Source organism: Mytilus trossulus, chromosome 11, assembly GCF_036588685.1.
Source record: "Mytilus trossulus isolate FHL-02 chromosome 11, PNRI_Mtr1.1.1.hap1, whole genome shotgun sequence".
NCBI lineage: Eukaryota > Metazoa > Mollusca > Bivalvia > Mytilida > Mytilidae > Mytilus > Mytilus trossulus.
This window is the reverse complement of record NC_086383.1, coordinates 37,541,139-37,685,317: the sequence shown is the minus strand read 5'-3', so window position 1 is coordinate 37,685,317 and position 144,179 is coordinate 37,541,139. Positions and strand designations below refer to the sequence as shown.

The following is a 144,179-nucleotide window of genomic DNA, read 5'->3' as shown; positions in this document are numbered from 1 at the left end:
TTCTTGTGTAGTATTTGGAGTTTAGTATGGCGTTCATTCTGTGCTCCCTCTGCATCTACATCAATCCCTACCACAACGTCCACGTGTTCTAGTAGATTTTGGTGGCATGACTTTTTTGTTTCTGAGAAATCTCCGTTTGAATAAGAAATAGAACTATATTGATATGAAACACGATATTGAAGGTATTGCTGAGAACGTAGTAAAATCGCGGTATGAACGGACATGTATTATAATCGTGGTAAGAACGTGCTATCGAATAACTCGTGGTATGGTCGTAGTGAGAACGTGAACAGCGTAGAAAGATCTTTATAAGAGTGGTGAGGTCTTAGAAAAAAGCGCGGTGAGTACGTGATTTAATCGGAGCGAGATCGTCGTAGAACCGTTATTAGGGCTTTCATTTTAGATCGCTATGAATGTGGTACGATCGTGGTCTAGTTGGATTAGGGCTTTATTGAGATAAATATGTAAATCGGCGCAAAAAAGGGTTTGAATTACATTTTCCAAAAAAAAAATATATTTACAAAACTTCAAAAGATTATTTATTTACACGAAAACATTTTTCAGTACATACATCAATTTGTCTCTCTGATATACCGCAAGCTGTTCTTTTTTTTACACGTGCTCGCATATATGTTTCATGTTATAATTTGTTTCGTTAAACATATTATTGAAAAATAAAACTTTAACATTTTGATATTTTAGATGCTGTTCTTGCAATATTATCATTTAACATACGCTCTATTTATAAAGTATGCGCTAATCCTATCATTACATCATTTACTTTAATCATGATAGCATAATGTACTTGATAGTGTAGTAGTTGAAATGTATACGGAGAGTTGGATTTAAATTCTATAGTGAGGTTTTGGTGCGAAGTTTTTGAGTAGGTTTATATTTTGGAGTATATAGTATACACGTATTATTCCAGCACTTTTACAATGTTATGACGATGATTGTTTTGTCAATTTTGTACACGTATTCATTAGATTCTTGAAAAATATTATATAAAAAAATATAATGTTCACAGATGATCCAACATAATTACTTAGTATATTTTTTTTTAAATAAAGAATATGCCCCTCTCATGAGTTCACCTTGGAGGAAGGGACATTTAAACTATTGCCACCATGTGCTGTTCGTCATCTTAAGTCGGCAAAATTATTGGTCATGTGTTCCCCTCTGATACCACGTGATTAAATGATGCATGCTTTAAAAATTATCAATACTACGCCAGACGCGCATTTTGTCTACATAAGACTCATCAGTGACGCTCAGATCAAAATTTTTATAAAGCCAAACACGAATACAGTTGTAGGGCGTTGAGGACCGAAACTTTCCCCCAAAATGTGCCAAAATCTGCTTAGGTAATCTTAGTCTGGGATAAGAATATTTGTTTTAGTGGTTCATTTTTTAAACCAAATGAGGCAGTTAGTTTTCTCGTTTTAATTGTTTTGCATTTGTCTTTTTGGGGCCTTTATTAGATGACTATGCGGATGTAGGTTTGCTCACTGTTGAAGGCCGTAAGAAGGCCTAAAGGTGTTTATCTCAGTGTCATTAGTTCTTTTCCGGAGAGTTGTCTCATTGACAAGCATATCACATCTTCTGTTTTATAAGCGTTTCATTTGTTATTCCTGCGTGTATGCGATTATTCTAAAATATGTATATATATGTTATTAATTCTAGGGTATCGTAGCGATACAACTCTCTTGTCATCCTAATATCGACTAACTAATATGAGTTAATGCATATTCAAAATTAATTGAGGTAAGAAACCGAGTGTTGTGGTTTGTGGAGTGCAAACATATCTTATATGTATAGTATTTGTATTTATTTTTAGACCAGTTCGTACTTGTGAATAATAGCATTATGAAATGAAAACTTTGTTTAGACTTTCTTCCATATTTCACAATATTCATCGATTCTTGGCAATAGACCACTTTCGAGTTCATCCGTCACCGAAAAAAAACGTCAATTAGATGCGCCTTTGTGACGTCTTTTTGAAGAAAAAACAGGTTGAAATAAAAACAATTTGTTGCTTGCTTAACCGCCACTGCCAAGTTGTGAATATATAATGCTCATTGTTCTTTGCTTAGCCTCTAGTGGTAAATATTTCATTTAGAAACTTGACAAAAAGCTACGATTAAAACAAGAGGTACATGTAATAGCGATTTTACAGTAACTGTCTTACTCCGACCTTAGTTCGACTTCGAGTCTTATTAGAAGACAGCTGAATTAACTGGGCGATCTCAAAACAATAAAAATAGTGTAATTATTTTGTTTTCATAGCACTAGTAGCACGATGTCAGTCTGAAACGGTCATGTTGGTCTGATCACATCTTGATTGACTGGATTTACCGCTAGAGGAAATCGTCGAGACTTTGTAGACCGTTAAGACTCCGTTACGATCGATAGTCTCATCAGGTAAATCAGTCCGTTAAGGCATGTCAAGATTATCAAGACTGAATCTCCTAGCAAACTGTTAAGATCCGTTACGACAGTGTCAGACCAAATCAGACCATGGATACAAAATTACGTTAAGATTTTGTCAGACCGTGTTCAGTCGTGTTCAGATTTTATTAATTTGGACAGAAAACGGCTAAAACTTTCCTAGTGTTTATCAGGGGTTGTTCCCCTTTTAAGAATAAAATTAAACTTAAAAAGAAGACGGTTTATGTTTACTGAAAGTCTACCATGTTTTAATTAAATAAAGAAAATAAGCAATTCTAATTCATACCTCTTCCTATTTAATTATTTAAAATTTTCTATATTAAAAAAAAACATAAGTGGTTCAAAGTCATACTGCTGCGCAAACCGTGGTGAATTGAGTTTAAAATCAACAGATTGCCGAAATTATATTTAATAATTATTCATTGAATATAAACATCAAACACTTTATATTTAATGGTTTACAAGTGATTGTAAATACATATTTATGCAATTACAGACTGGTGCCGTGGGGAATAATGTGTCAACTTGACGTTACAGATAATTTGTACACCCTTAAAAATTACTGATGTCGGGATTACATGTAACACTTGCAAATGTAATCTAAATTTGTTTAATTTATTAAATTGTTGATGTTACTTTTCTTTGATATTGTAGATAATATGCATTACCATTTAACTTTTCATGTTTTCTATACAAATTTCATTTAAGTAATTGTAAACTTAAGACAGGGAAACACTATAACAGTACTGTGTATGTCTTTTGTCGTTTTCTGTTTATTGTCATAACATTGTCTGTTCATTTTTGCCAGACTTGTGCGTTTGATTTCCATATTTTTTGTATTGTGTCTATAATCCAAAAGCCATTTATAACTTTTTTACATACCAGATGTAGCAGCGTTCGTTAAAAAATAAAGATTTGATATTATTGCAAAAATCTGTGAATTATTGAAAACATGACGTTCCGAAATTACAAGTCGCTATATTAAATGCTTGTAAATCTTCGTTACATGTGGTGCGCTCTTATTTAAATACCTTTCTGTTAAATAAAACAACTTGTGTTAAAACAGTTATTGGAATCCAGCTGAAAAAAAGGGAAAACGAATAGTGACTATCTTACTTATTTACGAATCTTACGAATACACAAATAAATCTCTAACCATCAACGCTTGCAATTTGTTTTTACTGACAGGTGTCTGCTGGCATTCGATTGGATATCAGTTGTATGAAGGCGTAACAATTCATCACATTTATCCAATCAGCTGTCTTGTGTGTGATATCATAAGGTCCACATAGTTTAGTTTTTTATACATGTAATGGTAGCGATAAAAAATATTCGTGCAGAATATACAAATACTATGAAACAAACAATATCCTGTCCAAAAATGACTTACCTGACACCATATTATACCAAATAACTATTTAAAAACTAAGACAGCATACATATAAAATATTATCATTCATAACAATTACTATTTAAAAGTGAAATATTTTACTATTGGTCCCAGCAATTAAAAAAAAAGATATCATAAAAAGACGTTGTTGCGATGGTGTGACAGGGACTTTACGGTGCTTCTAAAAACAACCTAGGCCGCCGTGGTGCACTTAGCTCTCGAAACTGCTCTAAGACCATGATGGAACACTATAGCGAACTTTCTATACTGATGAAATGTCCATGTGTGGAAAAGAGATCTTACTACACACTGTGCGGACATGTAGACTTAATCACTAGCTGTGATATATAGTAAAAGATTTAGCAGGATTGCAAGGATACAAATATAACGAATTTAATAATGCTAAAAATTAAAAGGAAAGTGTACGGAATTCGCTAAAAAAACGTATTTTAGAATCAGGAAATAATTGAAATCGAATTTAGATTAGATTTGTGATCGTTGGAATTTATTAAGACTGTTTAAAATATCTATCTCTTTATAATTACCTTGTTTAGATCGAAATTAATGAGGTTCATAATATCATATATATATATATATATATATAAGTATGTGGTACAGTTCACACCTATTAATGTAATTATTAGTATTGAATTGGTCTATACTCATGCAAATAACCCTTTAAATTATGTATTCTTATAAACCGATTTTAAAGTAATCAAACGGAACACATACTACAGGAGATGTGGGATATATTCAATTTGACAGCAACCAAACGACAAAAAACATAGATGAATCAAGAGCGCATGTTTAGTCTTCAACAAGAAACAGGTGTCTATGCAAAAGGTCACGATCTGAATCATCATAAGTTTGTATAAAATTTGTAAAAATTATTAATAAAAACAATTATTAAAAGAGTCTTAACAACTTAATATTCAATATTTACACAAGTTCGAATGATCTAAATAATCTACATTGTTTTTATCGTTAAAGACACGTTTGTAAAGCTCATTTTCTGTTCTCTTATTTTTTTTTACGGTCTCTCCTTTTTTCATTTATAACCCACACAAGTTGCTCAACCTTTCATTCTGACAGCGTGACCAAGGTAACACACTAATATAAGTCAATGTACACACAGTGTTTTCACAAACCGGTAATTTCTTCGCCCAGGGATATGAATTTGACATTAAAGTCCCTCAACAGCTTTACAATACCCGGCCGTGTCATTTCCGTATATTGTAGATGAAACGGATAATATCAACAATGAATTTCGTACACCAGACATACCAATACAGGGGATTTTTACCTTTTTGGAGGACTCCAATAAGGTGGTGCATTGCATGTGCGATAATTTTGAACAAAAATCCAATCTTTTATTTGGGGTACGTCTGAACACCGCTTATTAGGTCCGAGACCACAATTGTCTTCCCTTGATTAGTCCCTAGTGTTAACAATGGGTTACTTGCCATTATTTTTTATATCCCTTCCAAATTTATTTTTCCATGTTTAATGCCTCAAATGTAAGTAGGGGGGTAAAATTACACTGTAAAAAAAAATTGTGTCCAGAATTTTTCAGAAAAGTAGTGATTTGGTCCAGCTGAAAAAGGTTAAAAACTAGCACTTCCGAAGCTGTCAAAAGATTTCAAGACACCCTAAACACAAAATTGTCCATATTTTGAGTTAGAGGCGATGAAGTTTTCTATAATTTTGATATAGTTTGTCCCACAAGCACATCGTAGTACAATACACTATAAAAATTTCATTGAGAAAGCGCAGGTGGGATTTTTTTAATTTTCATTTGTGTTCTTAAAGAAATGCACTACGAATTAATTGTGTTATCGGACCGACCTCCTTAGTGCACTCAGAACATACAATGTGCACTCAGGATCCTTCAAATTCATCCTATTTGCACACGGGATGGGTGAATATATTCATTACACGCTGCTTATTTCAGAGTTTAATAGATTATTTTTTATGCCCCACCTACGATAGTAGAGGGGCATTATGTTTTCTGGTTTGTGCCTCCGTTCCCTCATTCGTCCGTCTTTGCGTCCGTTCGTCCCGCTTCATGTTAAAGTTTTTGGTCGAGGTAGTTTTTGATGAAGTTGAAGTCCAATCAATTTGAAACTTAGTACACATGTTCCCCATGATATGATCTTTCTAATTTTAATGCCAAATTATAGTCTTGACCCCAATTATATGGTCCACTGAACATAGAAAATGATAGTGCAAAGTTCAGGTTAAAGTTTTTGGTCAAGGTAGTTTTTGATGAAGTTAAAGTTACATCAACTTGAAACTTAGTACACATGTTCCCTATGACATGATTTTTCTAATTTTAATTCCAAATTAAAGTTCTGACCCCAATTTTCACAGTCCACTGAACACAGAAAATGATAGGGCGAGTTGGGCATCCGTGTACTATGAACACATTCCTGTTTTATATAAGATGACCGATAGTGCTGTCTCAATTCAGAGTTTGAACTTTGAAAAACATGATTAAGTACTGTAAATTCAGAAATTATTGCGAGGTTTTTATTATTGCGAATAATGCGACTGAGTTGTAAACGCAATAATTAAAATTCGCACTTTGTAATATTTTATCTGAATTAAGCATGACTTTTCTAAAAATCGTAAAAATTAAAATCGCATTAAGGTGTAAAATGACAAAATCGCAATAATAAATGCACGCAATAATTTCTGAATTTACAGTATGTATATAGTAATAGTATAGAACGTGAAAGCTATTCTTTTGATATAAAATTTGCAGCAAATATCCAGTATAAAATGTCTGTCTATCTATAGCTACATCCACTGCGTTACATGTCATGATATAATGATATTCGTCAACTCTCAATCATTGTTTTACAGCTTTTTTTTTACCTTGTGAGATTAACGATTAAGCGTGTTGCCGCATGATTCGAAGTGATCAGACTACCGCTAGGCCATTTCAACTCAAAATATGTAAAATATCGTCGCATCGGTAAAACTTTGAATCTTTCTTGATAAACTATAAGAATTTAAGGCTGCCCTGCTTTAAAATTACTGTTAACTTGTTATCATTTCAATGAATATCAAGTAATATTCGTCGATGGACGGTTTTTGAATTATGCACTGTATTGTGATTTTTTTTCACCATTGAATTTATAGAACCTTTTGTTAAGATTCATTGTCCTATGTATCAAATTAAAATAGCTTTCTATTACCAGTTCTTTGGCGTTGCAACACCACTGCATGGTCATCCAATGAAAAAATGAAAGTCTTAATTTTTCTTCAACAATAAATTTGATAAATTTCTTTCGAAAGTCATTATACTTTTCACATACTAAAATAAAATGATATTCATCTCCAAATACTTGTTTATCACACATATTAGAAAATCTCGGATATCTCTCAATATTAAAAAATCGACAAGTTTCTCTATTCAAACGGTGAGCAGATGTATGTGGTATTTACAAATAAATTATTCTATAAATATAATTTTAATACAGCATGTAACGGTTTATCGTACTTTTAAAGCGTAGTCATTCGTATCAATAAATTGTTTAATATCAAAATTGAAGTGCATGAGTATTGTTAACGTCTGGGATGAGTGTGAGAAATCTCTGTTGATGGGAATAAACAAAATTTAGCTGAATTTGTATTATTCAATTTAATGAAAAGGCAAACTAGTGTGTGTTTAAAATGATATTGTTGAAATGGATTTATAACATGAACAATGTGTTTAACCGATTTTACGTTGACTTGGACTGCGAATTTGAAAATAATATCTTTGTGAAATCACATTCTACAAGATGACATATTTTGTAAGTACTTTGACCTTTTATTCTAATAATTATAGTATCTTTGAAATGCATTGTATAGCTGACTATGCGGTATGGGCTTTGCTCATTGTTGACGACCGTACGGTGACATATAGTTGTAAATGTCTGTGTTATTTTGGTCTCTTGTGGACAGTTGTCTCATTCGCAATCATACAACATCTTCTCTTTTATATTTATATAGCTATTACTTACAACTGTCGTGTGTACATGTTCCAGGGTCGTGCCGCTTCCATATATTTTCTATTCTTTGAAAACCATTATTGTTTTAGACATTAGCTGCATCTTTATTATATATAGTACATAGCCTAAACTAGTATAGTCTTTTCTTTGTTACCTCACATAAGTTTAACTTGTGTGGAAGCATTCATTTGCTTTTTAATTTTTTTGGGAATGCAAAAGCGTATCTTCTTTTAAATGACGTTTCTGAGTCTATTTAATACACCTGAGATCGTTCACAATCGTCAAAAGGATAGTTTTATCTGCAGCAGTTTAATTTTAATTTTTGAATTCCTTCTTCAAATCAAGTTTGAGAACTATAAACATTCAGTCTATATGCCTGATATGTTTGACTGATATGCATTTTAAAATAAAAAAAAATGTGTTCCAATAATTGCAACATGTGTATATAAATACCCGTCATGTCCTTTTGTCCTTCAGGTTTATTTGATCCTGAAAACAAGGCATTCACCATTATATAGTTCCTGTACTATGCAGTAATAACACATAATTATCAAGCATAAAAAAATAAGCACAAGCCATATTGAATGCAAGCTTGCAAAGATATGACAAAATATTATACAATTCAAACAAAGCCAACATCCTTATGTACACATCAATAAACTAATCAATAAACGAAAGATAAGTACCATATGCATAAACACATTTTTGATAGATATATGTGTTTCATTTAGTAGAAATTTAAGTGTCTGTTAATGCTCTGTGCCTTTCTTATAGCGGAATGTGGTGTAATAGCTGAACATAAGAGCGAATTATTACAACTGTGTCGTACAAACATTTGTATAAAACGTAACTGATCAAACATCTCTACACTATGAATATATTAAACTGTGTTATGACAGAAGATAACTACAATTTTAGGACAATGGATTGTGGGTGCTAAATATAATATACATTAAAAAGCTGTTTTATTCATTCAATCTTTAATGTCTGAACAAAATGGATGTTCATTCCAGTTTAATATACATCACAAAAGATCTGTGAAGATTCATACTTTTGTTCGATTTAAGGCGCCACAGAAAACTAGACGGATGTGTGTAACAGTAGGATAATTGATGGATTCAATACCAACTGCAACTGACCTGCTCTGTATGTTTTATTAAGACTCGTCAGAGACACTCAGATTAAAACATGAAAAAGTTTAATAAAGTAGAGATTAAAATGTATATGTCGTTTTAATTACCAGTGTTTCCCTTATCTCCAGTATTTCCTTTCAATCCTGAAATAAAAAAAAACATAAGTTAAGTACGATTTTTTTCAAACTGCATTCGATTGAAACTCAAATCGAACGTTAAATTTCATTATTATGTTCATTCGTGTTCGTTTTTATTTATGTCAACGTTCCTGCTGGAGATCAATACAATTTTGAAGCATGTTTAACATGTTTAATCTGATTTACAATTCATGTAAAGTACATTGGTAGTACATGTACATCTTCGCACTTTACTCAGTAGAATATAATTACGAAATATTTTATTATACAACTAGTTGTGATTATTTCTTAAATATAGTAACGCAGCTATATTTTGTGCAATGTCTATTTCATCATGAAACACTTTTCTCTACATCAGGGGTTTATTCATGGATGAATATTAGTTTGGCATGTGTGTTACGATTGAAGAAGCTATCACTAAATTAATTAAAGTTAAAGTATAAATTCAATAGTAACTCAATGAAACAAAAATGTTAACTTTTTGTATTCCGCACAAAACTGTGGAATTGCTCGGTACAACCTGCCTCTTCCCCAGTTTCTTAGCCTCATACAAAAAGTTTATATTTTTTTCTGTAAAGCTCATAAAATTGTATATTTATCATGCATTTAATTGAACGAATCTGCGGTTTTTTTTCAATGCAAATAAGCTCAAGTGAAAGACACGTATACATACCGGTCATGCCCTTCGGTCCTGTTGATCCTTTTGGCTTTGAAAGAGAGAAAACATATCGTACCATAGTTTACGTACACGCATAAAGTTCAAACTCTTTCCAAAGAACAGCTGTGTTTTGATGAAAACGACGGTCATCTTTAAGTCTAAAAGACTTCCATTGGGTTGTAATCTTGCCCCTAAACACTGTTGATATTATTTACCATTGGTTTGTGGTGCTTTTAAGAAACGTATGTGTGGTTGGCGTCATGGATATTATAGTAAACGTATTATTTAGAAGAGGTTGTACATATACGGAGTATACAGTGTAACCTGACTTATCCGACACCTGAGTATTCAAACATTCTGTTTTAATCGACACAGTTTCACGGTCCCAAAATATGCATGTCCGGTCACCCTGCTTCATCCGACCTTGTTTTATGGTCAACTACTGTGTTGGATTACACAGTGTACACTGTACTGCTACAACATAATACTTTAATGTTTACAATTAAGTTTAAATGTTATATATACTGTGTGCTAAATACCTGCGTCTCCTCTGTCTCCCTTCTCTCCTTTTTGACCTACAATTTTAAAGATATAATAGCAAAAAACGTCTATTTGATAAATTCATTAGAAAATTAGTTTGACTTAAACCACAATATACTTATTCAATTATTTTCATATTTTGTGGTCTTATTGATCCTCAATTAACAGTAAAGTATACACATTATGATTGCAGGTGGAAAAAAAATATCGTCTAGACAAAAAAATGTAGCAAAAAAATATCAAAACTTAGGCTTTTAAAATGTGAAAACCCATACCAAAGCACAAACTATCAAAAGCAGGACGAAATTAAAACACATCAAAATGATAAAATAATTTAAACCAATCAAATGAAAAAAACATTTGATAAACTCATGTACAATGAAACCATGAAAAGTAATTTATTTATACAGCAATACTGCACAGTTAACTTAATTCTCGAAAAACCACAACAATGATTTAGTAAAGGTTTGGATAAACGTAAAGCATAACAAGGGAAGGACAATATGTATTGTGTTGTGTTCATACATGAACGTTGGCATATACTGTAAACCAACGTATTTTCGCGGATACTTTATTTCGCGTTTTACCATTTCTTGACCAATTCGCGGCTATTTTATTTCGCGATTATCTGATTTCCTTGATGAAGTTTATTAAGAAAAGATGAAAGATTGACATATTCGCGACGATTTATATACGCGTTATTTTTCTACTCGCGAAAGTCGCAAAAATAAATCGCTCGCGAAAATACGTTGGTTTACAGTATTGTATATTAGGTCTTATACATTGCCAATGAAAACGTGGTATGATTTACAATGACACATCTCGTGCCAATAGACCAAATGACACAAACATTAATCAATATAGGCCATCTTACGGCCTTTAATAATGAACAAAATCGTACCACATAGTCAGTTGTAAAAAGCTCCGAATCGCCGCAATTTATGTATAACAAGTCAAACTAGAAATTTAACGGCATATTTATGTACTAAAATGTTACGAGAAACAAATAAGTTACACTTAAACAAACGACAGACCTTGGACAGCACATACATACATGATGTGGCGGGGTTATTTATGTTAGCGGGATCCCAATCCCCCTTAACCTGGTACAGTCGTTTAACAGTTACCCAGTTATTCGTTACTGCTATTTTTGATTATGATCGGAATGCTCCAAACTCTCTTTGACATAGTAAATGACTTTAGACGATAATTTATCACAGGAGTAATAAACATCACGTTTAGGCTAATAAAAAAACAGGATGAATTGTTGAAACAAAGCTGCACCATATTATCAATAAAGAAAGACGTTCAGAACAGAGTTCACGACGATGATTGTGTTTCTTTATAAGATCCATTAAAACAAAAGTATTTCTCCTATGCAATGACATATATACAAACATGTATATCTATATATACTGTAAAAGTGTCAACATCTGCTTAAGGTTGTAGAATGATTTGCATAGTAGTGATTTTATCTTACAAGGTTCTTAATTGAAATGTAAAAGAGACGTACTATCATAATTGGTTGATCATCTTACAGACTGATTGAGGAATGTGTATCGCTTCTGAATAGTAGTCTAAAAAAATAATACACATATCATTTTTTTTACCTTGCTTCAGATGCAACTTGATTGCATTGCGTGTCTGACTACATTTATATGCGTAGTTATAACTTACCATAGATATCACGCTAACAACATTGTGTATTCTACGTTTGTTCTAGATGTGTGCCGCTCGATTAAAAAACAAAAAAAAGACAAATAAAGTAAGAATCCGGGATCGTTGGTAAATTCAACAATAAACTATTATTCATAATAGCTTTAAAGTTACATAATAAAGTGTAGATGTTGCATGCAATTTTACTTACCCATTTCTTCTTTCGATCCTAACAATTAATAAATATTGTATTGAGTATTAATTGTTTTGAAACGTATCAATGTAATGCGTTCGATGGAAACTCGAAATAAAGGATGACATTGACGTTACGTTTTCGAAACTTAACTATTCCTGATCAAGTAAAACCAATAGCAAGTTGATTAGATATCATTTTCTTTTAAAGTCACATCATTGTCGATAGATCCTCATTCAGCATAATACAATATGCATCATAATTGCAAATGGAACAATTTTTAATCAGAAACCAAATAACCAACAGGTCAAGATTCATTGATCATTATTGATGATCAAACGGCTTTCTGAGTTCACGTATATCAATTATCAGGCAGTATGGACAACAGAATATAGAAGTAAATTAATTCATACGACAACACTAACATTATAATTTGCATGTACCATTCAATAAAAAAGCAACATAAATATAAAAAATATATACAGTTATACATGACAACTACATAATGAAAGGTTTCTGATTTGAGATAAACACATTAATTCGATGAGATATAGCTACAATAGATTTTGAAAGTCAAATTAATTATTTCATTGAAATTTGAACATAATACTAAACTTTACGAAAACGTACTGCATTTGAGACATTAACGTTATACTGGTACAATGCAAAGGTAAATAAGTTTAAGGGTGGTATGTTTTTTTACTTAGTATACCCTTTCTCCTTTTTCTCCTTTTGGTCTTGAAATCATATTGATATAAAATTATTACGAATTGTTTCTAGGAATTGCAATTTAAAAATAGCATTGACAAACAAATAGGGACAAACACTTACCTAGTGACGACATTAACGGACATTTTTTTTTAATATCCTGAAGTTAGATAATTCCCCTTTACATATATTACATTATGCATACCATTGTTTTGGTGACACAATGATAGCGGAGAAGGAAAGGGATTCAATCATTTCAGTAGATATCTAATGTCTGCTGGCAAGATCGAGAAACAATGTATAACTTCACAAACCAACCCGAATACTTAAAATTAAGTGGGCAATACATGCGTTAACCTAATGACATGTGGTGATCAGACAAACCGATTTATGAATAAAAAATGCTCTCTTAAGATGTTTATACTATGAATTATAAGCTACTGAGAGAGACACATCGGCGACGTATAACATAATGAGACATTACACGGACAACAAAGTATGTCCTGTTTACTTCGTTTATAAAAAGATGGCACAATTGCACAATGTTGAAAAGGTTTGATGCGAAAACATGGGAGTTCCTGGTACAAATTTTGGGACTTAATAAAATCAGCCAATGCAATATCATGGAAAATTAAGATATTATGTGGTCATCTGGTGTCTTTTGACCCTCACATTAAAAGATGTTCAGGTATACTGTATTTCAGAACGAATGTACAGTGTTTGACTAAACGAATATGGTCAAATGTCGTTATTTACATAATTCTCAGATTGCTAATATCATACAAGAAAATGTATTTTACCGGTTGTTTATTTTTTTTGAAAAATCCCTTTCCACTTTGTGGGTGCGAGTGATGCCTTTTAACGGCATTAGCCTACTTTTTTTTCGAAATCTACAAGGGTGTCTTTAACGTGCAAGAGATATGGCTCTCTCGTAACACGGGTCAGCCATTTATCGCCCCGTTCCGACGGACTATCATCGTTTCCCGTTTCCTCAAGACCATACTCACAAATAGTGTCAAGGGAGAGCCGAACATTGAGTTCCTGAAATTGTCATCCCGAACCGGAATCGAACCAGGTACCTTTGTGTTAGTAGTTCGATGCACTAACCACTAAGCATCGGCTCTCGTATATACTTTAAATGCAGGGTTTGTTGATCATAATGTTGAGATGTTTCAAAGATTAATTGCTGACAGTCTAGCGACAAACAATTAAGATAGCAGGTGTTTGCTTAAACATTGCAATGAATTTAAAGCCTACTGTGTTTGCCGGTTTCGCAGAATTTTTTTGACAAACGAGATAGTTTAGCTTCTTAATTATGATTTTGTTTGTTCTATGTGTCACTAGTCAAGGAAATTGAGTATATATCTTCCAGTTGATGCGTTTGCCATGGCTCTTATTTCCTGTCATAAATTAAGGGTTGCTGATTCCATGCAGCATACTTTGTATAACGTGTGTAAACATAAACAATTTTAGGCTTATAGGGTTTGAATGCACCATAAAGTGGTCGAAGGCAAAGCAAGTGAATGTTTATAAAATCTGTATTTGTTTTCTTGTAACTAAGCACTTTTATAGCGAAACACATTCGTTTAACACAGGAACACTGTTATTTAATTAACTAGATCGTTCATCGTATTTGTCAATTTGTAATTATTGAAATGTTTGTTCAATAAGTTATCAAAAATCTGAATCTGAATTTAAGCGTACAATTCTTATCAATTTCGATATTCATACAGAAACATAAAGAGAACTGTCTGAAAATAAAGCAACGTACCTGGTTCCAGGACCTCTACTGTGGAAGATACACAAACAAACATAACCAGTAAACAGCAGTTAATCACTATATACTGCATTCGTGTAACTTAATGCGTCAATCTGTCTGAATTGTTGACAATATTTATTTATATATTCAAATAAGGCTTTTATACATATATAAGTGTACATTTTGAACGCAAGTTGACATCTTTTTTTATGAAGTTCAAAGGAAGAAGTAAAAAAAAGTAAATAACTCATCCGTCAACCTTTTGACCTCATGACAACTTTAAGAAATCAAGAAAAAAAAAACACCGAAAAAGACAACATATTTGAAGTAAGTTAAAGGTTATGAAAACATGAATTGTTTCACTGACAGATACTTTTCGAAACCCGTAAAAGTCAATCAATTTAGGAAGGCATCGATGCTAGATAATCCTTGTGTGTTTATGTATTTATATATGATCATGATGACCGTGCAACAGGTTCATAAATTAATTTACGGGAAAACTCAGAAATAGACTGTACGAACGAGTCATCTAATAAATCATGAAACATTCCTTGAATGACAAAATTAACAAAGATCAGTTTACTTTAATGATATCTAGAGAAAACAATCGTCGACAACACAGCATATTCAACGTGTGGAATATTTTACAAGTAACCCGTTTTAGAAACACAGAATAGGAAAGAACATCACGATCTATGGTGTTTTTTACGAAATATAACAAACGGAATCAATTCTAAAATATGAATATATCGAAATGTATTTTGTCATTATCCGTCTACTGATTATCTACTTCTATATAATATTGTGTGTATTCAACTGTATTGCACGACAACATAGCTAAACATACATTTTACGTCATTCTATGTCACTTTACTATGAAGACAAATTTAGCAAATACATAATGTGTGGATAAAAAGTAAAATCACAAAAATACTAAACTCGAAGGAAAATTCAAAACGAAAATTCCATAATCAAATTTCAAAATCCAAAGCAAAAACACATCAAACAAATGGATAACAACTGTCATATTCCTGACTTGGTACACGTGTACAGGTACTAGAGTCGTTGACGTGATGAAACTGTAACTAGGTCAAATGTAAAGTTTAATAATAACAAAAACGTATAAAGTTGAAGATCTAAAGTCTGTTTTAGAAATCTGAAAATAATTTAAACTAAAAAACTATTAGAGCATTACACATTACCTGCAAAGTGGAAAGGGATTAAAATAAGTTGCAAAACTTGTTTCCCAATCCACTATAAATAAATATGTTTAAACTAATAATACATTATAAAAGTTGTAGATACATACAAAGGTAGTTTAATTCTCGTTATTTAACTTAAACAGGGACAACCATGTTAAGGATGTTTGCTCCTCTACTTTTTAAGTTTTCTCCAGATTTTCGGAATCCTCTGGTTTTATCCATGTATTGCCATAAATAACATTTGCGCACTAACCCCTACCTTTTTTTTATATTTCATTACATAAGGTGCAAACAGCCATATGTCAAAATCTTATAAAATCCTTCTTTCGTAGTTTTTGAACAAAAAAGGTGCCAATGTTAAATGTATGAAAAATCTAGAGTGAATTATTTCCGGCCAAATTTTCTATGACTTATAGCCCGAAAACAAGCACACGGATCCTCCGTTTGTTTCTGCTTTCAGTATTTCTTTATTTGTATACTATCTATTCATAACAGTCTTTTTATTGTGCCTGATATTCATTTAATGAATTCATAATCTTTCAATCAGTTTAAATGAAGTCTGGAGCTGGCATATCAGTTTACTGCGAGTAGTCTGTTGTTATTTATGTATAATTGTCATTTTGTTTATTTTCTTTGGTTACATCTTCTGACATCAGACTCGGACTTAACTTGAATTGAATTTTAAATGTACGTATTGTTATGCGTTTACTTTTCTACATTGACTAGAGGTATAGGGGGAGGGTTGAGATCTCATAAACATGTTTAAACCCGCCGCATTTTTGCGCCTGTCCCAAGTCAGGAGCCTCTGGTCTTTGTTAGTCTTGTATTATTTTAATTTTAGTTTCTTGTGTACAATTTTGAAATTAGTATGGCGTTCATTATCACTGAACTATTATGTATGTGTTTAGGGGCCAGCTGAAGGACGCCTCCGGGTGCGGGAATTTCTCGTTACATTGAAGACCTGTTGGTGACCTTCCGCTGTTGTTGTTTTCTATGGTCGGGTTGTTGTCTCTTTGATACATTCCCCATTTCCATTGTAAATGTTATTTTTAAAAGCTGGTTAATTTTAAACAGAGTAGCGAAAATCGTTAACCCACATCAACTGAGAAGATTTTGTTTTGAGCGATATCGGATAAGACGACATGATTACCGTCTCAGATAGAAACATGTATCTAAAAATGTTTTAACATGATGTAGAGATAAAATCACAAATGTAAACTTTTCAATAATGTAGCACAATAATACGCATTACAAATAAAAAAATAAATATACAAATAAATAGTATACTTTATATGGAGGTACATTGGTTTGAGAAATTAAAACATTGTTACTGATACACTGTTCATATCACATAATATTTATGGTACCAATTTAACCAGACTGAAAAGAAATCCGTTGTGTGTTTGCAATACAAAAAAAACAATCTGAAAACAAAAACAAAATTTTTTTTTATACAAGGGCATGTAATATCTAATTCATTTATTTATTCATTCATCCTGTTGTTGAAAGTACATAGATCTTGAATGTTATCAAATATATAGATTGTTTACTTTTAAAATACACAACCTGTTAACAGGTGAGATCCTTATAATACACACTATGACTGATTACTGATATGGAAACTTATAGCAGACGTTCAATATACACAATAACTAGTTTACAATATAAATATATTTATCTTATTTCAGATTTCACATGTAGCATAACACAATTAATTATATTTAAATTGTTGAAGTATAACTTGTGAATCAAAAATAAAAACTATTTATCGTTCTTGATTTAAATTTAGAATAATATGCCATGTGATTCAATTACCTGTCATACCTGTGCTATTGGTCGAGTTCAAAATGGCTCAAGCTGCGTCTAAAACATGCGAAGTTTGCATGAGTGCCCCTGGATCTTACTATTGCATAGACTGTGAGGAATATTATTGTGAAAGTTGTAAGTTGTTACATAATAGGCAAAAGTTATCGAGAAATCATCAGTTTCAAAAAGCTTCCGACCTGATACCGGAAGGTAAATCTAAATGTAGTGAGCACAAAGAAGAATTAACGTTGTTGTGTAATACATGCAATGTACCGGTATGTACCAGTTGTGTAACAGGAAATCACAATGGACATAAGTTTTCGAAATTTGTTGATGCAATCGCTCAATTACAAGGGGATAATGAAACCAAAATTCGTGCCAAGACAAGTGAGACAAATCAAAATATAAAAAAAATTGAGGATAGCTTGAAGTCGTTCGATAATGCCGTTGATTCTGTTATACAAGCCATCACCGATGAAAGCAATAAGATTAAAAGCTTGGTTGATAAATCCGTAGCTCAGATGATTGTTTTGGTGAAAACAAAATCCAAGAAAGAGAGAGACAAGCTGATGAATAAGTTGTCTGATGCTAAATCCGTACTTGCTGCTGGACAGACCTTAGACAGAAGGAGACAGGAACTAGATAAGACCCGACAGGATGGGAGTTTGGTACAACAGATTAATAATCTGAAAAAAGAGATCTACAAACTACACATAAACTCTCTTCCCGAGTTTCCCATTATATCTTTCCAACAGAAATCGGTAACGGAAGATGACATAAAACAACTTATAGGTACCTATACTATCAGGTAAATATACATACATTAGTTGTCTGCTGCAATAATATAGTTTTCTACAGTAACCATTCCAAACCGCAAAATAATAATTAAAACAATATAAACAAACATCTAATAGCTAATATAAAGTGTGGAATAGTTAATTGACAAATAAACATTTTAGTCAGCATATGTCAAGTTTAAATGTTGAGGCAGACCTGATTTTGTTCCAAAGATCTTCAATCCAGAAATAATAGAAAAATATATACGATTTAACAATTGGCAGCCAATGAGTGGGTACTGTATTATGATTAAAGCACAGCTAACTGTAACGACATAACTTCTTGAACAAAAATATATGACCGGACAGAGCGATACATTATTTCTTATTTTCTTTATTAATTGAAACGTGAGTTGTCTTAAATGGATAACACCATAAACGACTAGTAGAAGAATGCATATGCTTTATCATTGCAAATCCTTTGATGTCGTCGCTTGTACAAGCTTTAGTTGAAAAGGTTGAATGAGAAAGAAGTTTAACATAAAAATGAAGACACACATTACCGTCATAGAAGTCACTGTAGTATTATTCATATTTCACAAGTCTTGTATTGATTACATTGTTTGCATTAAAACATGACAAAACAAATGTTTGAACGTTTGTAATTGTATATAGTATTTGTTCTGTTGTATTGAGGGATAACTACTCATCAGGTTCATTTGGTAGATTCAATTTTAGATCAAAATTAATGAAATGTACACTACTAGTTTAAATTCGGTTTTCAGTTTAATCAGAAGAAACAACCACAAAGTTAGATGATACAACTAATTTTTATTTCATCCAAATTATCTTAATTTTCGTAACATGTTTTAGAAATGTATATGTGACGTCACTTTGGTCGTTGCATTGGCTATAGCTTACAGGACTGATATTTTGTAATGTATTCGTTTTTTTATTCTATAGCTAATCACCACTTCAGTTTAATCGTGTATATATATTATATAGTCATTTTATAGAATTATATTATATTTGATACGCTTCCATCAGTTTTAGTTTGAAACCCGGATTTGGGTTACAATCATTATCGATTAATGAATTTTGAACAGCGGTATACTACTGTAGCAATTATTGACATGAGAATGAAAATCTTTTTTGAATTAACACAAATCTTTGACATTGAAAACACAGTTACGTGAAACTTGTCTGTTGAAGCATCAAATACAAAGATAAATATACTTTCCAAGGTACTCGTTAACATTGAACAATATCACAAAAAATGTATAACAAAACTGTTATATTTTCTATAGTAAGGGTTCATCAAAAGAAGAAAAACAGAAACAAGAACATGGAGACATATACAGATGTTCTTATTGTGGGTAAGTTCTAACAGACAATCAACTCGTCCTTTCGATTCTAGTCTATACATACAAAATAATAGAATACATTATTTATTCAATCCACAATTTTCTACACAAAAAAAGGTATGTGCCAAGTCAGAAATATGACAGATGCTTTATATCTATTTGATGTGTTCAAAGTTTTCATTGATAAGGGAAATTCTGTTGTGAATTTTCCTTTGAGTTCGGTATTTTTGTTTAAGTGACCAATAATTAAATTGAATAGGATCCTCAACACAATAGACGATAAGATATCGTATGAGCTATAACTGTAGTAATTTCATTCTTGATATCGTCACAACATAGTTTATCCATCTCCTTGAATATAATACGTTATTTCAGTGACTATTTGCAAAACAAAGTAGAAAAATAACTTATTATCGCAGTTGTTTCCGTTCAATTTCTAGCACTGGTTTGCTACGTCTGTTGGTTAATTGTAAATTAACAATCGAGTGCACCATCAGCTGCAACAGTCGGTTCATGTATATTGACATACAGTCAATTTCTTATTTTGTTGTTCGGAAATTCAGACATTTATCTACATGGCTGAATGCCCGCAAAACAACCCCAACCCTGAAATATATGAAACTATAAAATAACTTCACAGTAGACATTAGATGCAATTTGGTTTAAATAAATTTCGAACATATATCTCATCAATCAATTAAGAGGGTTTCAGTCTTTTTGGGTTAAAGTTAAAAATTGGAAAGAAAATAAATGCGCGTTGTCAATGGACAATATATGAAATGTTGTTATATTGTGTGGTGTTGCAATCACTCTTATAGTATTAGTAATCATGTTTTTTTTTCATTTGCCAAAAAAAAAAAAAAATTGAATCACATAATACATATAGTTTGAAGACAGAAGTAAATCAAGGACATTTTAAGATAAGACATAGAGTAGCATGCATATTTCAAAATCTGTTTTTTTTTTTAAATGCATTATGTCATTTTAATGTCAGTCTTTGTCAACTAATTGGATCTATTTTTGTTCAAGGCGAGAAGAAACTATATCTTCCTTTAAAATGTAAGTGTTTACTTTATATTTCTATAATCATATACGGATAGAAAAGTTGAAAAAATATAAGAAGATGTGGTATGAATGGCAATGAAACAACTCTTCATAAAAGCCGTTATAATTTAAAAAAAAGACATGAAACACATGCCTCACTTAAACATGTGCATTTTTATATTTACAGAGTTCAATGTTGCAGTAATATATATGTTGTGACATTCAGTTTGTTGTGTACATGCATCTATTACTGTACCTGATTCACATGATTACTGTTATGTTTTCAGTTTTTATAGAAATTAAAATGCACATTAAGTTTACCGGTGATAAAATTTCCATAATACATTTCGATTATCCAAATCTAGAAAATAAAACTTGATCCGTAATACGCATTTGCACATGATAAGACTTCATTTAATATGTGTTTGCATCGGGATTTGACTTTCATCTAGTCATGTTAGCTTTTTTTTGCCCTACGTGTAAACAGTTGTTCCTTTTTTCATTATTTATCCCTCGCCTGGACTTCTTATCAAAACTGTGTAAAACTATTACACACTCTTACTCACATGATGTACATTACACATTTTTGAATTATGCAGTCCTTTATTATAATTAAGGTTTTTCCTTTTTCAAAAGGGAAATACCTTATGTATTTCTTCTGTTTATTATTATTAAGGTCTTTCCTTTTTCAAAAAAGGGAAAGACCTTACTATATTTCTCCTGTTTATTATCAAGGTCTTTTTAAAAAACTTTGACGAAGTTATCAGCCTTAACCGTAAGACGTGTCGCTTTCATGTTCACACTTTGTGTCGGTGTCATAAATACCTATCTGGAACTCAACCTGTGAGCCGAAATATTTTGTCGGTTCGGAGTAATCCCTCCGAAACCCAAAAACCTTGTTATATTTCCAACACATTAACCGTAAAAGGTAAAAAAGACGAAGGGTGAATTTTGTTCGGGGCCAGACCCTGGTTCTTCGTTACATTCGGATCGAAAAGATTCAACGACTCATTGTTAGGGTTATGTCCCTATTAAAATTAACTACCAAAATTGAGAACCCGTAAGTCGTAGACACCTATGATCTTCACCATGCATCATCAATTCATGTGACTTTAAAAAAACATATTGTATGTTGACCTTGAACTTTGACATAACACCTTGTTATCAGAACAATTCAGCAACTTTAATACTTTCAGAAGTGTTGAATAGTGATAATGATTGGGTCATTGATGTGCAACTTTTTTTACATTTTAATCGAAGATATTTGACCTTTCTGTAAGGGGCATAACTCTTGTTTTAGCTTTCTGAAAAGGCAAAATCAGCTTTTACCATATGACCAAAGGTCCTAACCTAACGTGGGGTCTTCAGCAAGGACATTTGGGACTGAAGACCTTGAGACAGGTCAAAAGGTCATGTCCCAATTAGCAAATTATGTGTTTTTGATCTAATTTACAGGATTTCAGTGTGTTTTAAAGCTTTTTAAGGTTGACCTTGGCCTTTGACCTTACAACTTTTGTAGGCGATATCTCAAAAACGATTGTACTTGCAGAAATAGTAAATAGTGAAAAACATTAAGGTGGATGAGGCACAACTCTGTTTTACATTTGACCGACGAGTTTGACCTTTTTGTAAGGGGCATAACACCTGTCTTAGGTTTCTGAAAGGACAATACTAGCTTTTACGCTTTAACTATATAACCAAATGTCAAAGGATCTTTTGCAATGACATTGTAGAGCAGTGACCTTTACGAAGGTCACAAGTTCAAAGATCAAGGTCATCAAATTATGTGGTTTTGACACTATTTAAAGAGTTGTATGTGTGTTTGAATTCAAACAAACGAATCAAAAATCAACCAACCAACCAAGCAATCAGTGTATGAATGTTTCCGTCTCCTGTGTTTAATATGGGGTTCGAGATCTCTTTTTTTTCTTTTTCGCTTGTATTAGGAGACCCTATCCAACGTGTTTAAACAACCAACCAACCAACCAATAAATCAATCAATCAATCAATTAGTTCATGGATGTTTCCGTCTCATGTGTTTAATATGTAGTCCGGGAACTCTTTTATTTCTTTTTCGCTTGTTTCAAGATACCCTATTCAATGTGTTTAACCAATCAATCAATCAATCAATCAATCAATCAATCAATCAATAAAAAAATCAATCAATCAATCAATATATATATCAATCAATCAATGTATGTTTCCGTTACATGTTTTTAACACGGTGTCCAAGTTCTCATTTGTTTGTTTTTTTTCGCTTTTTTTAAATGACCCTATCCAACGTATATAACCAACCAATCGACCAACCAACCAATCAATCAATCAATCAGTTCATGTTTCCGTCTCATGTGTTTAATCTGGCGTCAAAGATATCATTTGTTTCGAGAGACTTGGGGCTTTTTATAGTTTACTATGCGGTATAAGCTTTAATTGCTCATTGTTGAAGGCCGTACAGTGACCTTTAGTTGTTAATGTTTGTGTCATTTTGGTCTTTTGTGGATAGTTGTATCATTGGCAATCATACCACATCTTCTTTTTTATATGTTTCTGTTTTCTGTGTTTAATACGGGGTCCAAGGTCTCATTTGTTTGTTTTGCCTGTTTTAATTTGACCCTATCTAACGTGTTAAATAGACCAACCAACCAACCAACCAACCAACCAACCAACCAATCAATCAATCAATCAAGCAATCAATCAATTAATAAAACAATCAAGCAATCAATAAATTAATCAATCAATATATGCATGTTTCCGTTTCATGTATTTAATAGGGGTTCCAAGGTCTCATTTTTTTTTCCTGTTTCACGGGACCCTTTCCTACGTGTTTAATTGATCAACCAACCAACCAATCGATAAATCAATCAATCAAGCAGCAAACCAATTAATTTATTAAGCAACCAATCAATCATTGTATGCATGCTTCCGTTGTGTGTGTGCAATACGGGGTCCAAGTTCTCATTTTTTTTTTGGCTTGTTTCAAAAGACATTATCTCAATTGTTTAAGTTATAAACGAACCAATTATAACACCTAAATTACACATGCACCGTCTGTTTCCGGGATCCCCATAACGATAACTGCTCTGAATAATTTAAATACTTTTTGTCAATCTAAAATGCATCGATGATGTTTAAAAACTTATGTCATTTTTTTTTCAGGCGGTAAGTAGCAAGATCAAGTTTAATAGAGAGAAGTATTAATTACTTGAATTTCAATGCATTATCTGGATTAACGGTAACAGATACAAATAATTTCCCGATCAAGATTACAATCCTCAAATTAACTCACCAGATGGTACTCAGTATCAAATTGAAGTAAATATGGGCATCATTTTGAACACGTGTTCGTCAGACATACATAAAAGTAAAAAAAAAACTATGATGTCTTCAGTCTATGGTTGAATTATTATTTCTCTACACGACAGACATGTTGATTTTACAGCAATCAAATAACGCAAATGATTATTTATACCACACCAACATTACTCTTCCAAAAGAAAAACTAATTTTGATTAATTGTCCTATAACAATTATTAGTTTTTTTCGCAATATATTACATACAATGTAGCAATACATTAAATCATGAAATTCGTAAATAATGGTTGTAAACTTAATATATTATATATTTTTTTTAGTCCGTAAGTAGCAAGTTCAAGTTTAATTTAGAGACGTATTTGTTACTTAAACTGCAATGCAAATTCAGACATTATGTATGCAGCTAACTAATGAAATAATTTTCCATCAAAGATAAAACTCCTGTTTATTCACTTATACATGTTATACATGTTATATATCGGCCGTTGGACAAGAGAAAAACGAACTGAAAATCGACACTATATTGAAGCATAACACATGTCTTTGTTAAGCATACATCATATTCATAATGTTAAAGTTTATAATTGAATATTGCTGTTCGCTCCTCGAAACATATATTGCTGTTCTAGTCGACAAGGCATCACCACTAACTAAATTAAAAAAAACATCATACATTTATTCTTATTGTATATAGACATGATAGAACTAGTTGGAAATTTATTAAAAACATTTTGAAATCATATTTACGCACTAACACTACTTATTCAATATAAGTTTCAATTCTGAAAAAAAATGTTGTATGCAGCTTTTATGTCGAAAACTAAACATGTTTTCAATTCATGACTAAGCAATACATTACATGATGAAAATCATACAAAGATGCTACACAAATAATGTTATAATCGGTTTTTTTTAACAGTCCGTAAGTAGCAACTTTAAGTTTGCTTTAGAGAAGTATTTATTACGTAAAATGCAATAAAATACCTGAAATTATGGTTAAATAAAGAAATTGTTTACCTTTTGATATTATAATTCTACATATTTACTGATCAAACATTAAACACGAGCAAAAACGAACTAAAAGTTAACACAGTATTTGAAACATAGGTCAAGCATACATAAAATCAAAAACTATACTGTTCAAAGTCTATAATTGAATCTGTTTTTGGTTTTTTTACACGACACAGATGTTGCTGTCTAAACCGCCAAGGCAACATGCATGATTGATTCCCTTTGTTCACAAAGTATTGGCATACAATTTATTTAAGACATTTTTAAGTGCCTATGTGAAATTTTAAAATTGTTGGTTTGTACATGGAACGACAAATAAATGTGACGTAGAAAAATTTCTGACGTTAGACACGCAAATCAATGATTGTGTTTGTAGAAATATGTTTTTATGTTCTGTTAAATTGTTCCTTTTAAAATTGCTACACGATTATGACCGTTGTTGCAATATTTTGACTATTTTATTTATTGTGTATGTTTAGTTAACGCATCATTGTACATATAACGCAATTTGATGAGACTGTCATTAAAGTGAGAGTGTTAGCGCTATAGAACCATGTTTTATCCACCATTTTCTATATTTGAAAGTGCCTGTACCAAGTCAGGAATATGATAGTTCTTGCCCATTCGTTTTTTATGCGTTTTGTATTTTGATTTCGCTATATCAATATGGGCTTTCCGAATTGATTTTCCTCTAAGTTCAATATGTTTGTGATTTTACTTTTGAATGGTGCACATAACATATGTTTTGCTATTGTTGACATAACAATACATTAAATGTTGACGTTTGTCAGTATTGTCAAACCACTAATTTTATAATTCCTTTTTTTTCAGTTTGTAAGTAGCAAGTACAACGTTGATTAAGAGAAGTATTTATTACTTAAACTGCAACACCATTAGAATTTCCCCTTTAAAGGATAGAGTCCTACTTATTAACTCATCTCCCGTTTTGACAACCATCAATCGAACTAAAAGATTGACACCATATCTTTTAACACAATAGCATTAATAGATCCACGGAAGATTTAATTCTGATAAAAAGTTCTAGGAAGCTTTAAAAAGAACATTGAATACCTGTTTCTTTTTTTTTTCAATTCATGATATGGATATCCACAACATTATAAAATTCATTAGAGAAATATGTGTTACCTTCAAAGATTACTATCCTACTTAAAAAATCATCGGCCATTGACCAAGAGAAAAATAAATTGAAAAATGACGACAAGTTTAAACCATAGTGCATGTCTTTCTCCAATATGAATAAGAACAGTATTTTCAATGTCTCAAGTATACGGTTAAAAATGGTATTTCACTACACGACATGTATGTTGCTGTTTCAGTAGTTAAACTAAGTGATTCTTTCATCAAAACATCATGTTTGTTTTATTTTACATAGAAATAAGTTGAAACGTATTACATATAATTCCGAATCTTTATCACACATCAACAAAACTTTGCAATATAAAAATCAATTAACTAATCGGTTATATATGGTTTGGTTTATTCTTATTGTTGACACAGAAATACATTACATGATGAAGTTTATTAATATTGTCAACATAGTAATGTTATAAGATTTCAATAAAAAAAACTCAGAAAATTCAATTTTGATAGTCTGCTCTATATGGCGTGAATGTTGCAAATAACATATTTTTGCAATAGCTGACATAGAAATAGATTGAATGATGATGTTCATTAGTATGGTCAAACCATTAATGTTATAATGTATTTTTTCAGTTAATAAGTAGCAAGTACAAATTTGATTTAGAAAATTTATGAAATTACACTCAAATAGAAAGACATTAGCGAGATTATAATATAAACATACTACTTTTTGTCAAGCATGCATGGGATCACAAATTATAATATCTTAAGTCTATGGTTGAGCATCATAATGTTTTACATACTGGGAAGAAAATTTAAAATAGAAATCTAGGAACCACACAAATACTAATACATATAAATTGATAATGAAATAGAAAATACGCTTCTTGCAAACAACTCCATCAACTGTATTACTTACAAAATATACAATATTCTTAAGTTCAACATTGTTTATTCCAGACCAGATGTCCTCTCAAAAAGTAAAATCACCAATCGAAATACATCCTGTCCCGCAATCAGGAAAGCAAATATTATTCTGACTTGGATCTAAGATGAAATATGTATTTTCCTCTAAACATAAACAAATTTTTTTGCAAAATATAAAACGCACTTTTTTCATTGCATTTAGACATATCATAACACGACGAAAATGTACGAATTCCACTTTTTCACCTACATCGCTAGGTTCATATAAGATTGATAAAACTTGTTGTGGAATTATCACCATCAACGCCAAAAGAAACTTCCTATGATTTCACTTATTCCAAACAAAATCTGTGTGTCCTATCCCTTAGAAAAAAACACTTTTGAGATTTTATCTAACTTTTAGATAACAACAGACCAAACATGGGCTTATCTCCCAATTTAAAGAGTATATTTGCAAGTAATTCTTGTTCATTTTTAACTAATTTCTTTTGATTTGTAGCGGCTATGACTGCATCAGGTGCAGAGGGTAAGTGCTCAAAATATTTAGATTAAATAGTTTGTATTATCATTTTTTAAGATGTAATCGTTCGTTTGTGAAAAGCTATTAAATACATAGTAAACCATTTTTAAAAACTAATATTCTTACAAGATTCCTCAATAAAACGATATCAAGTACTGTATATAGAAGATAACTTCAATTTGTAATTCATTATCACACTGAGAATCAGATGTTTGAAACATACATTACCATGACTTTTCCAATAGAATTGCGGGATTACGTTTCCGTAGTAATAGGCATCTTTTGACAAGTAATTCATTCCCGTCGTTGAATTAAAAAAGTATTACATGTGATTCCTTATAACCAAACGTACATGTATGATAAGAATTACAGAACGCTGGTCTAACATTTTTTCAACTGAAAATATACACTAAATCTAACAGCTCTGCTTTACTATTTTTTTTATAAATACAATAGAGAAAAACTATCCTAGAGCTGATGCAAAGGAGAGAGCACACATAAATAATCATATGCATTCATAACAAGAAACACAACTATGTGCAGATTCATATTCAGTTATTGATACTTTCGGTCCTACGTCATTTGTAACACTTGTATGTTGCCATATAATATATGCTGGCGGTATGGGCTTTGCTCATTGTTGAAGGCCGTACGGTGACCTATAGTTGTTAATGTTTGTTTCAATTTGGTCTTTTGTGGATAGTTGTTTCATTAGCAATCATACCTTATCTTCTTTTTTTATATGAAACAGCGTTTGACACCTTGCACTATATGTATTGGATATGCACTGATTCATGACAGACCGGAGACATAATTAATCATATTAGTTGTAATTGGCTTAAAACTAGTGTTTTGAAAGGCTTACTGCATTTAATTATAATATGTTTTTTGCGATACCGTTAAAACTTATGACCATAAATTTGTGTTGTTGTATCAAAAAGCATTATGATTGGTATTCATAATTTCAATTTTTAGAATAAAGATATTACTTCGGTTAGGACTTTAATCTTAAATTATACGGCATTTGCTGATGAAAATACCTTACTGTGGCTGAACAAAAAAAGATGTTCAATCATGATTTTCGGTATCTTTCAAATAGCCAACGAATAACTTTTAGTATTTAAAATTATCTAAATTATGGGAAGAAAAAGTAACGTTACTTTTGTTTTCTTTTGTCGAAATATCGAAAATCAAAACGAAATACAAGTTTGTAGAGTGTCTTTTTTTTCTAATTGAACAGAGTATTGGATTTGCTTATTCGTCTGGTATAACGCAAATAATATTGGTTAAATATAATGATATGAGCACGGAATGAACTACTCTTTAGTGTACTGGCATTTTGATGTTTATCGAGTTATATTTCTTCTCGAAAGTGTATGTACCTGTTCTCCACAAAGCGGGCAAACAGTTTCCGTTTGTCTTGTTAAATAATTTTTCACATTTCACAATGATTTCCAGAAGTATTTTCTGATAGTTTATAAACAGGATGTAATGCAACGAATATGTCTAAACTATCCCCAACCCCCACATTCTGCACATACTTATGTGGTATGCATTTATGTTAAATAAGAAAACAATTTAGATTTGTACAACGTAATTCTATTTTATAGAACAAGCATATTTATGTATTACAGAGAGATGTGGTTTTCCAAAAGAGTCTAATGAAATCAAGGCAGCAGTACACTACACTACATTTCTCCAATATAATTAACACGTTTTCAAAGATTTTTTTGACAAGTGATTACTTGATGGAAAAATTCTCATTCAAATGACAGTAAAGTGTAAATTTATAATTGTATGCAAAATATAATAGCTTATTTGTATTCGTTTAGTTTGTTGATTACATTTGATTTTGTCAATCTATTCAATATAACTTGGAATTGATATTGCTGTTATATTGTTTTGTTTGCGTCTTTGCATGTAATGCTATATATAAACACAGTTTCCTAATAACTCGTATGTTTATATTTTGATTAAGAGTTTGATTTGTTTCATTATTTATTATAAACAATTGACAAGTGAAATCGACGTTTCGTGCTTAAAAGTACCAGGAGTTGTCCTCCATATATAAAATGAACGTGCATACAACATATATATTTATCTTTCTTTGTTTCATTCGCTATTTGAACATAAACATTGAACAGTTATATGATTACGTATTAGTTCAATAAAAAAATGTTCGTGGTATGTTGATGGTCTGATAATTTATAAAACCCCTTAAATGCAGCTTTAATGCAGAACAGCTGAATGCTTGAATGCTAGGAAGATTCGACTCTGCAGGGTTTTTGTATTAATATTGAAGTTGTGATTTTGGTCAGGGTTATTTATATCAAACTTTGCTGTTTTAGGATATTATTAAACTTTGTTATAACCTAGCATTCATTTTGGGGAATTAGCGATTAGTGTTATTGTTATTTTAAAATAACATTTTGCATCTGCAGCGGCATCAATTCTGTCTTCCAGACTTAATAATATATCAAAAAATGTTCTTAGTTGACTTTGTTATAATACAGTTACTGTAGATTGGAGTGCGGATGACATCACTTTGTCTAGTTTACATTTTGTTCTCATGCTGTGTGTGCTGTTACACTGATGTAACAGTACGATGCTAGGTTAGGATTAAGCGCTCACATATATGTTAAATTCCACAACGGACACTTTCTGTATGCACTTGTCCCACGTCAGGAGTATGAACTTCAATTTGTGTCGATGTATCACGTGTAACACATTTGTTATATTTGTAGCTTGTTAATTTACAAATGCATGAAATAATGCAGTTATTTTTTCGTTTGATTTTTTTTTTCAATTTTAATATGGTGGCCCTTTGTAGATTACTATACGATATGTTGAAGGCTGTACAGTTTCTTATATATAATTTCTTACATCCTTTGCATTAAACATGTTAAACTCTGGTTGATAATTGGTTCATTGGCAGTCACACCGCGAAAGCGGGATCTTAGATTTAAATGAAAACTCTTATAAAATATGCAGTGTTTAACTAGAAATCTTGCTAGGATTAAAGGAAAGCTATAAGGAAAGTAATTTTCACATTTCCTGATCGGTGTGAGCAAAATGTTTCTCATCACTAGTGGACAATCTGTTCCCTGAAAATGATTGGTCGAAATGTACTTGTGACGTTTTCTGGGCTTCCTCTGCATTTTACTGTTGTGGCGTCATTAGAAAGGCGATCATGTCTGATGACGACACATCAACAATACACAACTTTCTTCAAACTCTTAGAAAGGAAGGATACAACTCATTAGAAAAACAGATTCCACCACTATAATTCGTGTATTACAATATTTCTCCAGTCTCAGCAGTTTAATTTTAATTCTTTAGAAGGCTCTGCAAGGCTCGTGCTTTAAATATTGAAGTTTGATTGAGTTGAAAATATCGTAATACACTTGTTGTAGTTGTGGAATCTATATATATTAACTATCTCTTTCCAGGAATGAGAAAGGCAGACGCAGCTACACAACTTTCGGGAAATTCCAATATAGAAAGCAAACAAACTGACGAAGGTATTTCAACAGCGTAATGTCACTGTTCGATGCCACTGCTAGAGACATTTCGTTCACGAGTGTATCAACAGTCCAGTAGGTGTTGACATGACTAACTATTATGTGGTCAATTTTATAAATTTCTTATTACAAAACTTTGAATTTTTCGAAAAACTAGGGATTTGTTTATCCAAGCAGAAATTACATGTGCCTAAGATGTATTTGGCACATGTGTGTGGAATTTTGAATATTTTTTGCTCATCAACTTTGTACTTGTTTGGCTTTATAACTATTTTGATCTGAGCGTCACTGATGAGTCTTATGTAGACGAAACACCTGTTTGACGTATCAACTTATAATCCTGGTACCTTTGATGAGTAATAATTATCAACGCTAGGAATAAATAAAAAACTGCGGAAGTCAGAACGGGCGAAAATAAACGTAACACATACATGTTTCAAACTCATAATGTCAGTGTTATTAGTTAAAACACATGATGATTTTGTTTAATAACTCAAGCATCCATGTCCCCAGGTGCAAAATAAAGGTAAATATTCGAATGTTTAAAAAAACAAAATGACAGTCTGCGTTATGTCATGATTATCATATGCTATTTGAATACACAGGGAGTATTTAGACGAATGGAATAAGATCAGCATGCCAAAGAACCAGAACTGCCACAAACATTAAAATAAAAAAATCGTAATAAGATATCACTGTTTTAAATATTTCAGTCTACGTGTGAGATAAGTCTGAAAAAATACATTATGTTAATCACTATATATTGACACGCTAAAGTATATGACCGATCTACTAGTTTACCGTGTTCATATAAATAGTGCGCTTGGTTACACTAATAGTATTCGTCAAGTCATAACCTAATGGATGTATAGTTATGTGTCAATTGATGTGTATTCAATGTATAATAAAACTTTCAACATGTATGTCACCGTTATTTAAAATCATCTAGTCATTTAACTCGTCTAATGGGTAAACATGAATACAGACCGGATTGGCTATACCAGGTGCAGGATTTTCTCGATGCGTTGAATACCCATTGGCCATCGACTGTTGACAGGCCATTAGTCGAGTGGATGTATCTTTGACATATTCCCCTTCCATTCTCAATGTTATGCCCCTGCTATATTCACTTACAATATTTAAGATAACCTTAGCGATGCTTCAGAGACGAAGTAATAGTTGTTGTTTGTAAAATCGTCTTTAACCCTTGCATAATGATATATGATATCTTTTGTCTTGTAAAAAAAACCAGAATCAATCATCACTGAGCGTGATGTGTCGCTAGTTATAAAACCAAGTTAAATCAACCATTTGTTACGTAAGAAACATGACATGTGTTTCCCAGTCGTTAATGTATTTATCTGTTGATTTTTCATTTGATTACGAATTTTCCGTTTTGAATTTTCATATTAGTACGATTCATTTTTTTTTTAATTATTTTACCTTTTGCTGATGTTTAAAGCAACGACAGTTAACTGCATATTACGATATGGATAGCATGTCAAATGTAGCTGACTCATGTGTGTTTGTAATCAACATATACCACATCAAATGACGTAATCATGCTCCAGTTATCGGTGCTGCTATTGTTATTTTTGTTACTGTAGTTGTGATACTAGAGTGCCGTCGTAGACGACGAAGACCCTACCTACAATAGCACGACCTTTGAAGAACCAGATAAACGTGTATTAGCAATATCTTATATATATGTGACACAACAGAAAGAGATAACTACAAACATGTACAACCCGAATTCAGACTTTTTGGATCCGTATCATGGATTAAAATCCTCTGGAAGAAATCCAACATATATTTACAGCGATCTTATGCGTAAACATGGAGATGTTATAATAGTGTCAAGAAATGAAAATATGGTTATCGATAACGATACAATTGCTCAATCATCAAACGATGAGAGTGGATTGCCAGCGTTTTCAAATCCAGTCAGATATTGAGTCGTCAATACCATGATGCGTGATTAAGACAAGCAGACACATAAGGTAAAAATGATACAAATAAAGGTTAAACGTCTTATTCGGTAGCTCTCATTCGTGAAAAGGAACGGGATTGTAGTTACGATATAAGGACCATATCCGACATCATCCATATAACAGATATGCCATAACGGTCAACCAACTCGTGATGGCGTCCATTAAATTTACGAAGTGAGGATTTCAGCTTCCCAATACTTCGGTATAAGTCTATGGAAGAAGCGATTCGAAAAAAAAAAACTGTTCTTATACAACAAGCGATATTGTCTTAAACTGAGATTCATATCAACACAGGAATAAATCTACTACTAAAGGGGCACAGATAGTGTCCATAGAAATGCCTAGTACCTGACGATACACTTTATCAACGAAATGTCCATAAATGTTATCAAGCAGAAAATTTAAAGCTTCAATCAAATCCTCACTTCATACGTTCCTGTTCATATTACACATTTCTAATTGCTGCCAACGTCAAAGTGAACATAAGTTTTTTCAATGTGTTGTAGTAAACAAGTCGTATCCTTATATAGTATCAATTGTACAATGGTATCACATTCTACTCGAGACGATCCCTTCGTAAATTTTACGGACGCCATCACGAGTTGGTTGAACGTTATACAATGTAGCAAAACTATTTCAAAAATGATATCGGATATGTTTTTTCACGTCATAACTACAATTCCCTTCCCTTTCATAAATTTGACTTATCGAATTAGACTATTTACCGAGTTTGTTATCACATAAGCAACACAACGGGTGCCACATGTGGAGCTATATCTGCTTACTCTTCCGGAGCACCTAATATCACCACTAGTTGTTGGTGGGGTTTATGTTGCTTTTTCTTTAGTTTTCTATGTTGTGTCATCTGTTGTATTGTTTGTCTGTTTGTCTTTTTAATTTTTAGCCATAGCGTTATCAATTTATTTTCGATTAATGAATTTGACTGTCCCTCTGGTATCTTTCGTCCCTCTTTTCAAAGCCAATACTATAGAAATAACCGTCGGGTTCAGTGCTCTGTTTTACTCAGTGCAATTGTAAATGTCTGTCGTTCATTTTTTTGTGAATGTTCAATTATATACAATAAAGTTTGTTTCGGCTATTTTTTAAAAAGGATCATAAAAGTATGATCACAAAATCAAATTTATTTCATATTAGACATATAATATTTACAATTACATTCAAGCAAGACAACAAATCGATTCCTTGCGTTTGGGTCATTCCAGTGTCTTTGGTGTTACAGCTTGTGTTCATATTCTCCGGATTTTTTCTCTTTTCATTTAGGTGTTTTATGTTAATTCAATTGTACGGCGGCTTACAATTTCTTGAATGACATTCATATCTTTGTCATTTTGGCGGATGTTTGCAAGTTCTTGAATCAAATTAATTTCAGTCTTACCTGAATGGCGGTTTACAGTGTCTGGTACCACATTCATTTCTATCTCATCTGTACGCCGTTTTTCATTCTCTTGCATCAATTTAACTTCTTTGTCACCTGTACGGTGGTTTCGATTGTCATGATTCACATTCATTTCTATCCCATTTATACGGCGATTTCAAGTTTAATGCATCACATCCATGCCTTTCTCCTCTGTTCGACGTTTCCCAGTTTCTTGAAACACATTGCTTGCTATCTCATCTGTACGATGGTTTCTCTTGTCTTGAATCAAATGTATTTCTATCTCATTTGTTCGGTGGTTTCCAGTTTCTAGTTTACGTGTACGAATTTCATTTATGTGTCAAGTGAAGACGACGTCTTCCAGTTTCTTGTATCGTAATCCTTGTTTTTGCTATCTGTACGGCTGTTTTCAGTTTCTTGTATTGAATCCATGTGTAGCTCATTTGAACGGCGGTTTCCGTTTTTTTGTATCAAATCCATTTCTATCTCATTTTTACGGCGTTTTTTTTCTTTGTCTTGCCTGTCTCATCTGTTCTAGTTTAATTCCTTTTCGTGAACATCGAACTGATTTCTCAGCTTTGTTGACACGATAATATAGATGATGAAGTAAGACAGACACCCTATGATTGTAAATAGTTTAATACCTTCCATGAGATAGATAAACTTGTATAATCTAGAAACGCTCCTTCTTGTATCAGTATTGAACATATCTGTATTAGAACGCAGCATTCTAGCCATAATTTGTTCAAAGTCTTTTTAGAAAACCACGTCTTGTTTGTACAATTTGGCTCCATAAACATTAACTAGATAGTCAAATATGTAATTGTAACACCACCATTTGTACAAAAATACTTCTGGAACTTCTGTGATGAGAAATACCACTAGAACTATGGTTACCATTATAACTGATCTTCTTTCCTGTCGTCTCTGTTCCGTCATCTGACCCCGGAATTTGTTAGTTAGCAATTTGTACAGGATAAACACTGTAGACATCAGCATGCCAAGACAGCAACATGTGACTAGAACGGTCTGAATTATCAAACAAAATACAGATGAGTATTCTACTAGCGCATTTAAATGATCAAAATGCTTACTTTATATCTACTTCCACCCATACCTTCTTCTTTCCAAACGTTACAATGTCGTGGAAAGCTGATGGTAAAAGAAAAAAGGAAGCATCCGACACAACAAATCACAGCTTTATTTTTGGTCATTTGAGTTCTTGTCCAGATTGGAGACCTGATGGCTATGATTTTCTGTATCCTCAGACATGTTGTGATCACATAGGATATTGTGTGGCGTGTAAAGGTAGCTAAAGACATATGATAAGCCATAGAACAGTATGGATATCGTAACATTTTAACACATCGACCATCGACTTTACCACACATACCTTCATATTGAGAATTGAACAATAATTGAAGTCCATAGGAATAAAACGCTGTCAGAAAATCAGCTACGGCTAAACCCTGCATTAGTACTGTTGCTGGGGAACGTAAGTTTTTCCGACATAATATCAAAAAAATCAAAAGGTTAAATAACATAGAGACATATGAAATGACTGATACGGCGGTGAAAACTTTAAGTAAATGGTTGTCTATGTTATATATATATCCCAGTGACAATGAAGGTAAAAACAATTTCATATTCGTTATTGTTTATGTAAAAAAGACACATGTAGTCGGATGTCTTATCTGACGTTACAAAAATCGAATGCTTTCATTAATTTATAATAAATTCAATAACAGCTATTTCTAAACATGTTAATGACAATATTACAATAGTTGACCTTTAAATACGACAGAGCACGTGTAAATCATTTTCATTTCGCGCAAATATTTCATAATGTATAACCTATGAAGGGTGTGATACCCTTTAGAATAATTTATTTTGCTGAACCTTCATAAAGTTTACCAGAAGTTTACTTGACCATAAACCCGTAGTGTATGTAAACAAACAGTACATGTATGTCAATCTTCTAGTATTAAAAACAAAAAAAATGTGGCATAATCTATGCTTCTATTATTCTTAAGGTTGCATTTTTGTAAATATAGACAATGTTTTTTCCTATAGAACATCTTTTTACGACTAAAACGGTGCCACTTTTACTTTGAAGTTTCGTCAAATATCGGGTTCTGCGGTATATGTTATGGATATATCATATATTTTGGATATATTTTAGGGTGTAAATTATAACATTGCTGTTTGTTGAAAGATCCCGCTTTAACCTCTCAAGAACGAAGGTCGAGACAGGTTGCAGGGGGGTTTCAACGTAATCATTTTTACCTTATCATCTTTTCATGTTTAAAAGTTTATGCTATATATATTGGTGAATGTTTAATTCAAAAATAATTTCGACAAGAATCAGCTATATCACCTTTTTCGGGCCTTACACACAAATATCCGCCTACTTTCTTAAATTATCTCGGGAATTTAAAACCGCGGATATATCAGTTAGATCTGCATTTTAGACACCGAAAGAAGCACAATAACATAGGTGGTGGATAACATTAAATATCTAGGCGAAAACATGAGGAAGGATTATATTTTCTGGATATGGACACCAGATAAATCACAGATTATCTAGTATTTAAAGTCTGGTGATATTACATTTCTTGTTATTAACAATTAAGGTTTACTACTACTTCTGTAGCCATGTGAATTACAAAATTTTTAAACTGTCCTAGTCTCAAAACAGCAAAGATAATGAATATAAGAGATGGGTCATATATTTCAATCAGCCGATATTTTCAGGTAATATAGGTTATATATATTTTTTAAACTATTCGTTTGTTTGTTTTGAGCGGTATGTTTTGTATATTTTAAAATATAAGACGACGGAGTTTGTGTAGATGGGTTTGTCGATTCCCATTCTTACCGTTCATTTAAATTGGTTGCTACAAATCAGGCAGTTTAGCTTAGTGGCCCCGCACTGAGTCTGTTGTTCTTTTTTTAAAACAATCAAGAGACGAACGCAAGGTCTTCATATCTTTCCTTTTCATTTCGAAGACCATATCAAACAAAACCATGGTATTATTGGGAAAATTATACCATGGATAGCTATGCTACAATTTTCAGTTATTGGGATTTATACTCAAACAAAAAAATATAAACGAAAAAAATAAGCATTATCCTTGAACTTGACGCTCCGCTTCATACATGACTTGATGTTATTGGGGCATGATTTTAAAATTTTGTGGCATCTATTTATTTATTTACACTGTTTGTCTTTTCATCAATTATTGACAAAAGTCTTGTTACTTTTGTGTCGACTTGTGCGTATAAGATGATCCCTTGGTATCTTGAAAACGTTGTCAGTTTTGTGACGACTTCTCCGTATTGGTGTCCCTCTGGTATCTTCAAAGTGTTTATTATTGACAAAAGCTTTGTTCGTTTTGTGTCGACTTGTGAGTATTGGATGTCCCCTTGTTATCTTGAAAAAGTTGTCAGTTTTGTGTCGACTTCTGCGTACTAGTGTCCCTCTGGTATCTTCAAAGTGTTTATTATTGACAAAGCTTTGTTAGTTTTGTGTCAACTTGTGAGTATTAGATGACCCCTTAGTATCTAGAAAACGTTGTCAGTTTTGTGTCGACTTCTCCGTATTGGTGTCCCTCTTGTATCTTCAAAGTGTTTATTATTGACAAAGCTTTGTTAGTTTTGTGTCAACTTGTGAGTATTAGATGACCCCTTAGTATCTTGAAAACGTTGTCAGTTTTGTGTCGACTTCTCCGTATTGGTGTCCCTCTTGTATCTTCAAAGTGTTTATAATGGACAAAAGCTTTGTTAGTTTTGTGTCGACTTGTGAGCATTAGATGTCCCCTTGGTATCTTGAAAACGTTGTAAGTGTTGTGTCGACTTCTTCGTATTGGTGTCCCCCTGGTATCTTCAAAGTGTTTATTATTGACAAAAGCGTTGTTAGTTTTGTATCGACGTACGAGTATAAGATGTTCCCTTGATATCTTTATAGCGTTGTCAGTTGAGTATAAGCAAACCCCATGGGGGTCAGTTTTGTATGGGATTATAATCATGAGTATTGGATCTTCCCTTGGGACAAATGTATATCCACAATGTTGTGAGTTTTGTGTCGACATTCCAACATGATTATTTGTTGTATCATGATTCTTTTAAAAGAGGAACGAAAGATACCAAAGGGACAGTCAAACTCATAAATCTAAAACAAACTGACAACGCCATGGCTAAAAATGAAAAAGACAAACAGAAAAACAATAGTACACATGACACAACATAGAAAACTAAAGAATAAACAACACATACCCCACCAAATTGAAAGTGTATTTTCTATGAGCATTATAGCGGATGTGTAAGTTGATCAGTTTGGGTTAATATAACGAGCTGTATTCTAATTGAAAATGATGATAAATGTCATGGTCAACAGGGGCTGTGGTATGATTGTTAATGAGAATATTATCCACCGGAAACTAAATAACATGGATATCTGATATAAAAACAAGGAGATGTTACATGATTGCTAAAAAAACTATTCACCAGAGAATACAACTATCATATATAAACTATGATCAAGATAACACAGATTTAACACTGAAAAGTATAGTAGTTATGGTATAGTTGACAATTATACAAAAATCCAGCAGCAAAAAAGGATTTGTTGTATGATTGTCAAAGATAAACTAATCACCAGTGACACAATGACAAAGATGTACAATATGATAATAAGGAGACAACAATCCATCATTTTGCCAAGCACATCCATGGAAAGCATCTTTACGACTTTCAACAATACACAAAACCCACTCAGCATAATTACGAAATGCAAAATATTTTAGACGATAAAACACACGTTCTGCTGTTTACATAGCAATACACGAAAAATAAATATGACAGACAAGGAAACAATGACAACTAGTCTCCTTACTTTTGATAGTAACACACAGTTAGGAGTGAATTTAAACATGTTTGTCGTTTATAAACTCTTGCCTAACATATGACAGCATGGTAACATAGCAATATAAAAGCAAATTACGAAAATCAATTGGGAATTGCTTGACAGATTTCCCAAATAATACACACAACAAAATTAAAATGATACAAACAAATCACAAACAAACTAGTTTTCATCTTATTCTATGCTTCAAACGAATATAAAGCAATTATAAAGTAAAACTCAACACGTTATTTGGTTATCAGTTCGCCAAGACAGGTCAGAAAGCGTATTTTATTATAAACAAACAAAAATGTCAAATCTGGTGTCATCGAGCGCTGCCATCACATATAAACACAATCTACAATAGAAAACTGTTCTATAAGTTTAAGAACAAAATCTTTGAAATAATACATACATGTATCTTATCAACTATTTTCTACATTACATACTATTAACATTCCTATGAAGTCTTAAAAAAGGGATGGGTGGGTGGGAAACGAACCTTTACTGTCGGATAGGCTAACCTCGAATACCAAATCTAGACTTTCTTATTATAATGTAAGCGCTAAAATTCTAGCATGAAAATATCATGATTGATTTAACTTAAACCGGTAATAATTTACTGATTGTCCAATGAAATTAAACATAAACATGTTTTGATTAAAACACACGTTCTAAAAGTAAACAAATACACGTGTTCCTGAGTAACCTTTATAAATACATATATGTTCATACAAACATAATATGTATTTTACAAAACTTAGGATATATATTATCATATATCAGCTCAGTCGGCTTCTTGTCTTTACTACACCAAAAATAAATTGACGACATTTAATTTTACGAAATATAAAAAAAAAAATAATTGTAAAACCTGTCTTTCAGGTAGATCACAAGTATATATTTTTGGAGACAGAATTTTTTTATAATTTGCAAAAATGAAGATTTTACTATGGTCTTTTCAAAAATGTAATAAAAAGTATGGGTCACCTTGCTATTTTTGCAAGCTATGAGTTGTTGAAAATTGCCAAAATTTGGTTAGTTTGTTCATGAAAAACACATTTGTGTGCGTAAAAAAAGATCTATGAGATAGAATTTTAAAATAAAATGTGAGAAGAAAGGTTTCATAATATGTTTTTAGAAAATAAAGAGAAAACATGGTGTCACCGAACTTATTTTCTTGCTACAAGTAAAAATAAATAAATTCCCTATTAGCCCAGTATAAATTTTGTACTAAAAGAGTTATCTCCCCTTAAATGGCTCATTTGAAAAAAATGATTTTTTAACCCCAAAAATTCTTATTTGTTTAAATATTTTGTATAATACAATTTATTAAAAAGTTGTCTTTAAATAGAAAAAAAAACATTCTAACCATTGAATTGCAAATCTGTCTCCAAATTTGCAGATCTAGGCAAATAACTAGACCGATTTTGTACTGTTATTGTACAATCCAAGATGGCGGTATACCATGAATCTACCTTAGGTTATTTAAACAGAAAACAAGTTAACTTGCCTTTCAGAACTGTGTATTGTAGAATGTTGTAAAAGTTAATACCAATAACATTTGTATGTTTATAGATTTATTGATTTTTGTGTAACGACACTTTCAGCATGCATGTGTCAGTTGTTATCTAATACTTCATTTGGATGTGTGATCGCGTTTGGTTTTGTTGCACTTCAGTGTTTCTGATGTTCATAGTTATCAAAAGTACCAGGATTATAATTTCATACGCCAGACGCGCGTTTCGTCTACATAAGACTCATCAGTGACGCTCAGATCAAAATAGTTAAAAAGCCAAACAAATACAAAGTTAAAGAGCATTGAGGACCCAAAATTCCAAAAAGTTGTGCCAAATACGGCTGAGGTAATCTACTCCTGGGGTAAGAAAATCCTTAGTTTTTCGAAAAATTCAATGTTTTGTAAACAGAAAATTTATAAAAATGACCATATAATTGATATTCATGTCAACACCGAAGTGCTGACTACTGGCCCCCCTGTTTTTGTGTGTAACTCAGATTTATTTTTTTCTCAATGAATGAATAATGAACAGCGGTATAAAAATGTTGCCTTTATTCAGCTTTATTAAGCGTCTTTACGTTATGAATGATTGTTGCGAAGCTCGTAACCTAGGATTATAAAGGTCAAAAATGTTTAGTTGTCAAATAGTAAAATGATGTGAAATGTAGGTCAAATGGCATGTGAGAGTTTTTCTGAACCAAGTATACGCATTGATGAAGTTACTTTGGACTTAATGTTAACACCGTTGATGAATATGTTACAAGTCACCCATGAGTGACATGTACTTTCAGAGATGTATCAGTTTATGACATTTTATTAGTATTTGATAAAACTTACAAGTATTAAAAAATGGACGAATTATAAAAAACTGCAATTAATTGTTGTAACACATGGTTTTTATTTTCACTGTCATTATTTATTTTTTGCCTCAGACTTGCGACCACAGAGAAAAAAATATCAAATCGATCATATTTTGTTTCTGTTAATAAGCGAATCGGTTGAATTAAGATTGATTTTGTTTGAAATTGACATGGCTGATCGAATTTTTATGATGAACGCTTTGTTCGTAAAATTATTTATGTTTAATGTGTTAGAATATTGACAATAATCAAATCGATCATATATTTTTTCTGTTGATAAGCGAATCGGTTGAATTAAGATTGAATTTGTTTGAAATTGACATGGCTGATCAGATTTCTATGATGAACGCTCTGTTTGTAAAATTATTTATGTTTAATGTGTTAGAATATGGACAATGGTTACAGTATTTATAGTTTCTGTGAATTATTTAATTTATCAGCAAAACACAAGTGGTTTGATAAATGTAAATGCATGTGATGCTTTATTTGAATTTCAAATATTATATATCACAGATCATTACTTGATAGATATACATAGTCAGAGAAGGTCTTTCTAGTTGAAGACTTGAGAGGGCTATTATCGAACCTTGATTAAAGACAATGCATATACATATTAACCAAGGACTATTGCTACTTTATAAACTCCTGCAAGTGTCTGCTGAGCATTGTACAGCAACAACTTTCCGGATAAATCCAGATAAACGAAATTTTCAGTTGCGTGGATTTACTTATCGCAAATTTGAAAATATATCACCGAGGGCATGTTTCCAAAAATGTATCCGGCGAACACGATGCCATTCTTACAACTATAACAGAGCTTCTCTTAAATGTGAAATTAATATGAAACCAAGAGAATACTCTGAAAGCAATTTTCAGACTCAGAGCGGTTACATCTACGTTGAGATTCAACATTACAGAGGGGTGAGTTTTAAATTAAAATCAATGAACGTATAATGAATGCCATGCAATAAATCAATTTCACTTGTTTTAATTTATAACCACACAAACAAATTCGAACGACTTCAACTGATTAGATATTCAACGAATAATTCATTAAAAGTATATGTTGCTAAAATTAAGTGTTTTTACTACTAACATTAATTAAAATGAGATGAGAGAAAAGTTTCAACCAGACTAAATACAATTATCATACATGTTATTGATACACTATTAGGTCATCACGAATATGAAATTCATGTTTAATAAATTCGACAAAAATGCAAAAGATCGGACGTGACAAAAGTAGCACAATTTTACAGATTTATTTATTTTGTTTAGTTCATTTTTTTGTAGACGACAATGTTTTTGAAAAGTTATCAGAAAACAAATTAAAATTATGATTTGGCTATATTATTACCAGCATCTAATTCTTGTTTAACTATAAAATACCGATAATTATAATCAGAATTACCATAAAAGTACTTCAAATTAGTTTGAATAGTTCCTTTTCCAAAATCACGCATATTAAGGGAAACATTTTGACTTTGTTGCAATAACAACATTCAGTTGGACAGCCGATTTAATGGATTCTAAGATCAAGACATTGGTAATAAAAGGTCAGAGTTTACGATGTTTTGATAAACGTGCATGCCTCGTTGTTTTTGAACTCGTATCGTCTTATTTGTACCCGTTCATTAATGAAAACAAATGTTTTTATTTCTAGTTAAATAAGCTTCCTTATTCTTTATAATTATAGTTTTTCTGAAAATTTGCGTGGGTCAACGGAAAATCATTAATAAATAGGTATGGTAACGTGTTGTGGGGAATTACATATGAAGTAAAACCATTTTTTGGTTCTTATATAAGTCTGTCAGTTTTCCAATTATTTATACGAAATGGTGTCGGTATATTCCTTGCGAAGCGGATACCTCGGTAGACGCATCGTATAATATTGCAAGTTTTCACCAGTAAATTCGAGTTAAATTAATGAGTGTAGTTATATTTCGACACTTTCTTGAATAACTTTTTAATGTTGTTTGTTCCTCTACTGTTCATGCTGTTGTAACATTAAAATAGCCATACACTGGTTGAGTATGACATTTTTGTCAAGTACTGACAATTTTTTTGAAAACTTCCAACAAAGAAATGTATAGATTCAACCTTAGATTACTGTAACACATGCATTAGTCTCGGATTCAACTGACTTTTCTTTTGAAACGTTGACTTATTGAATATTCTCTAACACCCTTTTGGTAGATAGAAGGATACAAGAGGAGTTTATCAGCCAGTTTACGTTACAGACATCACATATGAAGACATTTCCTTATTTTCAGGCAAATGAGAAAAAAAGAGAAATACTAGTCTTACTACATGTACAAGAGACTATAAGACATAATAGTATAATTAAGGAAAAAACAGACACATAAAAAAAAAATACATGACTAAGCAACTTCACTACATGTAAAGTGTTCCCTTACTAATCGTTAGAAGGAGCAGCTGTTTACTTAGAAAAAAATGATGTTAAAAGAATTTGGCCCAATAAATCAGCATGTTAGACACGATATTATGTTGAATTGCTTTCTGTCCTATTTGCTTCAACCTATAATAAGTATTAAAATTAATCCATAGGGTGGGAATCAAATCCATGTTTCTTCGTTTACTCTATTGTTCTGTATGTACATACATTGTACATGTATATGACATATACCAAATGTAAAAAATGCTGTAATGTAAATTTTGTAATTTGTAAACATCATTACAGCCTCATTTTTAAGAACCTAGTAAAGCAAGTCTCCGGACCTAGCTAGACCTGTTTCTTAGGCAATTTGTCTTATGTTACTGTTGAAGTATAACATGATAATGGTTATTGTTGAGTTTTTATAACAACAAGGTGCAATTTAGGTCAACAAACATAAAAAAAAACGACCCATCAGATTTATAAACACGATTTTTTGCAACAGTTTAATACACTTGTTAACCTAATAAATTCTATACAAATACATTTGCTGTTATGACTTGTGTATTCATGGCAATATAATGAAGATAACAGTGATTTTTTACCGTAAATTTTGAATACACAACATTCCCGAGGCGTCCCTTCAAAACAAATGGCTTCTTTGTAACGATGACTGGAAACGTAACGCCACATTATAACAATCAATCTAATTGGCTAAGCTAACCAATACAATACATATTTATTATACAAATTAGTGATTAGAAACGCAATTGTGTCAGCTTTCAAATTGATGGAAAAATTTACACATTATAATCAGAATAAAAGGACATTGCGCACATTGCCAGCGTAGCATGAATAACCAGTCATGTACACATATATATTTCCATTTGTTCAACAATGTTCAATACACTAACTTTTCTATGTTTTATGTGAATTGATGTTTTAATTTACTACAGAACGGGAAATTGTTCTCAAAGATGCCGTAGAAAATAATGTAGTCGGCGCTGTTTGTGGGCGTAAACATACGGGTACTTTTTGTGTCGATATATTGTACTTTATCTGTCAGATACGGGCGTTTGTCGTTCAACTGATTTATGTGTGTATATATCCTAGTTCATTATATATTTGTGTCTGGTTATGCCTTGTTTGTGGACATATCGGTTATCATGTGTGCACAATTTCTATGTTGAATGGTTAGTCATTACAGAGAGTTGTTATGTTAAAAAATGTTCATTTTGTTTAGGTACATAGTTTTGTGCATTGGCACCTGGCTTAGTTTTACCTAACATAGGTTACATCTCTGTGATAGGTTATAACTTATCATAATAATATAACAAGCACCTACTTACATTTTCTCTTTTTATAAATCAAAGATACCAGTTTATTTTCTGATAAGTTAGTTGCGTTTTACTTTTACAAAAGGCAACAATCAGTTTAGTTCAAAAGAGAGAGGGAGTATGGTTTTGTTCTAAAATAAATTGATTGTAGGCGTCGAAAAACAACAAATATAAAAAAAAAATATGACTAAGAAACAAAAATTACGACTCCTCCGGTTTTGAAGTTTACTATTTGCTCTTTTATTCTCATCAGTACCGTTCCAACCAAAATAAGAAGTTGTTGACTATAAACCATCCTAATGAACAACGAGAACAAATTGATCAAAATGCATTCCAATGAAGAGTGTAAACATGTTGCCCGTAAACCATTTTAATAATCAGTGAGAACAAATTGACCTAAAGACATTCTAATGAAGAGTGTTAACATGTTGCCCTTAAACCATTCTAATGAACAGTGAAAACAAATTGACCTAAATTCATTCTAATGAAGAGTAATAACATGTTGCCCGTAAACCATCATAACGAACAACGAGAACAAATTGACCAAAATTCATTCCAATGAAGAGTAATAACATGTTGCCCGTAAACCATTATAATGAACAGTGAGAACAAATTGACCAAAATTCATTCCAATGAAGTAATAACATTTTGCCCGTAAACCATTATAATGAACAGTGAGAACAAATTTACCTAAAGTCATTCCAAGGAAGAGTAAAAACATGTTGCCCGTAAACCATTCTAATAATCACTGAGAACAAATTGACCTTAAGTCATTCTAATGAAGAGTGTTAACATGTTGCCCGTAAACCATTATAATGAACAGTGAGAACAAATTGACCTAAAGTCATTCCAATGAAGAGTGTAAACATGTTGCCCGTAAACCATTCTAATGAACAGTGATAAAAAATTGACCTAAAGTCATTCCAAGGAAGAGTAATAACATGTTGCCCGTAAACCATTCTAATAATCACTGAGAACAAATGGACCTTAAGTCATTCTAATGAAGAGTGTTAACATGTTGCCCTTAAACCATTATAATGAACAGTGAACACAAATTGACCTAAAGTCATTCAAATGAAGAGTGTTAACATGTTGCCCAAACCATTCTAATGAACAGTGAGAACAAATTGACCTAAAGTCATTCCAATGAAGAGTGTAAACATGTTGCCCGTAAACCATCCTAATGAACAACGAGAACAACTTGACCAACATTCATTCCAATGAAGAGTAATAACATGTTGCCCGTAAACCATTCTAATGAACAGTGAGAAAAAAATGACCAAAATTCATTCCAATGAAGAGTAATAACATGTTGCCCTTAAACCATTCTAATGAACAGTGAAAACAAATTGACCTAAAGTCATTCTAATGAAGAGTAATAACATGTTGCCTGTAAACCATCATAACGAACAACGAGAACAAATTGACCAAAATTCATTCCAATGAAGAGTAATAACATGTTGCCCGTAAACCATTCTAATGAACAGTGAGAAAAAATTGACCAAAATTCATTCCAATGAAGAGTAATAACATGTTGCCCGTAAACCATTCTAATGAACAGTGAGAACAAATTGACCAAAATTCATTCCAATGAAGAGTAATAACATGTTGCCCGTAAACCATTCTTATAATCAGTGAGAACAAATTGACCTAAAGTCATTCCAATGAAGAGTAATAACATGTTGCCCTTAAACCATTCTAATGAACAACGAGAACAAATTGACCTTAAGTCATTCCAATGAAGAGTGTAAACATGTTGCCCGTAAACCATTCTAATGAACAGTGAGAACAAATTGACCTAAAGTCATTCAAATGAAGAGTGTAAACATGTTGCCCGTAATACATTCTAATGAACAGTGAGAACAAATTGACAAAAATTCATTCCAATGAAGAGTGTAAACATGATGCCCGTAAACCATTCTAATAATCAGTGTGAACAAATTGACCTAAAGTCATTCTAATGAAGAGTGTTAACATGTTGCCCTTAAACCATTATAATGAACAGTGAAAACAAATTGACCTAAAGTCATTCTAATGAAGAGTAATAACATGTTGCCCGTAAACCATCATAACGAACAACGAGAACCAATTGACCAAAATTCATTCCAATGAAGAGTACTAACATGTTGCCCGTAAACCATTCTAATGAACAGTGAGAACAAATTGATCAAAATTCATTCCAATGAAGAGTAATAACATGTTGCCCGTAAACCATTCTAATGAACAGTGAGAACAAATTGACCAAAATTCATTCCAATGAAGAGTAATAACATGTTGCCCGTAAACCATTCTTATAATCAGTGAGAACAAATTGACCTAAAGTCATTCCAATGAAGAGTGTTAACATGTTGCCCTTAAACCATTATAATGAACAGTGAAAACAAATTGACCTAAAGTCATTCTAATGAAGAGTAATAACATGTTGCCCGTAAACCATCATAACGAACAACGAGAACAAATTGACCAAAATTCATTCCAATGAAGAGTAATAACATGTTGCCCGTAAACCATTCTAATGAACAGTGAGAACAAATTGATCAAAATTCATTCCAATGAAGAGTAATAACATGTTGCCCGTAAACCACTCTAATAAACAGTGAGAACAAATTGACCTAAAGTCATTCCAATGAAGAGTGTAAACATGTTGCCCGTAAACCATTCCAATGAACAGTGAGAACAAATTGACCAAAATTCATTCCAATGAAGAGTGTTAACATGTTGCCCTTTAACAATTCTAATGAACAGTGAACACAAATTGACCTAAAGTCATTCTAATGAAGAGTGTTAACATGTTGCCCTTAAACCATTATAATGAACAGTGAGAACAAATTGACCTAAAGTCATTCCAATGAAGAGTGTAAACATGTTGCCCGTAAACCATTCTAATGAACAGTGATAAAAAATTGACCTAAAGTCATTACAATGAAGAGTGTTAACATGTTGCCCAAACCATTCTAATGAACAGTGAGAACAAATTGACCTAAAGTAATTCCAAGGAGAGTGATAACATGTTGGCCGTAAACCATTCTAATAATCACTGAGAACAAATTGACCTTAAGTCATTCTAATGAAGAGTGTTAACATGTTGCCCTTAAACCATTATAATGAACAGTGAACACAAATTGACCTAAAGTCATTCAAATGAAGAGTGTTAACATGTTGCCCAAACCATTCTAATGAACAGTGAGAACAAATTGACCTATAGTCATTCCAATGAAGAGTGTTAACATGTTGCCCGTAAACCATCCTAATGAACAACGAGCACAAATTGACCAAAATTCATTCCAATGAAGAGTGTAAACATGTTGCCCGTAAACCATTCTAATAATCAGTGAGAACAAATTGACCTAAAGTCATTCTAATGAAGAGTGTTAACATGTTGCCCTTAAACCATTCTAATGAACAGTGAAAACAAATTGACCTAAAGTCATTCTAATGAAGAGTAATAACATGTTGCCCGTAAACCATCCTAACGAACAACGAGAACAAATTGACCAAAATTCATTCAAATGAAGAGTAATAACATGTTGCCCGTAAACCATCTGAATGAACAGTGAGAACAAATTGACCAAAATTCATTCCAATGAAGAGTAATAACATGTTGCCCGTAAACCATTCTAATAATCACTTAGAACAAATTGAACTAAAGTCATTCTAATGAAGAGTGTCAACATGTTGCCCTTAAACCATTCTAATGAACAGTGAACACAAATTGACCTAAAGTCATTCAAATGAAGAGTGTTAACATGTTGCCCAAACCATTCTAATGAACAGTGAGAACAAATTGACCTTAAGTCATTCCAATGAAGAGTGTAAACATGTTGCCCGTAAACCATCCTAATGAACAACGAGAACAAATTGACCAAAATTCATTCCAATGGAGAGTGTAAACATGTTGCCCGTAAACCATTCTAATAATCAGTGTGAACAAATTGACCTAAAGTCATTCTAATGAAGAGTGTTAATATGTTGCCCTTAAACCATTCTAATGAACAGTGAGAACAAATTGACCTTAAGTCATTCCAATGAAGAGTGTAAACATGTTGCCCGTAAACCATTCTAATGAACAGTGAGAACAAATTGACCAAAATTCATTCCAATGAAGAGTAATAACATGTTGCCCGTAAACCATTCTTATAATCAGTGAGAACAATTTGACCTAAAGTCATTCCAATGAAGAGTAATAACATGTTGCCCTTAAACCATTCTAATGAACAGTGAAAACAAATTGACCTAAAGTCATTCCAATGAAGAGTAATAACATGTTGCCCGTAAACCATTCTAATGAACAGTGAGAAAAAATTGACCAAAATTCATTCCAATGAAGAGTAATAACATGTTGCCCGTAAACCATCCTAATGAACAGTGAGAAAAAATTGACCAAAATTCATTCCAATGAAGAGTAATAACATGTTGCCCTTAAACCATTCTAATGAACAGTGAAAACAAATTGACCTAAAGTCATTCTAATGAAGAGTAATAACATGTTGCCTGTAAACCATCATAACGAACAACGAGAACAAATTGACCAAAATTCATTCCAATAAAGAGTAATAACATGTTGCCCGTAAACCATTCTAATGAACAGTGAGAAAAAATTGACCAAAATTCATTCCAATGAAGAGTAATAACATGTTGCCCGTAAACCATTCTAATGAACAGTGAGAACAAATTGACCAAAATTCATTCCAATGAAGAGTAATAACATGTTGCCCGTAAACCATTCTTATAATCAGTGAGAACAAATTGACCTAAAGTCATTCCAATGAAGAGTAATAACATGTTGCCCTTAAACCATTCTAATGAACAGTGAGAACAAATTGACCAAAAGTCATGCTAATGAAGGGTGACAACAAGTTGCCCGTAAGCCATTCAAACAAAGAATATGTAAACCACTTATAAGAAATATACTGTACAAAGTAATGACATCATTTTTTTTGGCTATTACCTTGTGTATTTAATAGGTATACAATTATAAATTTTAGGATCCGCTTTTCGACCCGTGTATAGACAATCCATGTAAAGGAGGTGAAGTATGTGAATTCCTAAAGAATCAAGACACGATTTGTGTATCAGACGGTAGGTATAAAACATTACTGACGATAGCATTACAATACAGTGAAAACTGTATAAACCGGCCGGCTACGGGACTATGTAAAAAGACCGGTTTGGACAGTGAGTCGGTTTATTCAGGTTTCCGTTTTGACCGGAAGTTAATGACTTGTGACGTCTGATATTTTGCGTTCAAAGGTTCTCTCTGATTGTAAATTATATCTGATAAATTAAAATACTTCGAATCACTTCGTTTTTCATTGTTTGCATTTGTATCATAATGCTCGCGTTGTTTATATGGTAAGACGAGAGTTTCGATTTACTCCCATGATCAATAATTTGAAATGTTGGAATGGCCGATTAAAAAGCCAGAATATTATCCAACGCAATTTCATAACTTTCGAAACGTTGTCGTACAGTGCACAATATACATTGATTGTTGTCATCCGGGTGTTTCATTATCAAGGTCATTTGTTTAGGGGTTCACAACAGGGAACCCAGGATGTCGAAATCACGATATGAATTTCTTACTCCGCGATTTTAATTTGCTTATCCAAGTTATCCGAGATACATTCGGTGTGTCTTTTTGTTTAATTGACACGTTTATAAGGTTTGAATAAAAAAAAAACACAACTCACTACTGTACGAGTGTAGGTTCCAGTTTGACACCTGACTAATTGATTATCAAATATGTTTTGATTGCATATCGATCATTGAAATTAATTAGACCAACTGGTTTTGACAGGTAATAATTAATGTAATTAAGAGTATTGGGACTTCATATTTAGACCGGAATTCGAAATACACAGGGTCCGGTTTACAAAGAGTATTTTAACAAAGACTTTGAATGGAAAACAAATACATATGCATTCATATTTTAGTGTATACGTACTGTCTAAACACGACGGGTGCCACATGTGGAACAGAATCTGCTTACCCTTCCGTAGAACCTGAGATCAACACAACTTTGGTTGGGTTTGTGTTGCCTATATGTTGCCTATATCTCAGTTGACACGATGTTTAAGATCCTGTATTTCGTATCGATGTTTGCTTTGTAGATAGTTGAGGTATTTAAGACTCTTAAGGTGGTACCTAACACTATAGGGAGATAACTCTGTAAAATCAGCAGAAAGTTTTAATGACGTTGTGTTCATAAGGGAATATTAAGCTTCTCAATGATCAAAATAAGTGTTTGTCAAACTGCTATATAACCAGTGTATTTTTTCTGATAAAACGGTTGGTTCAAATTTTTTGATTTTTTTATATTTTTGTCAAAAGGGCAAAGGAAATACTTTGTCAAAGTTTTAATAAAATTAAACGAGCCAAATTATTTTTAGTTAAAGTGTTAGTTACCACTTTAAAGAGAGTTAAAAAAACCTGTAAGAGTAAGAGTCACACATTCAACATGTTTAAGAACGCCAGCATGAGTGTGTTACTTTATGACGTTGTGCATGTTATTAAGAATATAAATGGCGACTGTACTCTTAGTAATTGTTGTTTACATCTTCTGCAACGTTAAACAGTTGCACTTTTTACATGTTTTACACATATGACATTATGAAATTTAATTATTCATTTAAAAAGTGGACACCGTTTAGAAAACTGATTACGTAGATTTTTGGCATTTCACACTTTCTTTTTTCATAATCTTAATTTAGGCAAATGTTTAACATATTTGTTACTTTCCACGATTGTTTATTATTAATATATCGTCTTGCATGAACAATATTCCTTCATGAAGCTCCTTTAAATCTTACCATATAAGTCGCGTAAAAACAATCGATAGCAAAACTGATTTGCGCAACGAAATAAGATATAATCGACTAGCTTTCAATTGATTATTTTTTGAATTGCTGTTGACGAATAATATCCATGTTATTAAGCAAAGTAGGCAAATCTATATTTGTATTTTAAATGTTATTTCAGCTTATTGGGCGGAGCCTACGTTTGATTTGCATAATGACAGTCTTTTTGAAGATGTGTGAGATAAGGATGATTGTCGTTAAAATTATTATTGGTTTTTAATCATTTATCAATGTCACCAAACGGAAATGCAAAATAACTGATTATATTCTATAGGAAGATTAACTGGACATGTCGTCGATGATATTATCTTAAAGCAACTGTCAATAGGTAGACTTGTATTAAGTAAGCGAACCGGTTAAACCCCACCTAGTAAAGTGAAATAAATCAAGTTATACTACCGACATCTGCATTATGTGTCTTTCAAAAAGCGTGTAATTTTCAGATGTTGGAGTGAAAACTTTCAAGGGAATTATCAATTTTAAAACTTAACATAAGTTTGAGTCTTTAAAAAGTCATTTAGGAGTAGTTTTTACATGCCTTGACATGACTGCATTCGTATAAAACAATTTATCTAACATTTATGTTTCGGTAACTAGTTTTCGAAAATAAACAACATCCAAACGCTTAGGTGTGTTTAAAGTACAGGAACAACTCCTAGATTTTGTTGAAGTAATGTTTCATGTTTATTTATGTTTTAAACGATTTGTTTTGATAATTATATTTTCATAAAATAATAAAATTGAAGTGCATGAGTATTATTAACGTCTAGGATAAGTGTGAGATTTCTCTGTTGATGGGAATAAACAAAATTTAGCTGAATTTGTATTATTTAAATTAATGAAAAGGCAAGCTAGTGTGTGTTTGAAATGATATTGTTGAAATGGATTTATAGCATGAAAAATGTGTGTCACTGATTTTACGTTGACTTGGACTGCGAATTGGAAATAATATATTTGTGAAATCACATTCTACAAGATGACATATTTTGTAAGTACGTTATACTCTATAACCTTTCATTCTAATTATAGTATCTTTGAAATGCATTTTATAGCGGACTATGCGGTATGGGCTTTGCTCATTGTTGACAGCCGTACGGTGACATATAGTTGTTAATGTCTGTGTAATTTTGGTTTCTTTTGGACAGTTATCTCATTCGCAATCATACCACATCTTCTCTTTTTTTATAGCTATTACTTGCAACTGCCACATGTACATGTTCCAGACTCGTGTCGCTGAAAGAGGTCTCCTTTCAAGTTTGAAAATAGGTATAAGATATATACATGCTCTCAGTCTGACTTGCATTTTGAACAAACGAGTGAAAGTCCAGCGCCATGTAGAACAAAATAGTTTCAACATTCATTTATCATTATCATGATCTTGACCTGCATGGATATATGCATTTAACTTGCAACTGTACGGTTAAACAAACCGGTTATTGATGGCTGCACGAAAATCTTTAACCTCAGACAAAACATGAAATTAACTGTTCAGGAAAAACGAAGTCCATCTAGTAGTAAAATACGGAAAAATGAAAATAAATATATGCAAAATTTTCCCCTGGATACTGTGTTTTGGACATAAAGAAGCCAATGTCCCAATTTCCCGAAATTCCATTATGTTTGACAACGATTTTGATGTAAAACAAAACTTTAACCACAGACTGAACCTAAATGCTGAATTAGTCGGCGTGAATGCTGACGACGGAACCTTTATTTTTTACCAATTAATTAAATGAAATTGCGCCATATTTACCTGTGAATATTTTTTTACCTATAGCAAAAGAAAAGCAAATGATATGTTGTCAGAGCTACCTTAAAAAAATAATCAATCCAGAGCTCTTCAAAATTGAAGAAGAAAATTAAGAAAAGAAAGATTTAAAATATGTGCGTCAGTAAATGTATATAGAGAGAAGAAAACTTCACCGGCTCAACTTAAATTCCAGCAGAATTTCACTGAATAGTGGATGCTATTGGTGTTGTTACAAACAAAGATGATGACTTTGTATTGTGTAACGATCCAGAAAGCGGGATCATTTTATTAGGATGCGAAGCTAATTTAAAATTTAAAATTTCTGTGTACAATTTCAGAGGAAGTTTTTGCTGGTATCTATAACATTTGTCCAAAATATTTCAAACAACTTTATACTATACATGCATGGCTTCAAGATAGGACATTATATATGTGTCTATGCTCAACTACAAATACCAGCCTTTAGTTCAATGATGTACAGAGACATTTTAAGGTGTAACTGTGTATATATATACAAGTGAACGTTTTAATTCAGCATACTTTTTGTTATTAAAATGACTTTAACTCCGCCAGTCGGTAAACTGCCGATCCCAAGCCCGGATAAAGAAGGAGGGAAGTCAATCATTTAGTTATTTTATATAAATAAAAAAAAAATGGCGCAATAAGTTGATTATTTTATTGGCGCAAATGATACCTATAGTTTTGAAAATTAAGTGGCGCCAAAGAAGTATTGGCGCAATTAAGTTGTGGCGCAAATGAGTTACTTTTTGGCACAAATAGATATCGCCCGAAATAATAGCTTAAACCCTTTCAAACTATTCTAGTAATCTCTCCATGCCGTATGGCATAGGTTATGATTAGCCCTCGGGGAAAAACAGTCAAATGAATGGATAATTATTACAAGTGCGTGTATTCCCGACAAACAATGACAATTACCAAATATGTTCATTGCGTGTAAATGAATGCATTTTGTAAAAACATTAAATCTGTATTTATATAACTGTACAAATCATCCATGCAGAAACATATATACACATGGAAAAAAGTATTGCAACACCTTGATTTTTTTAAAACATGAAGAATTAGTCTCTTATTTTGGATGGAATATGATAAAATATTTGTAAAATGATATTGAAACGTAGTTAATGATAACATTGGCTTTAAATCGAACAAAAAATGTATGAAAAAAAAGGTTTTATCGAACCAAAATTTGTATAACAAAATGAAGTGTTTTTTGTACAAAAAAATGCATTTTACAAGTTTTACTGTAGTCGAACTTTACAATGTCAGACATTTCAAAATTAATCTTTAGAAGATTGTTCACATCATGGTTGGTCGTTATACGCCAAAGAATAATTACTTTGTGCGCAGCTTCCATTCAATACGACGAAAGCAAGCAATCCATGGTAAAAAAAGATATTTAAAGGGCACATATTTATCTTTCGTCTGACAGCACGTATACACCGCAGTTATCGTAAATTATATAAACATATAAAAAAAAAAAAAAAAAACATTATTTTTTTAAGACAAAACAGAGAAAAGAACTGATAAGTGCGGATATTCCATGCGCCTTGCCTCCTTTATGTTTCGATATTTTAGAAATTAATTATTCTTTTATCTATTATAACACGTGAAAACTACACCGGTGAGTTCCATATATGTCTTCAACTTACAGCTGGTCCTGAAAATGCATGAAATATTTGCCACTGGACTTTTAACAACCAACAATCAATCACACTACAACTTAAAGTATATATAGTAGTGAAATACAAAATGAATATTATAATGATAAAATTAGCAAAATAAATAGAATACAAATACACACTACTTTATTTAACTGACACAATTTAAAGGAATACTCTGTAAACTATATAAGTAGAGAAGCGAAAAGTTTCTTTTGAATACTTAACAAACTTCCGAACAGTTCATGTTTTTTTGCTCAATTTAAAAACTTGAAAACCTAAGCATGTATATTAAAAACTGACGATCAGACATCACTATTACTTTTCTACACTGGTTAGAGGTATAGGGGGAGGGTTGAGATCTCACAAACATGTTTAACCCCGCCGCATTTTTGCGCCTGTCCCAAGTCAGGAGCCTCTGGCCTTTGTTAGTCTTGTATTATTTAAATTTTAGTTTCTTGTGTACAATTTGGAAATTAGTATGGCATTCATTATCACTGAACTAGTATATATTTGTTTAGGGGCCAGCTGAAGGACGCCTCCGGGTGCGGGAATTTCTCGCTACATTGAAGACCTGTTGGTGACCTTCTGCTGTTGTGTTTTTTTATTTTGGTCGGGTTGTTGTCTCTTTGACACATTCCCCATTTCCATTCTCAATTTTATACACAAATTCATTAATTCTTTATTAACGTTTAGCCCTACGGCACCGTTCTATTAAGAATGATGATGAGAGTAATTGTAATATATAATAGGCATGCACTTTCTTACGTTACGGATCATTGATTTTGTTACCTGTTGACCCGGTTGATTACTAGCACGTGCCATCGAACTCGACCATTTTAACTAAAATAGATTTTGTTTAAGTTATAGCCATATGTATACTAAGTACAATATACCTATCATATGGATAAGAAAATAAATATTATACGGTGATACTTTAACACTATCCCGACAGAGACTGAATGAATGCAGTATGATGATCAGGTTTCGGGATCCGAGAAGTCTTTTTTCGAATTTCCGGATGTCGGGAATATTTTTTTCCAACTTAAATAGAGTAAATCGCACTAAATTAATAAACATGCAAACAAAAAGCAACAGCTTCAACGGTTAACTAGGACATATATCAACAGAAAACGAATTAAAGCAAATGTCATACATAAAACAAAAATATGCATGTGTTAATTTGCCTCCTGTGCATTTCTGTGGATCCTTAACTTTTTTAGGTTACGTTTAGGATTTTCCGTTACTAATCTTCAAATACGAAAAACATTTTCACCGGTGTTCACAACATTTTAAGGTTTATGGCATACATTCTGGTGTGTAACAATTAACATACGTCCTTGCATTTAATTACCAATATACATTTATATAAACTAACATTTATTAAAAAATAAACAACATATATAGACGAATAATTTATTAGTTCCTCGACAAAACAAGAAAAGAAATAAAGTATCCACAGAAGATTTAATTTTTCTTTTTTAATTAATCAAAATATACTTCAAACAAATCCTAATATAAAAAAAAAAACATATATACAAATTAATCTAAAGTGCATTATCGAGTAGAAGGGGCGCAACTCGTGTTATCAAACCGGTATACTAAACGGATCTAAACAGGGTCTGAACATGTTGAACGTAATTTTGTATCCATGGTCTGTTTTGGTCTGACACGGTCTTAACGGGTCTAAACAACCCGCTAGACGATTCAGTCTTTTCCGTCTTGATACGCCTTAACGAACTGATTTACCTGATGAGGCTATCGATCTGAACGGCGACTAAACGATCTGAAATATCTCTAGCGGTAAATCCAGTCAATCAAGATGTGATCAGACCAAAATGACCGTTTCAGACTGAAATCGTGCTACTAGTGTATGTGGCTTCATTTGCGAGTTTCGGAATACATCACTTATTTTGCGATTTTATTAATGAGACCCCAAACTGTTTGAGGTAAATATAATAAATAATAAATAATAATTTATGTACGAATACTCACGGCAGATAAGAGAGGTTTTATAATATGCAGCTCTTTTTTCACTTTGAATTACAACATACACAGATTCAACCGAAATCGACATGTTTTGCGAAGAATATTGCAATATAGACATATGACAATAACGCTAGTTAGTTTGCTTCAAAATTAATATCTTCACTGTATAGTATTTGTTTTCAAGAAAACAATGCTGAACACGTTTCTTTAGACTATCATACCTTCATCTTCTGTTATACAGTTGATAAAACAATGGACACCAATATCATGCCAATGATAACATTGGTATGTCACATTTTTGAAATGACAGTCCAATAATTTACTTTCAGAACCAGAGCAATTTACGTCATTTAACCAGATGGCGCCCTGTCCAGACCGTATACGTGTTGCAGGCTGCATAATTCCAGAACTGGATAAAATGAAAAACACACAGAAAGAGTGAATACAAGTTACGTTTAAGTTATGAATCTTTCATTACCATAGAACTTCAAAATTTCAGTTCAATTTTGCTGAAAATTTCAACACTTGCTCGTTCAAATTAAAAGCGAAATGTTGTCCATATACATATATACATTTCCGATGTGCTTTAATCAACTTGCAAATAATCCCCCAAGATTGTGAATGGTAAAATAGAAAGGTTGAATAAATGGATGTGCTTGTCATAAACTTGTATAATTCAATATCACGTCAAGAATTATTCGGGTTTTTTTCGAAATGCGGTTACAATGCATTACAAATAATGCATCATTATCAATTTAATCGATATATATTATATACGGGTTTTGTTATGAAAGTATATGTATTCTTAATAATGTTACAAAAGAGTTTATAGAAAACAATTTAACACAATATGTTTGTTTTGTTGCAATATTCATGTCAAATAGTTTAATATTTTTACTATCTAAGTGATTTCTGAATGATTTTAATGTGCTACATGTATTATGTTTAAACGTGATACAAACCAATATCCGAGCTGACTACAGGCTACTTCTGCATCAACATTCCCAAAGTGATGACCACAAAGAGTTCCCCATTCACCTCTATACTTTATTTCCAGGCGTCCTTGATTCTTAGCGTAACCCGCAGTTATACGCAAATCACCTTAAACACAATCAATTGATAACATGCAGCTGTTTGTCTCTGAGAAACTTGTTTTATTCATGAATTAACGAAACCATTTAGGTTTTTCTTCTTCTTAAATTCATATTCAAAGTGAACACTCAACAGTGTTTGTGTAAGAACAACACACATGTTGATAATATGGACATAAAAATAGGATATTTCATTTAAAATAGAAATTAGATACAAGTGTGTAATAAGATTTTACAGAACACTCAATTTCATTAAATCGAATGGGTGCCACGTAGAAACTTGAATATGTTAAATGTTGCACTTTGTAAATACAGATGTGTCTCAAACCACGCCTCTTTTTGAAGGATTTATACTATTCATAGATGAATAATAAGGTTTTAATGTTTGTTCCAAGTTTTGTTCTGTAGGTTATATCTATTAGAATCAAAACTTTTAAGTGTTACGAGTAGATATACATGTGAATTTTGTTAATATAGAAAGCTATGGTTACTGTACAGTCGAGATAGAAGTAGTTAAGAAATTTAGTGTTAGTTTGAACTCTAAGAAGCATATAATGTTGAAAATAGGCCGCACAGCGCTAAATTGTTTACATTTGACAAAACTAGTAGTGCATATGATCTTTGAATTCTAGGATATGATTTTTTTCAAAACTTCATAGTAAAAGTTGAACAAATTCAGCCGTAAAGGGAGTTCCTATGTGAAAATGAATTTTCAATATTTTTAGAAATGCAACCTAATTTGATTTCAGAATACTTAGTTCCTGGGATGTGTTTTAGTTGATTTTTATCTTTTATGCATGATTTTTTATTATTAATTGTTTTGGCGTTTAACTAGTTGTCAGTAATTGCGAGTCCTCTGAAATTCAATCGTAGTTTCTTGTTAATTTTACCTATTGATATTGTTTATGTTTTTATTTTGTTTTATATTTATATGGATCTTGTCTATATACCAGCTTTGATTATTTGAAATATCTACTAATTATCACTTCTTCGTACTACATGTGTATGAAATTCAAGATGTGTTTTCCTTAAATCTGTACAGGGTCGTTTTAGCTAGCTCTATTTGCATAGTCTTAATGTTGATATTTATCCCAATTTGTATTTAGTGTTAAATTATGTATTTATATGACAGAACTTTCTTGGTATTCCTAATTATTTGGAGAATTTTATACACATACGGAGTATATCTCAAACGACAAAGTAATATTTTTCAATTACCCTCACACATTTTCAAAAGCATTTTTTCTTCAAAATGATTTTTTTTCGCAGGGTTAAATATTTCGCGTAGGTGTGTTTGCATGGGCTTTATTTGGACTTGTTTGTTTGCTTTTTGACATTGACTGTTTGTCCCGAATATTGTATTCACTATGTATTTGCATTGCGATATCGCAGATCAAATTTATTCGTTCATAGTCTGTTCATTTTTTAAGTTTTTTGATTAAGTTAAGCCTACCTATTAGTATATTATCGTGTGTTTTTCTATGTTGTGATGTTATGCTATGTTTCAGAATAAAAGGGAGAAGGTTTGGTACCATTATAACCTTTCATTCCGTAGCAAAAGTTTGCACCTGTCCTAAGTCAGAAATCCTATGTACATTAGTTGTCGTTTGTTTATGTAATTTATACGTGTTTCTCATTTTTCTTTTTTTTATATAGATTAAACAGTTGCTTTTCCTGTTTGAATGGTTTAACACTAGTAATTTTATGGCCCGTTATACATGTTATAGCTTGTTGTTTGGTGTGAGCTAATGATCTGTTGTGAAGGCCGTACATTGAGCTATTATGGAATACTTTTATAAATTGTCATTTGGATGGGGAGTTGTCTCATTGTAAATCACACTTCATCTTCCTATAACTATAAACATAGATTTGCGGTTTCGAAGCGGACAAATAGTTATCAAAGGTACCAGGATTATAATTTAGTACGCCAGACGCGCGTTTCGTCTACATAATCCTCATCAGTGACGCTCATATCAAAATATTTATAAAGCCAAACAAGTACGAAGTTGAAGAGCATTGAGGATCCAAAATTCCAAAAAGTTGTGCCAAATACAGCTAAGGTTATCTATTCCTGGGATAAGAAAATCCTTAGTTTTATGAAACATTTAAAGTTTTGTAACCAGTAAATTTATAAAAATGACCACATAATTGATATTCATGTCAACACTGAAGTGCTGACTACTGGGCTGGTGATACCCTCGGGGACGAAACGTCCACCAGCAGTGGCATCGACCCAGTGGTTTAAATAGTTATCAAAGGTACCAGGATTATAAAAATACTTATATAAGTATCAAAATTATTACCAATAATAAAGTAAGAAATGTTTTAAGGAAGAAACCAAAAAATAATCTATTTACAGTAACATTAAGAAAACGTATTCAGTTCATAGTCTTCTCAAATCACTTATTTTGCGATATTATTAAAATGACCCGTAACTCTTTTGAGCTCAATATAATAATGTTTGTACCAATAATCACGGCAGATAAGAGAAGTAATATAATATGCAGCTCTTATTTCACTATGAATTACCACATACACAGATTCAACCGAAATCAAGAATTGTTTGCGAAGAATATTGCAATATAGAAATATGACAATTACGCGAGTTCGTTTACATCAAAATTAATATAAACTAGAACACAATGCGTAACATGTTTGTTTCGACTTTCATACCTTCATCCTCTGTTGTACAGTTGATAAAACAATGCACACCAATATCATGCCAATTATAACATTGTTTTGTCACATTATTGAAATGACAGTCCAATAATTTACTTTCAGAACCAGAACAATTTACGTCATTTAACCATATTGGTCCCTGACCATGTCGTATAAGTGTTGCAGGCTGCATAATTCCAGAACTGCAGAAAATGAAAAACACATAAATAGTGCATAGAAGTTGTTGCGTTTTAGTTATGAATGTTTAATTACAAAAGATTTCAGTTCAATTCAGCTGAACATTCTAACACTTACTCGTACAAAATAAAAGAAAAATGTTGTCCATATACAAATATACATTGCCTACTTGCTCTGATCAATTTGCAAATATCCCTTAAGAATGTAAATGATGAAATACAGATGTATGAAAATTAGGTGTGAATGCCATAAACTTGTTAAATGTAGAGTAACGTGTCGAATTTTTTTTTTTTCGAAATGCGTTGACGATGCATCACAAATTATGCATCAATGAATTTAAATGATATATTTATATTATGTACGGGTTTTATCATGAAAGTATGTTGTTCCTAATAATGTTATGAAAGAGTTTCTAGATACCAATTTAAACAATTTATTTGTATCGTTGCAATATGCATGTCAAATATTTTCGTGTTTATACTATATCAGTGATGCCTAATTGTAATGTGCTATTTTGTTTAAACATGATACAAACCAATATCCGAGCTGTTTACATGCTACTTCTGCATCAACATTTCCAAAGTGATTACCACAAACTGTTCCCCATTCACCTCTATACTTAATTTCTAGGCGTCCTTGATGTCCAGCGTAACCCGCAGTTATACGCAAACCACCTACAGAAACAGTTTTGTTAATAAGATTTAAGGTGTTTGTTTCTGTGAAAATCGTGTCAAGCATTGTGTTTAGATGACTTATATGATCTTATTATAATTATTATTGATAGCTGCTGATGTAAATGTTCTTTTGATTAGATGAGTCTTTTTTACTCCTTAGTTTTGATTGTTATTGTCTCCTGGTAAGTATAGTTTGTTATTATTGATTACATATCTTATGTCTGAATATTCACTGAGAACTGAAGATGACATTTGTATTTTTAATGTATCACTCAGTAATCAAAGAGCTGTTCCGAACCAAACAACAGTTTTAAATCATACTTGATTGAGTGTCATTCTTTAAAAATATAAGTTGAATAGTTTTGTGGCTCTACTTTGAAAGTCCTACATTAGGCAAACTATAACCATCTTTAGAAAGGGGGCAAAATAAACCAGAGGGACAGTCAACATTGTATCAATATTCAAATACTACTTATTTGAAAGCAAAGAATATAAAAGTAAACACTGATAGCTTATCTTTTTTTGTTTATCAAACAAAGGATCTTTTAATTATTTATAATCCCTGAAATTATATTGTAGAATAATTATTGAAATGTTCAGTGATTAATCAAAGTCACTGGTCTTTTTCAAGAATTATACATAATTATTAATAAATTAAATTCGTCACTTTCCCTAAAAAAAACAGGGATTCTACATATCCCCTGATTATACAAATTCGCTGTAATTGCCTTTATAGCATGTAAAGTAAATTTTTAAACATTTTTTTTTATAAATTTGGTACATTTTGGTAGTTCTTTTACAAAATGTAGTTCTTTGTAGGTACTGAGATAAGTGTATTATATATAGATATATTGTAAACAGAAAGAGTGATCCGTAAAATAATATGGCATCACAGGACAAATATCTACGAACACATCACCATCGCCAAAATACAACTTTGTCATAAATCCATCGGTGTCCTTTGTTAAAAATGCAAATTGACCAAGGTGAGCGACACAGTCTCGGTTAGAACCTCTAGTTAGATTTCCTTTTTTTTTCCGTTTGGAAAATGTTTCCGATAAAAAAAAAATTATATTTCATGTTTTGAGTTTGGATATGTGTGTGGCTTTATTTTTTACAACACATTTAATGAAAAACCCAACCAGATAAATTTGGCATATGAAGGATGCTGTAATTTGCGGTAAAAATAATTATCGAGTATGTAATAATCTATAAAACACTTTCAACATTAAATTTAAGCATTTAAAGCGAATAATTGCGTTATCTGGTATTAAAAATTATATAATGGGCTGATGTTCGTCATTATTTTCCATCTGTTATTCTCTGACTCACTTGTGTTCTGTATAGCGTTCGACTACGTCACATAGTTACCCGTTTTATGCTGACGCTTTTGGGGTTCTTATTGGGGATATACACGTCTTTTATACCCCGCCATTTTTCTGAATATATACTAACATCTGTTCAATAGCAAACCTCAAAACATTTGTAATCCGTTATTTACACTATTGATTAGATAATACATAGTTTAAATAAAACAGGTCCTACGTATAGCTGTATTTGTGTTAGTAGATGACATATTTGGACGTTCTGATATCAAAGGAATCGAGAGTTAATTTGCCCTTAAGTTCATTTTTGGAAAAAAATGTGGTTGAACTATCACGCTTTCGGACACAAGGGATGCTCAAAATGTTATTGGAGGAATGTTGAATTTTTAGCACTAATCAGGATTATATCTACAATGTAGTGTTGACATGATAGTACTGCCCCTTTATTTGAACTTGAGACACAATGTAATTTGATGCTTGGAATTTCAGAGTTCTACATAAAAGCAATTGGGCTTAAACATAATAGGTATCATACCTTTTGGAAGTTAAGAACGTTTGTTTGACAAAAACGTACCATCTTCCTCTGTTGAACAGCTGAGAAAACAATGAATTCCCACATCTTCATAATGACGACATCGCGTTGAATCGGCATTGTATGCACAATGCAGCAATTTTCTCTCTGAACCAGTGCAATTTACGTCAGTTAACCAGATGGCACCGTGACCATCACTTATACGATCTGCCTGATGCATGATTCCTGAACTATAAATAAATGAGAGCAATGCATACACTCTCTAACACCCTCCGGGTGCGGGAATTTCTCGTTATATTGAAGACCTGTTGGTGACCTTCTGCTGTTGTTTTTGCTATGGTCGGGTTGTTGTTTCTTTGATAAATTCCCCATTCCATTCTCAATTTTACAATATCTACTTTTTTATACATATTAAGTTCGGATTCTATCGCATGTTAATTTGATAATGTATCACTTTGCACTATTGGCATATTTGTGAATTTCAGCATATGCAAATGCCGGCTGAAACTTTAGTTACGACGTGTCAACAGCGGATATGACAGTAAATAGTAGACAACGAAAAAAGACATGTTTCAGTTATTACTTATAAGGATTGCACCTTTTTCATAGTTGTTATTTGACAATAACTAATGCAACACCTTTTTAATTGTAATGTATATTCCTTATCGTTACAGGTGTTAACTACAACAGCTTTACTTAGGGCAATCTTACCTTCGCTTCGGTGTTTAAATAACAGTTTATATCCTATTATCATGATTATTATCGACAAAAAATCATGTAACACCATTTGAATAAAAGCATGTATATAAGGCAGATAAAGTTGCTAAGTAGAAGGTTTTGTACAAACTATTAAGTTTGTTGAACAAGGTTGTATGATTTGTATCGATGTGTGGTATTCATTATTAATATTGGTTTAATATATACTAAAGATCATAAATCATCAATCTATGAAAATTTAGACCTGATTCTTTTTCTCATGGAATGGCTACAAATTATAAAAAACTAATTTAAACTAATCATTTGTGATTCTTTTTTTTTTTAAAGCTTTACAAACCAATATCCAAGCTCTTTACAAGCTACTGTTGCATCGATGTTATCAAAGTGGTTATCGCAAACTGTCCCCCATTCACCGTTATGAAAGATTTCCAATCGCCCTGCGTTCGCAGCGTAACCCGCAGTTAAACGCAAACTACCTGCAAAAAGAACAAGAAACAAGTTCGTTAAAAAGTAGTATAATATTCAAAAATAAATAAATAGGTCTTTAAACATAAGCCGTATACATTTTAGGTGATGTCTTTGAATTTTAGTATGCTAACAAGGAATATGTTCATATGTAGAGCAGTCAAGTTGAATGAATGTGCCATACATTTTCTAATGCATCCAATTTGGTTTAAAAATTTACTCTAAAATTATTAGTCAGGTTCTCAATTTTACAAAAAAACAAAACTACCAATCGTCGTCTGGGAAATATTAAGAAGGAGTTTTACTTGTTAACCAGTGTCTTTTTTCAAATTAATGTTTGTTAATTGATTGCTGGATGAAACATGTTTTATTAATTTACTTACGAAATAATTCTATATACTGTGCAATTTAACGCACATTTAACAAGAATACAGTCAGAGCAACTGGTCAAAATGAATGTCAAAACATTGTAACAAACCTGAAAGCTGACCATTGACGAGGAATGCTAATTTTATCTCAGTAAGGAAAATAATCCATATCAGTTGATTCATTTTGTCTGAAAAATAAGAAAAGCATTTATAGCAGAAACAAGCTGGTAGTTTCATTGAAGTTTCCGGCTTCTGCGATAAAGTAAGATTGGTATTAAGAAATACTTTATAGCTTTCAAAGATGCACAGAAAAGCAGACGATAAAGATATATATCGCGAAGTCAGTCGTTAAAACAGTGATAATTACTGAAAAACTCGAACTACTCCTCAAATCTGAGCGATCAAAGGTACTATAGATGGGGAAGCAGATCACACTAACGTGTTGCGCTAATAGTCAGAGTGTGATAACCACAAGGAAACAAATTTAAAAAAAAAAAAAAAAAAAAAAAAAAATATTATCACACATTATTAATACTTTAATAAAAAATAAGAAGAACTTAGATGAAGATTTAGTTCAATCTTGTGATCTGGACTACTTGGATGATCCGGAGTATTTACCTCATTCTGAAGTTTTTGCTCGGGCTGATAATATGCCAGTCCCAGTTGTTTTTTGCACTTCTTTTGACCCGGCATTAGGGTTTCAAGATGATGAAACGCTCGTCTGGCGTAATAAATCTTAACCCTGGTACCTATTGATAACTATGTAGGGCCACTCTTAATGTACGAGTATGTCAACCTGTTGTTGAACAGGTAGGACAATATGATCATTATTTTGCTTGAGAAATCCCACCTTTAAAACGGACAAGAAGACAGGACCTTAACTATTTTTATGGTCTTTCTAAGGCTGTAAATGCAGCAATGGTTGTACAAAGTGATAGTATAAAGTTGATAGAGGAGAGATACTAACGGCCTGAAAATTGTGGGAACCTTTGTGTTCCTGAAACCAATATGCAGATTTGGACTGCACTGCTTAGACAAGGTTACAGTGTGAATTCTAAAATGCAGGAAACTCAGAGATTTTTTTTTTAATTGGGTTGACCCCCTTTGTTCAGATTGACAATCAGTAATGTAAGAATGAGCCATTAGACGTTGATAATACTAGTGGTTTTCTGTCTCTGACACAAAGTGGACGCCCATCTCTTATACCTTACATTAATGATAAGTTTAGACCAAATTGCCATTTTTATGTTCCGGTTGATTTATCGCTTTTAGTGCTGATTGTATGAAGGAGCTAGAGGAACTGGGTGATTGCACTAATATTGCAATAGATAATCCTAGATTAATTGGCGGAGGATCAAAGATTGCCAATAGTAGCGCCCCAAGAAAAAATAGTAGAGACCAATATATATATGTATTATCCAGAGGACCTGTCGGTCACCAGAACGGACGATAATTCGACTCACGAAGGGGCAGAGGGAGAAGTTTCTTGACAGGAAACAGGGGATCTCAAAGAGGTCCCAACTCTCAGAAAGGGTTCTACCAGAACAACCGTTTTTTGCAATAGGTGAGAGAACTTAATTATTCCGAATAGAAAATATTACAAGTGATCTATGGATATTATATACAGTTAGAAATGGTTATAAAATTGAATTTGATGTTATACAAGGTACATATTTATTAAATAAAATACATTTCCCTTTACATAAGGTTGAAATAATTTCCAAGATCCACACATTACTAGCTAAGGGAGCTACTGAAGAAGTTGAATCATTAGAGAACCAGTGTCTTTCCAATATTTTCTTAGTTCCTTAGAACAATGTGTCTTCAAGACCTGTTATCCATTTGGAAATTTTAAACAATTTCGTGGCTTATAATAATTTAACCAAGAACATTGATCAGTTGTTTTAGTTGAAATTCAAAGGGATGTTTATCTAACATTTTCAGATCCCACATTTGCTTATTTTAGTATAAGTATCAATAATGATTTTAAATATATTTGCATATCATATGGAAAGGATATTTATATGAATTTCATTTTCTTTATTTTAGTTTGGCTTCTGTACTAAGCGTTTTGACTAATGATTTAAAACCTGTCTATGCCTTTTTTTTCGAAAACAAAAGCATTAGCTATATTTGATACATTAATGAATCTTGTATCATGGATCAAAATAAATTATAAAAATCTGTCCTTATTTCTTCAAAACGTGTTGTCTCATGATGGAAAAATAAATAAAATTATCTCCATTTGGAAACTAATTCTTCAACAGATGTGTATTTTGTATTATGCATTAGTCTTGTTATACATCATTGTACATGCTTTAAATGCAGATTCTATCGGACCACTACATTACAAGTTCATTATAACATAGAGAGAAATAAAGTGTAAGCACTGAATAGTTGTAATATAGACTTGACTCTGAAAAGAGTAAAACATTGTTATGTGTTGGTGGGTTATCAATAACAATCTGAAAATGGATAAATTGATTATAAGACCCATACAAATATTTGTTGGATTAAGATAGATGCTTCATTCTAAAACTGGGCTTCCGAATTTGAAAGACAATTTGATGGTGGAAGATGGAGCTTGTCAGCATGCTCATTTTATATAAATTCCTTATAATTGTTGAATATATTTTCTCTTTTAGGACATTTTTTAGTCACAATAACCTGTCATATTGGTAAACGATCGGAAAATAAAATTCCAGTAGCTTATATTAATGAAGAGGAAGGTATGCCACCATTGTCACTTGACAAGTTTGCTGCAGAGATTTGGGCTTGGTGTTCTTTCACACATGGATAATTCCATCACAGCTCAGTATATTCTACATAGTGTAGGTATGAAGTACACATCTCTGATATAATTTTTAAACATTTCTTTGTTCCAAACGTTGTTATGTTTACGTTTTAATTTTCAGATTCCTATATTTGCATCGTGGGCATTTGACCCACAAGCTACTTATGTTGTTGCTTTTACTGTTTCATGGTCTAATTTTGACTAATTTCCCAACTTTTCACTGTATCGGGGAAAATGTTAATGTACATTATAAGGGCCAAAGTTGAGAAGTGTATTTTGATTATTCCTTTCGCACAAACATGACAAAGAAGGTTTTCTTTGTTAATACCAATGTCAATTTATTTCCAAGTTTAAATGTCTCAACACAAAGATATAATAATGATGCCGCATACAGGAGAATGCCACCCATTACGAAAGAGACTTAATTATACCGTGTGTATTGTATCCGGAAATCTCTTATCAATAGGGGATTTTCAGAATCATATGCAAATGTCATCATTGCATCTTTAAAACCTTCTACAATCAACAAGGTTACCGCTGGCGGTCGCCATTTTCGCAATGTGCGGAACAATAATAATTGTGGCGAATAAAATTGTTCATCGTCGAAAGAATTTGGCGAGAGAAATATCTACGATTTGTTTTCAACCAACTTATTTATTTACTTTTTTCGGATGTCTCCTGCTTTACCTGATCGGAAAATACTCGGAATTCACCTTGACCTCAGATTTTGACAGAAAACCAATACCCAGGTGATTGCCTTTTCAAGCTATGGACAGCAATGGACTAATTTATAAAGGTGTTGGTTGTACATATATTGTTTGACAAAATGATATATTAAATGGCGTCCGTCACATGTCACATAAAGGATTTATTAATCATTTTGAGACGCACGTGCTTGAAGCAAACTGTTAATGACAGTCAAGAAACGAAAACTGTTTATATGACGAAAAATTTTTAAAAGCTAGATTTATAACTTTATCCTTTGATTTTGAAATAGATAATTGATTTGAGTCGTTTAAGTGACACACGTGTTTCAAGCGTAGTTTAACTTCTCCACTTTATCATTTACAATGGTCTAGAGAAGAAAACTGTCGTTATGAAGAAATGTATACAAAAGATTTGGGAACAACCCCTCGAATGAGAGTAACACTGCAATGTAATGACTACACTTTAAATGGGGGATCAATTACTAGTGATCAATTTTTGTTTTGTTGTAAAAAAAAAACCACTTCAAAGTACAAAAGGGCACATATTTTAATTTTGAAGAAACTTTCCCAAAGACTGTACATCTTTCTTGTATTATATGGTAAGACATGTCAAGATTTCTGTTATATTCCGGGACTTATATCATAATAATTTAATTCTTCCCTTTAAAAGTAAATGTTTAGTTTTTATTCATTACAATGTAGACTCTAGATCAAAATAATAAAGTGGCGAAAAATATATTGTTTTGGCATACGAGGTGGATACAAATATAATTGACCCAAGGAAAACCCTGACAATCAAGTAATACCAATATGCTTGGAGGAAATTCATTATTTGGTACGTTCAAAGGAAACCCCACAATTTTTGACAATCTGAGAAGGATGTAATAGATTATTTTTTTTTATTAGAAAACAGTTCATATTCAGTGTTAAATACGACTTGGTCTATGTTGACACAGAACTGTACCATTTTTTTTTTTGTTGAACATATATTAAAAGGTTGTTTCAACTTTAATCCACTGAGAGCAAGATACTCTTGAACTGGATATATTTATTTATTACCATCTTTTTGAAGCTTGGTACATATGTTCCGGAACGTAAGAGTATTTGGATCATACGCGAATAGTCATGACCATATAGGTATATACTCATATGGTCCGACCGTACGTATATTGTCAGAGTAATTAACAGGTTTATTTTTGATAGTTAAATCTTCATATAACCCTTCTGGTTAACTGTCACGTTATTTAAAAAAAAAAGACACTTCCAAAGTTCATTTTATTACAGATCAATGATAACAAGATTAACTAAATAAAATAAGCAGTTTCAAAGTAAATTTCATCATTAGCCAAATGTATTAGAAACGCATTGTATACCACTGGTCATTACTAATATGGTATAACGAGTTATGTCAAAATGTCGACTTGGGAAGAAAACGTCCAAAAATATGTATTACTTAAGAGGTCAACCGTTTTACTATAAACTGACATAAAAGTGCAAGATAGAGAGTCTTGTTACAGTTAGAAGTTCAGAATTTTGTTACTTATATTTGTGTTTGTTTTTAAAACGTGTGCCTTTAGTTGCTAGGGCATAATCTATATCAACTGTTGATTAACTTTTTATGCCTCTTAGTCAAAGACAAGGCACTATATTTGTTCATATACAGGAACTTTTGAAAACTGCAATACCTGGTTTAAGTCTGCCTAACGTGGTGTAAAGGGTTTTGATAAACCAGACTTGTGCGTTGTTCAGACAATGATTCATTTAGTTTCTCGTAAAAAAGATGTCAGGAAAACATCTAGTTTGCGCTTATTTTTCATGCAACTTTTCGTAAAGTTTTTACATTATCTAGATGGCTGAAGACAGTTTTACTTTAGCAGGCATTGATAAATTTTTTAAAGCTCACTTATTAAGATGTGCCTCTGCTTCAGCTGCATTAGCTTCAGGATGTTCTATTAAAGATAGTATAGCAACAGTTAATTTTACTTGTGCTAATACATTTAATGTGGTCTATGACACGGATTTAAATAATACTGGCACAAAGGAATTTTCTTCTGTTGTAATTACTGGATAATCTTTGCTAGTTCATTTTTTATTAAATGTTACATTTGTATAATTTTTGTTGTTAGTTTGTGTGTACACTTTAAACACGCTAATTCATTACTTGAGATCATTACGAAAGACGCAATATGTATAATAATTTTATTTCATCCCAAGAATATGTTGGATGTACAGGATAACAAACATTCTTAAAATATGAGCCTGATGAAGTATCAGTCAAACCCACTCTTTTCCTAAGGATTTTTGGTCGACGCAAATATACTCTAAATTATGACGAGTTATTATGGAACAGGTGTTTATATACCAGGGTCAAGGTCACTTGCCATCTACGGTCTGGTGGTTATAGTTTGTTTCTTGAAACAGAGTTAGTACATGTTAACTTCACCCATAAAAGAGTAGTTTAGCACATTCATTACTGTCGAGCCTAAGGCTCATATTATAAGAATGACCTTTATCCTGCACAAGATATGCTTGGATGAAGTAACATTCCAATCTATACATACTACATATTCATATACATTTTTAATATCCACACAAAATGTAGATTCTTTATTTTTTAATCTTATACTGTACTCCGTTGTTATATATTCTACTAATTATAACAAGAATGACATCAATAAAAGAAGGGAAGTTCTGAAAGTGGGCGAAGATGGAAGGGTAATTTCCGTTTCAACCAGAAAATGGTGATTTTTTAATTATTTTCCTTTAACACACAAAAATGCTTACGTCACGAAAATGACTACACATTGATGTGTATTTATAAATCCCGGACAGCTAAACGAAAAACAATTTTTAGCATGATTTCTACTGGCCGGAGATCAAGGTGATTTGTGTGTTCCTATATTTACTAAAACTGTGTATGTGTATTATATAACATTACTCTTTTAAGTAGTATTAACAAAATGTTGATTCATGTTTTTGTTTTATTTTTTTTAATTTTTTTTGGCGGGTCTACTTTGTTTTAAGTGGATTTCTGAATCTTGTATAAATTAGAAATATTCCACAGATTTTTTAAAGAAGAACGATAAATAAATTGGTATTTGTGCATACACTTGTCATAAAAAAAACGCAGACTATCGGTTAAATGGTTTACGAAACATCCTGCATACTTTATAGTGTTGTTATGACCGTTCTAAGCCGCAATGCCAGTACAGTATACAACGTTCTTTCTGTCAAACCAATGATATCTGATTAATAAAGAAAGCAATAAAAAGCAGAAGATCAATTGATTACAAAATAAAATTAAAAAAACACAGCTTTTGAGCTTTAGTCACAAAAGCCTTCATTACTTTACGTGTATGTTTAATTTTAAAAATTACCTTTGATTGGTTGAGTGTTATCTCGACGTCTAAATTAACTTACGTTTCAAAATTAAATGTAACATTTATGATGACATTCAGATGCACAGGGGCATAAATGAAAACTCAATATATAATCTTATAAAACTGTTATTATAAGTATGATATGTTTCATATAGTAATGATGTTGACCGTGCTCACACTGTTTAAATATAACAACGTGCTATAATCGTACACGGGGAAAACCCATTTACCTCAATCTGAAATCGATCGGGTGAACTATGTGATTTGAAAAACTTTTGTATTGAAGTGTTTATTTAGTTATAATACCATATTTAAAAACAACTAATTCAAGGTTGTTAAAGATATATTTATGAATAGATTGGTAGTACAAGTTTCACAACAAAAGCAATATCAAAATAGACCAAACAGTATTCAATACATTTCAAAATTGATCCATCAATTCTACTTGTTGACAAATGAAGGCTATCAGTCATCTAAAAAAACTATGACTGTGACTTTGATCTGTTAAATGTCTTAGTTAACAATAAACGAACAAAATAGTATTTGATAATTGAATTAAGATATAATTCACATTTATTTTGGTTTTGCAATAACCGCCCAAAATCGTGACTCAGATTGTATAATAAGATTAGGTCTCTCACATGTATTGTTGGAATTTTTTAAAACTATACTTCATAATGTTCATGTCAAAATATCAGGTTTTTGACCGGATAATACAAAGGTGAAAATCTAGGCTATCTAATAAATCAGTAAAGACACCTGCTCATGGAGACAAAACAAAACATTCGTTTATAGGACAGCAACCTGAATTGTATTCAAAAATTGTAAAGGCCATGTAAAGATGTACGTGTTTGCATCAGATCTTTTTAACCAACTATCAAAAATAATTAAAAAATATCACAACATACATTTCCTTTTTTTACCAATACCTGTAACGTTTTCTGTTTGTGAGGTCATGACAAAGTATTACATATTATGTAAAATGTTTAAGACAATACATATGTATATATAACGTGCGACAAAACATTCAGTATGTTTAATTCAATATTATTGGTTTATAGGATTTACAGTGGATTGCAACCCTTTGAACAAACAGGGTCAATCTTACTTTCAACTAAGTCGGTCAGGATTATCTCGAAGTAACATTTTTTTCCTTTTCTAACATATGTTGTCATGTGTTATGACACATAAGTTTTAATGTGCTGGCATTCGTTAAAGATACCATACTTTTATCATTCCAGAGTCAACTAGGTACGTTTCGCATGCATTTTCTTTATATCTCCGTCATGGTGGGGCATACGTGTATTTTAATGAGCATCTATCATATTTAACAATTGGTATCTCTCAATCGAATAAACAACACAAAGACAACTAACAAATATCCGTGCAACGAACACAGTGAAGTGTTAGCTGCGTTGTTTTCCACTAGTTATTAGTCTAGCTGTGTTTTGACAGCACTAAAAGCGACAATACAATTTTCTGTTTCTACTTACTACACATTTTTCTTAATTCCTATTTTGTGACGTGTGTTTATGTTCCGAACCATATGGGTATTTTTACTGTATGCGTAGGTCCGACTATAACCGAACGAGCGGACTATATGAGTATACTAGTACGGTCAGGTACGAGCTGGATCTTAAGTGTATTTGCTCCAGTATGGGTTAATTGTAGTTGAACATATCTGCAATTGGCCTTTTCTACATGTAAACATGTAATAAATATTATTACAGCTAGATAAAGAGAAAACGTGATCATTTAATTTTAATAAAATAAAATAAAGTGTATATTCAAATGTCCATTTGAGTCCTTCTTAAATTTTTGGAGTCCTTTTTGTAGTTCAGTTCGTAAATATTCTCGGAAAAAAATTATGGATTCATGATATACCGCATTAAGTAGTTTCTCTTTCGTGTGTCCTTTCTTGGAGTAAAGGAGATAACTTGCGTAGCTAACGTCGAACGTTCTTAATCCCGTCTACCGCTCAGGGCGTGCCATTACGTACACTTCGCCTTAATGCAAGTGTTGAATTGATAAATATTCATTGATAAACTATCTGGTGCAAAAAGTTGGGCTTACACGTTGTGCCCTGTGTAGTTGACTTAAAAAACACAGTCTCCAATTTTCTGTTTATAACAAAAAACTATTTGACATATGTGTTATGCCTTAGCTGATGTTATATCCTAGTATAAAAGCTATTACACATCAAAATGCATGGTAGCTAATTACACAATTTAATTTTTTTAAACACTAATACATTGAAGTAGCCAATATTATGCCCACCCTAAGGCAACTAAGATGTAACCCATAGTTTGTCGTAGTTAATAGAGCTCAATTTTTACTTTTGTTTAAATATTCCATTATTATCATGAAATTTCTTTTTCTTGAGCGTCAACGACTAGAAGTGAGGAGTATGGACGTAACAATTGTAAACATTTCTACAGTAGAGTGGTAGGTCTTGAAGTATGTTTTCAAAACCACAATACATATGATAAGCGAACTTTATAGTTATTTGGCCCAGAACTGACCATACCGTGTCCATAGCATGCATCTATAATCCCCCTACTATGATGTTCGTTTCATAAAATGGTAGATATATTATATTTTGACTGCAGTAAATAGATCCCTTGAGTGAACTTTAGCCCGATATCGCTAAAATGATTTACTAACAATTCGCCATTATTTTACACGTCTGACTTGAAACACAAGTAGCAATATATTTCCGATAATTCGGACTTTAAAAACAAAACAAGATTTGTTTTTTGTAAAGCATGTTTCTTTTCGTTAATTTCCCAGACCTGTACTGTTGAGAATATATTTGCATTATGCTTGTAATATCACTCAGATATGAACTAGTTACAACTTATATGTTGTCTGACCAAGACAAGGCTGATTAATGAGGTTTACATTTCTAACTCTCTCGTAGTTCCGTTTAATTGAATGTATAACAGTTACTTATTACGATTTGTCTGCCTATAACGCACAAGTATTGTGAGTGTTTTATGCTACTTTAATGTTCGATTTGTTATTAGTCAAAAAATATTTGAATAAGTTTTGCTCCATACGAAAACACATCATTTTTAAGCATGACATGTCTACGTATGTGTGCTACAACATCCCTAGAAACAATTATATACCTATATGGAGTTATTTTCTTTCAGAACGTCAGGTCAATCTTTTTCAGAATCAACCCGGACGATACCATGTTTCAATGGTATATTATGCTCCAAGGCATAAAATAATGACCTGTGTAAGGTCATTATTTTCCTTGATAAACATGCAATCTATGATTTACTTCAAAAGTTTATTCGTCTAATAGTTTTGTTGCCGATTTGGAAATTTAGTTTCTAAAGTTCAACCAATGATAGATGTAAAAGAAACCGTTATTGTAGACCCGCAATTTAATTTTAGAAACAAATAACGTGAAGTGTTGTTGATTTATCGCTATAATAAAGAAACATTAGCATATAGGTCAGATGAATTTTAATTTAGACTTTCATACAATAAATCTAGATTTTGAAAATCTTATTGAGTCAAACTGAATAGGTTGATTGCTTAACGTCCAGTGGCAAATATTTCATGCATGTTCAGAACGATACACACTGAATAGGAAATCATACTGTGACTTACATGTATTTATATTCATCTTCGTGTTAGTTCGTAACTTTTTAAAATTTATGCATACCTTTTACTCTATCAAATGATCAACTAATAAAATAATCTTATATTCTATTGAATAACATTAACGTAACTCACGAGAAGGTCGGGTGCGGAGGGTATATAATTTTATCCTGATTATCTTTTAATAAAATGTATTGCTATTCGAAAGACAATCTTTCTGAATTTTTCATTCGATTCAAGTAAAATGGTTGAATAAATAACAACTTTTCCGCGATAGAAATAACATAACAAATAGAAAAACAACATACCCCTCCTCCTTTTCCATAAGCTAAGTGGTACATTAAATAACTTACAATGTGTCTTGTATTTGTCATACACCGTTATCGGATAGTAACAATACATGTGTGTCTTACTTCGTGCAGTTACAGTAATATTTTTATTGTGTATGGATAACAATTTTTAAAAAGGTTTATATCTTAATTATTTAGTGAGTTTAATTTCACATTTTAAATGAGCCGCAGGGCGTATTTAAACCTGAACACATTAGAAAGGAATATCCCAGTGTTGTTGGTAAAAAAGGATACTATATTTTACAAATCTTTATACAATTAATATTTTTTACGGTATATAAGTCAGATAATGCATATGTTAAGGTTTGTCATGATTGTGTCATGATTGTGTCATGATTGTTCAAAGAAAGACCTCCCTCCGGTCGGTCTTTCATTTGATCAATCCTGACACCCCTCGGTGTGTTCTACAACAAGAAAAACCTTAACATATGCATTATCTATAACGTAACAACCAGCGATCTGCAAATCATCTTCATTTAGCAGAATAATGCTATAATTAGACTTGTTCACTTAATTCGATAGGTTGAATAAACTCAATCGCGAAATCTTTACGATGAATATAAAACAATTTGTTACGGCCCCGCGTAACTGAAAATCTCCATTATAAGTTTCCTAATGTGTTAACTTCATCAAGAGGTGAAATAAAGAAACGCAGAAAAAATCGAATTCAAACCATTGTTAGCGTCATATCATCTAGGCGCAATAAAGATATTATTAATAGGGGTGTTCCACTTTGCGTTGTTGCCACAAGTCCTATATATACCGCGTAAACACTCGTATCGCAATGCATCTGGTTTTTAGATGACAGAATAATGTACATTCTTACTGCAGCATGATAAGACTATTCCTCTTTTTTTAATGATTTAAACAAAAGGAAATGACCTTGTTTTTGGTTCCTGCTTAGCTTTAAAATTGTATTGGAGTCAATTACTAGATGAAACATTTAATACTGAGCAAAACAATGAACTTATTGATATATTAAAAAAAGATACAAAAGCTGATTGGATGTAAATGTAGTCTTGATATATGTAACGCTAAATATATATGCCGACTAAAAGGTTAACTGATATGGGTTTTTTTTTTTAAATAACTTCAATGGCTTTTTGTCCTTATTTCGTATTTTCATGTTATACAGATATATTTGGAGGTATTTAGTTTTCAACAAATGTTTGTGAAAAAAAAAATAATAATATAATTTTCATATGAAATTTGAATCACAACGATGTTAAAAATACAAATAAATTGTTATTCTAAAAGTCTTACGTATCAACATGATCAAGCCGCTATCCTTGTGTAAATATGTATTTGAAAAAAACAATATTCAAAAAAAAGTCGTCAAACTATAAATACAACGCATGTACTATGACGTGTTTTTTTAAGACATGAATCAATCTGGTAAAACCGGATTAAACTTCCTTCAACGTGATTATATTGTGTTCTAAAGACGCCTTAGCAATGGAGTGTAAAAATAAAAAAAAGCGGAGATCATTTTGGTTTGCAAAAAATATGACGTGGGCAACATTTAATTCTGTTTAAATTCATAAAATTTCAATATAATATTTCATAATGGATCTACAAAACAATGCGTAAATGTGTATGTTAAAAAACCATTCGATGATGAGTTTCTTTTATTCTATTAAAAAAAAACATGCTATTATTTCTAAGTAAAATAAAAAAAAAATGTTTAAAGATACCAATGTTGATTTATTCTAAGTTAACATTATCACGGTACTTACTACAATCATAAACTACTAGAACACACCCGCGAAATCGCGGGTATATACAGCTTGTGGACTGTTATAGGATGATTTTTTTTGTAAAAGATAGTAGGTATGGGAAATTTCATAAAAGGTATCGACAGCCTTCTCCCTTGTTCAAAAGTCCGATATTTGTTTCCTATCTGTTAAATTCAAATATTTTCGTGTGTCTGGCCTCAGACCACAATAATTCTCCTCCTTTGCTGCACTGTTGCTTTTGGTAAAAGTCACAATTTGCACCGTTTCAAACATGAAATAAATCTAACTGCTTATATATAGACCATTATTAGTCTAAATAAAATATGCTTCTAGGACAATCCGTCAGTGTTTTTTTGTTCTTTTGAGAGCCTCATTAAAAGATGTCAATGGTAGGATATGCATCATGTATAAATGACTAAGGCTGATTTGAGGGGTGGTCGGAGGGGTCCTGATCCCGAAATCCCGCGCTTAAAACCATGAAATCCAGAGATGCAGAATTAAAAAAAATGCATATCCCGAAATCACGAAATCGAAAAATATATTCCCGAATCCAGTAAGGATCAATCCCCAAATCCCGAGCTTAAAAACACACGATCCTCTGTCTGAATCAGACGCCCCGAAAAATTCTAGCTTACTTTTTTAATCTCTACCTTACTTTCATTTTTGCCAAGTCCATTTTCCCTTTCAACAATAAATTTGTATGCCCCATTTATGGGCATTATGTTTTCAGGCTAGTCTATCCGTCCGTTCGTCCATGTCTGTCCCGCTTCAGGTTAAAGCTTTTGGTCGAGTTAGTTTTAGATGAAGTTAAGCATGTTTTACTTATTTTAATATATATGCAAGTGGTATGACCCCTTACGTAGTAAACATTTCAAAGAAAATAGTAGACAGAATCAGGGCCGACATTCTATACTAACATAAAAAGTCCCTGACAGAATACAGATAGTCTCTATATATTGAAGTAGTATAATTGTAGTTTACATGTAGATAAACGCGAAAAATAATTATCTTCTCACAGGAGGTATAATAGTTGTGGTTCTTGCGATCTAAACACCGTGATATGAAACGCGAAAAGTAATTGTCCTCCGTGATATGAAACGCGAAAAGTAATTGTCCTCTCTAAGGAGGTATAATAGTTGTGATTATTGCGATCTAAACACCATGATATGGAGAACGCTCTGAATGGCTTATTTTTTTTCTCTCCATTTTTGTTATCCATCATACGATTGGTTGTACTTGTGTCAAATATTTTACTTATTTTAATATATATATATATACAACTGGTATGACCCCTTAAATAGTAAACATTTCAAAGAAAACAGTAGACAGAATACAGAGAGTCTCTATTATATTAAAGTATCATAATCGTAGTTTACATATAGATAAACGCGAAAAATAATTATTGTCCTCTATATAAGGAGGTATAATAGTTGTGGTTCATGCGATCTAAGCCCCATGCTTTGGAGAACGCTTTGATTGGCTTATTTATTTTTCATAATTTAGTTATATATCATACGATTGGTTGTATTTGTTCATCTTTCAAACCGGAAATTTAATCTATGACTAAAAGTTAGTCCGATGACGGATTCATATCCGGACTCCTTTTTTGTCGTTTTTCTCCCAAAATAACTCAATTTGAATAATCATAAGAATGGATGACAAATGCGACTATGCATGTTACCTATAGGACACAGAGGCATGATGATTGATTTATTGTGGAAGGAAGAGAAGCGACACCCAAAATGAGGTCTTCTCGTTTAATAGTATAGATTTGTTTTTACTTGAGGATCGATTTTTACTACATGTTTTGTTAACAGTGGTCTACTTATTCTCCTAAAGGGGGTATATAACGCATAAGGGAGTTAACTCTTTAAAATCAACTGAGCGTTTTAATCACATAATGTAAATTTGAAAAAATCAAGCTTTTCAACGATCAAAATTAGTGTTGCCAAACTGCTGTATACAGTCCTTGGATAGTGTAAACTTCCCACTTACACCATACACCATTACACCATTCACCATACAACATTCACCATTGTATCTACAGGATCCGATATTACCCATAATGCAACCTAATCACATGTATTAAGAGTATTAATATTGTTTATGTTTACAATTCGAAAAAATAAAATAAAAACAACTTCGTTTTCAATCAATTAAGTGTCGTACACCATCATTCACACCATATCGACCGCACGTTACACAATCACACTATTCCTCAAACACCATTACACCATTCCAATTACACCATACACCATAGCACTATACATATTATACCATTACACCATATGGAAGGCCTCACTCAATCAAAAAACGTATAGGTCCATTTTTAAGTATCAAATGCTTTTCAAAAGTCTTGAAACAAAATTGCTTTTTCGAATTTAAATCTGTCGGCGTATTCTATGATGTCTTGTATTTGTCTGATATTGAAGCAAATACAAAATGTATATCTGTTGGTTTTTTTTTATTTTATTTTGTTGAAGGTCGACACAATAATGTGTTAAGGGCATACGACACAGTATAGATCCCTCGTATATTTTTTCTTAATTTTGACAGAAATTCAATTTCAATGTGTACCTTTTAAATATGCATAGAAAAAAGTACCTTCACGACTTATCTTTTGGGATGATTTGGTTCAAAATTTGCCAAAAGTTTCAAGCAGATTACTTTAATTGTCAGATGTATGGCAAAGAAGAACATTCTGATAGAGGTAAAAAGATGCATTTAAAAAAAAATCTTTTGTTACATCTTCTGACATCGGACTCGGACTGCTCTTGAACTGAATTTTAATGTGCATATTGTTATGCGTTTACTTTTCTACATTGGCTAGAGGTAATAGGGGGGAGGGTTGAGATTATCACTGTACTAGGATATATATTTTAAGGGGTCAGCTGAAGGACATATACAGGTGCGGGAGATTCTTGCTACATTGAAGACCCATTTGTGGATGTTGTCTGCGTTATTGTCGAGTTGCTGTCGCTTTGACACATTCCCCATTTCCTTTACTAATGATATCTCAATGATATATTAGTTCTATTTTTCTACATCTACTGAATTAGGATAGACAACATCATTTCAAAATCCCTAATAGGCAAAATGTTAACCAACTATAAATTAAGTGGTTATACCAATACTTGACAACCGTATAACCTTCGACAATGATAGAACCGATAGCGTATCTTCAGCTTAAAAACGTCAGTTTCCCGGACGTTTTTAAAATTGTTGGCAATTATACTATAATGGTATTTGTATTTTCCGAAGGCATACTGAATGTTTGACGGAGGGGACCAACATAAAAGAGCTCCGACGTGCAGTTTCATGTCATATTGCCTCAATCGACCGAAAATGAAGTTGTAGTAAAACATTTCATAGGAGGTACAGCAGCCGCTATTAGAGAAAAATATTGAACAGGGTCTTTAGTTTATCAGTAGATAAGTTACAATACATTGTATACGGCGTATATATGTATGATAATTGGCTGATTTGTTTTCTAGAGGTAAAGCTATATTGCTAACATTGTTTGTTCTTCTGTCAGATGGTATAACAATATGTTTGTTACTTTTCTCCAAAATAACCTTACTGAATAACTCCATATTTGCTCACCAGCTTGACAGCGACGAGTTTTGACGTGTGTACAATTTCTGACCTGTCTGTCTGTCTGTCGTGATTTATCAACATTTGCCATACTTATCTTTTTATCTCTCAATATATGTTGAGGTACAATAGGGATTTGCTTAAACAAATAAAAAGACGTAATATATATGATGAAGACATAATCTTTCAGTCAGTTTAATTGAGGTCTGGCGCTGGCATGTCAATAAACTGCTAGAAGTCTATGGTTATTTATGTACTATTGTCATTTTATTTGTTTTCTTTTGTTACGTCTTCTGACATCGGACTCGGACTTCTCTTTTTTTTTATGTGCGTATTGTTATAAATTTATTTTTTTTACATTGGCTAGAGGTATAGGGGGAGGTTTGAGATATCATAAACATGTCTAACTCCGCCGCATTTTGCGGCTGTCATAATTCAGGATCCTCTGGGCTTTGTTAGTCTTGTATTGTTTTTAATTTTAGTTTATTGCGTACATTGTAGTTAAGTTTGACTTTGATTATAACTGTACTAGTATACATATCTTAAAGCTGAGAGTTTCTCGCTACATTGAAAACCCATTGATGGCATTCGGCTGTTGTCTGCTCTATCGTCTGGTTATTGTCGCTTTGACACATTCCCCATTTCCTTTCTCAAGTTGATGAATACTAATGAGTCAAATCTCAACCAGAGACCAAATGACATATAAGTTAACGACTTTATGACATCGGACGGCCTCCAACAATAAGTAAAACCCATACCTCAGAGTAAGTTATGCATGTCCCCTACATGACAAATACGAAACAACTCAAACGGAAAACTTACGGCCTGAGTTCAGTTCAACAGAATGAACGACATACAAATATGGAGTACACTAACAACCATTGAATTACAAGTTCTTTTTATAGCATGTGAACAGGCGATTTCTTGATTTGTTATATAATATTAAATTTGATGTAGTACACACAAAACAATAAATTAAAAAACTAAATTCTGCATCTATTGGTAAAATTGAGAATGGAAATGGGGAATGTGTCAAAGCGACAACAACCCGACCGTAGAAAAAAAACAGCAGCAGAGAGTCACCAACAGGTCTTCAATGTAGCGAGAAATTCCCGCACCCGGAAGCGTCCTTCAGCTTGCCTTTAAACAAATATATATACTAGTTCAATGATAATGAACGCCATACTAATTTCAAAATTGTACACACGAAACTAAAATTATAATAATACAAGACTAACAAAGGCCAGAGGCTCCTGACTTAGGACATACCATCATAACATATATGAGAAGAATATAACCTGTGTCATTCCAACAACTTGTTTTTCAATAAAATTTGTTTAGTTCTGACGCAGAGACCCCATAAGTTATTCAAAATAAACGCCAAAATATGCAATCTTTAATGACCTGACAACAGTATCGTAAATATTTCTATTTGCTTCAAATCAAACCAAAAATGACACCGATGTTTTTTTTCTTCAAATTTTGTTAACGGACTTGTATTGCCATATTTTCTACATACACATACTATTATATAACTTTAAAATATCAATTAAACACAGTATTTTTTTAATACCAATGTTTAGCCCAGAACAGGATGAGAGACTGTCTTTACTTATTGTTTTATTTACGAATAGGGGTGTTAAATGACCTTATCTAGTCATGAGGGTCGCGCACATGTAGTGGGTTTGTTATTTTAATAATAGTCTGTTAAATTTTGCTGTTCAAGGACAATTCTCCTTATATCTTTTGGATACGGTCAAATGCTATACAAGAAAAATGAAAAATAACGACACAAAATATTTTGATTCTGATTTTTTTTACAATTCAAGATATAATTATAGACTTCATATGCATTATCTAAGAATGAAAATAACTGTTATCGTGATTTAAAACATTTCACCATTTATTTGATTTTGCCATAAGATTATGGACTTTCCGAATTGAAGTTCAGTATTTTTGTGATTTTACATTTTTTTTACAAATTTGTCGCGGTTAGTTCCTATATCGGTAACTTTTGGAGTTCCATTTGAACGTAATGGTTTTTTTTTTTTATTGAAGACTTGCTGTACACCACGGAAGTAATGAATTATTAATCTTTCAAACCACGACTCGATTCAGCTACCCTACACATCATAAATTTCGTCAAAACTTTCTCATTAACCACGGGTTGATCAGTTTTCTCATTTTTTTTAGTTTCATTAAAATGATATGTTGATGTCATAAATGTACAATTAAATATTTGTCGCTGGACGTTAAGCAGCTTCATGTATTGATATTCATAATTAACTATTGTGTAGATGTCAAAAATAGCAGACCCTTTTGTTCCGTAATGTGTCTTATTTGTGAAAATGCTATTCAACATATTATAGCTTAAGCAATGAATAGAAAGATAGTTCCCAAATCCTTGCATTTTTTTTCTCTACGTCATCTATGCCGTGCAGTTCAGTTAGATATTTAGTGCTTTACCAGACTAAAAAGCTCCTCACTTCTAGTCTTCCGTGCTTCCGTGATATACTGCCAAAACCTCTTCCGTGTCTATTACCATGTTTTTAAATTTCGTCATGCAAATTAGAATTTGATTTATTTTTGTTCATCTCTAGTGTTAGTGTTTCCTTTGATCCATCTGCTCTTCGGCGGATTTCTCCGTCTTTTAGAAACGGCATGGTCACTTTTTTAGAAGGCACTTTTGTGAAAATCGTGCAACCAGAGTTACGACGTCTGCTCAGTGAATATTCATCGAAATTATGACATCATTTTAAGCGACGTCTCGAAATTTTAACGATCTTATTAGAAAAATCGAGGAATTACAACTTTCTGGTTAGGAACTCGCGAAAACAACACGATAAGTTTTGAAAATGTTAGTATCTGCCCCTGCTACTGTATCGTATTCCCCTTATACTTTCTGTGTGTTCAGCTATAATATTGCACTGACTATATTACAATTATGCATATAAACAGTGTATAAGATGCGGTCCAGTATGATATACTCAAATATGTTTCTTTTCTCATTCCATATACTATTTAAGTTTTGTTATTAATTATAGCTCGTATATCGAATACCAAGCTTTTTTCGTCGTTGTAATTTTAGTCCATGTCATGGAAGAACAGCCATTGGTTCAAATGTTATCTATGCATGCAATTGCTTCTTCAAATGTGTTCTATTGACTTATATTTTCATAATACAGAAAACTTTAGTCTGACAGATATATTGTACATGTTGGCAACATATCAACATTGATTCCTTTATTTGTCCATCCTGTTGATCTGAAAGAAAAGAAAACAGATATACACATCATGTGTTACTCATTTAAGACAAAAAAGATAAATACAGTGAAAATATGTATTATGCACCTTTTGAAAAATAAACCTCTTGACACTATTGTTAGTAAAACACTTTGTGATGTGTCCATGGAGGTTACCATAAAGTTCAATTTGACAGTGAAAGATACTATTATTGAATAACTGCTTTTTATTTTGAAAGTGTAAGAATTGTTTTTGTCGACAACACACACAAATCTTTCAACAAGATAGCAGAAAAATAACATCACTCAAGAATTAAGAGTAAGTTCCCAGTGACTAGAAATCTTCTATACATATTTTGTGTAAATTTTCTATTTATTTAATTTGTGATAATTGAAAACTGAATCGGATGATACCCGTATTTACGAGGTCAATCTACAACAAATAACGGCTCTTCATTATTAAGTGTTCCTTCATTATCTAGACATAGGACAGGCAACATGCTAGAATTATGTTAATGCTTATATGTTATATTAAGTTGATTTTGCATTTATTTGATCTGATTGAATTATACTCTTACTACAAATCTGTTTGGCTTTTTCTTTCGGCAAACTGTTTGTCATCCATGTTGACAACTGGAAATACATGTAAGCCATACGCGATGCCAATACTTTATTAAATAATATTTCCATCTTTTAAATGGGAACTGGTTGTTGATACCAGTAGTGTCTAACATCTCTATTCTATAATTAAATATTACACGGACATTAATGATTGTGTGGATAGGTTTCTTTTCTCTGCATTAAAACTAAGGAAAGGAAATATTCCTAACTTATGTCAACAATCTGTCAACCAAATTATGCAATTGAAGTTCCTGTTGTCTACATATTTTGGCTTAATAAAAGCGAAATCATTCATAAAAAGTGTATAATTATCAATTTATTTTGTTTCAAAAAATATAAAACAATATTTAAGTTACGGTAAGTCGTATATGAACTGATGTCATTGAATTGTATTTGATGTAATAGTTAATCATCCATTACAAATATGCACATACTTTACATCAGAATACGAATCGATGGACATGATAAAAATGTTGTGTTTTTTGTGTTATTTTAAAAGCTGTTATCGTCATTGTTAAGCAGTATTGGGTTTTTCTCATAAATCATAATTTGTGTTCATGCTTTATAGAAGAATACCTCTTCTTATGTATGACATTTCAGAGAAAAGTTAAAATTCAATTTAAACTGGTATTCTTTTAAAATTTTTAATGAATAACACGACAAAACTAATATATACACGTGCATTTGAAGTATATTCATTTAGTATTTGTAATTTCACAAATATGAATATTAAAAAAAGACATACCTCCTCCCAGAGTAAGACACAGGAAGTACTTGACATAACATTGCAGTGCATATACCATGAAAGAAATATAAACAACGTTGTTACAATTTTATCACTCTACCGAAGAACTCGGAATAAAATGTAGAGGTGAAATTTCATTGACAGTTTTTCCTAATATGTATGTCAGCACATATCGGGGTTACAATATGATAAGCTTGAATGAGTTAACGATCATACTTTTTTCGTTATTGAATTCTATTTCAAAGTGAACTTCCAAAATATAAAGTTACATTTGTGGTTTTAGCGATAAAGTTGTTTGTTTTTTTTTGGTTTGCCGGTTTATATCATCATCAACAATTATATTACGGAAATGTAAAGGCAACATAACTCCAGTGGATCAGTGTATATACCAATACGGTTCTGATTTTGACATCGCTAATGTTATTAAAAATAGATAAACACTTTCCGAATACTTTGAAACTGATATCGATAATATTACAATGCACACCCAAACATTTTTCAATGAATATCAATTAAGGATATGATATAAAACACTATTTGATTGTTTTTGATATTGGAGCTTCATATTCAAAACCAATCTTATCTTAAACCGGTTCGTTGCAAATAAGAATGTAAGAGCTGTTTGCAAAAAAAAAAATATTTTATCCCACCAACTTTATTGTTTTAAAAGGCCGTGGTGTTATCTTTCGTAATCTGAAACATAAACGTAATTGATGAATATTAAAAAACACATTTCTTTTATGTATTGTGCCCAAATTATTTTCTTATATTCTTAAGTATTTCTAAAAAAAAACTCAAAAAGATGAGAAAAATCTGAACCTTTAAACTAAAAATCAGACATTTATAATTATAAAATCTTCATACATCTAAATATCTCTATTTTGAATCTTTATTGTATTCAGTTGTATAAAGGTATTGAATTAATTTACTTTAATATATACAATCAAGAAAAAAGTATATAAATAGTATACAAGAATATATTATATGTACTACACTTCTAACAAAAGTTAGTAATAAAAAGAAAACAAGCAATGTGTTATATTAATTATATTAATTCACATAAGTTATGTCAATGTCATGTTATACACAATAATATCTTGTACTGACTTTTATATCTTATTACTTTTTTAACATATCAGTATGCTCGTAGAATTAAAATAGCATATCTAACAAAGTGAATCAATTGTTTTGTAAAATACTTTATCTATATAGTAATGATTTTTTGTACGTTGTTCACAAAATGTGGTCACTTTAATCACATTTAAATGTCATACAAAACAACAGTTTGTAAATACCTATTTGAAGAAACAGTTTGTAAATACCTACTTGAAGAACATGTTATGCTACAATTTGTTTGCTCAGTTGAATGACCTTGACAATATTTTCCTCCATAACGAGGTGCAGGATTAGTGCAAGCTCGAGTTCGAAACTGATAACCTCCACAATAACAGCCACTCCACTCTGACCATAAACTCAAACCACCATTTACTAAAAGAATGAAATGTAACACTATTTGATAACGCTCCATGTATATTCACAATTAGTTTAATGAACTATTTTGCTTTAAGTTTGTTGTAGCAAAAAACAAGATACAGCAATTGTTTGTCCATTTATGGTACAACCAATGTACACTCATAGAATGGTTGTGGTATTTTTTCAAATATTGATTACATTTACGTAGAATTTTTGAATGAAATACATATAAACTTATTCTATGTTGGATAAGTGTCTTAGTAAAAATCGTCTTATTTTTTGTTGTCTTTGCAAAACGCAAAATAGTGTCTATGTGGTCAATGCAGATACGATAAGTGACATATTTAACATGCTCACCTGTCATTGTTCAAATTGACATCAGTTAAGATGTGTTATGCACACAGCTTAATTGAACAATCTCTATGGACAAACACAAAACGGTAAATACCATTTTGCAATAATCTACTCTTAATGAACACTGTTTTCATATATGTTTATATTTTTCCACAAGAATACTACTTTTTACTACCTGCATGCGATAACTGTTCAAATAAGAAGCTACAATTGTACATAACATATGTTACATTGAATTGCATATGTCATTTGTGTAAAAACTAACTTAAGTCAGACTAAAAATAAGCTCATGGTTTGCTAAAGGTAACACGCGTCTTTGTATCTTCAGAAAAATACACAACAAAATAGTCTGATTCCATTGAAGGTTAACGGTAGAAGGATGATCAACAATGAGGTTGAAATATATTTATGTATGTCAATGAAGAAAAACAGTTAAACAACAATATGTCCTACAAAAATTAGCGTTCGTGGCTAAATTCAATGTCTTCTGCTTTGAGTACTTTGATGTTTCTTGAAACGCAGACTACAACAGGGTAGCAATAAACGAACACAAATTGAGATATTTTGGTTTTTCAAAAGTGCCGGACACATTTTTTTATAGTCAATTGTATGTCCTCTCATACATGTATTAGCGTTTTCAGCCATGATTTTACAATGTTTCTCCAAACCTTTTGCTGTCATACATATATAGATACCCAAGATTCAGTTTCGGTGGATATTTTAAAGTAGCGTACGTGTTTGATTACTGAACTTATTTGAAAACGGAATTAACATCGAATTGGTCTATTCAGGATGGTGTGGGTAGAGAGTTGAAGATGGACGATCCATATAGGAACATATGGACCAGGTACTGATCGAAGAAAAGAATCTCGAACGATGAATATCCGTTTAAACAATGAGATGAACAATGAAGTAATAGAAGTGTACGACACCTTACAAAAACATGTATGTACTGTATGTTAACTATGTTCAAGGTTAAAAATCAACTGTGCTTAACAAATCCCCCCCCTTTTCCACATACTCTTTAACCTTATAATTCAATAGATCGCACCCCGGTGCTTTTTAGTATGTTTTCAATTACAGGGTTTTATTGTAGCAATATTTGAACATTATTATTAATATTGTTTTACGCACTGCTATATACTATATACGGCTTGCATGGACCTATGCATTCTGATTAAAGCCAGCTTATATTACGTTTGTATAAATATATAATTGACTCACATAAGGCTTTAATCGGCAATTGAATGTAACGACACCATTGCTTATTGTTTTCTAGAAGACGATATAAAATATTACTGTCACATTGTACGGTGTTCTAGTAGTCGTCCTTCTCTAATTTAAAAAAAAATGCTGGATGCATTTACATAATTTTGAAAATTACTATAGAATCAACTTACCTGCAGTTGGACAGGAAGCAGAACATCTTACCCCAACATCCTCGCTTGCTCTACAATTCGGTTTAGAGGCATGTGTACAGGTTTGTAATCTATTTTCTATACCAGAACATTTCAAATCATCAATCCATATAGTACCGAGTCCGTTGACAATGAGATTAGAAGATAATGCATTTCCAGAACTATAAAAACGAAAAGAGGGCGTCATGATTATAGTACTACGTACACATATTTAATGAGTATACAGTAGTTAAGCTTTGAAAATACATATTTTGAAGATAGAATCACAAACTTTCAACATACATACCAATATCCAAGATTATAACATGCTACTGTGGCGTCAATATCGTCAAAGTAATTATTACAAACGGTTCCCCATGCACCATTCAAAAAAATTTCTAGTCGCCCTTCGTGCTCTTGTGCTCCATCAATAATACGCAACTGACCTGCATAAAATATAATACATAATCATTGTTTAACTGAAGACTAATGATGGTGTTCAATTATTACTAATACATTTGTTTAATCAAAACGATATATGTGTGATTTGAATTCCTTGATTACATCTCATACATATCATAACATGAATCAAACTAAAACATCATTATACAATTGCACGGAAGTCTTAATTATGTATAGAAATGATATACCTATAATTTATATAATCTTAAATATTCACATGGTAATGTATTATAAGACAGACACAACATATCGTTATATGTAGTTATTAACCAGTGACGGTTAAGATAGTGTTTACCTGTTTCTGGGCAAGCACTAAAGCATTGGATTCCAATATCGTCTTGATGTCCACAGTCCCTCATGTAGGACTCATGTGAACAATTTATAATTTTCATTTCACTTCCTAAACAGCCAACATTACGTACCCAAATTGTTCCATTGCCGTCAGTTACATTTTGGGACTTCAATTTGGTACCAGTACTGACAAAAAACGGATATAGTTTCAATTACAAAGAATTCGCTGAATACTCATAACGTCATTGTTCCGGGACAGATAATAATTATGGAAAAATAGTATGAAATATTTGTTTAATTTGGTAACATATGCATTTGTTCTCATTATAAATTGTTTTCATGTGTTTTTGCACCACATACAATAACAGAGGAACATTATGTTTTTGGTTTGTGCCCGTTCGTTTATTCATTCATTCGTGCTTCCGTCCTTTTGTGCGTTCGTCTGTCCCGCTTCAGGTTCAAATTTTGGTCGATGTAGTTTTTGATGAAGTTGAAGTCCAATGAACTCGAAACTCAATACACATGTTCCCTATGAAATGTTCATTGCAATTGTATAGCCAATATAAAAATAAAATACCACCATTTTACGGTCTACTTAACAGAAAATGATAGTGTGAATGGGGCTTTCGTGTACTGGGGACACATTCTTGTTATTTATGTTTTTAAAATAGAAATAATATTTCAAACAAGTGGCAAAGCTATATTATTTATATGGATCAAATGACAAACATGTTTACCAGTATCCAAGTTGTTTACAGGCCACCGATGCATCGATGTTGTCAAATAAATCGTCACAAACAGTTCCCCATTCATCGTAAAGATTTATTTCTAGTCTTCCTTCTCTTTCATTCCTACCTCCAATTAGACGCAAATTTCCTGTATATTGAAATAAGCATGTAAAAGACAGTTTATCTATATTATATAAATATGAAAGTTAACAAGAATAAAATTACAATGCAAATATTAAGTGTAAAGATCCGGAATGACGTGCGTTGATGTTTATTGTTTTAAACATTAGACTTACCTAAATATCAAAGAAGCTTGCTGCAAACGATTTAATATTGCACGAATTAACAAATAAGGAAACACATCGATTTTGTGACACCTTGTATAACGTCATCTATCTAAAGCATATCTGTGATATCACTCATACAAATGTATTACTGTATATCATTAACATTAACTTAGGACAAATTTAAATATGAAAGCTGTGGTCTTCCGGGGTTAGATATATAAAAAATAATTATAACAAGATAAATTGTGTACTACCGTGATCTTCTGATGGGTAGTTGACAAAACATTGGATTCCAACATCATTGTATTGTGCACAATACGCATCATTGTATTTACAGTTTATTAATTTACTCTCAGAACCATCACAATTAACCTTGTTTAGCCAGGTGATACCAGAACCAGCATAACTAAAACTTGCACGGATGACAGTTCCAGTTCTGTAATATATCAAGAACAATAAAGAATATTTTTTTTGAATTTTTAATGTGTTAAAGGAATTCACTCAAAGACTGATTATTTAAAAAAAAAAATAATTATGTTATTTAACCTTCAGCTCAGATCACCGATATTAGCAGAAACATACAAAGTCATGTTTTGTTTTTATTGAAATTAGCTGTTATAACATATATAAAAATATTGAAATATTTTGATTTAAGGAATGTACTCTATCATTCATAAATCATTTTTTTATTTAAGTTTGAATCTAGTATTAGATATTTTTGTGTTATCACATTATTTATGAATATTCTATTTAGGTAGTAACTAACACTACAGGGAGATAACTCTGTAAAGTCAGCTAAACGTTTTAATTACATTGTGTTGTAAAAGAAATATTAAGCTTCTCAATGAACAAAGTTGGTGTTTGTCAAACTGCTATATAACCAGTGTAATTTTTCTGACAAAACGGTTGGTTCAAAACATTTTTTTTTTTTTTGTTAGAGGGTCAAAGTAAATACTTTGAAAGAATTTTATAAAAATTAAACGAGCCAAATTAATTTTAGTGAACGTTTTTGGTACCACCTTAAGTTTATAAAAAACTTTAAAAAACATATGTTGGCCAAGATCATCACTAATTGACATGTATAGTCAACACATGCAAATGGTGAAACGACATTTGTAACATCAATGTTTTAAACACAATCAGAATACATTTGCAGGTGATCCCTTATAAAAGAGCATCACTCCATATCAATTTGTTTTGTTTCAGCATGACGATATGAATATGTTGTTTATGATAAACGTGGTCTTTTGCCATGTCAAAGTAAACATGGGTTGGGTTTTTTAAAAGTTTTGAAGATATTTTACACCAAAATTATCGAAATTGTACTGAATGATATTTTAATCTGGAATAACTTCTTATTTATTGTTTTGTTATTGGCTATGGAAAAGTTTTAAGTAGTGTAACTGTCGCTACTTGAATATCTAGGATTTTGTCATTTAAGTAAGATTGTCTTATCAATTATTGATTGTTTATAATATACATGTAATAGAAAATAAAATGGCTTAACTAATTCAAAAAAACGTGTAAATGAATTTCTCTGATTTGTAATGTGTATGAAGATATTTGTAAATAGTTACGGAGGAAATTATCTTCATATTTTAGCTGTAAGTAAGTCTTTTTTTTAAATGATGATGGAATCACCTATCGGCTTCTCTTTTCTAAATTGCCGTTAGCTACACATCAGATAATTCAAACATATACAAAGATGCTGATATATCGTGAAATTATGGATTTTCGTCTACATTTGATTGCACATTTGTCTTTTGTTATGTATAAAGTAATTGACATATTAGATATACAAACCGGTAACCAAGTTGTCGGCATGCCACAACTGCATCAATTTTGTCAAATGCGTTATTACAAACTGTTCCCCATGAACCATTTATATAAATCTCCAATCGTCCATCATTTTCATTAACACTTTCAGCAAGACGCAAATCACCTACATTGTAAGAAAAAAATCAATGAGAAATTTGATATGTCCAAGTAGTACGTATCAAAACATTATTCATATCCTTGACTCAGAAATGTAAAGGCATCGCGTTTGATCATTTGACAATACTTATATACTTTTTTGAATTAAGTGCTTGCTTTTCGATATAATGACACCAAAAAGAATGATGGTTGTTGAAACAAAATAAAATACAATTTAAAAGAATTTCAACTGCACAGATTGTTGTGCAACTTATAATAAAGTATAATACATTTGTACGTTTTCGTGATATCATTACTACGTTTTGTGTTCAGTGAAATATGAAATTCGTGTTACAACCCTAATTTATACTCAACAGCTCCAGCTTTTTTCGTAGATGTGGCATGTACAGTTAATTAAGGTCCTATAATCCGTGCAACCAAATAACCATAACAATTGAGTAGATGACTAAATCATACTGACCAATTTTAACGTGGTTACTTTAAGGCATCGAAAATATACTGTTAATGTTACATTCAAAGTAGATTTATAAAGCAAAAGTCTTTAAACAAAATGACGTTATTCAAATCAATGTTATTTAGAAACAATAATTGAATGTACAATTGTTCGTACCAATTTGAGGACATGCTATTTCACAATTTATACCAACATCTTCATTATGGCCACAATTATGAGAATTCTGGTATTGACAATCAATCATTCTATTTTCTGTCCCATTACACTTCACGTCATCCATCCAAATCGTACCATTTCCATCGTTTACAAATGAGGACCTCAACACAAAACCAGAACTGCGAAAACAAATGTGTGTGAAGCTTGTTCTTATATTTTGAATATTTTTTGGAATATTTTTAAGTCAAACACATTATATATACAATGCATATGAATTAGAAAAAAATCAGATAACAGCTAAAACAAACTTTAAACAAAAACGAGTTAATGAAAATAAAAAGAAGATGCCAAAAATGAACACAGTTTAAGCATCTAGTGAAAAGTATTTGTAAAAATAACAAACCCCAAGTTTAAATTCAAAAAATCAAATGAAAAGTTCAATACAAAACAAGGGGTACATATTATGTCTCTAAAATATCGCTACTATAAATTTCTGTGCTTAATTGTTACCAAATTTGCAAACGTCATACACAAGTAGACATGCAAGTGCATTGTATTACTTGAAATCAAGCGCTCAAAACAGAGGTCACCAATTAATGTATGACCTGCACTAGAAATTAAAATCAAGTTTCTAAATATTTAGGTACATTTACAATCTTGTTTATCTGTTTGAATAATGATTTTTGGGAAACAACTTATCTTTAAAAAATGTGTTAAGTTATCCTTAGCTATAAGAAAGACATAACTATAGCATATGCTATAATCTGATAATTTCTCAAAACTCTGCTTATATATAACTGGACATATATATTACAGTTAATTGCTATTAATAAGTATTGCAATATGCATTTTGTTTTAATGAATTATCAGTATTTAGTTTTAATATAATCTTAAAGCAATCCTAATTCTAGCTCACTTTTAAATTATAGTTTTTCATAGTTATCAAAAGTACCAGGATTCATGTGTGACGTCATGCTGTTTCTAAATTTTATAAATTCAAATGTAGCATAACGTTTGCCTTTTCGCCATCGTATGTGACGTCATTTTTTTAATTGCGTTAACGCCTGGACTGATTCTGGTGTGTCTATGCTGTATTGAACTTGGCATCATGTATACGGGTTTAGTTTTCTGTAATAAGTTAATACTTTAGTTTCATTATGAATATATCTTTCACATTCTTTTGTTAAAATTTACTGTTTGCAATAGCATGAATCGTTCTATATAATAGTGTTCTTATCCCGGGCATAATATAATGCCATATTTAGCAAAACCTTTTCAACTTTAGATCTTCAGTGCTGTACAACTTTGTACTTTTTTCACTTTCGATCTTGTATATCTGGGCGTTATGTATTCGGGTTTAGTTTTCTGTAATTAGTTTTTACTTCAGTTTCATTATGTATATCTCTTTCATATTCATTTGTTAAAATTTACTGTTTGCAATAGTGGGAATTGTTTTATATAATATGAATGTTCTTATCCTGGGCATACAAACAATGCCGTATTTGGCAAAACCTTTTCAACTTTTGATCTTCAGTGCTGTACAATTTTGTATTTTTTCGTCACTGGTGAGTCTCGTGTGGACTAGACGCGTTTTTGGCGTATTGAATTTTAAACCTGATGCTTTTTGTTATCTATTAATCATGCTTTTCTTTGTCTAATATGTTCTGCTTTTTATTTGTATTGTAGTCCTGTAATATTTTGTTTTCATTTCAATGTTATATTTAACTGTGCCATTAAAGTGAGAGGTTTGGCATGCCTTAAAACCAGGTTCAACCCACCCCTTTAAAAGTGTCCTGTACCAAGTCAGGAAGATGGCCATTGTTATAATATTGTTCGTTTCTGTGTGTGTGTTGCATTTTAACGTTGAGTCGTTTCTGTTTTCTCTTATTTTTGAGATAAGACGTGGCACGGTACTTGTCTATCCCATATTCATGTATTTGGTTTTGATGTTATATTTGTTATTATCGTGGTGTATTGTCTGTTGCTTGGTTCGTTTCTGTGTGCTGTTGCGTTTCGATGTTGTGTCGTTGTTCTCCTCTTATATTTAATGCGTTTCCCTCGGTTTTGGTTTGTTGCCCGATTTTGTTTTTTGTCCATGGATTTATGAGTTTTGAACAGCGGTATACTACTGTTGCCTTTACTCAATTCATAATAAGATGTTAAAAATATTAGTAAACGTTCTTGTTCTTTAAAATGATTTTTAAAAGGAGGAAAGGGATGTTATTCTAGACAATAGATTATACCGCAATGCTATTAAACGATTTGATGCTAATCCTTTTTATAAATTGTTGGAAACAGGAGATTTATTGTGTAGGTATTCAATGCGGAGAAGGGAAATACGACCGCTGCGCTCTTTTTGGTCATAACCTGCTACTTTAAGTTCAGACTAAAACACAAAAACCACATGCCGTCGCTTGAATTCCAAAATGTCGTGTATGACTTTTTCGGCTAAATATACTTTTTGACACAAATGGTCTGAGCGGGATGAAATATTTGGTATTACAAAATAGCATACAGTCAGATAAAGAAAAATATTTGAAACAAGCACATTACAAAATTGCCAGTGTCAGTTGTTGGTAAAGTGTGTTTCCTGAATGTTGGATGTAAACATGATTGTACATTTCAAAATTTCTGTGATAATAATTTAAGTTCTCGGATGATCCTGAAATGTCAAAGTTTGTATTTCACTGCTATCGACAAAAAATTCAAGTTCACATACGACATTTAGAAGCATGTACCACATCTTCCTATATTTATTTTGTCAAAATTTTCAAAGCCTGTTTGTGAGATTTTTTATTGTTTACAAATTTGTAATTTCCAACATTTTGGAAGCCCAGCGGCGTTATGGAAAGTTAACGGATAAACTTACATGTGCAAGGAGGTTTACGTAATGAAATAGTGTATGGGAACAAAAGTAATCTTAAATAGTGTATATATTTTGAAAGAATGTCAACAGCCATTTACCATTTAGGACGTATTGTATGTACATCATATTACCTATCCAGAACATTATGTATATGCACCGTTTGTCCTTTTAAAAATTGGGTTCATACTTTATTAGAAGACGTGTTTATACTTTAGTATGGATTTCACGTAGATAATAATGCTAAACAAAACATACCAATATCCTAGTTGTCGACAAGCTACAAGTGCATCAATATTGTCGAAAGAATCGTCACACACAGTTCCCCATGTATCATTATAAAATATTTCTAAGCGTCCTTTATGTTCTTGCAATCCTTCAAGTATGCGCAGATCTCCTGTAATTATTCAGGAAATGACATATAAACAACTTTAACGTGTTTATGTACAAGTGAAACATGAGATGACAATGATAAATAATTGTAATTATAACGAATCTTAAAATATATTTCTTTTAATAATATCAATTATATAAAAAAAAATTGGCATGACTGGCTATAACACATTTCTATGCCAAGGACCATATGACAGTAAACAAAAAGTAACAACTATCGGTTCCAATAAGACCTTCAAAACCGATACTGTATAGTCAGCTACAAAAGAATCCCGATATGACGACAAAACTAACCACCTGATTTATGTTGAGACAGAGTAAGATCAAAAACATGATATACAACCACAACCGACAATCACTGAATCATAGGATCCTGACTTGGGGCAGACATATACATAATGTGACGGGGTAAAGCCTGCGCAAAAGAGCTTCACGAATTGTTTCAATACAAAAAAGACAAAATAGACCTGACGTGGCAAGGTATGTTTACATCCCAGAAACACATGACACTTACAACAAAAATGTAGTACATACTTGAGAGAAATTTCAGCTACTGGAAGAAATAGCAAAAGTCAAAACAGTCAGACATGTAAGATTGAAAATAAATGAGGACACATCAAGCATGCAATGAAGTGTGTTTGTGTTTCTTGATTGACAAAAACCAGGCATTTTCTATCTGTGTTCAATAAGGTATAACATACCAAGCCGATGATTATATGTATTAAGCAAAAAAGAAGAAACAATGCAATCACAAAAAAACCTACAACGACATGTGTGCAAATACCAGTATACGAAACACAAAATAGAAAAATAAAGACTGATTATCGAGAACCAACCTAAGAACCAGTTGTTCATCGTTCACTGCTATATATGACATGAGCGCAACACATACAAATATAACGCACCTGTATTTTGGCTTTTTACATTACATATTTCTCTTATGATGTACAGCACAAACATCAGTCGAGTCATCTTACCTAAAAAAAATATATTGAAAATGGACAACTAGTTATAATTCTTAAGATTTTTGTAGTTAACCCCCAGTTAATAGTTTTACAGTTAGACAAATGAGCTTATAATGTGTTCAAATACACGTTTCAGATAAGTATACGTAAGTCCTAACAATTAGTTTACGCTCTCTGATTGTATTTTCAAACATAACCAATGTTATAAAACATAACCACACTGCGAATTACCATAAAACATACATCTAGTGCTAATTTGGATGGCGTCATTTTTTACTGTCCTTTGGGTGATGACATTTGATAACGTTATATGCAAGCTAGAGCATTATCTGTGTCCGTTTATTTGAATATATTCAGTAGTTCAAAGAGGGTCTGATTAGATCTCACAGAGATAGGTTGATACCTGTGACGGAGCTTGAAGAGAGCGAAGAAAATGCACAAAAGGGCTAGACAGCAAAGGCCGCCGAGGAATCTAGGTGACGCAGTGGCTGTTACGGCGACCACTGTGTGTCAGCATATAATTTAAAATCAAAATTACAAATACTGAACTCAGAGGAAAATTCAAAACTGAAAGTCCAATATCAAATTGCAAAATCGAAACTATGATAGACATAATGGAGTCTTGCAGGAGATCAACAAAGACATTCCTATGGTTATATAAATTCCTGAAATAGAAATATGACTCTGATTTGTAAACTTGTGAGTAGCAATGATCATTTATTGAAAAAGACACCACAAAATTAGATTTGTCACTGGATTAGTACTAATGTAAGAAAGCAATATACATAGTTTACCATCCCCCTTTCCTTGCTTTCTTACATATTAAGCCCACTGTTTGTGTCCTATATGTGCATTTGCATGTAATCAGTATTGTCCAGAGGTCTGATATCCAGTAGTTGACCGCTTCAAAACAATTATTTTTTTATGTATCCATAGTAACATCCTACTTGTTTTTACAAATGATATTGCAAAAAGGGGATCTTTTGAAAAAAGTGTTTCATTCCCATGGACATTGCTGAATTGATACCATTTCTGAAACTGTTTACATTTCTGACTGTACGGTTATTTATATAGTTGTTAATGTATATGTCGTTTGGTGTCCTGTGTTGAGTTGTCTCATTGGCAATTCTACCATTTTTTTTTTTATTCTGAAAATTCCTGGACATACGGAAAATACGGGCAGTGAAACAACAACAAACAATTAAACAGGTAGAACAAAAGATTGATGTTCCTTAAAACTAATTTTGAAGGCTACATTAGTCATCAGCTGTCTAACAATTAGTTTAAATGCACAACAACTTATATGCTTGAAAAATCATCAGGGGTCAAATTGCAGGAACTTCTGCCCTTCGGGAAAATCTGAGATCGTTTCATGTAGGTTTTATTGGGTTTCGTGTTGCTAAATTTTATATTTTTTTTATGTTGTGTTATCTGGACTGCTGTTTGTGTTCTCGTCGGCTTTAGTTTTTAGCTATGACTGTGTCGGTTTGTTTTGATCATTCGAGCTTGATCGTTTTTATGCTCCACCTACGATAGTAAAGGGGCATTATGTTTTCTGGTCTGTGCCTCTGTTCGTCCGTTCGTCCGTTCGTCCGTTCGTTCGTTTGTCCGTTCGTCCGTTCGTTCGTTCGTTCGTCCCACTTCAGGTTAAAACTTTTGGTCGAGGTAGTTTTTGATGAAGTTGAAGTCCAATCAACTTGAAACTTAGTACACATGTTCCCTATGATATGATCTTTCTAATTTAATGTCAAATTAAAGTATTGACCCCATTTTCATGGTCCACTGAGCAAAGAAAAAGATAGTGTGAAGCTCAGGTTAAAGTTTTTGGTCAAGGTAGTTTTTGATGAAGTTGAAGTCCTATCAACTTGAAACTTAGTACACATGTTAACTATGATATAATCTTTCTAATTTTAATGCCAAATTAAAGTATTGACCCAAATTTCACGGTCCAGTGAACATGTAAAATGATAGTGCGAGTGGGGCATCCGTGTACTATGGACACATTCTTGCTTTGATATATTTTGTCTCTTTTTTCAAAATTTACACCTCCTTGCAAATGTACAGACGCGTACTGTACATGGAGGAATGTGTGTATATTCAAAAAATAGTGACAATATAGTTTTGTGGAAGCAAAGTTATGAGAGCTAAGCAGAGCTTTTTTAGAGAATCTTGTAGCAGTCATGTATACTCGTGTATGGCAGAGTAGATATCGAATATTGTTCGAATGTGGTTGCCTTGAAGTCGCGTATTGGTCGAGTTGGTCTGGGATGAACACTATAGATGTCGCAGTGCTGAAGTGAGTGGAAATTGGACGAGTAAATTTCAACCTCATATCGAACAAGTAAGCGTTGATCGTGAAATGATCGGATAGTAGTCGAACAAATATAGAGACGATTAAGTACTGATCGGTTTACTGTTTGTATTCCGAACAAACTCTATCTCTACACGATCTTTCCCCGATCAATTAGACCCCAACTCGACGAATTATCGATCTCTTCTCGAGTGACTAGCTTCTCGCTTCTCACTCGAAAGTATTTGACATGTCGAAAACGTTCGGGTCGAGAGTCAGATCAATAATGATCACGGTAGACTAACCCAAAAACATGTTGGCGATTGAGCCAAACCAGTCTCCCGATTGCTTAATTTGTCTTGATCGAGATGGATCGGCAGTGTGAACCTAGCTTAACATGATTTTATGACTTAAATTAATCTATTGACTGCGAAAACATTGCAATCAACCCTGACTTAACCTCACACGACATCAAACAATCAACATATATAACAAAAACATTGGATTTGAAATATTATGTTAAAAACTTTGAAGAAAATCATTAAGTACCAAAAAAGGAGTTTGCTTCTCTACGATACGTGTGGGACATTGGAAAAATGAAAAAAATAAGTCCGTATAATGGAATTTCAGACAAAATTCGATAAAACGAATCAACAATGTTTTAGTTATATAAATAAATTACAGGATCTTAAAATGCCAATCATAAATAAATAAATGTAAACGGAATTAATTGCACTTAAAAATAATTCATATATCAGTGTATATAAAGTGCGAATCCAGCTAGTTCATTTTTACTGTTATATGCATGATATGCGGGTATGTCTTTTGTAGAATAAAGGATCATGGGAAAACTGTATTTGTTTACGTTTTGAAAATATCAAGTTGAAGGATTTTAAGTAAAGTTTTAACATATTTTCATTGTGATATGTCTTTATAATATACAAACATAGCAATAAAGTTCAAATAAGTGTTATAAAAGCATCATAATATAGCATATCGATTATTGAAAGCGATCCATTTTAACTATAGATGCGATGAATTATCACTGTTAGTGCAGTCATTATTAATGTAGAATTTTCAAAGATGCGAGGAATTTTTATTGTAGAATTATGTGATAAATGCACTTGCAACAAATGAAAAAAAAATTAGTTGATGACTTTAGGATTTATGATACATGTATTTTCAAATTGAAATACAAACTCCTCATTCATTCCTCATCAAATATATAGCAAATATATATAGTCAGTGGGCCCCTACGTATGAAAAATTCTTGATCCTCGAATGGATACTACCGCAGAGGTGAAACCATGCACATCTGGGTTATTGTACACGAAATGCATGCTACAATTCATTTTTGTTGATTTTAGACCCTTTGGAACTCTATGTGGGCTATTTCAGCAACTAGGTAAACAATCCCCAAACTAGATACACGGTTAGATTCAGCATGTCAACGAATTCCAAATATCTATATTAAAGAACTTTTGTCTATAAATTTGGACCCCACAAAATTGAAAAAGGGACCAAAAATATAAAAAAAAAATGCATGCATCCGATACATTTGTCATTGAAGGCATGACTGTAACAATAGGATGAATATACAAAAATATCTTATTCTGGGGTCTCATTGGGGGGTTCTGATCCCGGACCCGGCTTACTGTTTTGGCAGATTCCCGTTTTCCGCTTATTGTTTTGATAGATTCTCGCATCCCGCTTATACTATGCAGTTCTAATTTTTTGTAATTATCCGTGTCCCGCTAGACTGCATTTCCCGTTTTTCACTACACAATCATTTTACTTTCACCTTGTCACGCTTGCAAAAAATCGGCAATCCGGCGTGACGCTTATACCCAAATGCGACCCACTATTTTACTCTATTTTGACTCATATTTAGCCCATTAAAAATATATTAAAAAAGTAGCGTAGATTTTTTTTATCCCTTTTTATCCCGTCTCGTTTGGTTTTTTAGCCATGTATAGATGTCGTATGTGACAATGAGACAACTCTCCATCCGAGTCACAATTTACAAAAGTAGACCATTATACGTCAACATACGGTCTTCAACATGGAGTCTTGGCTCACACCGAACAGCAAGTTATAAAGGGCTCCAGTGTAAAACCTTTTAAACGGGAAAACAAAGGTGCAATATATAGCAAGATGTACGTTATTAGTGGTGAAGTGTCATGGAAATGGATAAAAAAATAAGGATAAAGATCCCTATACGCTTTATAAGAAACTAAATGGAATACATTTGAAATAACTGTTATTTCTATTGAATTTATCAGAGTGTTTTAAAACCAAACTTTCCCCCGTAAGTTAAATTTTATCAAATCTTTCTCTTACTTTATCTATAATTGTTTGAGCAAGTCGGCTAACTCAAGGCTGTACAGGTAATTTCCTAATGCATGTAAAGCAACACTTTGGTTGGCTTGCGTGCTTTGTTTGTATAATTGTTTATACAAACTTTGTAAATAAGATTGACATTTTTAAACAATATGGATAGGCATAGTTTAAACTGTATTTTTAATATTTGAATTAAATTGGGTGTTATCAGAATGATTATCCAATGAAAAAAAGCAAGCAAATCAACTAAAGTCTTGCTCTACATGCTTAAAGAAATGAGCTGTAATAGATAAAAAAAATATATACAGTGAAAATGCACCGCATATACAATACTAATGATTCGCTCCACAGTGAAAATGAAAGAATAGTTTCATTATTCGACAGTAAACATGACTAGCATTACGAAATCGTCATAGTGGAATTTAGTTAGATATGAAGAAACTGAATGACAAAACATATTCTACGTTATACAACTTTAATAATTGTATTAAAATGAATATTTTTTACTGCAATAACATCTCACCTGTTAGTTATAAAACACCTGCACGATCTGTTCGTGAAATGTCCTAAATATTCACCTATTTTGGTATATATTTCACAGCTGGATGGCTTTAGGCGCGATTAAAACCCCGCTCGCATCTCTAACTTTATTTTATTAGTATTATGTATTCCTGAACATATACATTTTAACTAATTTTCTTCATTTTCATCAAAAATTAAAAAAAGTTCGTCTGTTTATTTATCATTCTACATTAGACATTTATGGCATATACAGTAACAATGATATTTTAGGATCTGCACTTTACATACACTGATATATTGTATGACCATACATCTACAGTCACTCAGAAAGTTTTGTTGTATACGCTATGAATACAAATGAATGCTTTTATTATAGTGTGCTGTATGCACTGTTAATGCAATTGTTTATTATCACTTGTAACCTCCATTTTGATCCGATAACTTACGAATAAGCCCTGTGTGCTTTATTTTGATTCATTTGGGTTTGAGACTTAAAACTTTAAAAGGACCACACTTTTTTTCAACAATTGCTTTTGAAGTATTCCACAATTTTCCAATAACAAATCATTCAATAAACCCTTTATATATACAGTTGGGTGCAGACCAAGCATTACATGTAAACGGGCCTTAAAAGTTAACGCGGCGTTTACTCGCGTGCACTTCATGTAAACGCCGCGTTAACTCTGCGTTAACTCCGAAATTTAAGTAGACATAAATAGTAAACGGGCGTTTACTTTCGCGTTTACCTCCGCGTTAACGCAAAAAACCGCGCGTCTTCTAATTTTGTAAAGAGTTAACGGGCGTTTACTTCGCGTTAACGCGAAAAAGGCGTGTCTCCAATTTTAGATAATAAAGTAAACGCCCGTTTACTGTTTGTAGTAAACGCGCGTTAACGCAGATTGTCCTCGTATCCTGGATACACTGATCTAATATATCACATGATAAGGTACATCAAAATATCCATCTGTCCATTTTCGATCAACATATTGACGATTGCATTTAATGTATAATGTATATATATATACAACTCGTCTAAACATCAACCCAACAATGTTAAATCTGTAAATTTGCTTTCGCAAATTTTTGGTTCTTCCCTCGCCGGGATTCGAACCCATGCTACTGTTATATCGTGACACCAAATCGCCTGCACTGCAGCCGTCCCGCTAGACCACACGATATATATATATATATATGTACAGGCAATACAGGTTTTCAATTAGTAATTTCAAATAATGATAAAAAGAATTGTAGAACTAATTTTCAATATGCAAGTTAATTTGAAGTTATAATGATTTTTGAAATGAAAAATGCATACAATAAAACAATGTGTTGCTTTCACGATACGCTTGAAATAATGAACTAAATAAAACAATCAAAAGTAACTCACTAGATAATCTTAATTCCATAATCTATCTTCTGTTTTAAACGTGGTTACGATTATTCCTTGGCATACTTCAAAACCGATTATTTTAATTGATTAACTGTTTTAAATATAACTAGCTATCTTTTAAAATATCTTATTACTATGTTTAAAGTCCTAATCTTTGATCAACTCAAACAAAATGAATGCTTGAATAACCTGATCAACTGACATAACTTAAATGAATTTGGCAACGTTTATCAAAGTAAATGATCATTGAATTTTAAACTTCATCAAGTAAACATGTGTTCCCTAACACTACTTTAGAACCACTAAACAATGCTAAAACCATCTTTCAAGGTTACAACTATTTTGTATCTTATTATTTAGAACCCATGGTCGATTTAAAAAGTTGCATTTCTGTAAATATTGAAAATTAAATTTCCCATAGGAACTCCTTTTGCGGCTTAAACTTTACTACTTTTACTATGAATTTTTATAAAATAATCTTATCCTAGAATTGAAAGTTCATATACTCCACAATGTTTTTCAAAGGTTAAAATATAGGGCTGTGTGGCATATTGTCAACTTTTTTATGCCTTGGACTTTAATATCTAATTTTTTTCGCCCAATTTAAAAAAAAAACACACTCGGTTTGTTTCAGCAAAATAAAAGAAAATATTTAAAATGATTATAAATGGTAAGCCTTATGACAGTAACATAGGACAATGTTATAACTGTGTATATTTGATTTTTTGATTTGTTTTGTTATTTAAACTTCAGATACATTCAATTGAATATTTTTAACATCATGTGTGTTGTGTGTCTAATAATAAGTTATTACATTGTATAGTGTCTGAATAGGTTTAAATAATAATACTTTCATGAATCAGAAGAAAAGACACAATTGAACAGCACCAGACTTTTTAACAGTAAAGCATATCAGTAAACTGGGATATATGTAGAACGGTAAAAAGTAAATCACAAAAATACTGAACTTCAAGAAAATTCAAAACGGGAAGTTCCGAAAAACACATCAAACGAATGGACAAAAAGTGCCATGTTCCTGACTTTGAACAAGCATTTTTGTTTATGTAGAAGTCCACTGATATATGTTCACTGATGGTGCGCATCACAGAAAAATGTAAAAAATACCGATAAATATGTTAAATCATGAAAATATGAACAAGATGAAAATACTTTGAAAACATATTTGAAGTGAACATTTAACATATGTTTCAAAGATTTTTTAACAATTACTACACATAATATTTGTAAAATGATGTTACATTAGTAACAGTAATACTATAGGACACTTACGCTCAACACAAACATTTAAAGAATAACATACAGTCTTACACGTGCGTATTTTATGAAATTCACCAGTTGTGTATTTTAACTGTTCAATTCGTTAGTTTTATTCGTTGACATTATCATAATGAAAATCGTGGACTTGAGGTTTTATTTATATGAGTGGCAAGGCAAAGCAAGTCTCCCCGTTAATACTACGTTTTAGTTAAGGAAGAAGAGCTTGTGTTTTCATTCGTTTTCTCTATTGAAAGGTATATTACTCTGGGAGTTTTTAATAGAAAAAAAACATTGACTATTTCTTCTGAGAATGTCTATTTCGGAAAACTGTAACCCTTTAAATGCTATTGGTTGAGTAAACAAGTTTGTTATAATGATGTAAAATGTAAAGATTTCTTTTGTTTAGTATTAAATAAATAGCTCATCAGGTCTTTATAACATTCTATATTTAACATAATAATTTTGTTTTTTAACTGTTGTTTCAAGTATGTCTTTTTTTCAGTTTTATGATGTTAAGTAGTTCACACCCACATAAGAATGAGATGGCATATGCAAATGTATTACAGTTTTCGAGGTTAACTAATTACAACAAACGTTTGTGAAATTAATTATGTTATTTGTACATGAAACATATATCACCAAATGGTGAAGATATCAATAATATAAATGTTTAGATCTTACCGGCCAGTATGATATCTTATGTCACAAAGATAAACTTCAGATGCACAATTCGTTATACATTGACATGTTCTTATGTAATGCGGATGTTGAAACTTTATACTACAGAAACACAATTTAAACTTGTATTATAAAACCTTCTTAATTCAAACAGGGATTGTTAGTCCAGTCGAAATGTGAAACAATTGCTCAGAAGGTGGTAAAAGCATCAAACTTTGCAGAGTGTTAGTTGGGGTCATAACTAACATTTATAGCTATGGACCCAATTCAGAAAATCAAAATGGCGGCTCTGGGCAGCCATTTTGAAATCATGTCCAAAAAGTCAACAAAAATTATTTAAAAAATATGAAAAATCTGTTACTTAACTAATTTTGATAAACTTTCGTGTTTCTTATGACAAAGAATATAAACTGAGGACTATTGAAGTATTTAGTGGCCATCTTGAAAGATGGCCATTTTGGAAACGTAAATTTGCAATATATTATTATTATTCGCTGTCCTACATTGTTTTTTGAATTTAAATTAATACTAAGTTTTATATGCATTTACAACTAGTTTTGCTAATCATTTATTAATGACTGTTGCTTTTCATATAAGATATATTCACCAAGTGCTCAAATAAGGTATGCTTATGTTAACAAATAACTGTATTTAAATAAAATTTTATACGTAAATTCTATTAATTGCAGTTTAGTATGTAGGGCTTAGGTAGTTGTTTACCATTAAAAAAATCCGTATATAAAATATGAGCACTGTATGTTGAACAGGAAAAATTACGTAGGTATCAAAATCACTAGAGTTGAACAAATCTAATAAATGAATAAATTCCGCATCGGGAAGAGAGGACACGTGATGATTTACAATGCCAAGCAAATACAAAAAGAGCAGACATAGACATTTGAGCTCGTAATCAGTCATTTTTTGTAAGCATACAACTGTTCAACGATGATGAAGGCCATACAATGGGAGAATCACAAGGCAAAAGGTACTAATCCTTTCAAAGCAAATCTTAATATATATAGTCAGAAAAAAAATGATTCAAGGATTAAAAAACCCAGTAGAATAACCAGCCACAGTTGTGATGAATCAACAAGAACAATGATTGCAGATATTTCTGTATTTCTTTGTGATGAGGTATTACTATCATCATGAAGCATCAACAATTGTGATTGACAATAGAGTATGTGACTGTCACTTGAACTACTAACCATTGTTCTTTGAGCCAGCTACAGTGCTGACGATTAATATTTCAGGAGCCGATCTCATGCTAAATGTGTGTTAAAACTGCACATCAAGTCAATAAGACAGAATTCGAGACACAGAAAGAAAGACAAAAATCTGTTATCCATTGCAATAGGGGTTGCCAAAAAAATAGAAAACAGTGATAGCTCACAGTCTGGAACAGATATTGTTTTAATATTTGAAATTGATGATATGGAAAAATGGTACAGTAAACGTCCTTAGTAAATACTAGTTGTCATGGATGGAATGATTAATACAACATTTATGAAAAATTGAATACTAGCTACCATAGATGATATGCAAGCACACATGAAAGGTTGCGTCTTTCTCTGGATTCTCAATGAATATGTCGGGGAAAATCTGAAACAGGCCATGTCTTTTACAAAATGTTTAAGTCGTGATGGGGAATGCCTCTTCATAGTCAAAGTAACTAGAATAGTTTGAAGGGTTAGGCTTTCTTCTATAGAAAGGTTTACAGGGACATTCATTGTAGGCTTTAAAAATGATTCCGTTCCTCAATCTTTGAGACATCTTACTCTCTATCGGAGGACTGATCAGTTGCAGTTGCATCCCTTCGATGACGAGTTGCACAATTGAACTATTATAGCTGAGAAATGGTGAGTGTTGTCGTCCACTCATCGATATCACTGGATTGTGTCTCGATGGTTGGCCATCCTTTGTTAGTTACATTCCTGTTTTGTTAGATGCGTTGCATCAGTCCTTCCTTCCATGATAACTACAAGTTGTTCCTGGCGTTTATTGTACAATTTAGCGTGATCTGCAAGCTTGGAGATTGGTACAATACCTCTGCCAGACCGTGTGTCGTCAATCTATTTTATATTTTTGAAAAGCACAACTCCAAGGATAAAATATTCTTGGCTTTCTTTCTATGTCTTTTATTCTGCCTATTTGCTATGTCAAGTTTTATCAATCATTAAGCAGGATACTGGTGATTTGAAATCTCCAGCTCTTACTATGGCTAAGGAAATATGTCTTGTAGTACAGTTGTACAGTCATGTCCCATTACAGTCATGTCCCATTTTTGTCAATTTTTAAATTTCGAAGTATCATGGAAATCTTCAGATACATCACCACAGAAAAAATACATTGCAGTCATTGTTTGTGTTGATTCAGTATCACTTAACAGTGTCTAGTTACTTCTTGTTTTCTTTCAACTGGCAATGTATCTCCAACATCAGAAGTATGTTTTCCCTTTTACTGATGAAATATTTTGAGGTCTGAAAATTTGTTTGACAGGATTTGTGCCGTCTTGAGTGCTTCTGCAGTTCCATAACCCTCATTCAACTGTTTCAAATTGAGCGGAAGAAAAACAAATTCAAGACCCAACATTGTTGTATGCCTGCATCAAAAAGAGTGATTGCCAGCTCAAATGTCTATGTCTGTTCTGTTTGGATCTGCTTGCCATTGCATGCAAACCCTCACATGTCCTCTCTTGCCGTTTCACACATTCCTTCTACTCTAAACGCTCATTATTTTCTTCTGATATCTAGCTCCAGTGTTTTGGAAATCTATTATTTTGATATTTTCCAACAACAACGTTCAGTCATAAATTATATTATATTCGTAATTTCTGTTTTACAAAGTTACTTAGGCAAACGTGTAGGTAACAGTTAGAAATTCTTATACTGATATCTTTATTGTGTAAACATGTGCATGCCTTATCTGACCATTTTATAAATATCTAATGCATATTAGTAGAAAAAAGTGTGAATGCAATCAGTGAATAAATAAGATTAGCGAATAATGTTATATTGGAAATTCATGTTTTCAAAATGGCCATCATTCAAAATGGCTACCAAAAAATCAATACATATGAAGTCCTCAGATGACAGTCCTTGTCATCTGGGATGAATATACCATATGACTTTATAATAACTTTTTGCAGCAAGCGCTTAACTGATGAGTCAAAGTGAACACGGTTACTAAGGAAATGCAAATGTGTAAAGGCAGTATTACGTATGTAAATGTGGAGGACAATGTGATAGAACATGATAGACAGAGTGATGAGGTTTGACAAATCATGTACATTTAATTTTTTGTTAAATATAATTGAGAACATTTGAGCAGTTGGTCTTCCTATAACATTATTTACTTGTATGATATGAAATTCATTATGTCTGCAATCAAGGTTTTTGAAAGTTGTTTCAAATGAACAATATCAACAAAACGAATTTTCATGTAATCAGTCAACTATTATAAATGACAGGTATACAAATATTTTTTTTGCTTTATTTATACTTGTAAAATAAAATTCTCCTGTTATTCTATGTTGAACAAGCGGTGGCAGGAATATTGCTTTTAGAGTTATACATGTTATAGTTCATTTTATGATCTTCTTTGTGGTCGCATTTTAGCTATGTCGATTACTTTTGAACATTAGAGACATGTACATTGTCGGAAAATATAAAGTAATTTGTACCCTCTACGAAACAAAAGAAAAACTCGGGGAGGGGGTTTATAGGCTCGCTTTTCGTCCTTTTTATATAGCTCAAACAAATACATTTGTATATCTTCGACATCGTTTTTTTTTTTTTAATTTTCATCGAATAATGACTACTTTTTTTGGCTTAAAAAACAAAGATTTTTCAAGATGGCCGCCATTCAATATTGGTAATATTTTCAAAAACTTTGTTCAACAAGACAATTGGAATCAGCACTGTTATTATACTACCCAGGTTTCATGTCAATATCTTCTCTAATATTTTTTTTAGAATTTTGTTTATTAATCTATAGAGATCAAACGGCCGCCATTTTAAAATGGCCGCCTCTTCCGCAAATTTTGACTTTCAGAGTGGGTCCATAGCTTAAAATGTTGTCCATGACATATACTTCCTCTATTCCAAATTTCATGCTTTTACCACATTCTGAGCAATTTTGTCAAAAATCTGCACAAATCGACTGGACTATGTAAAGACGCAGAGAGATAAGTGCAGAAAATAACCAAAGATAACGGAGATTTTACAATTCGTCATCTTTGTGCAATATGAAAATCACGTAGGAAGCAATATAACTACTATTTACCTAAGTTCAATTTGTTAACTAGTGGTGATATGTATCTGTTAAGAAATATAGTATTTAAACAAACAATTAAATCTCCAAATCGCAATTGAAATGAACAAAATAATAATTAGCAATTGAAATGAACAAAATAATAATTAGCAATTGAAATGAACAAAATAATAATTAGCAATTGAAATGAACAAAATAATAATTAGCAATTGAAATGAACAAAATAATAATTAGCAATTGAAATGAACAAAATAATAATTAGCAATTGAAATGAACAAAATAATAATTAGCAATTGAAATGAACAAAATAATAATTAGCAATTGAAATGAACAAAATAATAATTAGCAATTGAAATGAACAAAATAATAATTAGCAATTGAAATGAACAAAATAATAATTAGCAATTGAAATGAACAAAAACATAATTAGCTTAAATTGGGTATTTTTTTTCAAAATGCAAAAATATTCACATTAATGTTAACGCAATGGTTGGTACATCTACATTTAAACATTAAATATATGATAAATAGAACATTTCTTAAACAACCTATCGAACACCGGCACAAAATTAAACAATAGTGTACATGTATCTGCCTTATACATGTTATAGAAGACTAATTAGAAGGATAATTTCGTTTTTAAAATAAATGCAGTTTAACTGACTTTTGGACATTATACTGTTAATCTCTTTGGTAAGATATGGTATAATTTGACGTACCATGCATGATTTGGTGGTAGTACACTTATATTATATATATTATTTCCTCATGCTTGCACAGTGTAATTCCATATTCTTAATCTCATTTGTGGATATCGTTGGCGGAAGTACATGTGATACATCCCCATTCTTTCAATATCCAAGCTGTGGGAAGGTTATGCTCCACGTGTTGTCGGCAAAGTAACTATATTCTTTAACTTTTACTTATATATGCCTTAGTGGCTTTAAGACCTTGGTGGTCATTTATATATGCCTTGGTGGCAATAGACCTAGGTGGTCATTTATATATGCCTCGGTGGCAAAAGACCTTTGTGGTCATTTATATATGCATTGGTGGCAATAGCCCTAGCTGGTAATTTTTATAATTTTTCCTATTTGCTTGATGGCAATATTAAATTAAAAATACTAGCCTTGGGGCGTCAAGACCTTGGTGGTTATTGATATTCGCCTTGGCGGCTTCTTGATAGAACTAGATGGTAATATTTGACCTTGGTGGCAAAATGTTTTGGAATTTGGACCTTGGTCGGTAGTTATTATTAACCCAGGTGGTCAGATATTTGTTATGGCGTAAACGCAGGGCAAAGTGCTATCGCTATATAGAATATATATGGAAGTGGGAGCTCTGGCCATTTGGAAATCTGTAATTGAAAGGAGAATAAAAAATTGTTAAAAGCGTAAATAGTTTCTTTTGTTTCTTTTGAGTGTTTTGGACTTTTACTTGATTACTACATAGTACATACTGATAGAAAATGGTCTTTAAAGACTTTGTTAGAAAAAAAATAGAAATATTGAGAAAGTGGAATAATTTAATGTGACATGTCACTTGATATCATTGTTGTTTACCGGAGTGATGTGTATTGAATTATGATGTTTCTTCGTCGAGGTCCGCGTTCAGCGGTCTGTTTGATTGTACATAAAATTGAATAGAATGTTTTTGTTTTCAGATGGTGTTACCTCTGATGAATGAAGAAGAAGCAATATGACATTGCACGATGATTCATGTCGATGAGTTCGAATAGCATAAAAGGAAAGGATTTTTCTGATCAGAATATGGTGAGGACAAATTGCAATTAATATTGAAGTGATGTTTAGGTTTTTTTTAAAGATATATATAAGAAAGAAAAAAGAAAATGAATGGGAAAATACGGATATAACACTAAATTATGTATGTCTGTGTTGAGAAAGACAGAAGATGATCATGTCAATATTGCACGGTACTTGTGATGAAAGCAGCTTTATGTTCAAATAAACCTTTTTTGTAATTCTAATAATTTGTCCGTAATTTCATGTTTACTATTGGATGTGTATATACTTTCATTGACATATGTTAACATATGTCGCATGAATCTTTTGTCTTGGCAGATTAAATAATGATTGTTCTATTTTTTGTTTTGTTTTATCTAATAAATATGATGTTGAATGATTTTGTATGCTAGTTCAAATGTATACTTAATTTTCTTTAATTTAAATTTCTATGTCTATAGTTCGAGGGACACTGATTCCCTAGTGGTTTTCCACGTGGATTGTAGGCAAATGGATTTTTCTATTTCAAAGTGTGACTCATGCTGTCTTAAGTACAAATAAACATCTTGTTATTGGTTAATATATTTTCAGCAGAGTTGTGAAGAATCAAGTGGAAATACAATTGTCAATGTTCCTGATTAAGAAGTAAAAAGTGTGTTTGATTCAACAACAGTAAAGAAAGAGACAAGCCAGCAAAGTTTACACTTGGAGGTGAAGTCCCTTTGCTTACAAGCTTTCCATATGCCGAAGATGTTATTAAATAATGACAATGTTCATGTTGATATGATTTCATTGCCTTAACTCAACTTTTAAAGTCTATGTGGTCAAATTCATTAGACGTTATTGAATTATGAACTATTTATAAAGAACTGTGTACATGTATCTTGAAATATTTTAAAGTAAAGTAATTAAGGAATTAAATTTAATAAAAGTGTTAATAATATTCTTGTTTTGCGTAATGGGAATACTATTCCTTAAGGGAAAGCCTTGCTAGTGGTGTAATTTGAGATTGGCCTGCAAATATGCTGTATGGACTATAGAGTTTTTCTATGCCCATAACTTAACATGAACTGAATGCAAGATTATGTCAATCACTGAGGATATAACCTCATTGGTTGATATCTTTGGCGGATGTACATGTGATACATCCTCATTCTTTCAATATCCAAGTGGTGGTTGGTTTAAGGGCTATGTTTGGTCAGGCAATACATATTGCCTGTTTGGGTTGATGAGGTTCTTGATAAGTTCCCCCCTCTCCCACCCATAAGTACAAAAATGTGGATTTGTTTTAATATTCATATTTTAATATTGGTATTACATGTATGCATATTGGGTTGATGAGCACGAGACAACATTACACAAACTTAAACATTACCATGTGATCATGTTGATGGAACACACCTTCACTTTATCTATTTTCAAGGGAAAGGTCAAATAGGGCAAGTGTATTGGTATGTTTGTGCTTACTTTTTCATAACAATGGAAAAATAAGATTATATATATCTCGGATGACAATAATGTTGATTATAATGCTTCATTTTATGAGCTCCAGAGTAGTTATATAAGAAACAACTGCGCACTTTATCCAGTTAACTCTTGTGCATTGCATTGTGCATATTAGTCCACATTTTGGTTTCTGAAACGTATAGATATTATCTTGTATTCGGTTCTTTCCTCTAGAGTGTTATATGCCCATAACTTAACATGAACTGGATGCAAGATTATGTCAATCACTGAGGATATGTGTACTTTCTGAAGAACCAAAAACAATCGACCTAAGTTTCCTTTATGCCTTTGTTTTACTCGTTTTATGAAAATCTTTTCAGTAGGTACTCAAAACTTGAAGTATGTTCATACAATTTGTCTGATAACAAAATAAACAAATCAGTAAATTTGAATAAAAAAAAAAAAAATGCAATAGCAATTTGTTGTAATTATCTAAAACTTAAGAACTATATATGCCTCAATCCAGATTTTTTTCTACACTAGCATCAAACACTTAGTGATCACGCGGTTAGATGATAAAATAAAATAGAATTTGATAACACATCCCCCCTTTGAACGAAAAATAAAACATAACACCAATCAGTACGCGATTTCAACACATGGTCTGACAAGAAACATAAGTTATGTGTTATTGTACTAGTTTTCTTGATTACTTATATATGACAAGGAGAAAAGGTCAATTACACTAATATGCTACATTGTTATAACCGAACTTATGCTGAATCATAAAATTCTATAATGTGTAATTTTAGAATTTGACGTTTTGCTTATGTCGTATAGCATGTGGTAACATTCTCTTGATATTCTTACATTTAAAGAACCTTGAATGTTTTTTAAATGTACTATAAAGCTAAGTAAGAAATAAATACTTCTAAACATAAACAAAATTTTAATAAACTTCTTACGTGTAAGCCTATAGCTGACATATACTTTAAAAAAATCAACACTTCGTAATATAAACTACATTCTGATATCACATACTTTATCTGGTCGCGTTCAGATTACAACGAATGGTTTTGTCCCCATTTTTGACTTAAACCCACAGTTGTTTTATAGCATGATGTATCCGTGTCTTTATTGGACGTTTTCAGAGAGTATTTATCACTTATATTTCTTTAATTTAAATAGTATGACGGATACGTTTATCGCAGTATGCAGCTAACCATAACAGTTTATTTTTGGTAAAGGATAAATCTGTAAGTATTCTATTTTTGGTGATTTATAGATTTTTTTAATTTGAATTTTGCATCTTGGGTGATTTTTTTTACTTTATAACAAATGATACTTTTGGGAGGACATAATTTTCATTCAAGGATCACACAAGTATTATAATAAAAGTATCATAACAAAGAAATAGTAAAGATTTTTTTTCAGTTGACCGTTTGGAGAAGGTTGGATAATTTACTTTCCATGAAATGTCAGTGTATTGATTTAAAAATCAAGAAGCGAAATTCGAACATTTATGTAGATGAACAATCGATGGCATTTCAATTCCACTTGAGGTTTCGTGTTTTATAGATGCACAAGTGTGAACACATATACCGATTCATTTCTGAAATTAGATATTTAGAATCCTATTTTTGCTTAATTGGGACTGTAGCAGAAGTAAAACAAACTTTCCATTCCCAATATTATTTGTTTGTATCAAAATTAAACTGCTGTTAACATTATTCTTTCATACTATATTAAAGAATTGAATGTTTCTTTAAATAAATGAATTGAGGATGAGTACATTTTGTACGACGTACGGAGTTCCTTCATTCATAAAATGTACGCACTTTCTATAATGCCTTTCCATTATATACATTTCTGAACGAAGCGTTCAACACTTTTAATCTTTTTTACTAGGTTCATGAAACTATAGTTTATATTAAGTTCATCTTAATTACCTATGCACTTTATTGTGGAAGCTAGTGTCATCATGAATGTAATATTTAATATTGAAATGAAAGTTTATTTAAGATTGACGCTAGATCGCTTTTAGACAATCAAAATAACGTACTGTAATTAAACATACATGTAATGCAATTTTTAAATATTATAAGAACAATTGTGTAGTGACTTTGTCTATACAAACTCTGTTTTTAATATAGTTATGTTGCATTTAATGTCGATTTAACGTGCAATGCATGCGTTTATATTGTAATACTAACAACTATATTGACGCTTTATATATTTCTTTTTTTCTAAATTACCTTTATGGCCATAAATGTTCTAGTGTACATGCACTCATTTTAATTTTAGGTTGTCATGTTACAATTTAAATAGTTAAAAAGATCAAATATAAAATATGAAGAATATAACACAAAAGAAGTAGTTTAAAACCCTAGCTAACTTTTCAATACTATTCATTCATATAATGTGTTACTTGATCCACGCATTTCTAAAGGAAACCGATACAACAGCTGACTAATGGTATATTTAGATGTATGTTAGTATACGAATAGTTATCTTGACAATTTAAAAAAGGGAGAAAAAAACTAACCAGAGAAATAGAAAATCTCCATTCTTCAAAAACTTGTTCAAATGCAGCGAACCTTTATTATGTTTTAGAATAATAAAAACATTAGATATTATGCAGTAGTATACACAATATACATATAGTACAACATTTCCGCGTGCCGCAAGTAGTCGTTTCTGAAAATGCCTATATCAAGTCAGGAAAATGACAGTTGTTTATTTGATAAGGGACTTTCCGATTGAATTTTCCTCTGAGTTCAGTATTTTTGTGATTCTATTTTTTTCTGTAGTTGTATTGTACACCTATACATTATATGTGTTTTTTCCGATGTATAATATTGACGTTTTCTTATTTCATTTATTTGTCGTGAACATACATTGCTCTACATTATCACTTGCTATTAGCAATTGTTGTCTCAATGTTTTCATTGTCTATGTATTTTTCAAACAAACTGGTGAAGTTGTTCTGGTACATTATAACAGTTGTATTGTCTATATCCTCATTAATCTTGCACACAAAGATTTGTTAGGAACCTCTCCAGGTAATGCGATGATTGAAATGAATTGAACAAAGAGCTTACTTTCGACTTCAAATAAGGATTTAGAATACAATACTTTTTCATTGAGGGCAACAACATCAATGTGTCAAATGGTATACTAAAGCGTTTTTATTGCATATAAGTTTTACGTTTTTTTATCACCTTTTTTTTCTATGGAAATATTTGGTACATGTGCGATGTATACATATATAAGAGCGTACAGACACCTCTAACGACAGGTACTTATGCATGACGAAGTATACGTAAGACTCGTTTTAGAGACTCTTTTCAATCGTGGTTCACACAAGTAGCGTATTGGACCTAGGCGAACTTGTATTTTTTTCTGGAAATTAAAAGCGTGTTTTATTTGAGGTGTGCTTATATCTTTATAGATTCCATTGATTGATGATTTCCTGTGGTATTAAATGAACAAAGACTCCTACGCGTTATCGGTGAAATTGAATGTTTCCTTTACATTTGTTTGTAACAGTGTGTAAGAAAATGTTATACATGTAGGTAGTATATTTCATATTCAGATATATTCATCAAATAAACAAAAAAAAACACTATTAGTATTATTAGCTCCAGGCTAATGCAGTAGTTTCAGATCAGAATAAATACATTATTTATTTTATAGGCAAAATGAACCATTTGATATTGAATCTGATGTTTGCTGCGATGAATTTAGCATGTGTGGTCAATGGTCAACTTTCAGGTTAGTTACATTTATTTGACAGTTGTGTTGACAATAACTGATTTGTGCTAACATTCTAACGTTCATTGCCTATGTAAATTTTCAAATTGTTTATAATCCTGGTACTTTTGATAACTATTGTATGCACAGTGAACGACAAATTTATGTGACGTATATAATTTTTGTGACGTCATACACTCATATCAATCCATGTGTTCGTAGATAGTAGATGTGTTTGTGTCCTGTTAAATTGTTATACAATGATGACTGATGTACCCATGTTTTGACTATTTTATTAATTGTGACTGTTTATTTAACGCATCATGTAAATGTAGCGGAATTTGATTAGACTGTTATTAAAGTGAGAGGGTTAGCGCTATAAAACCAGGTTTAATCCACCATTTTCTACATTTGAAAATGCCTGTACCAAGTCAGGAATATGACAGTTCTTGTCCATTCGTTTTTGATGCGTTTTGTTTTTTTATTTTGCCATGTGATTATGGACTTTCCAAATTGATTTTCCTCTGAGTTCAGTATTTTTGTGATTTTACTTTTTGCTAGTACCTATTTACGTAAACATATTTATCAGATGAAATTACGTTACACATGATGTTACATGAAATATTTTGATAAAAAACACCGCTACAAAATAAGAGTATGTAATAAGAAAAGCTCGGTATTGAATATACCACTGTAAGCCATTTGAAGATATAATCAGTGTTTTCTTTTGTTATTAAGATAATTAAGCTATATTTCAATATTTTGTGAGAGTTAATTAGTTTAATCATCCATGATAAAGTGTTTCAAAATCAAGATACCAAAAAGATCATAAATATTTTAATATGAATTATTTGCATATAATTTAACGTGAATTTTACATACGTCTTCCTAACGTAATAAGTGTTTGTTTACGAATGATCAATTGCATAATATGATTTACACATCAAGTGTACATTCTGGAATCGATCTTTCAGGTGGCTTGCGTATAATATCGGGTTCGACTGCGAATCAAGGACGACTGGAAATCTACCGGTATGGTGAATGGGGAACAGTTTGTGATAATCACTTTGATAATATTGATGCAGAAGTAGCCTGTAGACAACTCGGATTTTGGTGTGTATTACGTTTAAAGTAGAATGACACATGTAAAAAGTAATTCAAATCATTGTTTTGTTTACCATAATACCAACCAAATTAACGAAGGACAATATGGGGTTTATCATTTGACATTTAGATTGTAATATCCAATTTAGTTAGACAAAGGGAAAAAACTGATCAAAGGTACCAGGATTATAGTTTAGTACGCAAGACGCGCGTTTCGTTTACATAAGACTCATCAGTGACGCTCATATCAAATATAAAAAATGCACAAACAAGTACAAATTTGAAGAGCATGGAGGATAAAACATTCTAAAAAAATGGCAAATACGGCTAAGGTTATCTTTGCCTGGGATAAGAAAATCCTTAGTTTTTCGACAACAGGAAATTTATAAAAATGACCACATTATTGATATGCATGTCAACACCGAAGTATTGACTACTGGGCTGGTAATACCCTCGGGAAACTATTTGGTCATGAACCTTTATGTCCATGTTTTATTTTAAGGCAATACCAATCGTATAGGAGACATCGATGCATTGGTACACTTCATACAATTTTTATCAGTATTTTCATTTGTGCTCTTAACCCTTTTCTCATCTTTAGCACGGGTTACTTTTCTTCGGCAAGTGAAGATGCTATGTAATCGTATTATACATGTTTTGCTTTTATTTTCAGATTTAGAAATTCGGAAATGTATTTCCAAACTCATGCATTTCAAGTGTTACAATATTTAAATTCAGCAATTTAAGAATAAATACTTACGATAACGTTATTATGTTCATTTTTCATGTTTCTATCATCGTATCATATGGGATCGGTAGTCAAGTTGTTCGAGTAATGAAATAATACATATCTAAATGCCTGTTAATATGTCCATTCGAAAGAAGACTGAGCTGATTTGTTTTGTTACCTTTTAACATGATTATGTGGCTTAATTCCGGCAAACCCGCTGGTTCAAATAGCTTCCTGAATCCGTTATGGCTTTGTAATTGAATTCATAATTATAAGCTGTATACATAAACCTTTTGAAAAAAAGTGCTCCAAAAAATGTTCTTCCAACAGACCTTTTTTTGTTCTTACTGCTCTGAAACAACACGCTTCTCTAGTACCAATGTTTTACCAAAACCTTACTGCATGGAAGTGTGTATCTTGTCGTGTGCCTTGACTTCATTTTATAGACACTTCACTTGAATTGACATACAGGAATATTATTTTAGCTCTTTATGCTATTGTCTTAAATGTGTATGAATAGTTTTAATGTTGTGTTTGATCGCATTTACATGAACATTTGCTGTAACAAAATATTAGAAATTATAATAAATTAAGAAATGTATCTCCCTCATGCAAAGCTCTGATTCCTTTCAAGAATTTGACTATACTTTTGGACCTTTTGGATTATAGCTCTTCATCTTTTATGTAAGCTTTGGATTTCAAATACTTTGGCCACGAGCATCACTGAAGAGACATGTTTTGTCGAAATGTGCATCTGGTGCAACAAAATTGGTACCGTTGATTTTATTCAATGATTTCGTAGAATATACATATAGGTTCCAGAAAGAAAAGGTACCGAATATCTAACCCTTTTGTATCGTTCATGTATTTATAGTTCAGGAATCATGCAGCCCGCACATATGATAGATGATGGTAAAGGAGCCATTTGGTTAAATGAAGTAAATTGCACAGGTGCTGAAAGTACATTATTGCAGTGTGCATACAATACCTATTCATTGCACTGTAGTCATCATGAAGATGTCGGTATCCATTGTTTTCTCAGCTGTTCAACAGAAGATGAAGGTTGGATTTTGTTCAAAGCTTTTAAGCTGTCGAGTCTAAATTGAAACCTACGTTCAAACCTATGATTGCGTTGGATGAAAAGCCCAAGTTTTATTCGTGTACATGTGAAACAACTTTCGTTGTAGTAGGGTCTAAAAAAGTGAAAAAAGTATATTTAAATAAAACGCATTTGACTACCAACTGATGCTCTTTAACCCTGCTGACTGCCATTGCCGATTGCCAAATAAAATTGATCACAAGATGTACCAAAATGGATCTTAATATAAATTTAATACTAAACATAAAACAATTAACGTGTGGCCAAGATTTTTTGCCACAAACATAAGGTGTCAATTTTTTTTTTTTGTACGTCAGATCCTGATTTCGACAATCTCCTAAATATAAACTTAAATAATCTCTAGACGTTTATGGATAAACCATTCATTTTAGAAACAAAGAAAACATACCATGGGATATGCATGACTTCTTTCTTGGTAAAACTTACATCAAACTAATACATACATATTTTTCATTACGCCGTATATAAAAAAAGAAGATGTGGTATAATCTGTTAACACAAACTGAACGAACTTCCATATTGTGTGCACATAGTTCATTTGTCTTCTCAAATTTGTATCTAAATAACCACTTGCATAACTCTTTTACCCGATATATTTACATCTAAATGTATGTTTACAATGAACATAACAACTAAGCATACAGATGAAATACAACAAAAGCATTGGATACTAAAATATGCTTAAAGCGGAATCTTGCATTTGAAAAAAATAAATATAATTCTACTTTGCAGGTGACTTGCGTATTACTGAGGGTTTTGCTGAGAATCAAGGACGACTAGAGATTAAATACAAAGGTGAATGGGGAACAGTATGCGATAATCAGTTTGAGAATGTTGATGCAGAAGTAGCATGCAGACAACTCGGATATTGGTATGTATTACTTTAAAGGACATTTAGTGTTGATGGGTTTCTCTATCTCAATATGTACCGTCTAGTTGTTTCAAAATCGATATATATGTATATAGGATCCAACGATGGAATAAATGTTTTCGATAACTAACTTCGAAATAAAACATCCAGTCAGTTCATTTTGCAGTTGTTCCTTAATAAAAAAAATTACACCCGATCAATTGAAAAATGAAGAAAAATAATTAAATTTTAAAATAAGATATAAGATAGTGTCATGATGAAACACATATAGTATAAACACCATAGCGTTGTCAACGAACTGAATCGGAAAACTATAAAGTCCAATGCAAGTTGCAAGTTGAATATGACCCCAATTGTACAAATATCAAATATCTTTAAAAAAAAAAAACACAAAAAAACTCAGCATTTAATTTAGTGTCGACCGAGTTATGATGGTTGTCATGCACTGACACAATACATTAAGACAACAGTAGCATTCCGGTGTTTAATAGCCATGCATCGATGGCCAAAACACATTTCAGGGTCGCAAACCAAAACTGAGGCAAACAGATATATCACACCAACAAGCAATTTGCTGGTTTCCTATCGAACATTTTACAAAAAAATCAAATGATTTCTCTCAAATTTGTCTTTGTTCGAAAAGGTTTTAAACAGATAATTTTTTTTCAACTGTGCATTGAAATAATCTGACTTAATATCGATCCCAATAGGTAAAATAGTAGATGTCTAACACAATGTATCATTAATGTATTTATAGTTCAGGTTTGAAGATTTCTGCACATAAAGTAGAAGATGGAATAGGTACAATTTGGTTGAATAACGTAAATTGCTCAGGTTCAGAAAATGAACTACTGAATTGTACCTTGGATACAGATGCATCAAACTGTCGTCACTACAGAGATGTTGGAATTCATTGTTTTCTGAACTGTTCCACAAAAGATGAAGGTATGATTTTAGTTAAAATGTTATCTTATGTTATGTTTATCTTATTAATATTTATATAGTTGTTGTACTAGAACTTGTCCTGACTATATATGTATTTAATTTACCACTGTACGTTTCATAACAGTCTTTTTTTTACACAAAATTCTGAATACATAGAAAGCTGTACACATTTTATCTTTATACTCCAACAAGTCCAAGTGTTCTTGTTGGAGGGTGCATGAAATTGTCGAAATCTAAATAAGTATTGTCTACGTAGGATAACACGTGTTTACTACGTCTCTGCTGAGTAAACTGTCGTCAGTTAAGAGCAAAACATCATTTATTTATTTCCTACATTTCCTACATTTAATTTAAATGTTTAATTTAGTCGCATTACTTACATGTAAAAATGATCTCAATTGTTCAACAGCAAATGAAGGTATGGTTTAGGACAAAACAAACATGTTAGGCAATCGTACGTATGCACCAGTCAATGTGTTGTTTGTATTATGTTTTTAAATTTTGCTGGTGTGCTTTGTACGCGTGACTATTTGTGTGTCTATTTGTTGCATATGACATGGCTCTGTACTTTTAAACATCCCATCATTATGTGCTATTTAAATGAAATTATGTCATTGTTCTATTGTCTTCAACTTTCCTTATAACTGGGTCATTTTGTGAGGAGTCTCTGACCTAAAACAAAACATACAACACCAATCTGGTTTTGCTCTAACACTAAACCTGTGTTTGCAGTCGTTAATGGGGTATATGCATCAAGACCAAACTTGTCACCTAGAGTATGGCTCAAAGATTGATCTTGCTTTTCATTTTTACAAAAAAATTTCAGTCATCTTACATAAATATATCTGGAATCTGTCATGTATTGACATCAGCATGATCAAAATTTCTAGAATTGTTATAGCTCCCTCTAAGAATAAAAAAAACCACTATATTGACGTTCAAAATGCGAAATTAGAACAAATAGTGTGTTTATATCAACAGCACTATGTAGATGTTCATTAATAGCACTGTTTAACGGGATACGTTTTCTGCGAGCAGCACTTGATGCCTCGTCTGTGGCCATATTTTGTTTATCATGTTCTGATTTTGAAACATCATTTCCGGTATCAGTTAACTTATATTGTAGTAGATCAAGGATTTCACACATGTAAACATTCATTAAAACAAATTGTTTTTCCTGTTCTGCAATTCTTGCGATCATACAAGTTTTTAAAATCTGAAACATTGTCCTTTTTGCTACAAGAAGAAATACGATTCTAACCTTTCTTTCCGGGGGGTGAATTGACTTTTTCGGAGCCAATTGCATTATCCTCTAACACAGAAGAAGTGTTTTCCTTGACATAGGCATCCGAGCCTAAACTTCTCATTATCCTCAATTTATATAAAAAAAATACTTTGAAAATATTGTTTAACGACTGAACTCTTCAGCGCAAAATCATTAAACTTGGATACAGTTAAAAAAAATTGTATGAGCATCAAGCCTCTATCCATAAAATTATAGATCATCTAAATACTGATAAATGATTCTGATGTACAGGTAGCTTGCGTATTTCTGAAGGTTTCGCTGTGAATCAAGGACGACTAGAAATCAAATACAAAGGTGAATGGGGAACAATATGTGATAATCAATTTGATAATGTTGATGCAGAAGTAGCATGCAGACAGATCGGATATTGGTATGAATTATAATATAAAGGAACTATAGTGTTGATGGGTTTATCTATCTCAATCTGTACCTTGTCAATAAAAAACCGTCTAGTCTTTTCGAAATCTATAGATATATATATTTAGTTAAAATGAAGTGATAAATAAATCTTATATAGCTGTCGGACTATATATATATATAACTCGTCTAAACATCAACCCAACAATGTTAGATCTGTAAATTTGCTTTCGTAAATTTTTAGTTCTTCCCTCGTCGGGATTCGAACCTATGCTACTGAGATATCGTGACACCAAATCTCTTTATATATATTATCCAATGATTGGATAAATGTTTTCGATAACTTACTTAGAAATATAACACCCAGTAAGTTGTTCGCTAATAACAAAAAATGACACCCAATGAATTGAAAAATGATTAGAAAATAACTAAATTATAAAATAAAATATAAGATAGTTTCATCATGAAACACGGACAGTATATAAACCATAGCGATATCAATGACTGGAATCAGAAAACTATAAAGTCCTATGCAAGTTGAAAGTTGAATATGACCCCAACAGTACAAATATGAAATATCTAGAAAAAAACAAAAACACTCAGTATTTAATTTAGTGTCGACCGAGTGATGATGGTTGTCATGCACTGACACAATAAATTAAGACAACAGTAGTATTCTGGTGGTCAATAGCCGTATATCGATGGACAAAACACATTTCAGAGTCACATATTAAAACTGAGGCAAACACCTCAATCATTTGAGGAAATCAAAGGAACAATAGGAAATAAAAGCCAACATGCATATACACGAACTACGAGTATCTGATAACAACAACCATATTCCTGACTTGGCTTGACTGACCATATAATCAATTTATTCTTTAAAATACTTTCTTCAATGATATTCTGCGATTGTTTTCAGCTATATCACACCAACAATCAATTTGCTGGTTTCCTGTCGAACATTTTACAAAAAATCAAATGATTTCTCTCAAATTTGTCTTTCCACGAAAAGGGGTAAAATTGATCATCGTTTTTCAACTGTGCATTGAAAAAACCTGCTCTAATATCGTTCCCAATAAGTAAGGTAGTAATTGTCTAACACAATGTATCATTAATGTATTTATAGTTCAGGATTGATGATTCCTGCACATAAAGTAGACGATGGGATAGGTACAATTTGGTTGAATAACGTAAATTGCTCAGGTTCAGAAAGTGAACTACTGAATTGTACCTTCAATACAGATGCATCAAACTGTCGTCACTACGGAGATGTTGGAATTCATTGTTTTCTGAACTGTTCGACAAAAGATGAAGGTATGATTTAAGTTAAAATGAAGTTTTAAATAAATCTTATACATACATGTATGTATACAGCTGTTGTACTAGTACTTGTCTTGAATATATATGTTTTTAGTTTACCACTGTACGTTTCATAACAATCCTTTCTTCCCACTTAATTCTGAATACAAAGAAAGGTGACTGGTGTTCACATTTTATCTTTATATTCCAACAAGTCCAAGTGTTCTTGTTGGAGAGTGCATGAAATGGTCGAAATTTAAATAAGTAGTGTCTACGTAGGATAACACGCGTGTTTACTACGTGTCTATTTACATGATGGCTAAGTAAACTGGTGTGAGTTTATAGTCAAACATCATTTAATTATTTGGTACATTTCATACATTAAACATAAATGTTTCATTTAGTCGCATTACTTACATGTAAAAATTATCTCAGTTGTTATCAGAAAATGGACGTACAATTTATGTCAAAACAATCATGTCAGGCAATCGTACTAATGCATCCCGTAAATGTGTTGTTTGTATTTTTTTACTGGTGTTGTTTTTAATGTGTGCTATCAATCATGGTCCATAGTGCCTTTTTGAGCTTCTTTGTTACATATATAATAAAACAGAGAATTGAAATGGGGAATGTTTCAAAGAGACAACAACCCGACCATATAACATACCACATCAGAAGGTCAAGAACAGATCTTCAGCGCAGCGAAAAATTTCTACACCCGGAGGCGTCCCTCAGCTAGTCCCAACACAACTATATCTACTATAGGTAGTAATATATGTGTGTTTTATCAAAAAAATAGATTATAATAAAAAGCTGACTGCTGTGCTTTTAGTTTTGACATTTTTATTTACAATGTGCATGGTCTGTTTGTTTTGTTCACATAGCATTGAAAATGAAATGGAATTTGATGCGACTATAATTCAAGTGAGAGTTTAAGCTAGCTTTAAAACCAAGTTTTATTAAGAATTCCAATATCGGAAATATAGTCTCAAGTCAAGCATTTGCCAGTTTATATCCGTTGGTATAGTGTGTTCGAGCTTTTAATTAGGGCTTTTCTATCCTAATTTTCCAACGACAAATGTACTACGAGTACAGTATTTTTGGTGATTTTATTTTTTGATTGGTTGCTGAACAGAGAGATTTTATAACGTACATATAACAAGATATTTCTGTTAACTAAATGATAAGGTTGTTCTGTAGAAAATAAAACTATATGCAATATACCGGCAGAGTGCGAATATGTAAAAATGCGTCCGCTCAAAACAAAAAGTTTCAAACAGCTCCCACACAAAGAAAAGAGGTGAAACATACCAGAGAGACATTCAAGCTCCTTAAATTAAACTGACACTAACATTGCAAGAAACAAAAATCAAAAAAACTAACAACAGTATCTTAAACACAAGAAAGAAAAACAAAGACAGAGTAACACCTCGACCAAAACTTGGGATGATCTCAGGTGCTCGAAATGTAACACATCTTGCTGCACATGTGGCATCCATCGATTCACTCATGTACGTAGAAACCTAGTAAAAAGTATGAATGTCAAATTTGAGAAAAGGGGACAAGATTGTAGTAAGGAAAATGACCGTTTTTGTCTGCGACAGATATTCCATAATTTCAACTCTTGAGAAGTCTTTAAATCTTACAAAGGCATGATTTCAACATCACCATTTGAAACTCTTCGTTAAAAAACTTCTGTTTGAGCATCAACCCTCTATCAATGAAAATATATATGATATGAATAATGTAAATTATTCTGATTTGCAGGTGGCTTGCGTATTACTGAGGGTTTAGCTGAGAATCAAGGACGATTAGAAGTGTATTACAAAGGTGAATGGGGAACAGTATGTGATAATCAGTTTGCGAATGTTGACGCAAAAGTAGCCTGTAAACAGCTTGGATATTGGTGTGTATTACTTTTAGGGAAATTTAGTACTAATGGGTTTCTCTATCTCAATCTGTACATAGTCAATGAAAAAACATCTAGTCTTTTCGAAATCAAAATATGTAATCCAACGATTGGATAATTGTTTTCGATATCTTGATTCGAAATAAAGATTTCACATGTGATACATTTCATTAAACTTAAATTATCCAGTTAGTTGTTCGCTAATAAAAAATACATATACTGATGAATTGAAAAATAAAGAGAAAATATTTACATTGGAAAAATAAAACATAAGATAGCTTCATGATGTACCGCAGATAGTATATAAACTATAGCGTTACCAATGAATGGAATCAGAAAACAATAAAGTCCGTAATACGTAAGTATTTAATGCAAGTTGCAAGTTGAATACTGTGGATTCATTTATTTTCGTGGGAACCAATTTTCGTGGTTTTGAAGAAGTCTGCATACAAGCCTAGTTGCAATTTGTTATTTGTTGAACATAAAATTTTGTGTTAGACTCTTTCTACGAAAGCCCCGAAAATTGGTATCCAACGAATTATAATGAATCCACAGTATGCCCCCGAACGGTACAAACCAATCTCTCAAAAAAACGTAGCCCCTAATTGAATTAACTCAGTTATCATGCACTGACGCAATACATTAAGACAGAACCGTTCCGGTGTTCAATAGTCATACATCGATGGACAAAACACATTTCCGGGTCACAAACCAAGACTGAGGAAAACACTTCAAACATTAGGAAATCAAAGGAGCAACAGGAACACAGAAGTGCAACAATAATAAACGCAAACATGCAGCAACACGAACTGCATTGTACTCATGTAGTATCTGATCACAACAACCATTTCCCTCAAATGTGACTTTGTTCGAAAAGGGGTTAAACTGGTCATCGTATTTTTAACTGTACATTGAAAGAATATGACATCATATCGGTCCTTATAAGTAGATTAGAAGATTATCTAAAAAATGTATCATTGATGTATTTATAGTTCAGGATTGATGATTCCTGCACACAAAGTAGAAGATGGGTTAGGTACCATTTGGTTAAATAACGTAAACTGCTCGGGTTCAGAAAGTGAACTACTGAATTGTACCTTCAATACAGATGCATCAAACTGTCGTCACTATGGAGATGTTGGCATTCATTGTTTTCTGAACTGTTCACAAGATGGTGAAGGTATGATATTGGTCAGTGCAAAATTATAAATCATTCGCATGTGCCTGTCCCATGTCAGGAGCCTGTAAATCAGTAGTTGTCGTTTGTGTATGTGTTACATATTTGTTTTCGTTTATTTTTTTACATAAATAAGGCCGTTAGTTTTCTCGTTTGAATTGTTTTACATTGTCTTACTGGGGCCTTTTATAGCTTACTATGCGGTATGGGCTTTGCTCATTGTTGAAGGCCATACGGTGATCTATTGTTGTTACTTTTTTTGTCACGTTGGTCTTTTGTGGATAGCTGTCTCATTGGGAATCATACCACATCTTCTTCTTTATAGTATATAAATCGAAACAGTTGATGTGTTGCCCTTGTTTTGAAAAGATTTGTATTCAATTTATCACTGTACGTTTACTAACAACAAGTTCTCACATATTACATCTATACAACGTGCACTAATGATTTGTGTTAATATTTTAATTGAGTTCTCTAAGTATGCCCAGATCGGGTGAACACAATGGTCAAAATGGTAACAGTTGTTGGGTGCCAAGAAAACACGTACTTACTGTGTCTCTGCTAGCAGACGAGAAGCGTGATTCCCATTATACTGTCTGGCGTACTAAATTACAATCCTGTTACCTTTTATAACTACATGTATATACGCCATTAGCTTATTTCGTACTAAGAAAAACATAATGTTATAATTGTATTACCTACACGTTGAAGTCATCTCAACTGTTTAACAGAAGATGAAGGAATAATTTTATAAAAAAAAAACTGTTCTTGTTATCTTGTTAAGAACACTATTTGATACACTCTCTTTTCATAACGTTTGTAAAGTAGATTGTTAGGTTGTCATCTAATCACCTTATCACACCGTGTGCACATACTGCATTTGTCTTCTATGCGTGTTCTCATTTTCTGGTAAACACAAAGGTCAAAATGAATATATTACAGAACGACATTTAAATAATGTATTGATATTATTTGCTACACAAAGAAATTCTATAGCAAACAAAGAACAAGATGTTACCTATTTTCAACGTAATATTTAGACATTTATCTCTAAATTAAATTTTACTCAAAGCAATCTGCCAAACTGTCCAAATGAGTCAGCATGCTTCAATTCAATAACATAAGTTTCAAACAGCTCTCTTAAAGAATAAACAACAGAATCTTGTACACAATTCTGCTTTCCAGGTGGCTTGCGTATTTCTGAAGGTTTCGCTGGGAACCAAGGACGACTAGACATTTATCACAAAGGTGAATGGGGAACATTATGTGATGATAAATTTGAAAATGTTGATGCAGAAGTAGCATGTAGACAGCTTGGATATTGGTTGGTATTAACGTTTATAGAGTGTTAAAACACGCAATTTAATATGAATCATGTGTATACCATTTTGTACGTAAAAAATAAAGAACTGTACAGGGGTTTTAAGTCGAGATACCTTATCTAACGATAGGGCTATATTTCCAATACCTTAATTTCAAATGAAGACTACATCTTTAGATACTAATCGACCTATTCCAAAATAAGATCTCAAAATCATTCATTTAGTTGCACGTATGTTTTGTGGTGAGTTTAGAATCAACTAGTTGTATTTCTGTTGAGTCGGTAATTTCCTCTTATAGTTGATGTGTTTCACTAAGTTTTAGTCTGTAACCCAGATTTATTTTTTCTCAATCATTTTATGTATTTCGAACAGCGGTATACTACTGTCGCCTTAATATATGGTCGATTAAAACTACAGAACGAATTAATAGTTTACACTACATGCTATACGAAGTTTAAACAAGCCGATCAAACTATAATTGTTTTATCTTTTAGACATAACTAGTATGTTTGTATATGTTTAGGAACAATTTTTTACGAGTTCCAAGTAAATGTCATCATTAGCTGTTCTACAAAAAAACATGGTTTAATTAAGATCAAATCTACTTTTAAACCTATTTAGTAACTTTGATAATGACGGGAAAACAACTATTTTACAAAATCAAAATTGTATGTACATGTACCACGAATGGTTACATTGTAACCTTTTATTGTTGTTTTCAACCGATAATGGATAAAACTATACAGAATCCGAATACATGAACGAAAAAAAAATATCTAACAAAATTCATTTTTCATTTATTAATAGTTCAGGATTGAAGCTTCCTTCGGATAAAGTGAATGATGGCATAGGTACCATATGGTTAAATAACGTAAATTGTTCTGGTTCAGAAAGTAATTTACTGTATTGTACGTATAATTACGATACATCACGCTGTCGACACTATCATGATGTTGGTATCCATTGTTTCCTCAACTGTTCAACAGAAAATGAAGGTATGTTTTTTGTAAAAAAAAAATTACGTTCAAAGCAATAGTTTAACAACTGACTCAGCTTTTATAAAAAGTGCAGAGATGCTTTGTTTAAAAAAATTTATATTTAAAATGAAAGACAAAAATAAACATACAATGAAAATATTACAAAAAGACAGCTGAACATGCTGAATATTCATATTTTATAAATTACCAAAACAAAGAGATTTTAAAGCGTACATTGCTGATTGGCAACGTTATTATTAGTTAGTTCTGTCCAAATTAAAATATGCTCAGAATAATCTGCCAAAATAGTTCGAATGAGTAAACATGCGTCAACTCGTTAAATTTCGAACAGCACACCCAAACAATACATCTGCAAATTGTAAATATAATTCTTCTATGCAGGCGACTTGCGTATTACTGAGGGTTTCGCTGGGAAACAAGGACGACTGGAAATTTATTACAAAGGTGAATGGGGAACATTATGTGATAATCAATTTGAGAATGGTGATGCAGAAGTTGCATGTAGACAGCTTGGATATTGGTATGTTTTGCATTTGTAAAGTTTAACAAATACGCAATATAATCTTTATCAGTTTCTTTATCTCAATGTTTACCTCGTCCATGAATAACCGTCCAGGGTTTCAAAGTGGAGATGTGTTATCGACCGATAGCGCGATTATTTTGATATCTTAATTTGACCTGAAGATTTTTACATTAAACGCTTATCAATACATTCCGAAATAATATATCAAAACCAGTCATTCCGTTGTACGTTTGTCTCGATATAAATTCAGAATTGGCTAGTGTCATGGTATATTGAAACTACAACTGACATTTTATAGGAAGAATTTACAAGCCGATCAAAAACATTGTTAATTGATATGTTTAGACATGACAGGTTATTTGTATATGTTGAGGTACAAGTTGTTATGAGTGTCCTCTAAAGGACATAATATGTTTCCATTTTAACTCAAAATGCATGTTTCTTTCAGATCAAATGTACTTTAAATATTATTAATTACATTGACGATATACATGATATATTGCTCTGATTTATTGAACATAAGAAAACACCTAACACCGCTAATACACGGATCATTCTAACTTTTATTCAACTTAACATTGCGTAGAATAATGACAATTTAGTACAACAAGTAAAAAACAAGAGTTTCTTTTAGTGAATAGATATGTGTAAATAAACAGCCTGTTTGCTTCTAAAAGACACAATACGCATTTATTTAGAATCACATTTGCGTATTGGGTGACTTTGATTATATATAAGTGTATTTTTTTTAATAGCATTTAGATTGTGACAAATTTGTCAAATTATTGATAACCATATGGAAAATTAAAAGAACGAAAGGTTCTTTACTTTGCTAGTGGTCATTTTTAGTTGCATTTATCTATGATGAGTTTATTTACATATCATTTCCTACTGTACATTTTAGCTTTCAAACGAAATATTAGGTAGTTAGTCTCAAATATGTGTCTATTCTGTGCTGGTCTTTGCATTATGTATTCGGGTTTCGTTTTCTGTAATTAGTTAATACTTTAGTTTCATCATGTATATCTGTTATATTTGTTTGATAAAATTTACTGTTTTCAATAGCATTAATTGTTCTAAATAATAAGGATGTTCTTATTCCATTAAAAACATAGTCGTATTTGACACAACCCTTTTCAAATTTTGATCTTCAGTACTTATTTCACTATCGATCTTTTATATCTGGGCGTCGCTGTTGAGTCTTGTGTGGACAAGGCGCGTTTTTGGCGTATTAAATTTTAAACCTGATGCTTTTTGTTATCTATTTATCATGTGTTTCTTTGTCTTATATGTTCTCATATTTTTTTGCATTGTAGTCCGGTAGTATTATGTTGTCATTTCAATGTTAGATTTAACATTGCCATTAAAGTGCGAGGTTTGGTATGCCACAAAACCAGGTGCAACCCACCATCATTCTCTTTACAAATGTCCTGTACCAAGTCAGGAATATGGCCATTGTTGTATTATTGTTCGTTTCTGTGTGTGTTACATTTTAACGTTGCGTCGTTTGTTTTTTTCTTATTTTTTAGTGTAAATTCACATTGCGATAAGACATGTAACGGTACTTGTCTATCCCAACTTCATGTATTTGGTTTTGATGTTATATTTGTTATTCTCGTTGGATTTTGTCTGATGCTTGGTCCGTTTCTGTGAGTTTAACATTTTAGTGTTTTGTCGTTGTTCTCCTCTAATATTTAATGCGTTTCCCTCTGATTTAGTTTGTCACCCCGATTTAGTTTTTTGTCCATGGATTTATGAGTTTGAACAGCGGTATACTACTGTTGCCTTTATTGAAGTGTTTTATTAGCATGGAAACAATAAGCTTTTCTATGATTATATGCTCATCTTAATCACTTTCCTCCTTAAACTATTTTATCTATACATATATAGATAAAGGAAGATGTGGTGTGAGTGTCAATGAGACAACTCTCCTCTCATGTTTTATTAACTCTTTAAGAGATACTAAGTCACTCAGCGACACACTCGTATCCTATTGAATTGATTTACTGAAAAAAAAACTGTGTGTTCCTCTTTAAAATGGTCTGAACGAAAAGTGGGTAAAACTATTCTTATTGTTTCAACTAAGTACGGCATGTTTTGATAGTAATGCACGAAATAAATTAACACAGATACAAAATTAGAGGAGACGATATCTAACATGTCTAACACACTGTATCTTTAATTTATTTATAGTTCTGGATTACAGCTTCCCTCAAATAAAGTGAACGATGGTATGGGTACCATTTGGTTTAATAACGTAAATTGCGTCGGTTCAGAAAGTAATTTGCTAAATTGTACCTACAATCAAGATATATCACCCTGTCGACATTATCATGATGTTGGTATCCATTGTTTTCTCAACTGTTCAATCGAAGCTGAAGGTATGGTTTTAGAGATAGAAAACATTAACAAAAATCGTAGAATATACACTTAATATACCACGGCACTGTTAAACGCAACCGTTTGAGTTGGTACCAAACACCTTCACTAAAGTTAAGTCGGTTCGTTTAATTTTCATAAAATTTTGACAAAAAAAATATTTACTTTGACCTTATGACAAAAATATGAAATTTCAAATAAAGTAAGCCAGACAGATTATCTGAAACAATTAATTGTTTTAATTGAAGTTTGTCAAACACTAATTTTGTTCATTGAGAAGCTTCATATTTTCTTAACAATAAAACGTATTTTAAACTTTCAGCGGATTCTACAGAGTAAGCTACATGTAGTGTTATGTACCACCTTAAACGAAGATTATTCAGAATACATGTACATTTTTGTACATACAATATAATGTTCAAAACTGCCGTCTTTTATACATGATAATACTTATATATGTAATATGAGGCAGGCATTACTTGTGACGTTATTTAAGTTGTAACTTCATGGTTAATGTAAACAAAGAATCGCAATGCTTCAGGAAACGTTAATTCATATCAAAGACAAAGAATTATTAAACCAATTAAGAACTGTTATTGTGTTCCTTGGGTTCCTATTTTTTACTAGACTACTCAAAGTCTCACGACAATGAGACCGGAAGAAGGAAGTAGATTTCTGCGCAAATGCGACAATTAAAGAAAGCGATAAAAAAAATTGAACGATTTAAAGGTCATTAGTACAATGAAAAATTTGGGAAATTTTAATGTTCTACTGTTATAAGGGACTTCGTCCCGATCACAAATACATCTCAACTTATTATTGTTGTTAGCAATATAATAACATGAACATAACGCGCAGTAATGCTTTGTGTAAATGTCTCGCTTATCTTCTCGTTATCGGCTGTTCACGCTAGTCAGAAGGAAAATACTTACGTTCCGATAAATGAAACACATATCTACTACGTCACTGATTAGTGAATTGATGTTCGATTACGCCACAAACGTCAAATAAGTGTGTACTTGTATTTTAAAATAAACACATGGTTATTGTTCGTTTTAACATTTTGTAGATAAAAGTGTAATTTGTAATCATTTTCAAATTCTTTTATCAAATGCATTTTGATTTTAAAAAAAAGTCAACATAGATTCATGGTCATTGTTTATGGACAAACTATTTTCGTCATGTTAAACAGGGAAGAAACAAACAAAACAAACCACAGAGGAGTTAACAATATATGCATTTAAATTATGCCATCATAACACAATGACGGAATGTACAAGTACAGAGCCACGTCAAAAGGATCTCACAAAACAGACTCATCTTGGATATTAGTGAACAACTAAAATCAAGGGACGACAATGGTCGTCTCGGACCATCAGATGCATAAAAATACAAATACAATTGCAAGTGGTTAGGTACTTACAACTCTCAACAACAAATGTACACTAGGTACATATATGAGAGTACTCGCAGTAACTGGCAGCTAGTGCAATGTCCCTTACAACATAAACAACTGATAAAACAAATATTGCATCTAAGACTCAATTAGCAATCAGCACATATCCAAGATGAGTCTGTTTTGTGAGATCCTTTTGACGTGGCTCTGTACATTCCGTCATTATGTTCTTGTTTTTATTATAAAATGGTTTGCATTCCTATCTTACTTCTGATGATTTCCTTTGCCATTATGATTTTATGTGTTTCTTTGTTACATATGACATGAGTCTGTTCTTATACATCCCGTCATTGTGTTATTGTGCTTTTGTAATGTTTGTCTTCTTGAATCACATTTATGTAAATGTGTTTTTTATATGCCATATTTTACTTCCTTTTTTATTGTTTTTATAGTGATTAAGATTATTACACAATATTGACTGCTGTACCCCTATATTTGACATTTCAACGACTTTTATGTGTTTGTTTTTTTTCACACGTCGTTGTCAATACAATGGAAATTGGTGCGACTTACCAAGTAGGGAATATGACAGCTGTTATCAATTCGTTTGATGTGGATGAGCTTTTTTAATAAATTACTATGCTTTGCAGGTGATTTGCGTATTATCAAGGGTTACGCTGAGAATCAAGGACGACTAGAAATTAAGTATAAAGGAGAATGGGGAACTGTATGTGATAATCAATTTGAGAATGATGATGCAAAAGTAGCATGTAGACAGCTCGGATATTGGTGTGTATTACGTTTAGAAAGTAATACCATATGCATAATTTATTTCAAATTATAACGATACAAAAAATAATATTGTATAAGTTCCAATGAGACAACTTTCCAATCAAGTCACAATTTATAAAAGTAAACCATTATAGGTTAAATTATGAGCCCTCCTGTATACTCGATTAAAATGTTCGGTGAGTCGTGATATTAATGAAATAATAGTAAAAAAAACCAAAACATTAAAGTTCGACTAATCATTTGTCGTATACATAATATCATTAAGAGATGGTAAAAGTTTGCTGAACACCGACCGATAAATGTGGAATACCATATTTTCAATTGAATATTGATAGTCTTTGAAATACTAAAGATAATTTAAGAGAAAGGAATGACTCACTAACACAATAAATATTTAATGTATTTATAGTTCAGGATTGATGCTACCTGCAGATAAAGTAGACGATGGCGTAGGTACCATTTGGTTTAATCATCTAAATTGTTCTGGTGCAGAGGGCAATTTACTAAATTGTACCTACAATCACGATATATCACCATGTCGTCACTACCATGATGTTGGCGTCCATTGTTTTCTTAACTGTTCGACAGAAAATGAAGGTATTATTTGGTCAAAACAACGTTTAAAGCAAATGGATATGAATTGACGAAGCTAGTATACTAGTGCTTGGCCTGCATAAAAAATTACACGAATAAAACTCCGCAGAATATTTTACCACAATCACGATCAATCACAAAATCATGTATCTATTTTTAGTTTATTTTCAATATCCTGTGTTTATATCGGGAATTAAAAGTACTTACAATATATGTGTTTTGTAATACATGTGAAATAAAATACCATGAAAAAGGTACAGTATGTAGATATTATTTACGGGTAGTTTAACGTGCCAATGTTAACAAGAGAGAAAAAAGACCAGACGTATACATCATGAGTTCATAAACAATACAATCATTTTAAAATCTTAACAATATTACATATTGTTGTTCTTTTAAAAGTAATTTTCGGAAACCTTTAAAAAAAACAATCTAAACTAGAAATTATAGTAATCATACAAATCAGTTATGTGCACTTACTCATATTTAATATTAAAATTATCATCATGATTATGCTAGATAATCAATCAAGAACTCAATTCAGCCATATATTAATACGTGAAGCTACATTCCTCATACAAAATCAGGCAATATGATGATGATAAAACAAGCCAGGTAATCATAGTGAAATACACATGTATATTTCGAGTTTGGCGTTTTGATCGATCATTGTAATGGCGGATGGTATGTATGTTTCTTTATACTTTATAATACACATATAATACGTACACGTGTCTGCAACTGTAAAAATAAGATTTGAAATGTATTAAGAAAAAATAATACAAACTGGCATTTCTGAGCCTAAAACAATTGAAAAGTCGTTAGTACATATCCTAGCGTTAATTAAGACTTGACAATCATGCCATATTAAGATACTAGGAATAACTGAATTTGCGTTAATTAAATACAAATTATCTCAAACAGCCCTCAAAGAGAGTACATCTGATGTAAAACTGAAACATTGCATTACAGGTAATTTGCGTATTACTGATGGTGTCACTGAGAATCAAGGACGACTAGAAACTTATTATAAAGGTGAATGGGGAACAGTTTGTGATAATCAGTTTCAGAATGTTGATGCAGAAGTAGCCTGTAGACAGCTCGGATATTGGTGCGTATTATGCATGTTATGTTTAAAGCATAATTTAAAATGTCAGATTTAATAAGATACTAATAAGACTTGTTATGCGTAGCTTTAGCGCACATGTACATGTAAACAATATGATTTATAATACGAAGGGCCCTCCATACAATGTACGATTACAACTTATTAAAAAAATAAAAAAACAAAAGAATTGAATTTGAAGAAACAAAAAATAAGTTTATTTATCCGTAACTGTTCAAAAAATCAAAATCACAAAAATACTGAACTCAGAGGAAAATCAATACGGAAAGTCCATAATCACATGGCAAAATCAAACAACAAAACGCATCAAAAACGAATAGACAAGAACTGTCATATTCCTGACTTGGTACAGGCATTTTCAAATGTAGAAAATGGTGGATTAAACCTGGTTCTATAGCGCTAACCCTCTCTCTTTAACAACAGTCTCATCAAATTCCGTTATATTTACATGATGCGTTCAATAAACAGTCACAATTAATAAAATAGTCAAAGTATGGGTACATCAGTCATCATCGCATAACAATTTTAAAAGGGACAATTTAAGATGAATTGAAGTATAGTGTACAGTAAATATTTTAATAAACTGTATTCGTCACTCTTTCAACCTTGTCCCTTTTTATTCATATGTTTTTAGCTGTTTATACTTAAGTCGTCCTCTCTGATCAAAACAATCAACAATCATAGACTCATATACTACTCTAAAGCTATGTTTTACTCAAACTGTTTATCTGTACATAGTTTCAGATTTTTTAGTCAGATATATAAAATGTCCACAAACTATACGTTCTGTCATATTGATTTACTCAAAATTAAAATTGTGTCTTTCCAAACGTGTCCTTGTACAAACTGTTGATGAAAACAATCTCTATGTATTCAACTGAGCTGTGAAAGAACAAGAAAGACTTATATTCCCCAAAACGGAAAGAAGATAATATCCAGTTCATGTACCTATCATGACTTTGTTTACAGTTCAGGACAGATGATTCCAGCAATCCGTGTAAATGATGGACAAGGTACCATTTGGTTAAATGATGTAAACTGCTCTGGTTCAGAAAGAAAATTACTGAATTGTACCTACACTACTGATACATCAAATTGTCGTCACTCTGAAGATGTTGGCATCCATTGTTTTCTCATCTGTTCAACAGAAGATGAAGGTAATATTCTGTAGAAAATGAACGTTCGAAGCATTCATTAAAAACTTGCTTTGTGTTGGAAAATAAATTAAAAGAAAACAGAACTGTCTTAAATTCTACTTAGATGCGACACCTGTAAAATGAATAATACATTTTCAACCAAATGATGGGGTCATTTTAGTATATGTTACCATGGATTGTGCACTATTGTGCTAGACTATTCAGGTTTTTTGTTGAAGCTTTGGGTGAAAACTTCAATCAAACAACATACATTGAATAATAAATGATAATATGTTGACAAGGGTGGTCATTTGCTGTTTTGATATACTCGACTAAATGAGACTCTCACAGTATCGTTTAGCAATACTACAAATGCATAATTCATTTTATATAGTTAATGATATATTAATATTGCATATTACATTGTCCGGTCTGTCAAGTCAGGTTTGAAATAGTCACCACATCGAAAAAAATTGTGCTACGCCTGTAGTTCGTGTTCTTCTAGTTGTTTTTAAACAAAGTTAATATCATTTTGTAGTTTATTTTTAAGTTAAATGAAAATGAAAAATGAACAAAAGTGTCAGTACAATGTATATATGGATTATAATATTTTGTAGTATAGTAATGATATGGTTATTGCATATTAACTAGAATATTTATATTTACTAATGTACATCTTATTTTCTATATAATTGTAAATAGATAAAGTCTTGGAAAAACTCACTAAAAAGGAAAAACATATAACACATATAACTTACACATATGTACCATGTTTATCTTAAAAACCTTGATTTCAGTTTAGAATGTGTTTCTGATTTTTGTTTAGTTTGATGCCTTAGCGTTGAATATTTGTATCATGCTATTTCTTATTATTCACAAAAAAGCAAGAGCAGTTTCATATGTATATTTATGTAGAGTAGTGATCGTATTTATTTGTGTAATTAGTATAGTATATTCTTTTTTACAAAGTGATTATAAGATAAATATAGTTTGTACAGATCTTAATAACTTTTAAAATTAAAGCCAACTATGTAAAGAATACAAGTTAAAGATATCACCTTCACATTTAGAAAATGAGAGAAAACATTTGTTTGTAAAATTGTGTTTGTTCAAAAACTATAAGACATGAGAATGATATCAATTATCAACATAATCAATTGATCTTGCAATAAGTCACTTTCTGTAATGCATGTCTCATATTGAACAATTAATAATCAATTATATTTTGTCTTTACAAATCCCAACATGAATGGTACGACGTTGGTTGTGCTGTAAATGGCTTTATCAGCGGTAATCATACAGTGTTCAGTTTCTTCTCACTATACCATCAAGAGGATCTCAAACACCATCTAGCTATATGTTAAATATTCATCTGTGACCAGAAAACATGATAACTTGGTAATGTATTTACTTAGCTTAAGGGCATATCCAACAGTTTCAGGGGAGGTAATAACAAACGTAAACGTCGTCTATTGTTTCCCGTAATTTCACGGTGTTTCAACGACGTCATAATGGCCGTTTGGAAAGAGCGGTTTCTTTCCTCATTGGAAATGGCACGGCGGGAATCGGCAAAAAATCATACAGAATATTAGCAGAACTAGAATTCAAAACTAAAAGATATCTTTGTCCATTTGGTCTATTATAAAAGAACTGCAATTATCTTAATCATTACTAGACCATACTCACTTAAGTTTCCGTTTTATTAAATTATCTTCAATACAGTAGAAAACAACGAAAGCAAATGCATAATGATTTATTATTGCATAAGAAAGTAACACAAATTGTTATTAGTTCTTTATCAACTTTTTCCGAGATTTTGTCATTCAGGATAGAAAACTTAAAGTTTGGTTTTACTTGAGAAAGATGAAAAAAAGGTTTCTTGAGAAAAAAAAAATACGGCGTAAAATAGCATTTATCATGCATCTAGCTTTGCGTTGAAGTGCTAATAGATATACAGTAGCTCTTTAAATGAATATGAACTTTAACCGGTAAACAATGTAAAACAAAAGATGACACAGTAATAAAAAAATATTGAAATAGGAAAACATTGTAATATATACACTGACATACAAGTAGAAAATATCCGACGATGTTGGTGTTTACTTATGTATGAGGAAACAAATATAATTTAAAAATAAAACACAAAAAAACCAGTGTAGGTGTCTTTACTAATTAGACACGCCCTTTTCAGTCAGTAGGTCCATAACATGATGGGAAAAAAAAACAGCCTTTGACAAAATACCATAATTCAAAAAGGGGGGGGGGCTAATAGCTTTACTCACAATTTTGATCATCATTCAACTTTATCTAGTACGGCATACGTTTTACCGCTAGAACACTCTTTATATCTTGATAATGTATCAATCGATCCACTCTCGCCTCGTCGTAGATATGCGTGATATATTTGCCACTGGAGCACGGCAGCAATCAATTCATCAGTTTCATATAGTGATGCATAATCATTAGTTCTCAACTGATAATTGTCTCAAACAGTGTTCCAGTTTTTTATTTTTATTTTATATCTTATTTCAAAACGAAAATTTTAGAATTTCTTTCCGCATCTTTCTCTTTGAAATCACTTTTTTGAATAATCAATAATAATATAGAGTGGGGTGCTCAATTTCGCCATATCTTTCCATGTTTTCTTCAGTTTATGTTCAGGTCTTTATGTTTTTTGAAGTATACTGATATTTCTATATGAAAATAACTTCAAATGCAAATTATTCTTAGCTTGAAAACGTGTTTGTTTTGAGAAAAATCATCTAAAAAGTGTGATTAAAGGGTGTTTCCTGATTTTTTGTCAACGGGGGACACATATTCGCCGTTTTTGCATATCTATTTTAAACCAAATAACTGCAGCTTTAAACAATATTTATCAAATAAATTTCATTATAGATGAATAGCAGACATTTGAAAGGTGTAAAAAAATGAAATTTTGGGCAATCAGTCAAGAAAATAACTAAGAAATATTTCTTTGAATTTTTTTTTCATTCAGGAAATTGGCTGTAAATCGATGTCCGTTTTTCGGTCCTTTGCGGTTAGTTCCGAAATTATGTCTCATTTTCAAAAATAACCATATTTGTTTTAAAAATATAATTTATCGGCATATTTCTTCCATTTCAACCATCCTTTGAAGTTTTTACACCTTAAAATTATAAAACGGCGTAATTGTGTCCACGGCGAATATGAGCGCCCTACTCTAGTAGTCTACATCAGTGGTTACATTGTATACAGCCAAACTATGTAGAGGGCAGTAGAACAGAAAACAATTTCCATTGTGTATATATGCAATAACTCATATATTGAAGCGTAATACCACGGCAGTCAGGCTCGTTTAGGTGAAAAAAATACTGTCACAGTTTCAATTTCATATACTTAATATATACATTATAGTAAATATGTCATAAAAGCAAAAACACACGAAAAAATGTCCACAATTTATTTTAACATTCAACATTTTTCGGTCGTTTTGTTTATGCTCAAGTTAATGTCAAACTGATCTGTTTTGTTCATCAAAGTATGTTTTCATCTACAACTGCAAAAGGCGCAACTTCAATTTTCATCTGACCTTTGTTGTTGTTTATAGATTTTATTCGAAGTTCCTTTATCCCTCAATCATTTATTTAGATGGTATTTTAGCGTATAGATAGCGCGAAACTCTCCTTACTCTATGCATCTGATATTACATTTTTATTTCGACTAAATGATGCTGCAAATTTATACATCCGAGCAGCTAAACGGCCGCACCCAATTTTAGCAAATATATACACGTAACTGTCGGACAGGAGCAGTCCAGAGACGGAATATTTCTATACCCAATCAATCCATTTTTAATGATAAAGATTTTAAAGGTATACATTAATACGTCAGCAAACCAACGACACATATAATTCAAAACACTAAGAGTCAACATACAGATTTTTGTTATAGCTAGAAGCCTGTAAAGAGAAAGAGCCAAAACTGCAACAGGAAATAATACGGAGTGGGTGAGATTTTAGACAAGTGTTTGGTTGCAAAATTTCACGTGCTCTTTATTGATTTCGATGTGTGAAATTATATAGACAGTGTAATGTAAATCAGTGTAAGACAATCACTTCTTTGTTAAGTAACGGTAAAATAAATAATGACGACGGACGTCAAGTGGCATATTAAATGAAAAACATCAAATGTAAATATAATATGAAAATTAACCCTGCTTTGTACTATAGACCGACACACAGAAACGGACTTCTAACGTGTAATTCGTTTGTTGTAAAAGAGGGATGAAATACCGTATACGATAGCCGGGGACTCTTTTAATAGTTTGTTACTAGTATTCCATGGTTTGCTAAACCGAATAAGTCAGTACCTCCCCGTAATCGATCTCTCCTACTTGCTAGGTAGTAATCGTAGATCAGCGGAATATAACGACTGAATTATTTGGGTTAATGGTTTGCATGTTTCACACCCGGGTTTCACAATTTTGACGAATAATATAGTAGAGCTAACTGAATTATTATCTCGTTCATATACTGGTCCATTATAAAGAAGAAGAGGCAACATGACTGCTGTCGAGACAACTATCCAACAAAGTCACAGTGTAAAAATACATTTGTCTGCAACACCGTCGCACTGCCTATGAAAAATTAGCGGGAACTATAACGTTACGTTCCGAAACGTCTTATTTTTGGCGCAATTTGTGAGGCTTACGGAAGGGATTGAGTAAACAGTATGATATTACTCGATTTTTCTCAAAAACGAGTACGGTGACAAATATTTTTCAAAACGTTATGACGTTCCATTTTTTTCAAAGAATAACATATCTTACTTTGGTCAAATCGACACCGTTAGAAATATTTAAAAAATTCTAAAATGTGCATTTCAAATGTTCATTTCTTACCGTTTTTGGGGGTAACCATGACGTTTTTGGCTTTATTTGAGTAAGAATT

The 144,179-nt window shown here is 31.9% G+C and overlaps 4 protein-coding genes and 1 long non-coding RNA gene across 5 annotated transcripts; 3 read left to right on the top strand and 2 right to left on the bottom strand.

The window, feature by feature from the left end:
- The first annotated feature begins 17,645 nt into the window (after positions 1-17,645).
- On the top strand, positions 17,646-31,221 carry LOC134690025 (E3 ubiquitin-protein ligase TRIM71-like). The gene is made up of 5 exons (XM_063549995.1): positions 17,646-18,436; positions 19,712-19,780; positions 27,197-27,216; positions 27,663-27,689; positions 31,133-31,221. Exons 1-5 carry the CDS (start codon positions 17,670-17,672, stop codon positions 31,219-31,221), a joined length of 972 nt encoding a protein of 323 aa, XP_063406065.1. The 5' UTR covers positions 17,646-17,669.
- A 30,385-nt stretch (positions 31,222-61,606) lies between these two features.
- Positions 61,607-90,740, bottom strand: LOC134690024 (neurotrypsin-like). Its single transcript, XM_063549994.1, has 8 exons — positions 90,677-90,740; positions 90,227-90,365; positions 89,923-90,101; positions 66,022-66,099; positions 65,416-65,554; positions 64,404-64,591; positions 62,366-62,504; positions 61,607-61,835 (listed from the first exon to the last, which is right to left on the bottom strand). Exons 1-8 carry the CDS (start codon positions 90,738-90,740, stop codon positions 61,607-61,609), a joined length of 1,155 nt encoding a protein of 384 aa, XP_063406064.1.
- Positions 90,741-97,373: 6,633 nt separating this feature from the next.
- On the bottom strand, positions 97,374-105,048 carry LOC134691057 (uncharacterized). Its single transcript, XR_010102088.1, has 3 exons — positions 104,993-105,048; positions 98,394-98,465; positions 97,374-97,492 (listed from the first exon to the last, which is right to left on the bottom strand). It is a non-coding gene; the product is annotated as an uncharacterized LOC134691057 (long non-coding RNA).
- Positions 105,049-118,112: 13,064 nt separating this feature from the next.
- LOC134690023 (neurotrypsin-like) lies at positions 118,113-124,623 on the top strand. The gene is made up of 6 exons (XM_063549993.1): positions 118,113-118,185; positions 119,139-119,277; positions 120,873-121,060; positions 121,851-121,989; positions 122,747-122,934; positions 124,472-124,623. Exons 1-6 carry the CDS (start codon positions 118,113-118,115, stop codon positions 124,621-124,623), a joined length of 879 nt encoding a protein of 292 aa, XP_063406063.1.
- Positions 124,624-124,804: 181 nt separating this feature from the next.
- Positions 124,805-140,230, top strand: LOC134690022 (deleted in malignant brain tumors 1 protein-like). The gene is made up of 12 exons (XM_063549992.1): positions 124,805-124,815; positions 125,727-125,914; positions 127,667-127,805; positions 128,801-128,988; positions 130,171-130,309; positions 131,115-131,302; positions 131,687-131,825; positions 134,022-134,209; positions 136,254-136,392; positions 136,805-136,992; positions 137,962-138,100; positions 139,085-140,230. Exons 1-12 carry the CDS (start codon positions 124,805-124,807, stop codon positions 139,284-139,286), a joined length of 1,848 nt encoding a protein of 615 aa, XP_063406062.1. The 3' UTR covers positions 139,287-140,230.
- The last annotated feature ends 3,949 nt before the right edge of the window (positions 140,231-144,179 follow it).

Coding starts and splice junctions, on each gene's coding strand:
- LOC134690025 (XM_063549995.1), top strand. CDS start 17,670: ATGGCTCAAGCTGCGTCTAAAACATGCGAAGTTTGCATGAGTGCCCCT. Junction 19,781..27,196: donor TACAGATGTTCTTATTGTGG/GTAAGTTCTAAC, acceptor TGTTTATTCCAG/ACCAGATGTCCTCTCAAAAA. Junction 27,217..27,662: donor ACCAGATGTCCTCTCAAAAA/GTAAAATCACCA, acceptor TTTGATTTGTAG/CGGCTATGACTGCATCAGGT.
- LOC134690022 (XM_063549992.1), top strand. Junction 125,915..127,666: donor CTGTTCGACAAAAGATGAAG/GTATGATTTAAG, acceptor TCTGATTTGCAG/GTGGCTTGCGTATTACTGAG. Junction 128,989..130,170: donor CTGTTCACAAGATGGTGAAG/GTATGATATTGG, acceptor TCTGCTTTCCAG/GTGGCTTGCGTATTTCTGAA.
- LOC134690023 (XM_063549993.1), top strand. CDS start 118,113: ATGAACCATTTGATATTGAATCTGATGTTTGCTGCGATGAATTTAGCA. Junction 121,990..122,746: donor TGCAGACAACTCGGATATTG/GTATGTATTACT, acceptor ATGTATTTATAG/TTCAGGTTTGAAGATTTCTG. Junction 122,935..124,471: donor CTGTTCCACAAAAGATGAAG/GTATGATTTTAG, acceptor TCTGATGTACAG/GTAGCTTGCGTATTTCTGAA.
- LOC134690024 (XM_063549994.1), bottom strand. CDS start 90,740: ATGAGGGACTGTGGACATCAAGACGATATTGGAATCCAATGCTTTAGT. Junction 90,102..90,226: donor TGTTATAATCTTGGATATTG/GTATGTATGTTG, acceptor TCGTTTTTATAG/TTCTGGAAATGCATTATCTT. Junction 66,100..89,922: donor TGCTTCCTGTCCAACTGCAG/GTAAGTTGATTC, acceptor CTTATTTTTCAG/ACAAAATGAATCAACTGATA.